At 35.3% G+C, this 144,179-nt stretch overlaps 1 protein-coding gene across 1 annotated transcript; it reads left to right on the top strand.

Moving 5' to 3' along the window:
* Positions 1–104,445: 104,445 nt before the first annotated feature.
* LOC112659033 (thymosin beta-4, Y-chromosomal-like) lies at positions 104,446–105,255 on the top strand. The gene has a single exon (XM_035713418.2). It carries the CDS (start codon positions 104,784–104,786, stop codon positions 104,916–104,918), a length of 135 nt encoding a protein of 44 aa, XP_035569311.1. The 5' UTR covers positions 104,446–104,783; the 3' UTR covers positions 104,919–105,255.
* Positions 105,256–144,179: the final 38,924 nt, after the last annotated feature.

Raw genomic sequence — 144,179 nt, 5'->3', positions numbered from 1 at the left:
TTTGTCATGAGAAACCATCAAGATCAGAAGAAAATGGGACACATTTTTAAAGTGCTTAATGGAAGGAATCCTATATCTAGTAAAAATATCCTGAAGGGGATCTTGAGACATTCTCACATGAAAGTAAAATAAGACAATTTGTAGCCAGCAGAACTACCTGAAAGTAATTGGCAAATGCAGTTGTCTGAACAAAAATAAATGATAAAAGCAAGGTCATGGAACATTAATAAGAAGAAAGAACAACAGAAAGAGTAAAATATGATAAATGCATTTACCTTCTCTTGAGATTTCTATGGTATGTTTGAGTATTAAAGTAGAATATAATATTGTCTTCTGTGATTCTACATCTACATAAAGGAAACATTCAAGACATTTATAAGCACTTGATAATATCCTTCACTACACTCAAACTGGTAAAACGTTAATACCAGTAGCTGGTAGTGTTGTGTATATATAATGTGATACCTAGAGCAACCACTTAAAAAGCTTTACAAAGAGATACATTCAAAAACACTGAAGATAAGTCAAAATAGAATTCTAAAAAATACGCAAGTAGTCCACAAGGGAAAAGAAAATGAAAAAAAAATAAAAAAAAAAAGAAACTCTTAAACTATAATCTATCAATAATTGCATGAAATGTCTAAGGTCTAACCAGTACCAATTAAGAGACAGAGATTGGTAGTTGGCTTTAAAAACATGACCTCACTATATGCTGTCCACAAGAAATTCACCAAATACAATGATAAAAATAGGATGATATTAAAAGATGGGAAAAGATATCAAGCAAACATTAATGGAAGGAGAGGAAAAGTAGTTAGATTAGTATCAGATGAAGTTAACTTCAAAACATGTAAAATTACCAAAGAGATGAACGTTACAAAATGATAAAAGTGTTAGTCTCCTAAGCAATCCTAAATGTGTATGCACCAAACAACAAAGCTGAAAATACGCGAAGCAAACACTAATAAAAATGAAAGAGGAAACAGACAAGTCCACAATTATAGTTGGAGATGCTAGCAACCACCTCTCAGCAATTAATAGACAAAAAATATAAAGTGTATGGAAAAACTCAACAAGATCAATCAACAGAATCTCATAGACATTATTAGACACTATGTCCAATAGAATGTACATCGTTTCAATTACCAAGTGAACACATAACACGATAGACCATATCCTGGTCCATAAAATATGATTCAACAAATTTAAACAACTAAAATCACATGACCACAATGAAATCAGTTAGAAATCAATAACAGGAAGATTACAGAAAAATCTCCAAATACTTGGGAACTAAACAACATATTCATGGGCCAAAGAGAAAGTCTCAGGGGAAGTAAAAAAAAAATTAAATTGAACTGAATAAAAATAAAATAAAATTGTAACATCAGAATTTGTGGAACACAGAGAAAGCAGTAATGAGGGAATATAATATAGCACTACATGGCTTACATTGGAGAAGATGAGAAATTCCATATCAATTATTAAAAATGTCATCACTACCCTAAGAAAAATAAGCCCAAAGCAAGAAGGAAGGAAAAAATAAAAGTAACAGCAGATCATACGAGAACATCAAAACAACAGAAAATCATGAACTAAAAAGTTATTTATTTGAAGAGGTCAAAAACACTGATGAATATCTAGCTAGACACACAACAAAAAGTGAGAAGACACAAATTACCAATATCAGGAAGGAAATATACCAATATACCAATATCAGGAGGGATATCACTGCTGACTCTACCCACATTAAGAGCAACAAGGGAACACAACACACATTTTTGTGAAATGAATCAATTCCTCCAAACACGTCAACTACAACTCATGCAATAAAACTGGTGGATAATACACATATAGATCAATGGAATAGAGAACCCAGAAACAGATAAAATCTGCTTATCTGATATTTTTAGATACAACTGACATATAACATCATAGAAGTTTTGGTGAACAGTTTTTTGATTTGATACATTAAGATATTGCAATATGATTACTACCACAGCTTTAGCTAACACCTCTGTCATGACACGTATAATCATTTCTTATTTTTTTTTGATGAGAACATTTAAGTTCTAATCTAGCAATTTTGATGTTTACAATACAGTCCTGTTGACTTATAATTATGCTGTACATTAGATCCCCAGAACTTATTCACTACAAGTATGTACCCTGTGACCAACATCTTCCAATTCCTCTACCATCACCCTCAGCTCCAGGTAACTACCATTCTACTCCAAATTGAATCCATTTCTTTATTCTTTATTGGATTGTTTAGATTTTCTGTACATTCTTGATTTGGCCTTGGAAAGTTGTATGTTTCTAGGAATTTATCCATTTCTCCAAGGTTACCCAATTTGTTGGCACATAAATGTTCATAGTAGTTTCTTATGATCCTATGTATTTCTGTGGTGTCAGTTGTAGTATCTCCTCTTTCATTTCTGATTTGCCTTCTTTTTTCCTTAAAGTTTTGTTAATTTTGTTTATCTTTTCAAAACACAGCTCCTAGTTTTGTTGATCTTTTTCTATTTGCTTTCTCATCTCTATTTCATTTATTTCTACTCCGACCTTTGTTATTTCTTTCCTTATGCTAATTTTGACTAGTTTGCCTCTTCTTCTAGTTCCTGAGGTATTAACTTAAGTTATTTGAGATCTTTTTCCTTAATATATGCACTTATTTACTATAAAATTCTCTCTCAGAAGTGCTTTTATAGCATCTGATAGATTGTGGTCTGTTATGTTTACATTTTCAATTGTTTTCAAGATATTTTTTAGTTTCCTTTAGATTTCTGCTTTGACACATTGGTTGTTCAGGAGTGTTGTTTAGTTTCACATGTTTGTTGATTTCTAGTTTCTTAACTGTGGTCAAGAAAGATACTTGGTATGATTTCAACCTTAAATTTACCAAGATTTTTTTTTTTTTTTTTGTGGCTCACTGTATGATTTATCTTGGAGAATATTCTGTATGTTCTTCAGAAGATTGTTTGTTCTGTTACTGTTGAATGGAATGTTATATATTTATATTTGATCTAAACTGTCTAATGTTTCCTTGTTAAGGTTTGTCTGAATGATCTACCCATTGTAGAAAGTAGGGTGCTGAAAGTCCCTACTATTACTGTTTTTTTGTTATTTTTCCCTTCAGATATGTCAGTTGTTGCTTAATATATTTATGTGCTCCAATGCTGAGCATGTATATCAATTGTTTTGTCTTTTGATGAATTGACTCCTTTATTATTACATAATGACCTTTTTCTCTTATTCCTATTTTAGCTTACTGTCAATTTTGTCTGACTTATTAGTTACTCCTACTTTCTTTTGGTTTCTTATATAGAATATCTTTTCCCGTTCCTTCACTTTGAACATATGTGTATACTTAAAGCTGAAGCAAGCCTTTTGTAGGCAGTATATATGTGGGTCTTGTTTTTTTTTTTTTTTTTTTTTTAATCTATCTAGCCAGTCTGTGACTTTTAACTGGAAAATTCAATTCATAGAATAATTTGGAGTGATTATTGACATATAAGGATACTAATATCATCTTTTTTAAAATTAATTGCTGCCTAATTGTTTTGTATTTCCATCGTTCCTTTTTTTCTTCCCTTGCTGTCTTCCTTTGTGAATGGTGACTTTCCATAGTTGCATGCTCTGATTCTCTTTCTCTATCTTTTGGGAATCTACTATAGGTTTTTGCTTTGAAGTAACCATGAAGCATACATAAAATATTTCATAGATGTTAACAGTCCATTTTATGATGGTAACAACCTAACTGTATATACAAAATTTCCACTCTTTTTTTTATACCCTTACTTTTAATGTCACAAGTTACCTCTCTTTATACTGTGTATTTGTTGAGAAATTATAGTAGCTCTGGTTACATTTTATTATTAATTACTATAAATGATGTAAGTAAGTAACACACCATACTATAAAATTAGACTTTTCTGAATCTGGCATACATTAACTTTGGCCGGTATATTGTATATGTTCATGTTAGTAATTAGTGTATTTTCATTTTAGCTTGTAAAATTCCTTTCAGCATTTCTTGTAAGGCAGGTCTACTGGCCATAAACTCCCTCAGCTTTCATTTGTCTGGGAAAATCTTTTGAAGGAATAACTTTGCCCAACATAGTGCTCTTTGTTGAAATTATTTTCTTTTAGCACTTTAAATATATATGGTTATGAAAGGGCTAAGTCCCACTCTCTTCTGGCCTGTAAGGTTTCTGCTGAGAAATCCACTGGCAGCCTAATGGGGGTTCCTTTGTAGGTTACAGTCTTCTAATTTTTTTTTTCCTGTTCTCTAGGTACCTTTTATTTTTTAAAAGTTTTTATTTAAATCTACAATCTTTTTTTCTACTGATGCTTTTAGGGTTCTTTCTTTGATTTTTGAGAGTTTTATCATAATTTGTCTTGGAAAAGATCATTTTGAATTAAAATAATGGGATAATCCTGGGACTCTGGGATTGTGACCTGAGCTGAAGGCTGGTGCTTAACTGACTGAGCCCCCCAGGTGCCCTGGTATTAACTCTTCCTTAAATGTCTGGTAGGATTCCCCTGGAAAGCCATCTGGCTCTGGACTTTTGTTGAGAGATTTCTGATTATGAATTCAATTTCTTTGCTGGATGAGTCTGTTCAATTTTTTTTTTTTTTAGATTTTATTTATTTATTCATGAGAGAGAGAGAGAGAGAGAGAGAGGCAGAGACACAGGCAGAGTGGGAAGCCTGATGTGAGACTCAATCCTAGAACCTCAAGATCACACCCTGACCTGAAGGCAGACGTTCAGCCACTGAGCCACCCAGGCATCACATTTTCTATTTCTTCCTTTTTCAGTTTTGATAGTTTCTAAGTTTCTAGAAGTTTGTCCATTTTTTTTCAGGTTGCCCATTTGTTGGCATATAATTTTCCACAGTATCTTCTTATAATGTACTTCTATGGTGGTGTTTGTCATCTTTCCTCTTTCATTTGTGATTTCATCTGTTTTGGTCCTTTCTCTTTTCCTTTTAATAAGTCTGGCTAGAGGTTTATCAATTTTATTAATTTTTTCAAAGAACCAGCTTTTAGTTTAGTTAATACATTCTCCTGTTTTTGTTTGCTTCCTTATCATTTACTTCTGCTCTAATCTTTATTTCCCTTCCTCTGCAGGCTTTAGGCTTTATTTGTTGTTCCTTTTCTAGATACTTTACTTTTTTAAAAGATTTTATTTATTTATTCATGAGAGAGAGAGAGAGAGGCAGAGACACAGGCAGAGGGAGAAGCAGGCTCCATGCCGGGAGCCCAATGTGGGACTTGATCCTGGGTGTCCAGGATCAGGCCCTGGGCCAAAGGCGGCGCTAAACTGCTGAGCCACCCAAGCTGCCCATTTTTCTAGATCCTTTCGATGTAAGGTTAGGCTGTAATTTTTCTCAATTCTTCAGTTAGGCCTGTAGTGTAACAGACTTCCCTCTTAGGACTACCTTTGCTGCATCCCAAAGCTTTTGGACTGTCGTGTTTCCATTTTAATTTGCTTCCATGTATTTTTTGTATTTCCTTCTTAATTTCCTGGTTAATGCATATATTCTTTAGGAGGATGTTCTTTAACTTCCATGTATTTGAGGTCTTTCCAAATTTTTTCTTGTGCTTGATTTCAAGTTTTAATGTATTGTGGTCTGAAAATATGCATGGTATATAGGTTTGAGGAGTTCTTAGCCATTATTTCTTTAATTACCATCACTCCCTTTCTGTTTTCTCTTTCTGGGACTCCAGTGATTCTGATTTTAATTCTTTTGGTGGTTTCCCACAGATCACATAGGCTTTCTTCATTCATTTTCATTATTTTTTCTTTGTTCTTCTCTGATTTATTTCAGAGTTCCTATTCTCTAAAACTCACTGACTCTGTTTTTTGTTTAATATATCCTACTGTTGGTACTCTGTTTTGCTTCCTTCATTTTATTCACTGAATTCTTCATCTCCAGAATTTTTCTTTGGTTCCTTTTTAATGAGTTCTCTTTGTTAAAGTTCTCATTTTGTTTTGTGTATTGTTTTATTTCACTGAATTGTCTATATTTCCTTGTAGTTCATTTTGTTTCCTCAAAATAGCTATTTTGAATTCCTTATTGGGTAAATTTCAGGTCTTTGTGGCTTTGGGTTCAGTTATTAGAAGATAATTATGACCTTTGATGATGTCATGTGTCCTTGATTCTTTATGGTTTAATTTGCACTGCCATAACTAATCAGGTTGAGGGTATTTTCATTTATTGTTGGCCATTCAGGGTTCGCTTTGTAAAGTGCCTGTTTTTTATCCATGTAATAACGAGTCTGACTCCATTTTCGACGTCTGAGAGAGGACAGTTTTCAAGCCTCATCCCTCTCTTTTCCCCTCCTTTCTCACATTTGGGTAAGAAAGCCCAAGCAATCACTCTTTATGCACTTTGAGAAATTTACACCCTGAATATTCTAGTTTGCATATGGGAATACTCACTCCAGACCCATCTCCTAATGACAATAAAAACACAAGCCATTTTCAGACTGCACTGTGTGTCTACTTCACTTCCCTCAAAAGCTTTAAAACAGGGGATCCCTGGGTTGCTCAGCAGTTTGACACCTGCCTTTGGCCCAGGGAGCGATCCTAGAGTCTCAGGATGGAGTCCTGCATTGGGCTCCTGGCATGGAGCCTACCTCTCCCTCTGCCAGTGTCTCTGCCTTTCTCTTTATATATATCATGAATAAGTCTTTAGAAAAAAAAAAAAGCTTTAAAACATAAGATATAAATCACTTTATTCCCCTTAATGTATACATGGCATCATTAGTCTTGACATCTGAACCACTTCAGACTAGGGGAAATGGTGGATCTGGCCCTCTGTGGGGCAATCACAATATGGTCTATTTCCATATTAGGTTATTAACATTTTGTTGAATGATCTGTAGGAATCTTCATATATTTTTATGCCACGCAAATTTTTAGGTGCTCTTTTTACCTTATTTTAGATTTTGGAGTTATGGTTATTCTAGCTTCACAGAATAAACCAAGGAGTACCATTTTTTCTATAGTCTGGACTAGATTATTTACAATTGAAATTATTCATTCTTGAATGCTTGGTGGAACTTCAAATTAAAGACATTTACTATGAACTTCCCTTTATGGAAGATGTTTGGCCCTAGTCTCACTTTATTTCATTCCTTCTTAAGCCTGTTTATATGTTATATATTAACAAGGAATGAATCTGTTTCAATTGTTTTCACATATTTGGCATAAAATTTTCATAACATTATTTCCTTTTAAAATATCTGCAGAACCCATAGTAATGTTTTCCTTTTCCTTTATTGTTTATCTTTGCCTTTATTGACAAATATTGCCAGCATCATTTGAATTTTATTAATCTTTCTATTGAACCAAATTTATATGTTAATCTTTTTTTCCCCTCTTACACTCATATCTCTTAACCTCTCTTCATATTTTCCATCTCTTTAAACCTCTGCTGGATTTTGGTTGATTTCAAATCTAACTTCTTTTTTTTTAAGATTTTATTTATTTATTCATGACAGACACAGAGAGAGAGAGAGGCAGAAACACAGGCAGAGGGAGAAGCAGGCTCCATGCAGGGAGCCCGACATGGGACTCCATCCCAGGTCTCCAGGTTCACACCCTGGGCTGAAGGTGGCACTAAACCGCTGGGCCACTGGGGCTGCCCTTCAAATTTTCTAATTTCTCTCTTCTGCTGTGTTTATTCTGTTGTTAAATTATCCATTTTTTTTTTAATTTCAAGGAATAGATTTTTCATTCATTTTTGGTTCTTTTTCAAATTCTCCTTGGTCATTCTTTATAGTTTCTCTCCCCTCTGTATATATAGTCAAGTTTTCCTTTTATTTTGTATTTATACATATTTAACATTGTTTTTTCATGATATGGTTTGAAATTACAGTATCTGTAGTGTTTGCACATTCATTCTTACTGTCTCTAGTTTCTGACATTTCTTTTATGACATTTCTTTTATGTTGATGTTTTGATGTTGTTGATGTTATTAATATTCTTACTATGAGCTGCTCATTTTCCTTGGAATTTTCTTTTTAGCAATTCTTTTATGCTGAGATCAGAATTAAAATTAAAACTAAAAACTTCTATGATATGAACACTATGAAATAAAAACAGATGATAGTTCCAATGGGGTTGATATTAAAAATACTTAAAAACTGGTATGTCATGGATATCCAGTAATTTAAAGAGATGCTATCTCACTTGGGTATTTTATGCAAATTTTAAATCACTATATTGTACATCTCAAATAAATATTGCACTCTATGTATGTTAAGTGGAATTTAAATAAAAATTTTAGAAAAAAAGATGCTGGTTCAATCAGAATCAATACCAACTGTAAAAAAGAAAAACCCATATGAATGTATTAGTGCATTCTGAATAAGCAATAGCATTTCCTGGAATAAAGATAAATTCCTTTAGAGAGAATTTGCATTTGGTTTTGCTAGGTGGCTGGGGCCATTACTGTCCAGGACAACTTTAAATTACATTTTCCCCTAAGATCATTGGCATCCGCGGGGAAACAGCTCTTTCTGCCCACAGGTCCTATCCCTGAGCTTGGATAAAACCACCATTTTGCACCAAAGACGTCTCAAGAATTCTTTCTTAGCCGTGTCTCCAGATCCCACCTCACCAATGTTGATTCAAAAACCATGTCAGGGAATGCTCAGAGAAAGACCAGCAGTGTCAGAAAAGGGATGGATGCTGGCTTGAGCTTTGAGAGTATTGTTGAACTGTGAACAGAAGCACTGATATTCCACTGTGTCACCGCATAAATGCTGCAAAGACCAGGAGCAGGGATGGACCTAAGTGAGCATCCACGTTGAACTCTCCCAACGTTGGTACAGCAAGAGTTACATCCATTGCTTCAGCACAGAGTGGAAATTTCTCAGCAAGTGCCAAAGTAACTACCAGTGTGGATAAGGAGGGACGAGCTCCAAAAACGGGGTCTCTCCATACCGCTGACATCAGACAGATCACGACACCACACAGGAGGAGGAAAACAGGCTCACAGCCATCTGTCACCGAAGCTCTTCTCGCAGGCTGCATGGTGCCAGAGGAATGAGGCAAACCCAGATGCCCATTGGTTCTGACCAAGTGAAGTTGAAGCTGTCATAATGCATTACATCATACTCAGTTGCCCTGGCAACAACCGGTCACCTAGGGACTCCACAATAAGCTGGTTCCCAACCCCTCTAGAAGCTCATTTGGAGGTTGGCTGCCATCTCTGTCAATAACTAATCAGTTCTTCATGAGTCTCATCTGATTCCTCAACCCAGCAGGTCCCGTGTGCAAGGAACTGAACCCCTTGGGAAGATGAAGTACTTCGGAAGCATGGAGGTGATGTCTACAGCAGCCCAAACTCATCAGCCAGATGGAAGATGAGAATGTCCCTTCCCCTGCAGACCTCGAGTCTCAACTCAGCACATCATGCCTGCATGTTGGTTATGAGGTCCACCTAGTGGACCGGATGCCCAGTGATCTCAGAATCAGCTGCTGTCATCGAACTGTGGATGGGCCACGTGGCGCTGCCATCCAATCTGACCCTTTTCATCTATAAACAGTGCATGAAGGAATAGATGTTACCTCTCCTCAGTTCACTAGCATTTGGCCCAAGTTGGGGGAAATGTGCAGTATTGTAGAAGTAACCACTGTCACATCATTTCATTCGATGTACTCCCTGTCCTTCTAAAAGAGACCACAAATAGCGTGCCATCCTAAACTTTAGTTTGGGACAATAAGGCACCAATCGGGTGCCATAGAGCCAGGGATGTTGTAGATATTCAGGAATTATATTTCCACTTCCTAGGAAGGCTATCCAAGTTATTCTGTGCACGTAGCCCATGTGTTAGATAATGAGAATCATTTTCATCCTAAACGATGGGTACTTTCAAAGATACAAAAACTTTACTAAGAAGTGGAAGGTACCAAAAACTCTTATTAAAACTACAGTCAGGAAGAACATGAGGAAGAGAGGTGGGCAGGGGGTTGGGGTGACTGGGTGACGGGCATTGAGGGGGGCACTTGATGGGATGAGCACTGGGTATTATGCTATATGTTGGCAAATTGAACTCCAATAAAAAGAAATTAAAAAAAAAAGAGCTAAAAAAAAGATCATTGGCATCCAAAATCATGTGGATTTCAGCTGTGAACTTTCCTAATAGCATCTTTTGATTCTAAGTGATCAGTGGTCACTCTTCCCACCTTCTGCTTAGCACATGGTTTAAGGTAAGTTTATCCTTATAAGAATTCTTATAGAGGATGAGATATTTCTGGTTAACTCTTACAATGGGTCCCTTTTTGGGGGGTATTTCAGCTTTCAAAGAGGAAGACTTATTAGACTTTCTGCTTTTGGTAGTCCTTGGGCTTTGTTCTCTATGTCCTGTACCACTGGAATTCTGGAAAACTGAAGCACCAATTTATCTCAGGCAGAGGGCCACAAGGCAAAAGGTAGCTACAGAGAAGGGCCCCAACTATCCACAAATTTTTTTGACCTGGGAATTTCTTACTTTCTTACCCATGTTTTAGTGAATTTAAGATCATGAAAAACTTTATCCGTAATTTTCACTGTTTTTGACCTGTGGGAGATTGAGCAAGGTATTTCCCATTATTATTCTTAGAAATGAAATTCTTATGAAAGTATTTTTCTTAATGCAAAGCTCTTTGAACTATATATTGAGTTATATATAGTTAAATATATATTGAGCCCAAGACCAAAAGATTCTGACAAGATTCAGTCAACTAAGTTAACTAGATGAGGCACACTAGTTTTGCATAATTTGGTGTTTAGTGCAATTATGATAAAAACAACAAAAACTACTTTCAGAGTTTTGTTTTATAGGAATAAAAAGAAACAGTTTGCTTCTAAGATGAAAAATTTTAAATGTTGACCAGTGTACATATGTGCTTCTAAGAATACTTAGCATTTACAGAAAGGAAGGATGCACATATCTTAGATTTAAATGATTATAGTTGGAATTGCACTGATTATACCATTTGAAAAACTTTAAGACATTGGCTTTGAAGCTTATTGGTCTCTTCATCATGACATATGGGTAGTTTGTAGATAATCAATAAAATTGTCATTAAGTCTCCCAAAAGATACAGCAATATATCTATAAGAATTATAGAATCAGTTCCCAGGGAGATCCATCACAAGCACAGGCTTTATTACATGCAAACTAAAGAATGAACACTAAACTGAAAGCATCCAATAAAGTATGAGCTCAAATATCTTCAAACTGGGAACGTGAAATAATGATTACATATTTCTCACAGTCAATAGTAAACAGTTTATTCCATAAGAACATTTTACCAGAAGTATGTGGCCCAAACACTAGGAAAACAAAATTAGCTCTAAACACAAAAGAATCTGGATAAAAAAAAAAAAACAACTATTCCTTGCTTTCTAGTCTTGTGGGCAATCACAACTTAGGAGAGAATTAGAATGTTGGAATTATTTTAAGAAAAAAAGAAATGAGATTTCCATTCATAATTGAGAGGAATTTGAAGAGAGTAGCAAAGAACTGCTATGTTTTATGTTCTGATTCTAAAAGGAAGTAAACTAAGCAAGTAATTCTAAGGTATGCAAAATATTTTTATTTAATAAAATTTGAATGCTCAGGGTAAAAGTCATATATGTATGTCAAATATTATAAATATATATATATATATATATATATGCTTTTTATAATCAAGTGAAACAGGGGCACCTGGGTGGCTCAGCGGTTGAGTGCCTGCCTTTGGCTCAGGTTGTGATCCTGGGGTCCTGGGATCAAGTCCCACATCGGGCTCCCTGGAGGGAGCCTGCTTTTTCCTCTGCCTATGTCTCTGCCTCTCTCTGTGTGTCTCTCATGAATAAATAAATAAAATCTTGAAAAAAAATCAACTGAAACATCTAGCTGACATACCGGCATATAATTCTCCAGTAAATGTGATCCATCTTTTCTAAAATACTTTTTGTAAAGCCTAATTTGAAAAGTTATACTGAGGAGAAAGTGCTTTTGATTAATGTATTGTAGGTAATTATTGCATTTGCTTTATTTTGTATCCATGACACTTAACGCCTAACAAAGATGTAGCAAACAATATTTTATTTTTTAATGGCTGCTATGAAATCATACTGAAAGTTGATGACAGCCAATCCTACTGTTCTATTTTTTTCTCAAAGCTCTTCTATTGCTCAAGTTTCCCCTGACCATTGGTTCTAGAACAGGATTTAAGTTAAATCACCCAAAGCCTCTCTCCACCTTCGGATGTAAGTGTATTTTTTAAACACTTGCACTAAGCCCATCCAAAGAAGAAATGAGACAAAATGAGGTGATTAATCATACATGAGGCCAGGAAAAAAAAAACTGTTTATTATGGATTGGCTAGATATTAGAGATCTTTCTATTGGGTTGTAATAAATTTCAACTTGAAGTTACTGTTATTTCAAAAATGGGGACTGAGTGGAACTATTTCCCTAAAATATTTGAATCCCTGGTTCTTCCTGTTTTCAACCTGTGAATGTTGTACCTCTCTAAGGACCTATCAGCAGGTTTGCTCATAAATCACAGAGACTTCTCTGTTTACCCCTATGACTGATCTCTAAAAGTGGGATCAATGCACTTCATTCCTGAAACGTGAGAACGAGTATCTATGAGAGAGAGTGTCAAGAAAGACAATATTAAAAAAGGTCAAACCCTAATTCACCTTGGTTCCCAGACACAGCCCTTATAGCTTTTTGATGAAAACAATTTCATAGCCCCTGATGATTACATTATAACAGTCTAGCAGTCAGAAACATTAAAGCTAGTTATGTGCTCATTTTTATTCTAAAAATTCTTAGCTTTGCTAAAGCAACATCTCCCTTTTCAAGCCCAGGAACAAATACAACAACTGACCAATTTCTTGAATATAGATTCTCATATAAATACTGATGAGAAAGTATGTTCAGACAGTAGCTTCTACAAAAAAGAAGAGTAATGTTTCCCAGATGCATGTGTTATGCTTAAAATGATTGCAGCAAAAGAAACTAAAAGAAGCATATTTTTCATTCTATTTCACTGTCTTTCTTGGTGCCTTCAATAACAATTATATTGCAAACATTCTCTTGCAATTCATCTGTGCAAAATATCAGTAAAATTATACTTTCAGTATGAAATGTGAAGAAAAAACTTTCTATTTTTACAGCTTTAAAATGTATTCCTTATCCCAGAGCCCACCATTTTCTAAAATATGCAGTTTGGAGAAATAGCATTGACAACTTCTTACATAAAAAACTTTTATGAATGCAAACTTTGAATGATTTTTCTGGTTAATCTAATTTATTTAAATTAGCTTTATTTAATTACACATACAGCTGTTCTGTGCCCTGAACAAAGCCCAAGGGACTATTTAAAGTGCTTAAGTCTAAATGTCATGTTTTATCACTATGTAATATGTAGCAAACCACAAAAATTTTTTGTTGTTGTTCACCAGGTAGTGCTTCAAGACTACAGCATTCTTTTCCTTGTTTTTTTGTCTGATATGTTAATAGTTATAAAGCTACAAGCTAAATGTAAGCAAAACTGACTTTTCTTGCACTTGAACATTATTCACAACATAATACGAATTATAGCAATAATCTCAGAGAAGTCTTCTCTATTCCAAGAGCTTTAATCATCATCTATAGGGTTTCCAAAATCCCTGTCACCAGCCCAGTTTTCTGTCTAGTGCACTAGACCCCTACATGCCATGTACCAGTACATTTCCTCTTAAACAGTCCATGTGTCCAAAGTGGAATTCATTATCTTTCCTTCAAACAACTCTTCCTGTTATTTTAACATCACCAAATGGGTTTTCACTTATTATTTAATTTCTTGTTATCAAATGATTTGGAGTGCAAGACAGCTTTCACCTGACATAATCTCTACCCTAACACAGAACAAACTTCATCCAGTACCAAAGCTTGGCATACTGGAAAAGCTTAGACTCTAGAATTGGTTGATCTGGGCTTGCATCATGGCCCCACTGTTATTGATCAAGTGATCTTGGGCAAATTATTTCTGGAAGTCTTTGTTTCCTTATCTATAATAAAAAGACTATCAGATTTCCTAATGATAACTAGAAAACCTAAGGAGAAAATACATGTGAAAGTGTCATTAATACATATAATGCCTTATGTAAATATTAGTAATTTGTATTTGGCATATTCCTAAAAGATTACAATGAAGAAAACAGGCCTAAAGACAAAGCAAATTATTTTAGTTTATAAAACAATAGTATACAAGAAACAACCACTGAACAGCTGCATAATGAGATTTGATTCTCTGAAATTTTCCTGGGACTTGCCCTATTCTAGTGCCAACCAACAACATAAAGGGCAAGAGTATTCATAAGCCAAATGAAAACATACGATTCAGAGATACTTGAATCATGGAAATACATCTTTAGAAAAAGAAGGTTGTTTCTCCTTGTAACATACAGGATCTTTTTAGTTCAGTAGAAATTAGTGAACAATTGGCTTGCATCAAAATAGAACTCAGAATTGCTTCCCTAACTCACAATTAGGAAATGGCTTAGGAATTGGGAAAAATCAGGATTAAGATGTGACTGTCTTTAGAATCTGGCTTTTTTCCTACACAAATTCCTATGCAATTTTTTACTCTACAAATTTAAATGGGAGTATGTCATAAGCTCTACTGTGCCATCAAATCAGCCCACAAGGCCTACTTGTTCATGCCCTAGTTGGTGTGTGAGTAGTTTAGAAGGCACTGGTCTCACGGAGTATGATTTCATTATCAAGACTGTCTTTAAAGTCAAAGGCCTGGCAAGCCCCCTGATGACCTAGTCAGAGAATGCTTCAACATCCCTACAACCGATGAGAAATCTCTATATCCTAGTGACATTAGTACAATCAGAACATCACTCCAATAAGTAAGCCACCCAGGCACAAACACAGTCTCTGGGCCTTTTTCACTTTGGAAAAGTAACTAATGGCAGTATCTGAGAGGAAAATTTAATCTTCCTCTCCCTCCCAGTGAAACAATCCAAGGTCACCTGTGACAGGCATAGAAATGCTCCCATGATGTACACACCCCACAACACCCACACAGTCCGATTTTCACTGCATGTCATTGAGCTTGTTTGTATAGCTATTTTAATCTAATGCTCAAACCTTTATCCTCCCAAACATGTGAGGGCTGACAGTTTTATTTCCTTATCACATTACATCAGTTCTTTGCGAGCAAGATGTAGCAAGTACCTGAACATCTTGGGGGTAATTACTCTTCCAATAATTTGCAACACTAATGATACTTCTCCAGTTTTTTATGGTGCAAGTGTTTTATGCTTTATTAGTTTGCACTTGGTCTTTTCTTTGATATTTTTCCTCCTGTTTGAGATTTTACAGGTCTACTGCTTGTACTATTCCTGTGAAGAATGTATTCTATGCCAAAGAAAGAGAATGATTATGGTAATACTGAAAAGGCCAGATGCTGGCCTTTATAAAAAATATATTATAAAATTGGCTTCTGTCTTTCTTAGAACAGGAGGTTAAGTAGTAAGTAGAGTGAGGCTAGTTAGAGTGTGTGTCTCAAGGGTACATATAAGTGAAAATGACTACAGTAGGCTAGTGTATCTTCAAGAGACTAGCCAAGAGCAGAACAAGTGCCCTCAGTATTAAGCTCGGATATCTGGTCATATGCAAGATACGAATTCTCTAGGTTGAGACAATGGGTAGATCGTGCCAACATAAGATGAATTGGTTGTAACTCCTTTTTCTGCTCCCAGTTTGCCACTTCTAAAATGTCATATAAATGGAATCATAATACAAATTGCCTTAGGAGTCTGGCTTATTTTATTCAGAAAATGTACTTAAGAGTCATCCATGTTGTTGCACAAATCACAAGGTATTTTTTCTTTCTTATTGTTGGAATAGTGTTCCAATCTATGAATTCACAATGGCTTGCTTATTCATTTGCTTGTTGAAGGGCATCTTGGCTGTTTCCAGTTTTTTACAATTGCGAAGAGTGCTGTTATAAAAATTTATATAGAGATTTTATGCAAATATAAGTTTTCACTTTATTAAGTAAATACCCAGGAATAATTTGCTGGGTCATATGATAAGTATATATTTAATCTTATACGAAGTTGCCAAAATGTTTTCCAAAGTGGTTGTACCATTTTGCACTCTAAAAGTAATGTATAAGCATTTTTAAAAAGATATTTATTCATTTGAGAAAGAGAGAGTGAGCATGGGTATAAGCAGGGGGGAGAGTCAGAGGGAAAGGGAGAAGCAGACTCCTTGCTAAGTAGGGTGCCTGGCACAGGGCTCAATCCCAGGACACTAGCATCATGACCTGAGCTGAAGGCACATGCTTAATACACTGAGCCACCCAGGCACCCCAGTGTATAAGCATTCTTATTGCTCCGTATTCTCACTAGCATTTCATACTATAAATTTCTCTTAAAAAAAAAACAAAACAACTTATCCACTCTTGGATTAAGAAATTGTGATACACACTCATACAAACACACACAATGGAATATTGCTTATCCTTAAAAAAGGAAATCCTGTCATTTGTGACAACATGAATCAACCTGGAGGACATTATGCTAAGTGAAATAAAGCTAAACACAGAGAGAAAAATATTACACAATAATACTTTTATGTTGAATTTAAAGAAGTCAAATACATAGAAACATTTTGTAGAAAGAGGATTACAGGGATGGGAAAGTGGGGGAAATGGAGTGATGGTGGTCAAAGAGTACAAAGTTGAATTTATTTACAGTTAATATGTCTAGAAATTTAATGTTTATCATGATAAGTTTAGTTAATAAAACTGTATTATATACTGGAAATTTACTAAGATAATAGATTTCAGGTGCTGTCACAACAGAACTATAAAATGGTAACTATGTAAGGAGATGGATATGCTAATTAGCTAGACAGTAGTAGTCATTTCATGATGTACATATATTTTAAAACATGTTATACACTTTGGATATACATAATTTTATTAAAATAATTATTCAGCCATTTGAATAGGTGTTTTTACCGTTTTAATTTATGCTTCTCCAAAGATTAATGATGTTGAACATCTTTTTACATGCTTATTTACCATCTACATATCTTCTTGCATGAAGTAACTGTACAGATCTTTTGCCCTTTATTTATCAGTTGCTTACTTTCTGTTGAGTTCTAGGGGTTCTTTATATTGTGGATAGAAGTCAATTAAAGAGTAAATTTATTTTTCCCTTTTTGTGTCTTTTCATGCTCTTACCAGTGTCTTTCAAAGAGTAATAACTGTCATTTTGATCACTCCGATTAAGCTATATTTTTCAGTTTGTGGTTTTTGAGTAATATCTAAAAACTAATTGCCAAACCCAAGGCCACATAGCCTTTCATCCTATGCTTTCTTCTCTAAGTTTTATCGTTTTATACTGTGTATTTGGGTATGGTCAATTTTGAGTTAATTTTTATGTATTCTGTGAGATTTGTGTGAATGTATATGTTTCTGCATGTTATGTCTACTTATTCCAGGACTATTGTTAGAAGGATTATTCTTTCTCCATTGTACTGCCTTTTCACCTTCGCCAAAAATTAACTACTTGTGTGGATTTATTTCTGGGCTCTCTATTATTTTTCACACATGACAACTGATATGTTTATCCTTTTACCAAAATTACATGCTTTGATCACTGTACTTTAAGTTATAAATCAGGCAACACCATCAGGTCCTGCCTTCACAGGGTGTTAGCCTTTGATTTTATTGTTCTCTTTAGAATTATTTTGACTCTTCTGGTTTCATTGCCTTTCTATATGAAGTTTAGATCCAGTTTGCTATTATCTTCAAAGAAGCTTGTTGGTATTTTGATTATGACTGAGTTGAATGTATAGATCAAATGGGGGAGAACTGGCACCTTAATAATATTGAGTTTTTCAATCCAGAACATGATCTCTTTATTTGTATACATCTTCTTTCATTAGTGTTTAGTAGTTTAGAACATACAGATTCTATATATAATTGGTGAAATAATTCATTGTTTTGGGTTTTATTATGAAAGATATTGTTTTTCACATTACAAATTAGAAATATTAATTTCTGGTATATAGATAATGCCAGAACCGATCCCTTGTATTGTTTTTGTACTGGCTGACCTTCCTAAAATCACTTCCTTAGGGGTCTCTACATATACTATAATATTGTCTGAAAATTCTGTTATTTGCTTTTACAAATCACATTCAATCTCCAAAGTCCTAACCAGGTAGAAGAAACTAGTCCCTCCAATCACTTCACCTATAACACCTATGTATTCTTCACTCATCACACTATAATGTATTTATTTATTTATTTATGGATTTTTCTCCTTTACTAGACTATCAGATCCCTGGACATAGGATGCTGTGTCTACTACAGTTGCTACTTTTTTGCTCCAAGCACCTATTAAAGTATCAGAGATATAGGAGAATGCACTAAGTGTTTATTTAATACAGGATGGAGAAAGAGGGGAAGAGAGGGATGGGGAGAGGACGGGAGAGAAGGGGAAGGGAGAAGGAAGGGAAGGTGAAGGGAAGGTGAAGGGAAGGGAAGGTGAAGGGAAGGGGAAGGGAAGGGAAGGGAAGGGAAGGGAAGGGAAGGGAAGGGAAGGGAAGGGAAGGGAAGGGAAGGGAAAGAGAGAAGAACATTGACCTTTTAATCTTCTTTGTTGGCTTTCAATCTACCATGACTTGAAAGAGGAAAGAAGGTCATTAAACTTGCCAATTAAATGCCTTGATCTCCTGTAGTTTAAGCCATTTTATTCAAGTATCTGAATGTACTGGGTAAATGTTCAGTCTTTCAGATGTTTTCCTACATCCTCCTCTCCCCAGAGGAAGGTGGGTGATAGCAGTATACTCAGGTTTTCATTCCAGAAAAAGGGCCTGAGATCCAGGCAGCCTAGCCATCTTATTTCTTTTTATAGTATATGATGACTAACAGTGATTCCTATATTTTCATGTAGTCTCTAGATTTAATTACTCTAAACTCAAGACTCATGAAAAATTTCCCACACATTCACTTTAGTTCTTAAGTCGTTTTCCAGTCCTCATACCTCATTTTTCCTGCTCCATCATTTCTTGAGGTTGTGCCTCTCCATGATCAAGAACTCTTTCAAATATTTTGTAATGTTCCCTTTAAGTATAGCATTCTATGTTAAATTTGTGTTTCTATGAAATTAATTTTTCTAAACTACCCCAATTCTGTTTAATTAGGTCCTTAGCCTATTCAAGTCAGTGCATACCCCTTTTCACAAGTTCCCTTCTTTTCTTGCAGACACACAAGGACCCTCATTCCACATACATGTTGCCACAGGAGTTCACAGTCACAGTAGAGGAGAGAGTGGCATTTCAATTAAAAAGGCTCCCACAGAAAGCTCTAGAGCTACAATGCCTTCAACACTGCTAGTTAAATTCAGGTCAGAAAGTAATCACCCAACTAGTTCCAATAGCTATGAAGTCTTAATGTAATTGCTAGGGAAAGATTACTGATAAGCAGGTGGCTGATTTGGCCCATTTTAGGATTCATAATTTTAAGACTGAAAAGGGCTGTATATATTATCTATGTAGCACTTGTAAAAATGTAGGGTATGTGCTACTGGTAGTTTATGAGGTAGTTTTAGGTAGTAAAGGATCAAATATCTTCATCTTGGCATTTATCTTTTCCACTATTGTATAATCACTCTCAGGAACATTAAGACTATGAAGGGGGTGGGGAGGGAAAGGAGTTGAGATAGAGAAAAGAGAAGGTGAACCAGCAAAAAGGAAGGCCAAGAAACTCAACTAGAATTAAAGCAGGGGTATTTGACTCCTAGGACACTAGGGGTTGTAAGCTTTGAGAGTAGGAGGGAAAGATAAAGAGAGGGTGTATGTTTGAATGCATGTATACACCTGCGCAGGGGAGAGGGCTGATGCAAAAAGCACCAAAAGGGAGGTGGGATTCAGTGATTCATATTGACTTCTCAGTCCTTCCATGACACAATGAAGACTCTGGCTATAGAACTCAGAACCCCAAAAAGGAGCCACACTCATTGAGAGTAGAAGAGAAGAATGCTCGCTTGGAAAAGCATGTGGGATAGGAAATGGAAATGCAGAATAGGAAATGAGCAATAAATCTTTCACAGACAGAGAAATAGGAAATGCTATTAAAAGTCGGGGAGTTGGAATTTCTAGGAAATAGAGGACCAGTGAAGAGCCAGCAGGCTAATGAACTGCTAATGACATGGGAAAGGATGACCAAGGATACAGTGAACAGAATACTGGGCTAAAATGAATGTGTTCCCTATGTGCAATGAAACTACTCTGAAATCTGGGACATATCAATTTGTCTCCTTTAGTATAGAGATACCTATATTTATTATTATTTCTGTTATTTTTAAATTAACAACTGCATTTTGTCCCTTTTTAATGTTTATAGCAACCTTCTGTTTATGTTGATGACATTGGTGTTATATTTATGATTGTGACCCAAGATTTCCTTTGCAGTAAATTTATTAAAATAAAAAGGAAACATTTATAAATGAGAAATGACATCAAAAAAACTTAAATAATAAATTGTATAACAATATAGTGCATAACCATATGAATTCTAGAACCAGCCTGTCTGGATTGAAACCCAGTTCTACCACTTAATGGCTGTGCAATCTTGGTTCTGGGTAAGAACATATAGTAAGAATCAAGATGGTAGCTACATCACAGTGTTGATATGAAGATTAAATGAGTTAATAAAGCTAAAGTTATGAGAAACATACCTAGTGTATTTGTATGTTATTTTGTATTTGAACACAAATATGATAAAAATAATTTAAAAGTTATTAGAATGTCAACTCAAATATACTTATTCTATAGATATTTAGAAGTTGTGCAAGTTGCCTGACTTCTTAATGACAGTACTTGGATTAGAATTGATTTTCTGGAGCCCCCATCTCCAAATTCCACCTGTTTGTTTTCCATCAGTGTTTTTACATGGCTACTGCCACTTACACAGGCAAAATAAAGTACTGCTGCTATGTGAACTTCAAAGTACAAGGAGGAGTATACCCTGTTAGCAAAAAAAAAAAAAAAAAAAAATCATTAGAGAAGGAAAATTTGCAAAAATAAATAGCCATTTTATCCAAGAATCTCAGATCTTTCCTATCATGTAAAACATGATGTTTAATACAATTCCTGATTTTTAGAGAAAATGAAAAAGCAAATGGGTGCTGGCCAGTAAGAGATAAAGACAGCAATGGTGAGTGTTTCTTTTTTCAGCAGTGGCTAACCTTGCAATGTGGATAACCTAAAATCCTTAGCAACCTCACGAGTTCACTGCAAAGACTGCACAATTCTTAACTCTGTATTTACCATATTAACCAATGGAGTATAGAATCTTCCTTTTGCATTCATTTTTACCGATTCTGTCAATTAAGAAGTGGCATTCCATTTAGTCCATTCATTTTAATGAGTGTTGTTTTGATGAGTACACACACACACACACACACACACACACTCAGCAGGAAGCCACATAAGGTTTAAAATTAATATTTTTTAGATCTCTTTAAATAATTTACTTTTAAAAAGCACAATCAGAATATGAACTTCTGACTTGTGGAGCTGGGTGTTTCCTTAAATGAGAACAGTGATTGTGCCCTTGTTGGAAGGTCCTTAAAAGCTTTCAAGAAAATACAATTTGAGATAAATAATGCTGATTAGACACCCTACCATGGAAGAAATAAAAGAAAGGGATCAAGTGATAAATGAAATGAATGTTGCTCTATCAAAACAAATGGTGATAAATGGAAGACCTGTGTTGGTGCTTACACTGGCACTTCTGTAAGCTGGTCAGACTATTTATAATTGTGCTTTAGTGTTTTTCAAACCAGTCATTAATACCAACAGTAACATTAAAGTGATAAATTAGAAAGAAGTAGCTTGTCTAATCAGCAGATAAGCAGTGATGCAGCTCAAATCAAAAGCAGAGTCATTCTATTTCTTTCCCACGTTAATATTAATTATGAAAGGATAATTTGGTTTGATGGGAAATTTGCCAAATATTCAACCACTTGTAATTAAATTATTCTTGTATTTCCTTTGCTTTCTTTTTAAAGTAAGTATCCTTTTTGTTTTAGTCCTTCTTCAAATGATCTACCTTTTATTTTAATCACCTAAAGAAAGAATTGCAGCAAGTCAGTGCTATAGAAAAGGTCATTTCTTCTTTCTCAACTATTAGCTATTTCAAAAATTTAGTGTTAACTAAAGACCATCCTTCTGTGACTTGTGATTTTGCAAGGAAAGCCTAGCCAGCAATTCTATACTATCATCTGGATTTTGATATACTATTAAATATATTCTTATTAAGATTATATATATCTCATCAGTAATAAAAAAGATTTTTAATAAAATACATGTGCATTTTAGTGTTAAAAGTATATACTAATAAAAATATTCTCTAACAAAACTACCCACCATTAATGATAATTCCATTCTATGTATTTTTACAAAATAACTTTATTAATGGCTAAAATATTAAAGTTTATTCAGGCAGCAAATTTGTATTTTAACTTTTTGGTATCCTGAAGGAATATTTCCATGGTTCTGAAAATAACTTTATTTTTCCTCAAGATTAAAAAATTTACTTTCTACTTGGAAATTATCATGTGCTCTTATTTCCAACCAGATTTTAATAATACGTATGATTAAGATTTTGGTTTATTTTTCTCTGGACACCTATATTCTGGAAGTGTAATACCAAAAGATACCAACTGCCACTGGGTCCACCATGCATATGTGTTTAATTTTTCCTTAAAAAGGTATTTTACAATGTTTTGCTTTAATTCTAAATTTTGTATTTATGTATTTATTTCCTACTTGCTTAAAAATTCCCGGAAAGGCAGCATAATTACATAAAATAATAAAATAAACAAAAGAGAGAAAAAAGAACAGGGAGAAAAATAAAACTAAAAAAAGTAGGAAAAAAAAAAGAAAGTAATTAAACAAAACCATGACTGAGATTCTGTTATAAATGTGTGCCATAAAGAGAACAAACTAGAGCTCATGGGCTGATCCAGCGTACTTTTTTTTTTTTTTTTTAAATAAGAAAACTAACATAAGATCTAACCTTCACAGATTTTTAGATACACAATGCACTATTGTTAACTATAGGCACAAGATTATATAGCTGACTTCTAGAACTTACTCATCTTGCATAACTAAAACTTAATACCCATCGAGCATCAATTCTATGTTTTTCCTTCCTTCAACCCCTGGCAATCATTATTCTACCCTCTATCCCTATGAGTTTGATTAGTTTAGATACCACATATAAGTGAAATCACTAAGTATTTGTCTTCTGTGACTGGCTTGTTTTACATAGCATGTCTTCTAAGTTCATCCATGTTGTTGCATACAGAAGGATTTCCTTTTTTTTTTTTAAGATTTTATTTATTTATTCATGAGAATACACAGAGAGGAGGAGAGAGAGAGAGGCAGAGACACAGGCAGAGGGAGAAGCAGGCTCCATGCAGGGAGCCTGACGTGAGACTCAACCTCGGGTCTCCAGGATCGCCCTGGGCTGAAGGTGGTGCTAAACCACTGAGCCACCGGGGCTGCCCGGATTTCTTTATTTTTTAAGGTTGAATTACATTCCACTGTATGTACATACTGCATTTTCTTTATTCATTCATCTACTGATGGACATTTAGGGTGTTTTCATATCTTAGCTATTTTTTTTAAAGATTTATTTATTTATTTGAGAGAGAGAGAGAGAGGCAGAGACACAAGCAGAGGGAGAAGCAGGATCCCCACAGGGAGCCCCATGTGGGACTCGATCATGGATCCTGGGATCACACGCTGAGGCAACGGTGGATACTCAACCACTGAGCTACCCAGGCATCCCATATCTTAGCTATTGCGAATAACACTTCAATGAACATGAGAGTGGACACATTCCAAAGAATTATTTTCATTATTTTAGATATATAGCCAGAAATGGGTTTTCTGAAACATATGGTAGTTCTATTTTTGATTTCTCGAGGAACCTCCATATTGTTTTCCTTAGCAACTGCACCACTTTGCATTCTAAACAACACTAAGAATTCTTATTTCTATACATCTTTGTCAGCATTTGTTACCTTTTTACAAATAACAGCCATTCTAACAGGTGTGAGATGGTATCTCATCATTTTGAATTGTGTTTCTTTGATTATTAATAATATAAGCAACTTTTAATATACCTGTTGTCCATTTATGTCTTCTTTGGAGAAATGTCTAAATGTCTATTCAAGTCTTTCATGCAATAACAGACTAATATGAAAAATTATAGATCAACAAACTGGGTACCCCAGGAAAAATGAGTAAGTTCTTAGAAATGTACAACTAAGAATGAATCATGACAAAATAAAAAATTTGAACAAGTCAATTAACAGTAAGGAGATTAATGCAGTAATCAAAAACCTCCCCCAAAAGAAAAGTTCAGGATTAGATGGCATCACTGGTAAATTCTACCAAACATTTAAAGAAGAAATAATACCAATCATTTCCAAACTCTTCCAAAAAAAAAAAAATAGAAAAGGAGAGCACATTTCTAAACTTATTTTATGAGAGCTGCATTACTTTGATACAGACAAAAGCATTGTGACTAGAATTCTTGATAAACATAAATGCAAAAAATCCTGAACAAAATACTAGTGAACTGAATTCAACATCATATTAAAAGGATCATATGCCATGACCAAGTAGAGTTTATTCTCAGGTCCAAGGATATTTCAACATATGAAAATCAATTAATATGATTATCACTTTAACAGAATAAAGGATAAAATTCATATAACCATCTCATTTGACAAAATTAAACACATTTTCATGATTAAAAACTCTCAATAAACTATACGTGGAAAAGATGTAGTTTAACACAATAAAGGTCATATATAAAAAGGCCACAGCTAACATTATAGTCAACTGGGAAAAAATAAAGGTCTTCCTCTAACAACAGGAATAAGGCAAGGATTCTCATCTTTCCACTTCCATTTAACATAGTACTAGGAGCTCTAGCCAGAGCAATTAGGCAAGAAAAATAAATAAAATGCATCCAAATCAGACATGCAAAAGTAATACTGCTTCTGTTTGCAGATGAATATCTTATATGTTGAAAATTCTGAAGATGACACAAAAAATTATTAGGATTAATATACCAGTCCAGTATTCAGGAATTAACCAGTAAGGTGAAAATGTATACACTGAAAACTACGAAACAGTAATGAAAGAAATTGAATAAGACAAAAAAATAAATGGAAAGGTAATCCATGGTCATTGAGTGGAAGAATTAATATTGTTAAAATACTCACACTAACCAAGGCAATATACAGATTTAACACAATATACAGATTTAACTCTATTAGAATTCCAATGACATTTTTCACAAACACAAAAAATCCTAAAATTTCTATGTAGCCACAAAGGACCAAATAGCCAAAACAATCTTGATAAAAAAGAACAAAGCTGGAGGTATCACATTTCTTGTTTTCAAAATATTACATAGCTAGAGAAATTAAAAAAGTAGAGTACTAACCTAAAAACAGACATGTAGACCAATGAAACAGAACAGAGAGCCCAGAAATAAACAAACTTATACAGTCAACTGATCTTTGACAAAGATGTTAAGAATACACAATGGAGAAAGGATAGTTTTCAACAAATGGTGTCAGAGAAACTGGATATCTGCATGCAAAACAATGAAATTGATCCCTTATCTTAAACCCAAAACAAAAATCAGCTCAAAGTAAATTAAAGACTTAAATGTAAGAACCAAATCTATAAAAATTCTAGAGAAAAAAAATGAGAGAGCTTCATGACACTGGTCTTGGCAATGATTTCTTGATATGACAGCAAAAGTACAAACAGCAAAAGAAAAAATAGACAAATGAGACTACATCAAACTAAAAAACATCTATACAGCAAAGGGACCAACCAAAAAAGTGAAAAGACAACTGAAAAAATGAACCAACTATTTGCAAACCATATATTTGATAAGAGGCTAATATCCAAAATACATACAAAGAAATCCAACAACTCAATAGCATAAAATATGTTTTACTTTCAACCAACTTTTCTTTCTCTCTTACAAATCAATGGTAGTTTCTTCAGAATTGTACTGGAGATTACAATATTCATATGAAACACTGTTCCCTTATCATGAATTACAAAAGAATAATGGAAACTTCCACCTGCACCAGAAGCTCAGTCTATACACATTATCTGGGGTGCTAATGGATAAGAGAGAGTTTATCTGTGTACTTTGGTTTGTATAAGTGCTAGCATTTTAAGTCTATTTCTTGACACCTAAAGAGAATGTGAAAAAAATTAGAATAAAGTAACAAAATAAATCAACAATTTGGAATATAATTATTGCTTTGAATGACTCCCGTCTTACTTACTTACTCCCATCTATTTCTTTTCTTCTGTAGCACATGAATTTCTATTCATCTTCCAGTTTTCAGCTTAGAAGTCACTTTTCCCACATACCTTCCCAGTCTTCTTAAGAATAAATTGGATACGTCACCAGTTTACCACATCAGTACCCAGTCAAAGTCCTTGTATCACTTTGAACATTCCTTGTAATGGTCTGTTTGTCTATTTTCTCAGTAGAATATCACTTCTATGGTCTGAATGTGTCACCCCAAAATATATATGTTGAAATGCTAACTCCCAAGGTAATAGTATTAGACAGTGGGGCAGGAGGTGATTAGATCATAAGGAGGGAGCCCTCTTGAATGGAGTACTGTTCTTATAAAAGATGCACTAAGAACTTTCTGGCCTGTTCCACCATGGGAGGACACAGCAAGAAAGTGCTGTCTATGAAACAGGAGATGGGCCCTCATCAGCCACTACACCAATCTGCTGGTGCCATATTTTTCACTTCCCAACCTCCAGAACCATGAGAAGTATATTTCTGTTATTTATAAGCCACCCACTCTGTGGTATTTAGTCATAGCAGTTTGAATGCACTACAGCAATCACCTTGAATGTAAGGATCAAATTATGTTTATTTCTGTATCTCCAAGAAGTGGCTGAGTGCTTTAGAGTTTGTACATGGTAATGTGTTGTGACTAATTAAAATGGCTGTAATTTTGTCAAGACTATAATCACACTGTAGTTTGAACAGTGGGAGGTTGCTACTGAATATCAGTCTTAAAGGCTACTGATTTGGAAGACCATCCATGATATACTCTTAGGAGACTAAGTATTGATTTCTGTCATCCATTTTTGCTTTTATGAGTCAAGAATAAAGATGTCCTTTCCTCTATATGAGACTTTGCAATGCCTGAATAATGAAGTATTATTACGCTTATTACTAATGTTATTTTAGATTGGAAAGATTTCTGATGAGCTTTTTTCCTGTAAGGATTTCTTCCCAGAAATTTCTCTTCTATCAAAAGACAAGAGAATCACACTTATTTTCCCATTTCTTTATTTGCATCTGTGAACTGCTTTCAGTGACAGGAAGTAGGAAATGTGAGCCAAGGTGATGACTTTTACAAGTTCTCTTAACTCAAATTAATAACTTGTGCAGAGTCCAGATCATGGGGGGAAAGATGCTTGGTGATAACTGCCCTGAGAAAATGTTTGCTTCTTTTTTATGCCTGCTTTTGTAAACAAGCAAAGAAAGAAAGAAAATAGATGGAAGCACTGTTAATATAAATAGGTATCTCATTTGTTTTCTAATTATTTTTCTTTCGGGAGATTTTTAAAAAGCCTCTAAATTAGACTCATTCTTCTTGTGACATTAACAATCTAAGGATGATAGCTGAAGTTTTTCCTTGTGAATATCCTTCCTATCAAAAGCCTCCATAATTACTTGAAAGGGCACCTGAGATGTTTTTGACAATTTGTGATTCTTACAAATTTATATTTTTTCTATTTAATTTGTTAAACAAATATTTACTGAATGCTTTCTATGGTAAAACACAGTACCAGTCATCAAAGGGGCTTATTATTATATTTGTACTATATTTGTTACTCCAAGTATTACTTCATTTTTACTAAGATTTTTAAACTCAATTGTGTGATTAGTAGGTTCCAAGGTAGATTACATATAAAGAAAACAAAGGTCTAAATTCTAAATTGGAAAGCCTCAAACTCCGAGTTTTAAATTGATATGAATATGGTTCTTTTTAGGTCCCTCAGTCAGAAGAAAAGGCTAAGCCAAGATTCTTTTTAAGATCCTATGAAAAAATATAAATCTAGAATATAAGTCTTGCTTGGAAGTTAGCTATGTTCTAAAACCAGACACTGGTTCTTCTTTCTTTTTAATCTGATTAATAAATCTAAGTGTATTTCTTTTTTTTTTAAGATTTTATTTATTTATTCATGAGAGACACACAGAGAGGGGCGGGGGGCAGAGACACAGGCAGAGGGAGAAGCAGGCTCCATGCAGGGAACCCGACATGGGATTCAATCCTAGGTCTCCAGGATCATGCCCTGGGCTGAAGGCAGCGCTAAACCGCTGAGCCACATAGGCTGCCTGTATTTCTTTATTTCATGTTCAGATTTACTTTTCATGTTTTTTTTCTGAACAATGGCTATCAGTAATGACTATCAGACTGATTGAGATCATCCTTGTCTTTGCTCAGCTTTGGCTTTTTGGCAGCTGAGCTGGTACCCTGGCTACACACAGAAAAAATGATGGAAGCTGAAATACAGAGCCACTGAATATGACAATGGGACCTTTTCCAAGGGCAACAAGCAGGCTTTACTTAGCATTCAGCATTTGGAAGCATGCTCATTATTTTTGCTAGATTAAAAATGTATGGGAACCCCAAAATATAATTAGGTAAAGCCTAGAGCAAAACATTTATAAATATCATGGGTGAAAACAACAAAGATGACTTTGAGACACCTGATCCAGTTGATCTCTTTCTCTTCAAAGTATTAATTGAAAAAAAAAAAAGACAGATTTCACATAGTGAACTATTTAACTTTCTACAACATACCTACCACTCCAATAACATTAAGCAATTGGGATATTGAGCAGCATCTGAATAATGCAGCCTTTTCTTACACAAAGTTTCCTTGATAACGGGTAAAAATTACATTTCAGATTCTGCTCTATCTCTTGCATCTTTGCTACAAATTGTCCCCAGATTAGTGTCATTAATCATATTTTGTAGACAAAGAAATGAGATACACAGTAAGGAATGATTTTTTTTCAAGATCTTAAAGGTTTGGGAGTTAGAAAAGATTTTACTTTACCAGCTTCTAATTCATACTAATTATAAAAAAAAATCCATTCCCTAATATACAATTTGTAAAAGTAATAGTAAAAATTAGAAAACGGTGTCACCCTCACTTGGCTTTTCCTTATTAATAATAATGTTGTATCATAATAGATGGTAGCTACATTTCTGGCAAGCACAGCATAACATACAGGGTTGTTGAATTGCTATGTTGTACATATGAAACTAACATAATATTGAGTGTCAACTATATTCAAAATAATAATAATCACTGTTATTGAATCTAACACTTTTATCAGAAAGGTATTTTCATTTTAATGAGCAAGTTACATATAGTTTATGTGAAGACAGAGTCAAACAATTTGGGTGCAGAAAAATAATAGTTCCATATTGCTATCTCACTTTTTTTCTGCAAAGCAGACAACTTCTACTAAGGAGACTTTACCTAAAGTCTTATTCTACTCTTTAAATGCTGAAGGAATAAGTAAAATGCTTTCCTACCTATATGCAGGGTACTTTGCTTTCATCCTTGACTATTGGGCAGGAGGATACGTTTTAGACCTAACTTTTCACAAACTAGCAATTATAAGTGATGTGTATGGGATTATTCACATGCAAAAGATGTTCTTTCTGCCATGGTATCTAGAAATGTTAGTTTTAGAAAAATACATAAGCAGGTGTGCAAGATGGAAAAAATTTTTTAAGTTCAAGGAAATGAAGAGGAATAATAAACCAGAGGGGTAAGCCTGTGAACTGATGCTGAGTAATGAGTTTCTTGCTTATTTGGAGGCTGAATTTACATTGCCTGCATGCTTGGGAATTAAAAGCTGATAACAGAAAATACTAAAAGTTGATCCAAGTGGAAAAAAGAAGAGAACATCAAAAAACCTAAAGCCAGTAGAAAGAAGAAAGTAATAAATATTAGAGAAAAATTAATAAAATAGAAAACAGGAAAATAGAAAAAAAATGAACCAAAAGCTATTTGAAAGATCAGCAAAATTAACGAGCCTTTAGCTAGACGGACCAAGAGAAAAACTCCAGAAGACTAAAATCTATTCCCTAATTTAAAATCTATTCCCATATCTAAAATGAAGCATGGAAAGGGGGGCATTATTGCTGAACTTACAGGAAAAAAAGAAAAGGATTACAAGGGAATAGTATGAACAACTGTATGCCAACAAAGTAGATAACTTGGATTAAATGGATACTCTTGTTTTTTGAATGGGAAACTTAAAAAAAAAAAAAAAGCCCATACACTAGTGAAACTGGCTGAGAAAGAAACAGAAAACCTGAGTGGCTATATAACAAGTAAAAAGGTTGAAATAGCATGTCAAAAACTTCCCACAAAGAAAAATTCAGAGCCAAATGGCTTTGCTGGTGAATTACACCTAATATTTAAATAATTAATACCAATTATGCATATTTTTTGAATAATAGAAAAGAGGAAACATTTCTTAACTCATTCTACAAAGCCCTGATAACAACACCAAATACACAATAACAAAAGAAATTTAAAAACCGATTTCTCTTATGAATATAGAGGCAAAAATTCTCAAGAAAATACAAGTAAACAGAATTCAGCAACATATAGGCAGGTATCATTCAGCATTATAAATTGAAATTTATCCCAAGATTAAAGGTTGTCTTACTATCACAAAATTGATTAATATAATAACTCATTTCATTAATATAATGAAAAAACCCCACATGATTATATAGATCCAAGAAAAGTACCTGAGAAAAATCCAACATCTTTTATTATAAAAAACAAAGTAGGAGCACATGAAATTTCCTCAACTTGATAAAGGGAATCTATTTTAAAAAAACGCATCTAACATCATAGTGTTGAAAGACTAAAATTCTTTCCTCTAAGACCAGGTACAATACAAAACTGTCCACTCTTTCAACATCTATTCACCTTTCTACTGGAGGTTCTATTTAGGGCAATTAGGCAATGTAGTGAAATAAAAGGTATCCAAATTGAAAAGAAGTAAAATTATCTCTACTTTCAGATGAAATAATCTTGTAAACAGAAAATCCTATGGGCTACACTAAAATATTGTTAGAAATTAGAAATTAGTTCATCAAAGTTGCAAGATTCACATCAATACAAAATGAGCAAAAACCAAACACATTTCTATACTAGCAATGAACAGTCCAAAAACAAAATTAAACCAGGCTTTCATGATAGGTGCTTGGGCTAAGATCATTCTCCTCCATTCATTACCTATGAGAAAGATCCTATTTTGTACATGTACCAGCTTCTAAATTATGAAGAAAACCTTGGTATCATGCCAGAGTTCAGTGAGTCCCCTCCAGCAGAGAGGGAGCCAGGAAAAGTTGTAGATGGCCCAATAGGTAAACATGTGGAATACACCAGGCTCCAAACAGATTGGCATGGGGATTTACCAATTGGAAACCAAACCCTCTGTGTATTTCATCCAGTTAGATCATGATTTCCATATTGATGTCTAAAATTTGGTGAAAAAGTCTTAACTGTTAAACTTTGCCAGATTTCTGAAAACAAATGTATACTTTGCAGACATGCAAAATAATGTTGCTTTTCAGTGTATTGAAAGCTTAATTCAGCATCTTTGCCAGCATAACTGTTGGTTTTTCTGAAAAATGCAAATGTATGTGGACAGGAAAAAAAACCTCAAAACATAAACAAAATTAAGAAAACAATTACATTTACAGTAACATCAAGAGAATGAATACTTAGAAACAAATTTAGCAAAATAAATGCAAAAACATAAAGTCTGAAAACTACAAAACATTGTTGATCGAAATTAAAGATCTAAATACTGGGAAGACATTACATGTTCATAAATAAGACTTAAGATGGACAAGATGGCGATACTCTTCAAACTGATCTATGCATTTATTCAATACAATCCTTATAAAAACGCCAGTGGGCTTCTTTGCAGTTGACAAACTGATCCTAAAATTCGCATGGAAATTCAAAGGACCGAAAAGAGCCAAAAGAATCTTGAAAAAGAACAAAGTTGGGGGATTCACATTTCCCAATTTCAAATCTTACTATAGAGCTACAGCAGCCAAAAGAGTGTAGTACTTGCTTAAGGACAGAGATATAGATTTATGGAACAGAATTGAGACCTCAGAATAGTTCATTACATTTAGTCAATTTTCTACAAGAGTCCAAAGAATAGTCTCTTTAGCAAGTAATGCTCAGAAAACCATATGAAAAAGAAAATAGCTAAACCTCTTCCTCATACTATGCACAAATTAACTTATAACTTAAATAGATAAAATATTTAAATGAAAAAAGTGAAGGCTATAAAGCTCTTAAAAGAAAAATACAGGAGCAAATCTTTGTTACCTTGGGATAGGCAAAAACTTCTTAGATAGGACACCAAAAGGACAAGTGACAATAGAAACAAAAAATAAATGGAACTCCATCAGTATTAAAACGTTTTGTGGGGATCCCTGGGTGGCGCAGCAGTTTCGCGCCTGCCTTAGGCCCAGAGCCCGATCCTGGAGACCCGGGATCGAATCCCACATCGGGCTCCCGGTGCATGGAGCCTGCTTCTCCTTCTGCCTATGTCTCTGCCTCTCTCTCTCTGCGTGACTATCATAAATAAATAAAAATTAAAAAAAAAAAAAACGTTTTGTGCCCCAAAGGAAATCATCGACTGGAAATACAATTCGCAGAGTAGAGAAAATATTAGCAAATTCTGTACCTCTGAAGCTCTGATAAATGATTTGTAACTAAAATTTTTAAAGAAATGTTATATTTCAAAAATAAAAAGACAGCCCAATTCAAAAATAAGCAAAGCATCTGAATAAATATCTCCAAAGAAAATAAACAGCCAATAAGTACATTGAAGGTCCTCAATATCCTTAGCCATTAGGGAAATGTGAATCAAAAGCACAGTGAGATACTACTTCACAAGTACTAAGATGGCTAAAATGAAAAAACAAACAAACAATAACAAGTGCTGACAAAGACATGAAACTTTTATACATTGTTGGTGAGAAAGTAAAATAGTGGGGCCATTTAGGAAAGTAATCAAGCAGTTCTTCAAAGAGTTAACATATCATAAACATATCACCTGAAAATTCCCCTCAGAACTATATACTCTAGAGAAATGAAAATGTGTCCCCACAAAAATTTGTACATAAATGTTCATAGCAGCATTTACATTAGTTCCAAAGTAGAAACAACACAAATGTTTATTAACCAATGAGTGGATAAACAAAATGTTATAATAGAATATCATTCAACTATAAGAATGAATTTCTCCTACTAGGTATTTACCCAAAAAAATACAAAAATACTGATTTTCAGAGATACATACACCTTGATGTCCATAGCAGCTTTATAAAAAATAGCCAGATTATGGAAAGAGTCCAAATTTCCAACAACTGATAAATGGATAAAGATGTGGTATACATATGCAATGGAATATTACTCAGTCATCAAAAAGAATAAAATCTTACCATTTGCCATAATGTGGTTGGAGCTAAAGAGTATAATGCTAAGTGAAATAAGTCAGAGAGAGATAAATAACATATTATCTCACTCAGGTGGAATTTAAGAAAATCAATGAACATAAGAAGAAAAAAAAAAAGAAAGGAAAACCAAGAAACAGACTCTCAACTATAGAGAACAAACTGATATTTACTAGAGGGGCGGTGGATGGGAGAGGTGGGGATGGGTTAAACAGGTGTTGGGGATTAAGAAGGGTACTTGTGATGAGCAAGTTGTATTTAAGTGATATAAGTGTTGTATGTAAGTGATGAATCACTAAATTATACACTGGAAAGTAGTATTACATTGTATGCTAACTAACTGGAATTTAAATAAAAACTTGGAAAGAAGCAAAAAAAAAAAAAACCCATGAATTTCTGATACACGATCTCTAACATGGATGAAACTTATAAACATGCTAAGTCAAATAAGTTGGTCATAAAAGGCCACATATTATATAGTTATATGAAATGTCAGAAGAGGTGTCAGAATAGTGAGCAAAGGAATGATGGCTGCCTGAAACAGAGGGGTTGGGTTGTATATTTGTGGAAAATAAAATGGGACTTGGGTGCTACTGGGTACAGGATTCTCTTCAGGGTAATGAAATGGTCTAAAATTATTTATACTATTGGTTAAATAACTCTGTGAATATGCTAAAAAAAGGCCTTGAACTGTACACTGGATAGATTGTACCATAAGTGAATTACATCTCAATAAAGCTGTTTTACACACACACATGCACAGACATGCACACTGAAAAGACCCTGTCCAGGAATTTTTTAGTGATATTTGGAAAAAACAAATTCTAAAACGCCTTGAAAAACCACTTCCATAGCCTAGGGCTTCCAGAATTCTCGTAGATAAACTCCAGCAAGGACAAAAATCACAATCTAAAATTACAAAAACACTTGAAACAACACACCAAGGAAAAATCAACAGCAAACACTATAAATAGAATATTATTAATCACCAGAGCATCACATGTCTGAATGAAGTTTACACTGGGAGTGAAAAATTGTTATCTAAATATAATACCTAAATAATTTACTGAGTAACAAATAGAGTTGAACCCATGTTGGATGGACTGAGCAAACAAAAATTAGTAAACATATAGAAGATTTGACAGACTTGGGCTAATGTGTGTTTATACATATCTACATACAAACCCTATTTTCCAGCATATAGGAATTGTCAAAAAAAGAAAAAAAAGGAAATGTCTATGAATATTGCCCATACACTCTGTCAAAAGCAAATGCTGATGAAGCTGTATCAGGCACAGAGTGGTTACATAAATCTCCCTAGAACTTTGGTTAATAACATTGCATCTGCATCATGTTTGAACCCAGATAATCCAGAGCTAGATACCTCATCTTTATCACCAGGCCATACTGAAGATAAGAAGTTACCTTAATTTGACAAAGGATCTCTGCCAACACCTTATACAAACATAATTAATGGTTCAGTATTAGAAATAATCCCCTAAAAGACATTTACACAAGATGCCTACTTTCACACTTTCTATTCAAACAATAGAAAAACAGAATAAAAAGACTGAAAGAAATGTACATAATACAGGTAAAGTTGCAAAACTGACATCAAACTGAAATTATGTAGCTGTCTGCACATAACATTTACATAGAGAATTTAGAAAAAAAAAACATTAAAACTGAAGATAGAGACATCAGTGAGGTTGTATACAAAGTCCAATGTAGAAAGATCAGAAGCATTTCTAAATCTTTTTTTTTAATTTTTTTTTAATTTTGATTTATTTATGATAGTCACAGAGAGAGAGAGAGAGAGGCAGAGACACAGGCAGAGGGAGAAGCAGGCTCCATGCACCGGGAGCCCGATGTGGGATTCGATCCCGGGTCTCCAGGATCACGCCCTGGGCCAAAGGCAGGCGCCAAACTGCTGTGCCACCCAGGGATCCTGCATTTCTATACTGTAACAGTTCAAAACTATGAAAATTCCATTTATAATGGATACGAGAATGCCAATATAGCTAAGGAATAAACCTAACTAGAAGATTGGAACTTAATGTAAAAAAATAGCATTTTCATTAAGAAATTTTATTTGAATATAGCTGACAATGTTACATTAGTTTCAGGTGTACAACATAGTGATTCAACAAGTTTATACATTATGCTGCGCTCACCACAAGTGTAGCTGCCATCTGTCGGCATACAGCAGCACTATTACCATATCACTGACTATATTCCGTATGTTGTGCCTCTTATTCCCATGACTTATTCATTCCATCACTGGAAGCCTGTCTCTCCTGCCTTCCTTCATCCATTTGCCCATCCCCCTCCCCCTGGCAACTGCCAGTTTTTTTTCCTCTGTATTTACAAGTGTGACTCTGCTTTTTGTGTGTTTATTCATATTTTTATGCCACATATGACTGAAATCATATGGTATTCGTCTTTCTTGTCTGACATATTTCATTTAGCATAATATGTCCATCTGTGTTGTCATCTCATCCATGTTGTCATCTCATCCCTTTTAATGGCTGTGTAGTATTTAACGGCATATCTATTCCACATCATCCTTATCCCTTCATTTGCTGAGGGATACTTCGGTTGCTTCCATACCTTGGCTATTGTAAATAATGCTGCAAGAAACATAAAGGTGCATGTATCTTTTCAAATTAGCATTTTTATTTTCTTTGGAGAAATACCCAGTCATGGAATTACTAGATCATACAGTATTTCTACTTTTAGTTTTTTTGAGGAACTTCCATACTCTTCCCACAGTGGCTGACCCAATTTACATTCCCATCAATGGTGCATAAGGGTTCCTTTTTTGACATATCCTCACCAACACTTATTGTTTCTTGTCTTTTTGATTTTAGCCATTCTGACTGATGTGAGGTGATTTTGTACTGTGGTTTTGATTTGTATTTGCATATGATTTAGTGATATTGAGCATCTTTTCACTTGTCTGTTGGCCATCTGTATGTCTTCTTTGGGAAAATGTAGATTCAAATTCTGGGCCCAATTTTAAACTGTGTTGTTTTTTGGTGTTGAGTTGTATAATTATTTTTACATGTTTTGCATGTTGATGCCTAGATATATCATTGCAAATAATATATCAGATATATCATTTGCAATTATCTCCTCCCATTCAGTAGGTGGTGAAACCATGAAAATCCCACAAGAAAACACAAGTAATTTCTCTAATATCGGGTATACCAGTACTTTTATAGATATGTATCCAAGGCAAGGGAAACAAAAGCAAAAATAAACTATTGGGACTACATCAAAGTAAGAAGCTTTTGCAGAGCAAAAGAAACCATCAACAAAACTAAAAGGCAACCTAATTAATAAATATTTAAAAATCACAGTAAATTTAGATATTTACCATACTTGTCTGTTTAACAATTCAATAACACAAAACAGGCAATCAGTGTATGGTGATCAACAAGATTTTTATGTCAAAATATCAACAAGATTTTTATAAGAAATGGCACAAACTAAGCATAACATTTATACAAAAGAAAACCAAACCAAGAATATGCAAAGGAAGTTTTATTAAATAAAAACTGGCTGTCACCCCAATAGAAAGCAAAAAATGGTATTTTATCCATTCACACATACATTTCCTTTATCCACTCATACAATGATGGACATCTGTTGTTTCTATATTTTGGCTATTGTGAATAACACTATAATGAAGAGGGGAGTACAGGTGTGTCTCTGTGATCTTGATTTCTTTTTAAAATATTTTGTTTAGTGATTCATCAGTTGCATATAAAAACAGAAGGAGGCAAACCATGATTGACTCTTAACTATAGGAAATAAACTATATATAACATCCAGTGCTTATTATATCAAGTGCCCTCTTTAATGCTCATCACCCAATTATCCTATCTCCTACCCACCTGTCCTCCAGTAACCCTCAGCCGCTGCACCATTTTGTATTTCCATAAAAAGTATACAAGGGACTCATTTTCCACATTCTCACTAATAATTTTTTTCTATAAAATCCATCCTAATAAATGTGTGGTGATGTATCATTGTGGTTTGATTTGTGTTTCTTCATGATTAATTATGTTAATATACTTGTTGGTCATTTGTATGTCTTTTTGTGAGAAATGTCAATTCAAATTCTCATTTTTAAATAGGCTTATTTGTTTTTTTGCTATTGAGTTACAGGAATTCCTTATATACTTTGGATATTAATCCCTTATCAGATATAGCGTTTGCAAATATTTTCTCGTATTCCATTGCTTGCCTTTTATTCGGTTAGATGTTCCTTAAGGTGGGCACAAGCTTCTTAGTTTGATGTAATCTCACTTGTTTATTTTTGCTACAGTTGCTTGTGCTTTTGGTGTCATATTCAAGAAATCACTGCCACGACCAATGTCAAGGACCTTTTCCTTTGTTTTATTTTAGGAGTTTTGTAGTTTCAGGTCTTACATTTAAGTTTTTCATCTATTTTCAACGTATTTTTTGTAGGGTGTAAGATGAAGAGTCAATTTCATTCTTTTGTATGTGGCTACCCAGTGTTCCCAGCACCATTTATAGTAAAGGATATCATTTCTCCATTGTGTGTTCTTGGCACCCATGTCAAATAACAGTTAACTGCATATTACAGATTTATTTGCAGACTTTATTCTTTCCCATTGATCTATATTGTGTCTTTATGCCAATATCATACTGTTTTAATTTCTGTAGCTTTGTAGTATATTTTAAAATCAGGAAGTGTGATGTCTCCAGCTTTGTTCTTTTTCTAGATTGCTTTGACTATTTGGAAACCTTAGTGGTTCTATAAAAATTTTAGAATAGTTTCACCTCTTGGTTCTATATATTCCTAAGTATTTTACTCTTATTCATATTATTGTAAATGGGATTGTTTTCTTAATTTCACTTTTGGGTATTTCCTTTTTAAAGCACAGAAATGCAAAAAATAAAAAAAATAAAAAAAATAAAGTACAGAAATGCAACTGATTTATATATATTGATTTTGTGACCTGCAACTTCACTGAATTTGTTGGTTAGCTCTAATTTTGAGGAACAGGATACTTTTAAAGTTTCTACATATTTAGATCATTTGTCTACAAAGAGAGATAATTTTACTTCTTCTTTTTCAACTTGGATTCTTTTTATTTTGTTTATAATCTAATTGCTGTGACTAGGATTTCTAGTACTATGTGTCCATGAGTGGCAAGAGCAGGTATCATTGCCTTGTTCCTGATCTTAGAAAAAAAACTTTAAGTTTTCATCAATGAATGTGATGTTAGGGCTGGTCCTATGTGGCTTTTATTATGTTGAAGTATTTCCTTTCTATTCCCAGTTGGTTGACAGTTTTATCATGAAGGGACAGCAAATTTTGTCAAATGCTTTTTTTACATCTACTAAAATGATCATATGATTTCTATCCTTTATTCTGCTAATATGATATATCACATTGACTTTCACATATCTAACCATTCTCCCATCCTAGGGATAAATCTCACTTGGTTATGGTGTATGATCCTCTTAATGCACTGTTAAAATCACTTTTCTAGCATTTTGTCATAGATTTCTACATTACATTCATCAGGAATATTGATCTATAGTTTTCTTAAGGTGTCTTGTTCTTTTGCTATCAGCATAATGCTGTCCTTATAAATTGAGTCTGAAAATATTTCCTCCTTTTGCAAATTTTTGGGGAGATACTGAGAAGGAGTGGTTTCAATTCTCTAAATTTTTGGCACAATTCACCAGTCAAGCCTGAGGATTCACTAGTGAATTCTGGTTCTGGAATTGTTTTGTTGGCAGGTTTCTGATTACTCATTCAAATCTCCTCATTAATTGTAGGTCTGATTAGATTTTCTATTCATAATTCCATCTTGGAAGATTGTGTGTATCTGGAATTATTAATATCTTTTCAGTTTTCCAGTTTCTTGGTGCAAAAGTGTTCATAATAATGTTATAAACTACTTTATTTCTGTAACATCAGTTTTAATGTGTCTTCCATTTGTGATTTGAGTCTTTTCCTTTTTTATTCATTGGTCTGGCTAAAAATTTGTCACTTTTGATTATCTTCTTTAAAAACCAACTCTTAGGGGATCCCTGGGTGGCTCAGCGGTTTAGCGCCTGCCTTTGGCCCAGGGGCGATCCTGGAGTTCCGGGATCGAGTCCCACGTCGGGCTCCCGGCATGGAGCCTGCTTCTCCCTCCTCCTGTGTCTCTGCCCCCCCCCCATGTCTATCATAAATAAATAAATCTTAAAAAAAAAAACTCTTAGTTTTGATAATTACTGTGTTTTTCTGAATACTCTATTTTATTTGTTTCTGCTGTAAACTTTATTATTTCCTTCCTTCTGCTGACTTCGGGATTGCTTCTCTTTTTCTAGTTCCTTGAGATGTAAAGTTAGATTGTTTAAGATATTTCTTAAACATAGGTGTTTATCACTATTAACTTACCTTTTAGAATTGCTTTTGCTGTATCCTGTAGTTTTATTTCTCGTGTTTTGACTTTTATTTATCTGAAGATTTCTACCTATTTCTCTTCTGATTCTTTCTTGTGATTATTCAGGAGCATGCTATTTAATTTCCACATATTTGTGAATTTTAAATTTTTTCTCCCATATTAATATCTAGTTTCATAGTATTTTGTTCAGAAAAGATATCCAGTGTTATTTCAATCTTCTTAAATTTCTTAAAACTTGTTTTGTGACCAAATATGTCAGCTATCTTGGAGAATTGTTCATGTGCACTGGAGAAGAATGCTATGCTGTTGTTAGGTGGAATATTCTGTATGTATTTCTCAGATCCATTTGGCCTACAGAGTTGTTCAAGTCCACTATTACCTTACTGATTTCTGTCTGAACCATTTATCTATAGCTGGAATTGGGGTATTGAAATCTACTCTTATTGTATTGCTGTCTGTTTCTCTCTGCAGTACTATCAATGTCTGCCTTACATATTGAGGTGCTGTAATATTGGGTGCTATAATATATTGTTTCGAAGCTATGATCCTTTTTTCATTGTGTAATGTACAGAATAAAGATTTTTCGATCTATTCACACTGTTATATATATGAACTTTATTCATTCTCCAGGCTGAGTAGTATGTCATTTTACAAATGTATTTACTTATCTGCCCATAGTCTTTGCAATTTGGAAGCTATTTCAAATGAAGCTGTTATGAACATTCAGGTATATGGCTATGAACCTATGCTTTCATTTCTTTTAAAAAATAAAAGTAGACCAAATGATAAATATGGTTAACTTAAGAAATTACTGAACTGTTCTCAATAGTGGGTACGCTATTTTATATTCATACTAGCAGTGTATGAGAGTTCTTCAAGAGTTTTTTGTTGTTGGTTTGATGAACTTTACTAAAATTGTTTTAGTAACAGTTGCTGAACTCCATAAATATACTAAAATCCATTTAATTATATACTTTATATTAGCGAACTGTATGTCAATAAAACTATTACCACAAAAAGAACCTGATTCTTAGAGATCAATAAAATTGATCAAATTCTAGCTACACTGATCAGGGGGGAAAAAAGAAGATATAAATTAATCTTAGGAATGAGATCAATGATATCACCCTAACTTCACATATGTTAAAAGGATAAGGGTAACATAATACAACTTCATGCTAATAAATTCTACCATTTAGATAAAACCCATATTTTCTGAAAGACTAAAGCTCACTCAAGAAGAAATAACATAAATGCCTTGATAAATAAGGAAACTAAGTTTTAGCTAAAAACTGTCCCATAAAATAAACCCAGGCCTAGTGGATTCACTGGCAAATTCTACTGAACATCTAGCAAAGAAATAGCAACAAGTCTATCTTCCAGAAAATAAAAAAGGAGACAATAATTCCCAACTCATTTTATGAGACAGTATTACTATCCTACTACAAAAACCAAAGACATCACAGAAAATTACAAACCAATATCCCTCACAAATAAAGGTGAAAAAAATTCTTTTAAAATTTTTAATGCAAGTCAAATGCAACAATATAGTAAATGATAATACATTGCAATAGATTAATCATTTTTGCTCTTTTTTTATTAACTATTGAAGGCTAGAAATTTTCTCAAAACACCGAATTAAGCAATATCTCATTTGTCTTGAATTATGTTGTTTACAGTAAAAAATGCAAGTGGGATTGATCAGGATGGAAGAGTAGGAAGATCCTGAGCTCACCTCCTCTTATGGACACACCAAAATCTATAGTTGTACATAGAACAATTATCTCTGAGGACAAAGTGAAGACTAGCAGAACTGATCATACACAAGAGGGGTATTTAAAAAAAAAAAAGCCACACTGACATTGGTAAAGGGCAGAGACATGGTGTAGTGAGGATCCAGATACGTGGTGCAGTGACCCACAAGCAGAAGCCATACAAAACTGTAAAAGCTGAGGAATGTGAGCCCCACATTCGGCTCCATGGCCCATGAAGTCTGCATGGAGAAGATGAGCCTCCATAACCTCTGGTTTTGAAAAGCAATGGGGCTTATGCCCAGGAAAGTTGGAAGGCATTAAGAACTGAAAACTCACTATTAAAGGGCACATGCATAATCTTACTGGCTCTAATTCCCAGCAGAGGCAGTAGTTTGAAAAGTACCTAGCTTACATGTAAAGTAAATACATGTAGGTAGGGATCTGGTGGTACATTCTCTGGGGATAGGAGCACTAATAGACACAATTTTTTTTGGTCACTTTTGTTCTACCTAGCTGACTAAGGGCTGGCAGGTTCCATTTCTGATACTTTTATCTACTGTGCTAGCACTGCTTGACCTATTCCAGTGTTCCCTTAAAGACTTGCCCTGCCCAACTTGCCCACCTGGTTTGGATGACCAGGGGTTTGTGCTACTGGGCATCATAAGATAACTTTTTAATAAAATGGTTCCTTCAATACTGGGAGGAAGAAGTTATCTACTTATTAAATAGGAACAAACAGAGAGTTAAACAAAATGAGGAGACACATGACTATATTCCAAAGGACAGAACAAGATAACACCTCAGAAAAATAATTAAACAAAATGAAGATAAGCAATCTATCAGATAAAGAGTTCAAAGTCATGGTTATGACGATGCTCATCAAGCTTAGAATGATGAACACGGTGAGAAATTAAACATCAAGAAAGAAAATACAAAAACAAATCAGAGCCTAAGAATAAAATAACTGAAATGAAACACACTAGAGGGAATGAACAGCAGATTAAGCAGAAGAATGGAACAGTGATCTGAAAGAAAGGGTAGTGGAATCACCGAAATGGAAGAGCAAGAAAAAAAGAATTTAAAAAAATGAGGATAATTCAAGGTACCTTTGAAACAATTTTAAACATACTAACATTCACTTATAGGGGTCCCAGAAGTAGAGAAATGGACAGAAAATCATCTGAAAAAATAACGGCAGAAAATTTCTCTAACTTGGCAAAGGAAATAGACATCCAAGTCCAGGAGTCACAGAGAATGCCACATAATATAAACCCAAAAGACATACCAAGATATATTACAATCAGAGTGTCAACAGTTAAAGACATAGAGAAAATCTTAAAAAGCAGTAAAAAAAAAAAAAATGCAACTAGTTACATACAAGAGAACTCCATTCGTCTGTCAGGTAATTTACCAGCAGAAACTTTAAATGCCAAGAATGGCACAATAGATTCAAAGTGCTGGGAAAAAAAAAAAAAAAAAAAACACTTACAACCAAGGATACACTACCCAGAAAAGCTATTACTCATTATTGAAGAGATATAAGGAGTTTTCCAGAGAAGCTAAAGCTAAAGAAATTCATTAACAACAATTAGGCCCTGTAAACAATATTGGAGAGATTACTTTAAATTGAAAGTAAAGGCCATAGTTAGAAATAAGACAGAAAAATCTTACTGATAAAGGTAAATATTTAGTAAAGTTAGTGGATCAACCACCAACATAGCTAGTATGTAGATTAAAAGATAAAAGCCTAAACCTATAATAATTAGCCAAGGGATATACAAATAATAAGATAAAATATGATGTTAAAATCATAAAACATTGAGGGAGTGGTAAAAATGTAGTACTTTTACAATGCATTTGAACTTAAGTGATCATCAACTTTTAATAGACTGCTGTATACAAAGGATATTATATGTGTACCTCATGATAACCACAAACCAAACATCTGTAAGATGTAAATAAAAATTAAACAGAAAGGGACGTAGACATAACACCAAGGAAAGTCAGTTACAAGGGAAGGCAATAAAAGAAGAAAAAATAAAGAGAAGAAACTATAAAAACAACCAGAAAACAATAAAAATGGCAATAAGTACATGTCTATCAAGAATTACTTTAAATGTAAGTATACAAATTGCTATAATCAAATCTATGGAGTGGCTGAATGGATTAAAAAAAAAGTCCCTTTATCTTCTTCCTATAAGAGACTCACTTTAGCTCCAAAAACACACACAGACTGAATGAAAGTGAAAGAATGGGAAAAGAAACTCCATGGGGACACCTGGGTGGCTCAGCAGTTGAGCATCTGCCTTTTTCCCCCAGGATCCGGGATCTAGTTCCACATCAGGCTCCTTGCAGGGAGCCTGCTTCTCCCTCGGCCTGTGTTTCTGCCTCTCTCTCTGTGTCTCTCATGAATAAATAAATAAAATGTTTTTTTAAAAAAGAAACTCCATATGAATGAAAATGAAAAGTAATCTTAGGTAACAATACTTAATATCAAATAAAAATGACTTTAAAACAAAGACTGTAATACAAGATAAAGATCAGCATCACATAATGATAAAGGGATCACTCCAACAAGAGAATATAAAACTTTGCACACAATATCTAAGCACACAACATAGGGGCATCTCAATATATAAAGCCAGTATTAATAGACATAAAGGGAAAATTGACAATACCAGGATACTAGGGGACTTTAATGCCATACTTATATAAGTAGATAGATTATGTAGACAGAAAATAATAAGAAAACCTTGGTCTTAGGTGACACATTAAGACCAGATGGATTTCATAGATAAATATGTTGCATTCTATCCAAAAACAGCAGAATACACATTATGTGAAAAGAATGAAACATTCTTTAGGATAGGTGACATATTAGAACCACAAGTGTCAATAAATTTAAGAAGGTCGAAGCCATATCAAGCATCTTTTCTGATCACAATGGTATGACACTTGAAATCAGTTTTAAGAAGAAAGCTAGAAAACACAAACAGGGATGCGTGGGTGGCTCAGCAGTTGAGTGTCTGCCTTCGACTCCGGTGTAATCTCGGGGTCCTGGATTGAGTCCCACATCGGGCTCCCTCCATGGAGCCTGCTTCTCCCTCGGCCTGTGTCTCTGCCTCTCTCTGTGTGTCTCTCATGAATAAGTAAGTAAAATCTTTTTAAAAAGCCACACAAACATGTGGAAGCTAAGCATGGGACTAAACAACCAGTGAAGCAACAAAGAAATAAAAAAATAAATTAAAAAAAATACCTTGAAGCAAATGAAAATGAAAAAAAGTTTCCAAAATCTCTGGGATGCAGTAAAGTAAGGAAGAGGGAAGTTTATACTGAAACAGACCCACCTCAAGAAGTAAGAAAAATCTCAAATAACCTAATTTTTTACCTGAAGGAACTAGAAAAGGAAGAGCAAACTAAGTATAAAGTTACTAGAGGAAAGGAAATGATAAAAATCATGTCAGAAAAAATGAAATAGAGACCAAAAAAATAGAAAAGATAAATAAAACTAACTTCTCATAAAACTGGTTCTATGAAAAGATAAATGAAATTGACAAACCTTTAGCCATACTTATTAAGAAACAAGGAGAAGGCCCAAATAAATAAAATCAGAAATAAACAAGGTCATAATTGATAGCACAGAAACATACAGAATCGTAAAAGACTAGTACAATTACATGCCAATTGTGGGACAATCTAGAAGAAAAGGTAGAAGCATACAATATTCCAAGATTTAATCAACAAACAGAAAGTCTGAACAGATTAATTACTAGTAATAAAATTGAGTTACTAATCAAAAAACTCCCAACAAAGTGTGGTCCAGGACCAGATGTTCACAGGTGAATCTACCACATATTTATAGAAGAATTAATACCTAGCCTTCATAAACTATTAAAAAAATTAAAGATAAAGGAATGCTTCTAAATGCATTTTATGAAGCCAAAATTGCCAATAAGAAAACCAGACAAAGACACTACAAAAAAATAAATAAATAAAGGTTAATATCTCTGATGAACATTGATGCAAAAATTCTCAACAAAATATCCAGCAAACCAAATTCAACAACAGAATAAAGGGATCATACAACATGACCAAGTAGGATTCATTCCAGGATTTCAAGGATGGTTCAACAGTCACAAATCTACTACAGTATAGTAACAAAAAGGAGGATAAAAATCAAATGATTATCTCAATAGATAGAAGAAAAGCTTTTGAAAAAAATTCAACATTCATATATAATAAAAATTCTCAAGAAACTGGGTACAGAAGAGAAAGATATCTCAACATAGTAAAAGCCATATATAACAAACCCACTGCTAACATCAGATTTGATTTTGAAAAACTGAATGTCTTTCCCATAAGATCAAGAACAATACAAAAATGTCCATTCTTGCCACTTTTATTCAAAAGTATTAGAAGTTCTAGCCACAGCCATCAGATATGAAAAATAAAAGGCATCCAAATTGGAAGAGAAGAAGTAAAACTGTCACTATTTGCAATGACCTGATACTATATAGAAAAAACCTTAAAGACCGCCAAAAAAAATTAGAACTGAGAAATGAATTCAATAAAGTTTCAGGATACAAAATTCGTATAAAGAAATCTGTCATTTCTATGTACTAATAATGAACTAAGAGAACTTAAGAGAAATGAATTAAGAGAAATTAAGAAAATAATCCCATTCACAATTACATCAAAAAGAATAAAATAAATTTAATGAAGAGGTGAAATCCCTGTACTCTGAAAGCTACAAAATACTAATAAAAGAAGTTGATGATGGGGCAGCCCCTGTGGCACAGCGGTTTAGCGCGGCCTGTAGCCTGGGGTGTGATCCTGGAGGCCCTGGGATCGAGACCCAGTCAGGCTCCCTGCGTGGAGCCTGCTTCTCCCTCTGCCTGTGTCTCTGCCTCTCTCTCTGTGTGTGTCTCTATGAATAAATAAATAAAAATCTTAAAAAAAAAAGAAGTTGATGATGATACAAATAAATGGAAAGATATACCATGCTCGTGGACTGAAAGAATTAATATTGTTAAAATATCCATAATACCCAAAGCAATCTACAGATTCAGTGCAATTCTCATCAAAATTCCAATGGCATTTTTCATTCAAATGGGACAAACGATCTTAAAATTTGTATGGAACCACAGAAGACCCAGAATAGCCAAAATTTTTGACTAAGAACAAAGAAGAAAATATCACACTTCCTGATTTCAAACTAGATTACAAAACAGGGTGGTATTGACATAAAAACAGATGCATAGATCAATAGAACAGAATCCAGAGCCCAGAAATAAACCCATGCATAAATGGACAATTAATTTAAGACAAAGTAGGTAAGAACATACAGTAGGAAAAAGATATTCTCTTCAATAAATGGTGCTGGCCATCCTGGGCAACTACATGCAAAACAATTAAACTGGACCACTTTTTTACATCATATAGAAAAATAAACTCAAAATTGGTTAAAAACTTAAATATAAGACAGGAAACCATAAAACCACAATTAGAAAACCACTATTAGAAGTAATCTCTCAGATCACACTAATAGTTCTTTTGATCTGTCTCCTCAGGAAAAGCCAATAAAAGCAAAAACAGACAAATGGGACTTATGAAATTAAAAAGCTTCTGCACAGCAAAGGAAGGCATCAACCAGACAACCAATTAAATGGGAGAAAATATTTGCAAATTGTATAACTAATAAGAGGTTAATATCCAAAATATACAAAAACACAACTCAATATTAAAAAACAACCCAATTAAAAAATGGTCAGAGGACATGAACATACATTTTTCTAAGGATGACATACAAATGGCCAACAAACCTATGAAAAGATGCTCAACATCATCAATCATTGGGAAATGTAAATCAAAACCACAATTAGATATTATTTAACACCTGTCAGAGTGACTATTACCAAAAAGTATGAAAGAACAAATGTTGATGAGGCTGTGAGAAATGGAACCTCTGTATACTGTTAGTGGGAATGCAAAATGGTACACCACTATGAAAAACACTATGGAGTTTTCTAAAAAGAAATGAAATATAGAAAAATGAAAAATCACATAATTTAACAATTCCATTTCTAGGTGTTTATCTGAAGAAACAAAAACACTAATTTAAAAAGATATACACACCCCTCGTTCATTGCATTATTATTTACAACAGCCAAGACAGAAGAAACCTAAGTGTCCATCAATAGATAAAAGGAAGATGTGGTATATGAATGTGTATACAAACACATATACACATACACAAACACAATGGAATATTAGTCATGAAAAAATGAAATCTTGCCATCTGTGACAACGTGGATGGTCCTAGAGGGTATTATGCTAAGTAAGATAAGTCAAACAAAGTCAAATATACTACTTCACTTATAAGTGGAATCCAGAAAGCAAAAGAAACAGACAATATGAAACAGAAATAGACTCATTGACACAGAGAACAATCCAGTGGCTTCCAGAGTGGAGGGTGGTAGGGTGATGAGCAAGATAGAGGAAAGTGAGTAAAAGGTACATATTTCCAGTTACAAAATAAATAAAATGAGGGATACAATGTACAGCTTACAGAATTTAGTTAATAATATATAACAACCTTGTATGTGACAAACAGTAGCTACATTTATCTTGGTGTTTACTTTATAATGGATATAAATGTTGAATCACTATGTTTTACACCTGAAACTAATGTAATATTGTTTGCCAAGTACACTTCAATGAAAAAATAAAAGGAGATATAAGGGGGAAATGTAATTGCATTTTTATTTCTTCATTTAACCCAGAGTTGTAATCAAATCAAATTTTCAATGTCCCAGGATTATTTTCTTATATATTTATGACTGTTTTCCTTATTTTGTTCTTTTTATAGAATGTGGCTAATTATATTTCTTCTTTTTGGAACTTCTTTACTTTATTGCCTAACCTATAGATATTTTATAAATATGCAAAGGATATTGAATGGAAGATTTTACAGAGGACTCTAATTTCCATACAATATCTTAAGAATTTTTATGTAATTTCTGGGTAGCTTAGAAATCATTGTTATGTTTTTGTTACTGATTTCTAGCTTAGTTTCAGTGCAGTTAGAGAACAGATTCTGAATTATTTCAATTACTGGAAAGTATTAAGGTTTTCTTTTTGTTCCAGAATATCATTTTCTGGAAATATTTTATCCATATTTGTAAAGAAGGTAAATCATAATTGTTGGGTGATGTGCTACATATATGCCAATTAAGTCACGGCTGGTAGTTTTGTTGATCAAATATTCTATGTTCTTTCTGATTTTTTGTCTGTATTTGTCAACTCTTGAGAGAAATGACTTAAGTTTGCAACTGTAATCTGTGGATTAGTCCATTTCATCTTTTAGTTCTGCTAATTTTTGTTTTTCTCGTGGTCAAACTAAATTTTTATAGGAATGTCCTCTTTTGTCTTTGGTTTATCCATATCCTTAGACTTTGTTGTTCCAAGAAAATTAAATATTGTTTGAAACTTTCAGGAGCATGTAATTTACTTTTAGAAATATCTACATCTGCTACTTATATTACCTCTTGTGCTCTCTTAATTTGCTCGAACTTCCACTAAATTTGGAAGACAGTATTTCTTTCTGTGTCGAAATTTTAGCTATACTCTACTTTCATAGAAGACAATGTTTTATTTTTAGATTTTTTTTGTGGGTTTTGGAGAACTGAAGACAATGTTTTATTTTTAGATTTTTTTTGTGGGTTTTGGAGAACTTCAGTGAGTGTAATAGATTAGAAATATCTATACTTCATATCATTACTACCAGTAGTCTCAATAATAATGGGCTTTAGAGGTACACAGATATAAATATGAAACATTGTTCTTTCACTTAGCACCTGTGTGTGTCATTTAGTCACTTTATACCCAAGTTTCTGCTCTACAACACTATATGGGATTTCTGTAAAGACTAAATAAGATAATTTGTAAAAGACCCTAGCAGTAGTGCTAGGAACACAAAAGTAGAAATTAAATAAATAGTCGGTCATTTTAAGGTTTACACATACATGTTTATTTTTATTTGCACCTACCAATTAAGCAACATAGCAGGTGACAGTTTGGACTGAGAGCATTGTAAGGAGTTATGGGAAGGTTGTAGGGATAATTCATAAATTTAAACCATGAGAAACCTTATTCTGGGAAGAATAGAGATAATAGGAAAAAGAAACTCTACAACCACTAGGACCTTATCACAATTTCTTGTTTTTGTCATCTCCATTCTTTCACACCAGTTTTTTCTATTTGGCAGTAATCACCGATCAGAATAGCTCTGGGCTGATACACCTTTAGCTTCATCACCAGTGAGGAGAGAAGCCTCTCTAGACCAGCTGCAGGGAGACGATTCATATTATCCCTGGTTGGGCATGTATCCACCCGGTTGGACCAAATTCTAAGGCAAGAAAAGTGGATGAGTCTAGGATAACATAACCTAAAACATTATGCTTGATATTTATTATCTTTTTTTGTTTCCTTTTTTGTACTACAATGATTTCCATCCAAATTGAGGTAGTTAAATTGCTTCTGACCTAATCCTGAGTGCTTTGGGAATTGGAGATGCCTCAGGAAATGTTTAGTATCACCCTTTTTACTGTGTGCTTGACTCTGTTGTGACTAGGAATTCTACAAGACCATCTGAATTACCTCATGATATCCATGCCACAACCTCTTGCAGCTTTTAAAGCCAAACACAAGCATTGCAAACCAAGTAGCCTCACAGGGAAATATTGCCTAACACCAATTTGTCTCTGCATCTTTCCTTTACATTCTCACCTGCATCGGAACTTTTATCTGAATTAGCATAGAGATAATGACATGTCACTTTTCACACAGAATACAAGAAAGCAAGAGTGGACAGTAGGGTCTATGTTACATAATTCTTTGTGTAAAAATAGGGAGCCACAACTAATAAGAAAGGATAAAATGTACTAGATACTTAAAATGTGCTTGACGCTTCGCATAAATTCCTTTTATTTTCCACCACAAACCTATAAGAAGGCACCATATTACAGATGAGAGTCCAGCAGGGTTAAATGATATACACAAAGTCACCAGGTCCACCGGAGCAGTTAACGAGTGGGCAGTTGGACACTAGTGCCCAGGCTTTTTACCAGTGCATTATATTCCCTTCCTGAGTTTTGGTAATGAAGGAGACTTTCACCATTTAAGAGAAAGAGCATCATATAGGAGTATAATATTTATTTTTGCTTTAAGCAAGTAATTTGTTATGCAAGTATGGGTGTTTTTACATAGTATTGTGATCTCTTTGACTTTTTAAATTCCCCATCCATCTTATCTCTTTCATTTAGATGATTTATTAAAAATGTTTATTTTGATATTATCAAAAGGGAAAGTTCCTCTTGGAGTGCTTTTTAAAGGCAGGAAGGGAGAAATACACTAACAGCTGACTTGAGCATTAATGGCTATTGCTGAGGATTTCTCTCTCCAAGACGCAGAAACTTTCACCTTTGAGCTGTTTCTGACATTGCCTTTGAGACTAGTGTGTCACATGGTGTTTGGACATTTGACTGGGATTTCATTTCACTACTTTAATGAGGGGCAAGGACTGCTTAACATAGATCATTATTTAGACATTCTCATTTTAATCAATTTATAAATTATATATATGAATTTATATTTCCATAAAAGAATAGCATTTATAGATTTATTTTGTTATGCACCTTGTGAATTCTTATGGAACTCTAAGGAGCATTGTGCTTTAGTAGCACACCTGAAAGCATTTTATGAGTTTCTGTCCACCTGTCCCATGAAGAAGGTACGGTTTTCATTATTAGAGTTACAATATTTATTTCTCAAACCAGAAGTATACTATTTTGCTGAGTTGGTTCATCAGTGGAAGGTATGTAACATCTACCTTGTAATTAACTTTAGTTAGGACCTTTAATTAATGGTTAAAGAATCTGCTTTACTTTTAAAAGGACCAAATCCAATTGTGGCTCAAATTAAACAGTCTAATTAAAGTAACTATAAAGCAATTGATCAAAAGTAATAGGTGAATAGTTCTGCTTTCATTAAATAAACCTCTTGTTGTTTAGCATAAATACCTTAAGATCCTTAACTCAGGTTATTGATGAATCAGAACCTCTAAGGAAGAATAGCCATTATCATTGGGGCTATTTTTAAGAAAGAGAATTGAGCTAAAAAATATTTAAAGTACATTTTCTCACTTTTTTATTCAACAAACAATTATAACATGTCTCATGTATGATATATGTAGGGATAAAAATGAATAATACAGCCCATGACCATTGAAGGTAGAAGAGTAAAAATGAGAATGGTAAATATTTCCATCTTGAAATGATTATTTTCAATGAATACTATTTTTCATGCTTTTCCTTCAAAATATCCTTTCTAAATTATAACTTACCAAAAAATTACTAATTTGTAATATGAATAGTGTATTGACTACTACTACTATTATTATAACAAGCATTATAATTCAGTTTTTCCTAATATTTAGGGCAAAGAATTAGGAGGTTCTTAAAATTGGCACTTGGATGGGTGTGACAATTTTCAGTAACCTCCCCTCTCTCTCATATACAAGTTCATATTCTTCATCTCATTTTATTATTACTCAACAGTAATTACAAGTAGTTACAAGTCATACATACTTACAAGGAGAGCCATTCAAAATTCACCCAAGTTCAAGTTCACAATTTGGGGGACTAAACAACAGGTTAGACTCTTGAAAGATTCTGGAAAGAGTTCTATGGAAATATGGGTGACTACTCAGAATATTTTTTTCAGAATACTTTTTCTTAAGGGAGACAGAACGTAAAGACTGCTAACTCTGGGAAACGAACTAGGGGTGGTAGAAGGGGAGGAGGGCGGGGGGTGGGAGTGAATGGGTGACGGGCACTGGGGGTTATTCTGTATGTTAGTAAATTGAACACCAATAAAAATAAATTTAAAAAAAAAGAATACTTTTTCTTAATAACAATGTATATTTTGCTTCTTCTTATTTTGCTTATTCCATCTTCAAAACTGAAAGTATCCAAGCTGACTCACTGTAGAAAAGGAAAATTACCATATAAATGGGTATATTTTATTTTCAGGTGGAATTTAATATCTCCATGTCTTTTAATTATAAAGAATAAATGATTATAGATTATTTTGAGGAGAAAAAATATTAACCAAAAATATGAGAAAGAAAAAAGTTAAAATAAAAAATGATAGGTTGCTTATCACAAAACAAATCTTTAAAGAAAGAATTTTAAATAGTTGTGAATATTTCTTAATTAAGGAGATGGTTGGTCTTTTAAAATACTATTTTTAACAAATCTTTGTTTCAAAGTATTTGCTTTTATGAACTTTTTTCCTGAAAAACTGTATATTTTATAGTAGAAACAAAAATCTATTGAAGATATAGTGATTTGCTTTCCCTATTTATGTTTATCTTATTATAAGTACCTTTCTTAATTTTTCTTTTTATGTTTTCCTATATAAGAGATAATAAAAATTTATAATTTACTTCCACAATATAAATTACTGCCCCAAATTATTCTCAATAAATATTTATTAGGCCATTCTATATGCCAGACACTGTTGTAGACACTTGGGATTTGTGAGTGAACAAAACAAGAACCCCTGCCCTGTGGAGCTTATATTCCAGAAAGACAGATCACATAGGATATATATGATAAGCTAATAATTTACATGGTATGTTAATAATTTTATGTGCCATGGAAAAAAAGAAAAAGTTGAGGAGATATAAGGGTAGTCAAGCATATGAGAGGCAGGGAAAGAAGTGAGCATAAATAGGGAGTCCAAGTAGGCCTTATTGAGAGGTGATATTTGGGCAAAGAGTTGAGGACAGTGAGGGTCTGAGTTATGCAGTAGTCTGAAAGGAAATCTTGCCAGATGAGGGGGCAGTGACTCTAAAGTTTCTTACTCAAAGGTGAAGTTTTCAGGGAACATGAAAAATGCCAGTATACCTGGAGCAGAGTAAACAAAGAGAATCACAGGAACAGAAATCATAGAGGCTGATAATAGAGCCAGTGATACTCAAATGTCAGTGTGCACAATTACCAGGGGTCTGTTCAAGATCCCTAAGATCCCCTCGTAGAGGTTCCTATTGAGAAGATCAGGAATGAGGCCAACAACTCTGAATTTTAACTAGCATAATCCACTCAACACTGGGGATTTGGATGTAGGTACTACTCAGAAAGTACCCTGAGAAGTATGTAAAGGCCACTGTATAAACACTGGCTGTTATTAGGAGTAAAATGAGATTTATTGCATAGTTTTGAGCAGACAAGTATCATAGCCTAATGTTCATTTTAAACCGGTCATTTTGACTGCTGTGTTGAGATGAAATAAGAGAGATACAGTGACAAGATCCAAAAGCAAGGAAGCCACCCAGAGCAATCCAGGTGAGAGATAATGGTGGCTTGGATGAAAATGACAGTAGCGGGGAGGGTGAAAGTACATGCTGGGTAATTACAAAGTAGAGCCAAAAAGTTTGATAACAATTTGTATGTGGAGAAGGAAAGCAGAACAAAAATCAAGAATGATCCCAAGTTTTTTTCTCTGTACAAATTGAAATTTATAATCAAAAGAGATGCGGAAGGCTGAAAGGGAAGCAAATCTAAAGAAAAAGACCAAGAGTTCTGTTTTGGAAATACAAACCTTTGGATGTCTATAGAACATGGGGAGTCATGCTGGCAGTTGGAAATGCATCTGGAGTTTGTGAGAGGAGTCTGAACTTAAAAAAAAAAAAAAAAAAAAACACAAGTGGGAGTCATTACCATATAGATGAATGAGACAAAACAAGGAAATGAATGGAGAAGTCCAAAAACTAGTCTTGTGTTTCCTCCACATCTGTCAGAAAGGGAGGACTGAAAGCAAGTGGAAAAAGTAGGAAAACCCCAAGAGTAGTCTAGAAGCCAAGCAAAAAAAAAAAAAAAAAAAAAAGTTTATCAAAGAAAAAGGGTTCTCCCAAAAATGGTGGCAGTCTAGGTTTTGAACTAGCATCAGTTTGCTTACCAGATTTCTCCTTTAAAACAGAGGAAGCATACCAGAGCTTGTTTGCAAATTATTATGGATGTTCTAACTTCTCTGGGGAAATGTAAGGACTGACACATGAGGCATTCTTCTAAGTCAGAACTAAGACAGTAGTGGTGAGTACTGTTCATAAAAGCTAAAAGGTGATTGCAAATCTACAGACATCTCTGACAAGAGATAAGGAGTAGAGACATACAACAGAACTTCTGAGGTCCAGGGGAGGCGCATGGGTGAGACTTGGGGAAATCAGGACATTCAAAAACAGGCATGCATGTGAGTGAACTTAGAAAGCTATGCATAGCCCAGGCAGGGCCCACACTAAACACATTATAATCAAACTTTCAAAAGTTAGTGAGGAAAATAATTTTGAAAGCAGCAAGGAGCAGTTAACCATGTATAAGGGAGCCTCAATAAGATGATCAGATACTTTTCTCATTAGAAACCTTGGAGCCAAGCTGGTGAATAAAAGAAAAAAAACCTGTCATTTGAGAATTCTATACCCACTGAAACTGTCCTTAAAAATGAGAGAAATTTACATATTCTCAGACAAACAAAAGGTGAAGTAGCTACTTCTCACTTCTCACAAGACTAGTTTTTGGACTTCTCCATTCATTTCCTTGTTTTGTCTCATTCATCTATATGGTAATGACTCCCACTTCTCACTTCTCAGATTGGATTTAAGAAAAAAAGAAGATCTCTGGTTCCTTAGTTATAACTCCTTAGATTCTCTATCCCAAGACTTACCTGCCCTCATTCTGAGTATAGATTGTACAATTCATAGTAGTGTATTGCAAGCTAAGGTCACTAGTAAACATCTAGCAGTTTAGAAGTCACATACAATACTGATTCTAAAGGGTAGCCTCACATAATTACCACATAATACCCTCTCAGTTCCCTCTCTAAAACATATATTTCAGTCAATAAAACCACAGAACTAAGCCCATTGGAGCAACTTAATAAAATTATAAGAGCAAAAAGTCATATTTCCAAAGCACCAAAACCTACAGGCACAACTAGTTTGAAAGTGAATATATGGAAAAAGATATTCCATGCAAATAGTGACCAAAAGAGAGCTGGAGTTTCTAGACTAGTATGGGGGGGGGGGGAAGGCTTTAAGTAAAAAAGGCTTACAAGAGACAAAGGACATTATGTATTGCTAACCACTCAACTGATAAAGACAATGTAAATATCATAAACATTATAGGCACCAATAATACAATGACCCCAAAATATGTAAAGAAAACATTGATATAATTTCAGGGAGAAATATACAGTTCTGAGATAATAGTTGGAGAATTCAATACCCCATTTCAATAGTGGGTATAAAATTGGACAAGATTGACAATGAACTAGGAGACTAAAAGCCAGGTGGACCTGATATTTACAGAATATTCTATTCATCAACAACCAAATACACATTTTTCTCAAGTGCACATGGAACATTCTACAGGATAGACCATATGGTAGACCACAGAAAAGTCTTTAAAATTTTTCAAAAACTGATATCATACAAAGTATATCTTCAGATTAAAAATAAAACTAAAAGCCAAAAACAGAAGGAAATAAAAAACAAACAAACAAACAAAAACAGAAGGAAACTGGGAAATTCACAAACAGACTCTTAAGCATCAAATGAGTCAGGAAGAAATCACAAAATAAATGACATCTTAAGACACAATACAATATATCAACACTTGTGTGCAGGCAAGTAGTTGTTAAGAGTAAAAAATTTAAATATAAATGCCTACAATAAAAGAAAGGAAGAACCTCAAATCAATATCCAAACTTTACACTCATAATCAACTCTGAAAAAAATGGTAAACTAAACCCAAAGCTAGCACAAGGAAGGAAACCTAGATAAGTGGGCAAATCTCTAGAAACATGCAACATACCAAAACTCACTCCAAAAGAATATGAAAACAAAATTAGACCTGTAACTAGTAAGGACATTGTTCCCAGGAACAACAAAAAGACTGGTACCATAAGGCTTCACTGGTGAATTCAGCAAACATTTAAAGAATTAACAACAATGCTTCTCAAACTCTCCCTCAAAATCAAAGAAGAGGGAGCACTTTTTAACTCATTCGATGAGGCCAGCACACTACAATACCAAAGCCAAAGAAACTGCGAGAAATCTACATACCAATATCCCTCATGATTATTGATACAGAATTCCTCAACAAGATTTTAATGTGCTGCAGAATCCAGCAGGAGGAAGCAGGATTTATTCTTGGAATGCAAATATGGTTCAGCGTATCAAAATCTGTCATTATAATACGCTACATTAATAGAATGATTGTTATAAAGCTGAATAAACATCTCAATTTTTGAAACAAAAGCATTTAAAAAAAAACCCTAATATCCTTTCATGATAAAAGAAAACCTCAATTAACAAGAAATAGACAGAACTATCCTCCACATAATAAAGGCCCTACATGAAAAATCCACAGCTAACATACTTAATGCTTCCTCTCTAGGATCAGGAACAAGGTAAGACACTTTTAACATATTTACTCAACATAGAATGGCCCAGGTCAGAGCAACGAGGCAGAAAATAATCAACAAAAAGAAAAGAAAGACTTAAAAGTAACCCACATTAGAAAGGAAGAAGTAAAATTATCTCTGTTAATAGATGACATGGTATAGAAACCCTTAAAGATTACATAAATAAGCTATTAGAACTTGTAACAAACAGCAAAGTTGCAGAACAGAGAAACAAAAATCAGGGTGTTTCTTCTATTCACTAGCAATAAACAATCTTAAAATGAAATTAAGAAAATAATTCCATCTACTATACTAAAAAGAATAGCATGCTTAGGAATAAATTCATCCAAGGAGACAAAAACTCAGCACACTGAAAGTTACAAAACTCTTAAAAGAAATTAAAGAAGACAAAAAAGCTAAGATTTTCAGTGCTCATGGATCAAAAAACTTAATATGTTTAAAACATCTTCCTGTTCCCATTCAACTTTGAATTGTTAGATTTTCAAGTTTTCATGATTTTATTAATTTTAGGTTGACATATGACACAAGATAGAAACTTTCAGACAAAGCAGTTTGTTAATTTTAAGATGTTATTTTTGTTTTGTTTTGGGGGTGTCGAGCATAGCTCACATTTCTTTCTAGTGCTACTGACTAAATAATAATAAAACAAATTATGGCCAAAGGAAAAGCAAAATATCTTGGAAACTGTGGCAACATATTTTTTGGTACTCACAAATACCATTTTCCTAATATAGATTGCTAGGCTAAATCGTATTTTAGAGTTTTCATTTAATGTATTTGGGAAATTTTTATTATCTTCTTGAAAGATGATTGAAGGGCACCTGAATGGATGGCTCAGTTGCTTAAGCCTCCAGCTTTTGGTTTCAGCTCAGGTCACGATCTCAGTGTTCTGAGATCGAGCCTCAAGTGGGGTTCCAAGTTCAGCAACCAATCTGCTTGAAGATTCTGTCCCTTTTCCCCACCCCTCCCACTTGCGTGCACTCTCCCTCAAATAAATAAATAAATCTTAGAAGAATAAAGATGATTTTAGCTTCACTGAAGTCCTTGTTTTGTAATATATACATACATATTTAATATCCGCTCTAAATTTTCTCCATCATTCATTTGGAAAGATAAATCTCCGTAGTTCCAATGCTAGCTCTAAGCCTTTTTTTTTAAATTAATCTTATTCCTGGGTTTTAATTTTGCAAAGTATCATGTAAGACATACAGAGTAAGTTTTTTTTTTTAATTTAGCTATACCCATTAGATCCTATATGCTATTCTGCTTAATCATTATTTTAAAGAGTTTACATTGAATGAACCTTAAATTGTTCTACAAACTTGAGTTTGAAAAACGAATCACATAGTCTAAAAGGTATTAGTGAATTTGTCAAAGACTATGAGATTTTTTGCACACATTTCTTTTTCCCACTCCAATCTCAGCAAAAAGTATCAATTTAATGCTCATAAACCACTGCCAAGTGACATTCAGTATTCGCTTCCCCAAGTACCTTTCAATTTGCCATATGCCAAAGATATTTCTATGCATCAATCCCAATTATGTGATAATATCTATTTGTAGAGTTCAACAAGCAGTTCTGTGGGATGAGTAGCCACATTCTGTAAGCAAATTGGCTGCAGAAGCAACTGTTCATATGAAAATAGTAACAAAACTAAAATGTACAATAACTTTTTAAGTCAAAAACTTTAAAATTTTATTATGGAATTATAATTATTATGCTTTCCCATAATATGGTTGCTATGGTTTTTATTTTCAAAGGTCTACTTTGGAAGGTCATAAATAATAGTAACAAGAACAGAATTGATTCACTCCAAGATAGAGGACAATTAATATCTAACCATGGACCTGTCTTCACTAATGAGAAATTGTTAAGAAAGAATATCTAGATATTTTTAATGTGTATGCAGTAAATGCCTTATTTATACATTATTGAATAAAGCTCAGAGAGGCAGTGGAAATTAAAAGGGGATGTATTTTCTTTTTTTGCATATAATTTCAGCCTGTAAATTAACCAAAAACAAAACCAATGAACCAGCATTACAAGAAATAAAGTGCGAGTGGGAGAGACAATCCTTTCCTCAGTAAAAGTGGTAAAATTTCACAGAAGCACTAAGTTGGCAGATTGAGCCTTTCTGGAAATATACCTGGCATATTCATTTAATCTTAAGAAATTCCTGAAAGTGATAGCCATTTATCTACCTTGTTGAGTATCTGTTCTTGAGGTGAGGATAGCAATTAAGATACATAATCTTTAAGCCATATGCTTGTAAACTGATCCTTAGCTTCCAATCTGGCATGGTATTATTGTCTGACTCTGCTGGACTACTTAGTCTATCACCTTCATGCTCAATATTCTCACTTCCATTTACTAAATTGCTTTTTACTTTTTTCCCCCTTCTTCTCCCTAATGTACTCACAGCTCTGGTCTTTGAAATCAGATAATTCCTTTTTTTTTTCCCCAACCAGTTAAGTCTTTTTGCTTCCTTTCTTCCAGCATACTTCCTTTGATGATATAACTGTCACATTATTACATGAAATTTTAATTTTTTAATTCTTTTCTTGTATATTTTTCATGTTTGTATCATTAATGGACGATTTAATTTTCTAGAGAGTACTTGCCTAATTTATGTAACAGGAGTTCTTTAAACAGCCTGATTCTGAATTCGTATTTTTTTCATGACCATGATGCAAAGAATATTGTGAAGTTTGGGGCAATATGAATTTTAGAATGTCTTTTGATATAAAAGTAACATAAAATGGATACATTAGATTAAGAATTTACTCTAGGAACAGTCTTTTTTATAGTCCCAAGAAAATCTAATTGAATGGATAGGATAATCAGTTTTATTATATATCAGGATTATGGCTTCAACAAACTGACACCTCAATAAATAGCCATTTAAAGAGAGATATAGTTAATTTCCTCACACACAAAAAAAGTCTAGAGGTCAGCAATCAAGGATGCTACAACTATTTAACAGTGTCATTGATCCAAGCTCATTCCATCTTTTTACTCTTTGATGTCAGAGCCTTCATCTTCATGATTGTTAACTGTTGATCTCACTGGTCATTTTCTAGACCAAAAAAAAAGTAGGGAAGAACATCAAAGGGACAAAAAGACTTCCTCCTTGAGGAACAGGGTCTTTTGGCTAAATCTTATGAACCAGAAATGTGTCATGCATCATCTTCACCTGAATTTTGGCTTTAAAAGTGATTATTTTAACTTTTCAGACTCCTCAGTTAATAAAGACAATAAAGAAGTGACTCGCTCATTGTTTCTGAGTAGGCAATTTATAGTTCCCTTCTGTTAATGGGAGATCCATCACAAACTAATGTCTCCCTTCCATTTGTAGGACTACTGCAAGGAAATTGCTACTTACATAGACATTATATACTGTTGTTTACTCTCACAGTGCTCATACATTCAGGAGGGACAATATATGTACTTTTCATCAATGGAACAAAGTTACTTCAAGGCCAGTGTTTTGGAAATAATAGATTTATTTTTCATATTTGTTACTGTAGATTGAATATTTGTGTCCACCCTTCCCCCACCCAAATGGAATGTGCTTCTATAAATGAAACCCCAGAGAATAACCATGGCCCATGTGCTATGTGAGGACACAGACACCAGATGACTGTCTATAAACCAGGAAGCAGATCCTCACCAGATACTGAATTTTTGGGCAACTTGGGCAACTTGACCTTGTACTTTACAGTCTTCAGAACTGTGATAAATAAATTTGTTTTTTTTTTTTTTTTAATTTCTGTTTTTTATAAGGTATATGGTATTTTGTTATAGCAGCCCAAATGGACTAAAATACCTGTCTTTCAACTGTCAGGGGGATATAAAGGATTCCATGATTTGAAGCAATGGTGAAACTGCAAGATGAAAGAATTGTGGATTCCTAAATCTCTATGTATAAGAGACTTACTATTGATAGTAGCTCTTGCATCTGAATATTCTGGGAATAAGAAAGAGTCCTATATTATGTTAAGCCACCAAAAGTTAGAGGTTCTCTTTAACCACTCAGAACATGCTTCAGAATATATTCTTTTATTTAATGTGCAATACTTATATTTAAGGCAGATTTTAAAATCTTAGTAGGAAATTCGCTTTCCAACTCTATTCTCTAACAGGAAGTACAAGATATACTGGCAAAGATTTCTCCTCTTCCTTGGTGTTCTGCTCTTGTTTCATGGTTATCAATACAAGATAAGAAATCTTTTGTTTTCTTTCCACTAAAACTGGGGAAACTTAACAGGTTGGGAATACATATTTACAAATGGTTATCCTTAAAATTTAGATAAATATTATTAAAAAGTTGCAAATTATATTATTCACTATTAATCAAGGCCTTTTTAGGTGACCATACATACTGCTTTTGCTGTCACCACTCTATTTCAAGCTTTTGTGTTCAAACACAGAGAAAAATATATCAATTCTGTACTTTACCTTCTAAAAATAAAAGCTTAACTTATAGGTAATGATAAAGTATATGGAGAGAAATAGATGGAAGACATATATGTGATACACTTCAGCAAATATTTATCTTTTAAAATCTGTAATATTGACCATTGGTTGGCAATAGCATACAAGCCATTGGGTAACACAAAATTAAAGTACAGAATTCTAAGAAAATCACCAAACCTGGATTGAAAAAGCAACTATCCAAATGACAGTAATATATTTAAAACAATATTATATGAATTTCTGGGTTAGCATGAAAAGAGATTTGGTATGCCTTACTGTTGACACCAAATATCAATATCAAATCTGTAAAGATAGTCCAAATTTTTAAAAAATATTATTAACTGATATTAAAGATAAAAATATTAAAAAGTAAAAATATATGATTATGCCACAGAAATTAAAGGGATAAGAGACTATTATGAACAACTATACACAAAATCAATAATATAGAAGAACTAGATAAATTCCCAATCATGCAATTTACCAAGACTAAATTACGAAGAAATAAAAAATCTTAATAGACCTAAAACAAACAAGGAGAATGAATTAGTATGCAAAAACTTCATAATAATAAATTAAAGCCAAAACTGGATGACATAAATGATGAATACTACCTAACATTTACAGAACAATTAATGCCAGTCATTCTCAAAAATTTCCCAAAATCTGGAGAGTAAGGAACACTTTCAAACTCATTTTATGAAATAAGCATTAGTAACATATCAAACCCAAACAAAGACACTGCATGAAAACTTACAGGCCAATATATCTGATGAACATAGATGTAAAAATTCTCAACAAAATACAAGCTAACTGAAATCAACAAGATATTAAAAAGATCATACACCATGACCGTGTATAATATATCCCTGAGATGCTGGGATGGTTCAACATATAAAAATCAATTTTTTGATACATATCATTAAGAGAATAAAGGATAAAATCACATATTCATCTCAAGAGATGCAGAAAAAGTATTTTACAGAATTCAAAACTCTTTTATAATAAAAAACCCCTTTCAATAAAATAGGTATAGAAGGAATTTACCTAATATAATAAAGGCAACATATGAAAAGTCCACAGCTAACATTATAATCAATGTTGAAAAACTGAAAGTGTTTCCTCTATGATCAGGAACAAAACAAAGTTTCACACTCTTCATTTCTCTTCAACATAGTACTACAAGTCCTATCCAGGGCAATTAGACAAGAAAAAGAAAGGGCACCCAAATAAGAAAGGTAGAAGCAAAAGTATGTGTTTACAAATGAATGATTTTATACTTAGAAAACTAATGATTCCACCAAAAATTATTAGAACTAATATATAAAGTCAGTAAAGTAGAATATAAACTCAACATACCAAAATCATTTGAATTGCTATTAACTACCAAAGGAATATCCAAAAAGTAAATTAAGAAAACAATCTCATTTACAATGATAGCAAAAAGAATAAAAATCTAGGAATAAGGTAGGAAGATGGAAGACTTGTACCTAAAACAATAAAACTTTTATTTTTAAAAAAAGTTTTCTTTTTTACAGTTGGCTCCACAGCTGATGTGATGGTTGAGCTCACAACCCTGACATCAAAAGTTGCATGCTCTAAACCAACTTCAGTAAACAGTACAGCACCAATCCTGGCTGCCTAACCTCATTACACCAAGTCCTGCACCCCTGCACTCCTCTGCTACTGCTTTTTGGAGGCAAGTGAGCCTTAGGGCTAGTGCGGTGAGCCTCTTGTCCAAAAAACCAGCACAAACTCCTGCATGCACCATGTCTACTGACCACAGAGTTCTGTAAAGCTTAAGTTCTAGTGGAAATAACATCAGGTCTCTTTTAACAAGCAAACCAGAGCACATCTAGTTAAAACTTGCCACACAGCAGCTAAGGTCCAAACACTCTCCACTGAGGTCAAAGACAACCTCTGCAGATGACATATATAAGGGATACAGCAGGCAAAACACAGCAGCAGAGTGCAGGCAGCACACACTAAAGACACTTCCTTGGGATGCCAGGGTGGCTCAGCGGTTGGGTGCCTGCCTTCAGCTCAGGTCATGATCCCAGGATCCAGGATTGAGTCCTGCATCAGGCTCCCTGCATGGAGCCTGCTTCTTCCTCTGCCTGTGTCTCTGCCTCTCTCTCTCTCTCTCTCAGTCTGTGTCTCTCATGAATAAGTAACTAAATCTTTAAAAAAAAAATAAACACACTTCCTCAAGTTCCAGACCCTGAACATTATATAATCGCTTCTTCATAAAGATATTATTCTCAGGAGCAGGAAATATTACAGGATTTTCTAACAAAGAGAAGACAGAGACCTAGAGAAAATGCCAAAACAGTGAAAGAAAAGAAGAAGAAAAGATCATGGCCAGAGATAATATTGAAACATATATAATAATAAGCCTGATACATAATTTAAAGCAACAGTCATAACAATATTCACCAGCCTTGAAAATAGCATGGAAGACATCAGGAAGTCCTTGACCATAGAGATAAAAGAGCTAAAACAACAATCTGATAGAGGGTGTCTGGGTGCCTCAGTCAGTTACGTGTCTTCCCTCAGCTCAGGTCGTGATCCTGGCATCCTGGGACTGAGTCCCATGTAGGGCTCCCTGCTCCAGGAAGCCTGCTTCTCCCTCTGCCTTTACTTCTCTCTTTCTGACTCTCATGAATAAATAAAATCTTTTTTAAAAAACCTATCAGGTAGAAATAAAAATGCAATATCTGACATTCAAAATCAAATGGGTGTTATTACCATAAGGATGGAAGAAGTAGAGGAATGATTAAATGATATAGCAGATAAAGTTATGGAAAATAATGAAGTGGAACAAAATAGAGAAAGAAGAATAATGGATCACAAGAGTAGACTTAGAGAACTCAGTGATATCATCAAACATAATAACATTTGCCTCATAGGAGTCCCAGAAGAAGAACACAGAGAACAGGGGAGAGAAAGTTAATTGGAGGAAATAATAGCTGAAAACTTCCCTGATCTAAGGAAGGCAACAAACCAGGAGGCAGATGAGAACTCCCATCAAAATCATCAAAAGCTGGCTAACACCAAGACATATTGTAGTTAAAATGGCAAAATATAGTGATAAAGAAAATCCAAAAGCAGCAAGACAAACCAAGTCCCTAATTTATAAAAGAAGATCAATACGGTTAGCAGCAGATCTCATCACAGAAACATGTCAAGGTAGAAGAAGGTAGCATGGTATATTCAATGTGCTGATTGGGAAAAATATGCAGCCAGGAATAATCTACCCAGCAAGGTTATCATTCAGAATAGGAGAGAGAAAGAGTTTCCCAGGCAAAAATTGAAGAAGTTGGTGAACACTAAACCAGCCCTGCAAGAAATATTAAAGGGGACTCTTGGGACACCTGGGTGGCTCAGCGGTTTAGTGCCTGCCTTTGGCCCAGGGCATGATCCTGGAGTCCTGGGATTAAGTCCCACATCAGGCTCCCTACATGGAGCCTGCTTCTCCCTCTGCCTATCCCTCTGTGTGTCTCTCACGAATAAATAAAATCTTAAAAAAAAAGGGGGGGGGGACTCTTTGAGCAGGAAAGAAAGACCAAAAGTGACAAAGACTAGAAAGGAACAAAGCAAATCTCCAGAAACAATGACAAAAAAGGTAATAAAATGGCATTACGTATATATCTATTAAAAGTAACTCTAAATGTAAATGGACTAAATGTTACAATAAAATATATAGGATGTCAGAATAGATTTAAAAAAATAAGACTTAACTATATGTTGCCTACAAGAGGCCTATTTTAGACCTAAAGACACCTGTGGATGGAAAGTAAGGGAATAAAAAATATTTGCCATGCAAATGGATGTCAAGAGAAAGATGGAGTAACAATACTTATACCAGACAAACTAGATTGTAAACCAAAGTCAGTTAACAAGAGATGAAGAAGGGTACTATATCATAAAAATAGGGTCTATACAAGAAGATCTAAAAATTATAAATATTTATGCTACCCAAATATATACAACAATAACAAACATAAGGGAACTCATTGATAATAATACAATAATAGTACGGGACTTTGACACCCCATTTACATCAATAGACAGTTTATCTAAATAAGAAAATCAATAAGGAAACAATTTTTGGAATGACACACTGGATCAGATGGACTTAACATATATATTCAAAACATTTCATCCTAAAGCAGCAGAATACACATTATTTTCAAGTGTACATGGGACACTCTCTCCTAGATCACATACTAGGTAAAATCAGGCCTTAACAAGTATAAAGAGACTGAGATTATACCATGCATATTTTCAGACCACAATAGTATGAAACTTGAAGTCAATCACAAGAAAAGATTTGGAAAGACCATAAATACATGGAAGTAAAAGAGCATCCTACTTAAGAATGAGTGGGTCAACCAGGAAATTAAAGAAGAAAAAAAAAACCCAAACCCAGCAAAGAAGGGAAATTAAAAAGATAACAGCAGAAATCAATGATATAAAAACTAAAAAATATCCCAGTAGAACAGATCAATGAAACCAGGAGCTGGTTCTTGGAAAAAAATAATCAAATTGCTGAACCCCTAGCCAGACTTATTAAAAATAAGAGAAACGACCCAAACAAATAAAATCACAAATAAGAGGAAAGAAATAACAACCAATACCGCAGAAATACAAATCATTATAAGACCATATTATGAAAAAGTATACACCAACAAACTGGGCAAACTGGAAGAAATGGATAGATTCCTAGAAACTACCAAAATTGAAACAGGAAAAAAATATAAAACTGGAACAGACTCAACCAGCAAAGAAATGGAATCAGTAATCAAAACTCTCCCAACAAACAAAAGTCCAGGGATAGATGGCTTGCCAGGGGAATTCTCCCAAACATTTCATGAATAGTCAATACTTATTCTTCTCTAACTATTCTAAAAAATAGAAATGGAAGGAAAACTTTGAAACCCATTCTATGAGGCCAGCATTATCCTGATTCCAAAATCATAGAAAGATTCCACTAAAAAAGAGAACTACAGGCTAATATCTCTGATACAAATGGATTCAGAAATTATCATCAAACTCTTAGTAAATCAAATCCATCAGTACACTAAAAGAATCATTCACTACAATCAAGTGGGATTTATTTCTGGGCTGCAGGGGGGTTCAACACTCACAAATTAATCAACATAATATACCACATTAATACAAGAAAGGCTAAGAACAACATGATCCTCTCAATAAAACCAGAAAAAGCACTTGACAAAGCACAACATCCATTCATAATAAGAACCCTTAACAAAGTAGGGATAGAGGTAATATATCTCAATATCATAAAGGCCATATACAAAAACCCCACAGCTAATATTCTCAGTTGGGAAAAACTGAGAGCTTTTCCTCTATGATGAGGATCAAGACAGGTATGTCCACTCTCACCACTGTTATTTAACACAGTACTTAAAGTCCTGGCCTCAACAATCAGACAACACAAAGAAATAAAAGGCATCCAAATTGGCAAGGAAGAAGTCAAGCCTTCACTATTTGCAGATGACATGGTACTCTATGTAGAAAACCCAAAAAAGTCTACCAAAAAATTTTATATAACAGGGTACATGCATTCAGTAAAGTTGAAGAATACAAAATCAATGTACAGAAATCTGTTACATTTCTTTATACCAATAATGCAGCAGCAGAAAGAGAAATCAAGGAAATGATCCCATTTACAACTGCATCCTAAATACCTAGGAATAAACCTAACCGAAGAAGTAAAATGTCTATACTCCGAAAACTACAAAACACTTATGAAAGAAAGTGAGGTGACCCAAAGAAATGGAAAAAAAGTTCCATGCTCATGAATTGGAAAATGTCCATACAACCCAAAGCAATCTGCATATCTAATTCAATCCCTATTAAAATACCAACAACATATTTCACAGAGCTAGAACAAACATTCTAAAATTTGTATGGAACCACAAGTCAAAGCAATCTTTAAAAGCAAAGCAAAGCTGGATACATTACAATTCTGGATTACAAGTGATACTACACAGCTGTAATAATCAAGACAGTATGGCAGTGGAACAAAAGTAGACACACAGATCAATGCAACAGAATAAAAAATCCAGAAATGAACCCACAACTATATGGTCAACTAATCTTCAACAAAGCAGGAAAGAATATCTAATGGAAAAAAAGTCTCTTTAATAAATGATTTTGGAAATATTGGACAGCAACATGTAAAGAATAAAACTGGATCACCTGTTTATACCACGCATAAAAATAAATTCAAAATGAATGAAAGATCTAAGTGTGAGACAGGAAACCATCAGATTTCTAAAGGAGAACATGGGCAGTAACCTCTAACATCAGTTATAACAATTTCTTATTAGGTATGTCTCCTGAGACACGAAACAAAAAGCAAAAATAAACTACTAGGACTACATCAAGATTTGAAGCTTCTGCACAGTAAATGAAATAATAAAACTAAAAGGCAACCTTCAGAATGAGAGAAGATACTTGCAAATAGCATATCTGATAAAGGATTTATATACAAAATATAAAAAGACCTTACAAAACTCAGTGCCCAAAAAAACAAATAATCCAGTTAAGAAATGGGCAGAAGACATAAACAGACACTTTTCCAAAAAAGACATATGGATGGTTAACAGACAAATGAAAAGATGCTCAACATCACTCATCATCAGGGAAACACAAATCAAAACCAATAAGATAACATCTCACATCTGTGAGAATGGCTAAAATTAACAATACAGGAAACAACAGATGTTAGTGAGAATATGCCAAAAGGGGAACCCTCTTACACTGTTGGTAGGAATGCAAATTGGTGCAGTCACTCTGGAAAATAGTATGAAGTTCCTTGAAAAGTCAAAAATAGAACTACCCCATGATCCAACAGTTGTCCTATTAAGTATTTACCCAAAGGATACAAAATTACTGATTTGAAGGGATACATTTACCCCAATATTTATAACAGCCTTCTCCATAATAGCCAAATCATGGAAAGAGACCAAATGCCAATCAACAGATGAATGGATAAAGTTATGTGGTATACATATACAATGAAATATTACTTAGTCATCAAAGGAATGAAATCTTGCCATTTACCATGACATGGATGGAGCTAGCATGTATTATGCTAAGTGAAATAAGTCAGAAAAAGACAAATAACATATGATTTCATTCATATGTGGAATTTAATATATGAAACAGATGAACATAGCAGAGCAGAGGGGTAAGAGAGAAGTAAATCATAAACCAGTTTACCATAGAGAACAATCTGAAGGTTGTTGGAGGGTAGGTGGGCAGGGGATGGGTTAAATGGGTGATAGGAATTAAGGAAGGCACTTATGAAGAGCACTGGGTGTTGTATGAAAGTGATGAACCAGTAAATTCTATACTTGAAAGTAATCTTACACTATATGTTAATTAACTGGAATTTAAATAAAAACTTGAAAAAAAAAGAGTTGCTTGCTTTACTGTAAAGGTGTAAAACTTCTAGAAGAAAACATAGGTGAAAATATTCATGACATGGGTCTTGGCAACCATTTTTTGGATATGACGCCAAACGCACAAGCAACAAAAGAAAAATTAGACAAGTCAGACTAAATCAGACCAAAAAACTATGTAGAGGAGAGGAAGTGATCAAAACAGTGGAAAGACAGTCTACAGAAAAAAATTATTACAAGTCACATAATTGGCAAGAGATTAATATCTAAAACTTATAAGAAATTCCCACAACTCGAAAGCAATGCCCCCCCCTCAAGTAACTCCATTAACAACAAGGCAAAGGACCTACAAAAAAGATAGATAAAGGGTCACCAAGTACATGAAAAGACTCAATGTCACTAATCAGCAGAGAACTGCAAATTAAAACCATGATGTCCTACCTCACACCTATAAGGATGGTTTTTATAAAAAACAAAAGATAGGGGGATCCTTGGGTGGCTCAGCGGTTTAGCGCCTGCCTTTGGCCCAGGGCGCAATCCTGGAGTCCTGGGATCAAGGTCCCTGTTGGGCTCCCGGCATGGAGCCTGCTTCTCCCTCCTCCTGTGTCTCTGCCTCTCTCTCTCTCTATGTCTATCATAAATAAATAAATAAATAAATAAATAAATAAATAAATAAATAAATATTTTTTTAAAATCTTAAAAAAAATGGTAAGTGGTGGTGAGGATGTGGAGAAAAACTGGAACTCTTGACACTGTTGGTGGACATGTAAAATGGAATAGCTCCTGGGGAAATCAATGTGGAGGCTTTTCAAAAAAGTAATAATAGAACCCTCATATGATCCAGCCATCCCACCTGGAATAAATCTGCATATTAATCCAAATAATTTAAATCAATATCTCAAAAAGATATTAACACTGCCATGTTCATTGCAATATCACTCATAATAGTGAAGACCTGCAATAACCTAAATATCCATTGACAAATGAATGCATTAGAAAATGTGGTATACACATATAATGGAATATCATTCAGGCTTAGGGGGAAATCTTGCCATATGCCATAATGTGGATTAACTTGAAGGACATGCTAAATAAAATAACCCAGTAACAGGAGGACAAAAATTCAAAAATTGTATGACTCCACTTACATAAAGTACCTAAAATAGTCAAACTTACAGAAGCAGAGAGTGGAAAGGTAATTACCAAGGTTGGGAGGAAGGGAAAAATGGGCAGTTTGGCTGTTCAACATGCATAAATTTCCATTATTGTGAGATAACTTCTAAGAATCTTCTGGACATGAATATGTCAATGGTTAACAAAACTGTATTGTACATTTAAAAATTTAAGAGGAATCTGACATTGAGAATTCTTATCACCATAAAACAATTGGAAATAAAAAATGTTATTGTACCAAACAAATGCAAAATAGTAACTTTATTACGATCATAGCAGATTAAATAACCAAGGATTGAAAATGAGGAGAATAAAAATTAGAGGTATTTTAAAAATTATGAAGTTCATCAGGAGATACTATTTTGCTTTTGAGTTTGATAGGGAAAAACATGCTTGAGAAAAGATACTAGTAGAAATAAAAATAGGATTATTTTCAAATCTAGCAGAACATGGCTTATGTAGAAGGTAAAAAAAAAACAACTTGAAAGTTCAAAAATAAAATCATAAGTTCATCAAATACAACCAATGTGAGTTTTTGGAGTACTATAAATATTCTCTATCTTATTTATAGCACCGATTACATGACTGGCATGGTATGGTTTGCCAAATTGATCAGTCTAAACACATAAAAAGGATGAATTGCACGTGTGTACATCATAATTTAATAAAACTACAAAAAAACACTTATAGAAAGTAAACTCTCTGCAAATTAGAAGTAGAAGGAAATATTTTCAATTTGGTAAAGTACTTCTATAAAATCCTAGAGCTAATATCAAACTTAATGGTAGAAGAGTGAATACTTCTTAAGTTTGGGAACAAAGCCAGAATCTCCCTTTCACCATTTCTGTTCAATACTATAATGAAAATCTTTCCAGTGGACAAAGGAGAATAAAAAAATAGTGTAAGGATTGGAAGAAAACAACAAAATTGTATTTATTCTAACCAGATGGTAGAGAACCTACAACATTAAAGCTACAAAGACACTTACAGAATAATTTAGAAAGGTCATACCAAAAAAAAGTAAATATTAAAAATACCCCACTTGTATGTATATAAACTAGCAATAAGCAAATGGACGAAGTAATTTTAAAACTGTATTATTTACAATAGCATTCAAAAGTATAAAATACTTAGCAAATGAATTATTCAAGTACAGCCTCAAATACCAAAGATTTTAAAAATGGCGAAAAATGCCACAGTAATGGATCAGAAAACTCAATTGTTAGGCTAATAATTATTCACAAAATCATTAGCTAATTGTAAAATTTACATAGAAATGAAAATGATTTAAAATAATGAAAAGTTGGAAAAGAACAAAAAGTTGGAGAATTTATACTAATGGTTATCCCGTACGTGTTATTAGAATCAATGGAAAATAACGAATTATCTAGAAAGATACCCATCCATATATAATCAATTTATTTTCAACAAAAATGTCACTACAATTCAACAGGGAAAGGAAAATCTTTTCAACTACTTATTCTAGAGCAACTAGATATCCATATAGAAAAAAAAAAAGATTAATTTCTGCCTCTATTTCACACCGTGCACAAAAATTTATTTGTGATGGGTCATGGATGAAATGAAAGCTTAAAAGTAGCAGGCTTCTAGGAAAAAAAAAAAAAAAAAAACAAAACAAAACATTGGAACCTATTTCTATGATCTTCGGTTAAACAGGGGTTTTTTTTTTTTTTTTTAGGTTAGATACAAAATGCACAAACTTTAAAATAGATTTGATAAATTGAATTGATAAATTTAACACCAACAGAATTAAAATGTGTGCTCATCAATAGATACCACTAGGAAAATAAATAGGAAAGCTACATATTGGGAGATATTGTTCTTAATATATCTACCTGGCAAGGGAGATGTATTCAGATATGCAAACACCTCCCACAACTCAAAAATGAAAAAAGGCATACGAATTTTTAAATGAGCAAAAGATTCAATGAGATACTTTGCAAAGGAAGATATATAAATACCCAATAAGCAGAAAAATAGCACTCAAGATTATTAGACATTAGGGAAGTGTAAATTAAAACCAAAATGAGATGTCATTCCTTACTTACTAGAATGAGTAAACTGGGAATAATTCACTTGTACCTCAACAGAAAAATGAATACAAAGATTTTAGTATCGGGGAGCGGGGCAAGATGGCAGAGGAGTAGGGTCCCCAAGTCATCTGTCCTCACCAATTTATCTAGATAACTTTCAAGCCATCCTGAAAACCTATGAATTCAACTGGAGATTTAAAGAGAGAACAGCAGAAACGCTACAGAGAGAAGAGTTTGTGCTTCTATCAAGGTAGGAAGATGGAAAAAAATTAAATATAAAAGAATCTGGCTGTGGAGGGGCCCCACGAGGAGCCGGGCCAAGGCTAGGCAGCCAGAGCCTCCAGGACAGGAAAGCCCAGCCCCAGGGAAGTGGGAACTTTAAAAATCTGCACCAGATTTTTCCCGGATGGAAAGGCGCTTGCAGGATCCCAGGAAGGGCAGTGGAACCCCCAGGTCCCCAGGGTCTCTAACAGAGGAAGTGCGCCCCAGGGGAGAGCACCATACCCCATTGGCTGGGCTCAGCAAAGGGCTGGAGCGTGCACCCAGCAGGGCCTCAGGAGCAGCTCAGGTGGTGGCTGCAGGGAGGGGCCTGTGCGGCCCAGGAGCACAATTCCAGCGGCACAGTCCCCAGATCTTAGGGCACTGGGGGACACAGTCCAGGATCCTGTGCTCCCCCCAGGAAGGGCAGAGGTGGGGAGGGCACAGGACAGCAAGGATGCTGTCCAGGTACCCTGTGGGCTGTGTAGATCAGCGCTCCCACCCCAGGAGCATCCAGGACAGTGCAGACTAGGAGCTGTGGTAGTTACTGCAGGAGTTGACACCAGGGCTGGAGAGCTGGGTTGTCCCTCCTGGTGTCACCCTGTGCCTGGGACAGAGCGGCCACCAGGGAACAGGGGCCTCATAGGATAAATGGGTCCCTCTGAGACATGCACCTACCTGAAAGGGGGTAGGTGCACACACCTGAGAATCAGCACAGCAGCCCCTCCCCCAGAAGACCAGCTGGAAGGAGAGGGGAAGAGCAAGGTCTTGACTGAGTAGTGCTGGAAAGCTCCAGGGGAAGTCGAGGGATTTACAGTATATAGAACCAGAAGACATCCCTCCTTGTTTTTTGTTTTGTTTTTTCTTTGTTTTCTTCCTTTGTCCAGTACAACTGGTTTTTAGCCACTCTGCACTGAGCAAAATGATTAGAAAGAAGAACTCACCACAAAAGAAAGAATCAGAAACAGTACTCTCTCCCACAGAGTTACAGAATTTGGATTACAATTCGATGTCAGAAAACCAATTCATAAGCACAATTTTAAAGCTACTGGTGGATCTAGAAAAAAGCATAAAGGATTCAAGAGACTTCATGACTGCAGAATTTAGATCTAATCAGGCCAAAATTAAAAATCAATTAAATGAGATGTAATCCAAACTGGAGGTCCTAACGATGAGGTTGATGAGGTAGAAGAAAGAGTGAGTGACATAGAAGACAAGATGATCGCAGGAAGGAAGCTGAAGAAAACAATTAAAAGAGCATGAGCAAAGGGTAGGGAAACAAATGACCACCTTAGAAGGAAAAATCTACATTTAATTGGGGTTCCAGAGGGCACCGAAAGGGATAGAGGGCCTGAAAGCATATTTGAATGAATCATAGCTGAGAACTTCCCTAATTTAGGAAGGGAAACAGGCATTCAGATCCAGGAGATAGTGAGATCCCCCCCTAAAATCAATAAAAAACATTCAACACCTTGACATTTAATAGTGAATCTTGCAAATTCCAAAGATAAAGAGAAAATCCTTAAAGCAGCAAGAGACAAGAGATCCCTAATTTATATGAGGAGAAATATTAGATTAACAGCAGACCTCTCCACAGAGAACTGGCAGACCAGAAAGGGCTGGCAGGATATATTCAGGGTCCTAAATGACAAGAACATGAAGCCAAGAATACTTTATCCAGCAAGGCTCTCATTCAGAATAGAAGGAGAGATAAAGAGCTCCCAAGATAAGGCAGAAACTGAAAGAATATGTGACCACCAAACCAGCTCTGCAAGAAATATTAAGGGAGAATCTGTGAAAGAAAGAGGAAGCCCAAAGAAATAAGCCACAAAAACAGGGACTGAATAGGTATTAGGATGACACTAAATTCATATCTTTCGATAGTAACTCTGAACATGAATGGCCTTAATGATCCCATCAAAAGGTGCAGGGTTTCAGACTGGATAAAAAAAGCAAGACCCATCTATTTGGTGTCTACAAGAGACTCATTTTAGACCTAAGGACACCTCCAGCCTGAAAATGAAAGGTTGGAGAACCATTTACCATTTAAATGGTCCTCAAAAGAAAGCAAGGGTAGCAATCCTCATATCAGATAAATTAACATTTAACCCAAAGACTGTAGTAAAAGATGAAGCGGGACACTATATCATACTTAAAGGATCTATTCAACAAGAGGACCTAACAATCATGAATATTTATGCCCGAATGTGGGAGCTGCCAAATATATAAATCAATTATTAACCAAAGTGAAGAAATACTTAGATAATAATACACTTATACTTGGTGACTTCAATCTAGCTCTTTCTATACTCGATAGGTCTTCTAAGCACAACATCTCCAAAGAAACAAGAACTTTAAATGATACACCGGACCAGATTTCACAGATAGTTACAGAACGTTACATCCGAACACAACTGAGTACACATTCTTCTCAAGTGCACATGGAGCTTTCTCCAGAATAGACCACATACTGGGTCACAAATCAGGTCTCACGTCACACCAGTGAGAATGGGGAAAATTAACAAGGCAGGAAACCACAAATGTTGGAGACGATGTGGAGAAAGGGGAACCCTCTTGCACTGTTGGTGGGAATGTGAGCTGGTGCAGCCACTCTGGAAAACTGTGTGGAGGTTCCTCAAAGAGTTAAAAATAGACCTGCCCTACGACCCAGCAATTGCACTGCTGAGGATTTACCCCAAAGATACAGATGCAATGAAACGCCGGGACACCTGCACCCCGATGTTTCTAGCAGCAATGTTCACAATAGCCAAGCTGTGGAAGGAGCCTCGGTGTCTATTGAAAGATGAATGGATAAAGAAGATGTGGGTATGTATATAATGGAATATTACTAAGCCATTAGAAACGACAAATACCCACGATTTGCTTCGACATGGATGGAACTGGAGGGTATTATGCTGGGTGAAATAAGTCAATCAGAGAAGGACAAACATTATATGGTCTCATTCATTTGGGAAATATAAAAAATAGTGAAAGGGAATAAAGGGGAAAGGAGAAAAAATAAGTGGGAATTATCAGAAAGGGAGACAGAACATGAGAGACTCCGAACCCTGGGAAACGAACTAGGGGTGGTGGAAGGGGAGGAGGGCGGGGAGGGTGTGGTGGTGGGATGACTGGGTGGTGGGACACTGAGGTGGGCACTTGATGGGATGAGTACTGGGTGTTATTCTGTATGTTGGTAAACTGAACACCAATAAAAAATAAATTTATAAAAAAACAAAACAAAAAAAAATCAGGTCTCAACCCATACCAGAAGAATGGGATTGTCCTCTGAATATTTTCAGACCATAATGCTTTGAAACTTGAACTCAATCACAAGAAGAAATTTGTAAGAAATTCAAACACTGTGGAGGTTAAAGACCATCCTGCTAAAAGATGAAAGGGTCAACCAGGAAACTAGAAAAGAATTAAAAAGATTCATGGAAACTAATGAGAAAGAAGATACAACTGTTCATAATCTTTGGGATACAGCAAAAGCAGTCCTGAGAGGGAAATATATTGCAATACAAGCATCCCTCAAAAAAATGGAAAAAACTCAAATACAGAAGCTAACCTTACACCTACAGGAACTGGAGAAAGAACAGCAAATAAAACCTACACCCAGCAGAAGAAGAGAATTAATAAAGATTTGAGCAGAACTCAATGAAATAGAGACCAGAAGAACTGTGGAACAGATCAACAAAACCAGGAGCTGGTTTTTTGAAAGAATTAATAATATATATAAACCATTAGCCAGCCAAAACAGAAAAGGCTCTAATTAATAAAATCACAAATGAAAAAGGAGAGATCACAACCAATACCAAGGAAATACAAACAATTTTATAAACATATTTTGAGCAGCTATACACCAATAAATTAGGCAATCTAGAAGAAATGAACGCATTTCTGGAAAACCACAAACTACCAGAACTAGAACAGGAAGAAATAGAAAACCTGAACAGGCCAATAACCAGAGAGGAAATTGAAATAATTATCAAATACATCCCAAAACGCAAAAGTCCAGGGCTAGATGGCTTCCCAGGGGAATTCTATCAAACGTTTAAAGAAGAAACAATACCTATTCTACTAAAGCTGTTCTGAAAGATAGAAAGGGATGGAATACTACCAAACTCGTTCTATGAGGCTGGCATCACCTTAATTCTAAAACCAAACAAAGACTCCACCAAAAAGGAGAATTATAGACCAATATCCCCGATGAACACAGATGCAAACATTCTCAACAAGATACTAGCCAATAGGATCCAACAATACATTAAGAAGATGATTCACCATGACCAAGTGGGATTTATCCCCGGGATGCAAGGCTGGTTCAACACTCGTAAAACAATCAACATGATAGATCATATCAACAAGAAAAAAACAGGAACCATATGATCCTCTCAAGAGATACAGAGAAAGCATTTGACAAAATACAGCATCCATTCCTGATCAAAACCCTTCAGAGTGTAGGGACAGAGGGAACATTCCTCAGCATCCTAAAAGCCATCTACGAAAAGCCCACAGCAAATATCATTCTCAATGGGGAAACACTGGGAGCCTTTCCCCTAAGATCAAGAACATGACACGGATCTTCTGCACAGCAAAAGAAACCGTCAACAAAACTAAAAGACAACCTATAGAATGGGAGATGAGGATGTCCACCCTCACCACTGCTATTCAACATGGTACTAGACGTCCTAGCCTTAGCAATCAGGCAACAAAAAGAAAAGGCATTCAAATTGGCAAAGAAGAAGCCAAACTCTCCCTCTCAGCAGATGACATGATACTGTACATGGAAAATCCAAAAGCCTCCACCCAAGATTGCTAGAACTCATACAGCAATTTGGCAGTGTGGCAGGATATAAAATCAATGCCCAGAAATCAGTGGCATTTTCATACACTAACAATGAGACTGAAGAAAGAGAAATTAAGGAGTCAATCCCATTTACAATTGCACCCAAAAGTATAAGATACCTAGGAATAAACCTAACCAAAGAGCTAAAGGATCTATCTATACCCTAAAAACTACTGAACACTTCTAAAAGAAATTGAGGAAGACACAAAGAGATGGAAAAATATTCCATGTTCATAGATTGGAAGAATTAATATTGTGAAAATGTCAATGCTACCGAGGGCAATTTACACGTTTAATGCAATTCCTATCAAAATACTATGGACTTTCTTCAGAGAGTTGGAAAAAATCATTTTAAGATTTGTGTGGATTCAGAAAAGACCCCAAATAACCAGGGGAATATTGAAAAAGAAAATCAGACCCAGGGGCATCACAATGCCGGATTTCAAGTTGTACTATAAAGCTATGATCATTAAGACAGTGTGGTACTGGCACAAAAACAGATACATAGATAATGGAACAGAATAGAGAACCCAGAAATGGGCCCTCAACTCTATGGTCAACTAATATTCAACAAAGCAAGAAAGACTATCCACTGCAAAAATGACAGTCTCTTCAATAAATCATGCTGGGAAAATTGGACAACCACATGCCGAAGAATGAAACTAGACCACTCTCTTTCACCATACACAAAGATAAACTCAAAATGGATGAAAGATCAAAATGTGAGATGAGAACCCATCCAAATCCTAGAGGAGAACACAGGCTACACCCTTTTTTAACTTGGCCACAGTAACTTCTTGCAAGATACATCTAGGAAGGCAAGGGAAACAAAAGCAAAAATGAATTATTTGGACTTAATCAAGATAAAAAGCTTCTGCACAGCAAAAGAAACAGTCAACAAAACTAAAAGACAACCTACAGAATGGGAGAAGATATTTGCAAATGACATATCAGATAAAGGGCTAGTATCCAAGATCTATAAAGAACTTATTAAACTCAACAGCAAAGAAACAAACAATCCAATCATGAAATGGGCCAAAGACATGAATAGAAATTTCACCAAAGAAGACACACATGACCAACAGGCACATGAGAAATTGCTCCACATCACTTGCCATCAGGGAAATACAAATCAAAACCACAATGAGATACCACCTCACACCAGTGAGAATGGTGAAAATTAACAAGGCAGGAAACCACAAATGTTGGAGACGATGTGGAGAAAGGGGGACCCTCTTGCACTGTTGGTGGGAATGTGAACTGGTGCAGCCACTCTGGAAAACTGTGTGGAGGTTCCTCAAAGAGTTAAAAATAGAGCTTCGCTATGACCCAGCAATAGCACTGCTGGGATTTACCCCAACGATACAGATGCAGTGAAAAACCAAGAGACCTGCACCCCGATGTTTATAGCAGCAATGTCCACAATAGCCAAACTGTGGAAGGAGCCTCGGTGTCCATTGAAAGATGAATGGATAAAGAAGACGTGGTCTGTGTATACAATGGAATATTACTCAGCCATCAGAAAGGATGAATACCTACCATTTGCTTCGACGTGGATGGAACTGGAGGGTATTATGCTGAGTGAAGTAAGTCAATTGGAGAAGGACAGATATCATATGGTCTCATTCATTTGGGGAACATAAATAATAATGAAAGGGAATAAAGGGGAAAGGAGAGAAAACGAGTGGGAAATATCAGAGAGGGTGACAGAACATGGAGGCACTTCACTCTGGGAGATGAACAAGGGGTGGTGGAAAGGGAGGTGGGCAGGGGGTTGGGGTCACTGTGTGATGGACACTGAGAGGGGCACTTGATGGGATGAGCACTGGGTGTTATGGTATATATGTTGGCAAATTGAACTCCAGTAAAAATATATACAAAAAAAAAAAAAAAGATTTTAGCATTCACACAATGGAATACTATTCAGGAGTGAAAATGAATGGCCACTGAATACATGCCACCATATATTAATGCATCTTAAAAACATCATACAGATGAAAGAAGCAAAGGAGTTCATATTGTATATTCCACTTATATGAAGTTATAGAATGGGCCAATCTGTGGTGGTCAGAATAAGAAAGGTGGTTGCTTACAGGTGGAGAATTGAGGAAACGGACATGAGAGCTTTCTAAGATGATGAAAATATTCTTTATCTTGAAAGTAGGGTGGGTTATACAAGCTCATATATTTGTACACTTAAGTTTCATATATTTCATGATACGTAATTACCCTTTAATGATGACAGGGATGAAAAACTACAAGGAGAGATATTTTTACCCAATGAGATTGATAAATATCTACAAATTTGATAATACATCCTTCAGTCAATGCTGTGAGTAAAAGATACTCTCACAAGGTAGTACTGAGAATATAAATACTAATTGATATTATTTGTTATGGTGGGGAATTTGGAAATATCTGGAAAGCATTCACATGTACTTACCCTTTGATACAACATTTCTACCTCTTAGATTCTAGTCCAAAGGTATACTTTCAAAATACAAAATAACTGATGGATGAGTTTATTCATTGTGTATTATTTTTGATAGTAAAAATTAGAAATAGCTTAAAACTACACTCAGAAACTTTTGCAAATCACAATAGATTTACACAGATTATACTATGAAAATTCCTCTAAGCCTATCCTCAAAATGAATAAGGAGCCATTAACCTGAATAATACAACAAAGGGAAAGGAAACAACCAAACTTTGGGATGGGTGGGTAAAGATTAATGGATGCTTATACTAAGCTGGCACTCTATGTTCAAACGTAATAAAAACTTCTTTAAAAAACTGTAGAATGTTTTCAGACCACATTCAAGAAAATGTATAAATTAAAACTTTTCATTATTAAACATAAACGAAGAGACCAATTCTAAATTTAAAGAAGACAATAGCTGCCATTAATTTGTTAGAAAATACATAATAAAGGTAATATAGCACAATTATAGAAAAAGTCATTTCAATAAGTAAATGTAAGAACAACATCTTAAAAAAGTTAGATATATCTATTGCAAATCTAAGAGAGAAAATGGAAATAAACCAGGAGAACAATGACAGAGGGAATTAGAATCATAAGAGAATAATAATCATGAGCATGATTTTTATTACATTTGAAAATCTTGACAAATACTTGGTTTTCAAGGAAAAAAGGTGACTAAAATATTAATCAAGAAACTGAAAATGAATAAATTTTAAAATTTGTCAAAAGATGTCCTCTAAAACAGTCTTTTCAGTTAGTGTGATGAACGATTTCTTTCTAATTAAACATGTAGTTTTAAGGAACAGAATACAATGAATTCGATGGAATTGGTCATACCCTAACCTAGCACAGAAAAGAAACTAATCTATGAATGTGCTTGTTAAATCCTAAATAACACAAAAAGCTGAAATCAAACCATAATGTATATTAAAGAATAATCCAGTGTGATCAAATAGGGTTTATCCCAGAATTACAAGTGTAACTTTTTTCTTTTTTCTCCATTTTCTCCCCTGTTCCTCAAAATATCCCTGCAGAATATATTGGTGAGAGAAGTATTAGAATTTTTTTTTTTAAGTCACTCTATAAGCAGGTAGGCCATGAATTCTGATAAAGAGGACAGCCATTGTAATGGATTGGGATCAGAGATCTTCGGAGCAGCTCAGCCTAGAGGCAGACTCTGAACATAGAAGCAAAGTGGGCATGGAGAGATCAATAGGCAATAAAACAGGTCTAGTCATAATATCCCTAAAAACTGTTCAAACTCAGCTATCTCCAGTTATGGATACATAATCATAGGGTCCACGGAATAAGAGACTCACTATGTAAAGAGTTATTCACTATGTAGCAAAATTTCTTGAAGATATTTTGATCAGAGGCCTAACTTGAATTACTTGTCTAGTCACATTCCTTTAGCGATTCCTCGACCTGGTTCAGTTTACCAATACATTGCTCCTTGAAGAGCAAGAAGCTTACTACACTTGATTAAAGACTCTTATGTGGTCTAAGAATATATTATGAAAACCCCACCTCACCTTTTTTAAAGGAATGCGGAGGTACTAAATGTCACATGAGTGCCAGGGAACAAGAAATAACCCAACATTGCCACTGGGGGAAGGGGGTAAGGGGTAGGGAGAGAGGAGTAGATGCTTCCACCAAAGTAGCCAACACTATTTTTTTTTTATTCATAAATGTATGGCAGTCAAGTCCAAAACTGTGGACTACCAGAATAGGACTAGTGTTTCTGGTAATAAATGGAATTTTGACTAAGACTATTTTTAGGAGGCCTAATGTACTGCAAGTTATATAATGAATACTAATGAAGTTCTTGCATAAATAGATGTCCTGAACAATGGACAGAATCCCTATGCTGCCTGCTTGATTCATGGAATAAGGGCAATTGTGGTAGAAAGGACAGTGGATCTATCCTTACCAGTCTCATACTTTTACCTCTAAATCGGATTTAGTGTATTTCATCAGGCGAGCTAAGGACCTAGAAAATGGGTATATTTTTTAAAAAATGCTATTTGTAAAGATGCTATAGAAGTTTTATGAATGTGGTTAATTAAAATTCCACAAAGAGTTCTTCTTGTCTGGGCTGATAATATTGTTAGCCATTTCCTGCCCTGGAGGGATTTACTGATTCTAAGGGCAGGTGAGAATCTACTTGACCTAGGAAAAGGCACCCTGATGGGAAAAAGAGAAACCAGCAGAGTTTTGACAGATGTGGTGGATTGGAAGCTGGAAGACTCCCACACAAGTGACAATTGTCACCATGCGATGTTAGCTAAATTCTGGGATTGTGCAAGACACAGAGGCGCAGCCAAGAAATCTTATATAGATAGAGTAAAATCTCCTGCAATGCACAAGAAACAAGTCTTGCTACAGTAGGAAGTCCGACACAAATATGCAGTGTTTCTCAAGACATTTGCCAGATCTTAAACTGGGTGGGATAGAAGCTGAAGCACTAAACTCACAACCTCCAAAGAATAGAACTTATTCTTATGTAAATTTTAGGGCTAAAGAGCTGAGACTAACCACAATTCAATTAAAAGCCAATGAGGGCCAAACCTGGGGAACAAGAATGAGCCACAGTTGAACACAATTTTACTAAATATCACAAGACAGGACAAGTGAATCTGAAGATAATTTAGTTGCAAATGTCCAAAACACAAAAGAAACAAAAAGTAATGGAAAATAGCCAAAACACCAAGAATAAAAAAAATAGAACTAAACAGAAATCAACAAACATGTAAATGAATTTTCAGAAGCAGTAAAAGGAGACAGAAGCAATACCAAAAGAGATCATTTTTTTTTAAACTCCACTACTGATTAAAGATATCAACTCAAAAATTCAAGAAGCTAAGGAAATCAAAAGAAGAATCAATAAAGAGAAAACCAAACCATGGTCAAACTAATAAAAACCAAGACCAAAGACCAACGGGAAAGTCTGAAACAGCCAGAGAACAAAAGACGCATCTTCACAGAAGTAGCACTAAGATATTTATTTCACTGCTTTCACAACAGAACTATGGAAGCCAGGAGACAATATAATAATATCTTTAAAGTAGTGGGGAAAAAAGTGCTGACCTAGAATTCTGTACCCACTGAAATATGCTCCCAAATTGCAACGGAAGCAAAGATGTGTTCCAAGACAATCGAGAGTGTAGAAACTTTATTTTTAGCAGACTCTCACTATAAGAAATACTTTAAGAAATTCTTGAAGTTAAAATAGTCCCAAATGGTAGCCCAAACTGCAGAATCTAATGAGGTAGTGCAGTGTTTGGTTCTCCTTTTTCATGTAAAACATTGGCTGGTTCAAAAGCAATAGCTCAGGGGCTGAAAAGCTTAGAAGGAAGTTGTGGGACGATTGTATATCAATGGCTATAAGGAGTCATGGTCAAGGTCAAAGCGTCAGGTGGTCAACTGGGGTCTTGAAAGGTGTATACCTAAGTATACAGATGAACTTGAAATAGATTTACCCCTAGAAAGACTGAAAACTAACTGTAGTAATCAAGGACTCCCTATTTGCTGTAGTGATGTGCTTATATCCTAAATGCCTGCTAGAAACAAAACTAAGTCCTCTCTGAAGAAATATATCATTATCCAAAGCCTCAAATTATCTCTTCAAAGTTTCATTAATAATGAAATTCCCTAGAATTCAGTAAAAGACAAATAGGCAAAGATGATGAAAAATGATGAACTGGGGAAAAAACAGCAAATTGTAATAGATTCAGAAGCCCAAATATTGGAGTAATCAAGCACAGTTTTAAAACAGCCATGAATTTCATCAGGATTAAAAACTATAAAAAAAAAAAAAAAGAATCTGATGACAACCCCAAAACAGAACAATGTAACAAATTATGAGCTAAATCGGTGAATTTTACAGCAGATTAGACATAGCTGACACATATTTTGTGAATTGTATTACAGATATGAAGAAAACATTCCAACTGAAGAGGAGACAAAAGAACAAAAATACAAGAAAGAACATAGGTGTATGGTATATGTCTAAAATTTCTTAAATGACATGAAATCGGTGTCCTAGGAAGCAGGAGAGAGGGAAGAAGACAGAATCAAGAAGAGATGACGGCCAGGCAGCCCCAGTGGCCCAGTAGTTAGGTGCCGCCTTCAGCTCAGGGCCTGATCCTGGAGACATGGGATGGAGTCCCACATCAGGCTCCCTGTGCGGAGCCTGCTTCTCCCTCTGCCTGTGTCTCTGCCTCTCTCTCTCCCTCTTTGTATCTCTCATGAATACATAAATAAAATCTTAAAAAAAAAAAAAAGAAGAAGAAGAAGAAGAAGAGATGATGGCCTAGAATCCTATGAAGCTGACAAAAGATACTTACAGGTTCAAGGACCACTACAAACCACAAGTAGTATCAAAAAGAAAAAGCATCATCTGGGCTTATCATATAAAAGTTTTGAAAACAAAAGAAAGAAATTTAAAAATTGTCAGGAGGAAAATAAGCAGGATCTCTGAAGGGTTAACAGTGAGACCATTATCTTCTCAATAGAAGCAATTGAAGACTGTATTAGTCTGTTAGAGCAGCCAAAACAAAGTACCACAGACTGGGTGGCTTACCCAGAAATTTATTTTCTCACAGTTGAAGGATAGAAATACAAGATTAATATGTTAGTGGGTAGGTTCCTTCTGAAGCTTCTCTTTAAGCTTGCAGAGGCTGTCTTCTCTGTGTTTTCCAATGTTCTTCCCTCATTTTATGTGTCCAAACTTACTCCTCTTTCAAGGGCACCAGTCATAGAGGATTAGGGCCCAACCCACGACCTCATTTTTAATTTAATTTAATTTTTAAAAATATTTTATTTATGTATTTGAGAGAGAGAGAGAGAGAGAGAGAATGCTCAGGGGGAGTAGCAGGGGGAGAGGGACAAAGGAGACTCCATGCTGAGCCAGGAATTCCCATCTGGAATTATAATTACACCCCCCCCCCCATCAGTCAAAATGAAAGTAAAATTAAGAACATTCCAGAGAAAAATTGAAAAACTTAACAAGTAGCAGACTATGATAAAGAAAATTCTAAAGGAGATCCTCAGGCAACAGCATCTATTCTTAAGGGACAGAGAAGCAGGGAGAAATGAAGAGTAAAAGAAAGGATAAAAAAAAAAGAAAGGATAAATAAAATCAAATAAATAAATATTGACTGTAAAAGAATAATCTTGGCTTCCAGCATTCAAAATGTATATAGAATTAAAACATGTATTAACAACAGCACAAAACAAAGCATAGTGAATAGAATTCAAATATTCTAAGGTCCTTCAATTACAAAAGAAGTCATAAAGTATAAATTCACATTATAACTTAATTAGGTAAAGTGTTGTCATATTTAGAGTTATCATTAAATCAGTAAATTGGGAGAGAGTAACAGAGATGGCAGTTAAGATATATGCATATTTATATGTATAAAAATATATATCAAAGGACTTTGTATATTCACATAATAAACAATTTAAAAATGAAATTTTCAAAGGTCCCATTCATAATAGCATCAAACATCATCAAATTTCTAGATGAATAAAGTAAAAGATATTCTAGACCTCTCCATAGAAAACCTCAAATATTACTGAGAGAAATTAAAGATCTAAATAAATCAGAGGATATATAGTATTCAGAAATCAGATTATAAAAGCATCCTTTTCCCCAACCTGATCTGTAGATTCAGTGTAATACTAATCAAGATCCTGGTCAGTTTTGTGCTGTGAAAATGGATAAGAAAATTCTGAAATGTGTATAGAAAAGCAAAGAGCCACTAATAGTTGAGACCTTTCTGAATACACAGAATAAAATTGAAGGACATACTCTATCGGAGAACAAGAATTATTATAAAAACACAGTAATGAATATAGTTTAGAATTACTGAAAAGATAGGCATATAATCAAAACACAAAACAGCATCCAGAAATAAATCCACATATACCACCTACACCTCTACAGTCACCTGACTTCACCTGACTTACAGCAAGGTTACACCATAATGCAATGGGTAAGGAATGATCATTCTAATGAGTCATGCTGGAGCATTAGGTTATTTATATGGAAGAAAATGAACTTTGATCTTTACCTTGTACCATTACAAAAATCAAGTCCAAAGAGCTTATAAATCTTAAGAGCCGAAGATAAAATAATGAAGCTTCTGAAAAATACCACAGGAAGCCATCTTCCTGATTTTGGAGTAGGGAAAAATTTCTTATATATACACATCCTATTCAAAAGGAAAAATTTAAAAAAATAAAAAAAACAAAAGGAAAAATTTATAGTTGAATGAAATAAATTGTTTTTCTTCATCAAAAGACATTATTAAAGGGGTAAAAGGGCAAGTCATAGAGTATTAAAAGATATTTATAAGATGAACACCTGACAAATGATTCATATTCAAAATTTATTTTTAAAAAACCCTCCTTCACTAATAGAAAGTTAATCTAAAAGGAAATTAATAAAAGACATAGCAGCTACTTCCCAATAGTGGATATCCAAGTAACCATAAGTAAATGAACAGGTGCTCAACCTTATGAGACAATGGAGAAATGTAAAAACCAGAAACTTAACCTATGGTATTACCAAATGACATAGTGAATCACTTCTGTAAAGGGGCAGGGCATATGATTATGAGGGGGAATGTGGAGGGCATTTGGGATGCTGAAAAGCTTCTCTGTATTATCTGTCTAGTAGCTATTTGTGCTCACTTTGTGGGCTCAACACTTTGTGGGCTCAACACTTGTGATTTGTGCACTTTTGTATTATATTCCTAGAATAAGTTTTTTTTCAAACTGTGAAAATGAATCAACTAGAGGTACATTCAGTAACATGAATAAATCTTAGTAACGGAATGAGGTAACAAAAGCAAGTCTCAGAGGGCACTATATAGTATGATATTCTTTCTAAACATTCAAAAATGAGAAAAACTGCATTATTTAGGCCTATACGTATGTGAGTAAAATCAACCTAATACTAAGTAAGGAAATGAAATGGTACAAAAGAAATCAGAAAAAAATAGCCATCTTTGAGTGATAATTAGACGATGAGATAGGGGATTTCATATAGTTTAGAAGTTATTTTTTTCTTAAAGATTTATTTATTTTGCAGGCAGAGGGAGAAAGAACCTTAAGCAGACTCGACACTGAATGCAGAGCCCAACCCGGGATGGATCTCACCACTCTGAGATCACTACCTGAGCTCAAGAGTCCAAAGCTCGAACCACAACACCAGCCAAGTGCTCCTAAATTTAAGTTATTAATAACATTTTAAATGCTGAAGTGTGTGCTGGGTATATGGATGTTTGTTATTAAAATGGATAAATAAAAATAGGTCAGAAATGGGTGCAATGACTAGAAATGATGGGGTCATGAAATAAGGACTATGAATAAATTATATGCATTTGTTAGCCAAACACTAAAAACATTAAAAACCAAATACGGCTCAACTAATTCTGAAGCCAGTCACTTGGAGAGCAAGGTAGCCCCGATCATCAATGAGAAAACTATCTTGCTGAAGTGCATTTAATAATATGGAAAAGAGAAAATGCATATGACCAAGGTATATCTCAGGAATTCGACAGCATATCTATTAAAGAGAAAAATTATATAATCATTAAATTCAAATTAGAAAAAAAATTGGTAAAATTCAATACCTATTCATTATTTTTTTAAAAGATTTTATCTATTTATTCATTGAGACAGAGAGAGAGAGAGAGGGGCAGAGACACAGGCAGAGGGAGAAGCAGGCTCCACACACTGGCTGGCTGTGGGACTTGATCCTAGGTCTCCAGGATCACACCCCAGGCTCCAGGTAGCACCAAACCACTGCGCCACCAGGGCTGCCCCCTATTCATTATTTTTAAAGTTACTTAAAAATTGTAAATAGAGAAGATAACTAATAGAAGAAATCAGGACTGGAAAGAAAGGATGAAATCTTTCTTTACTTTCCAACAATATGATTGTCTCAAAGATAATCTTCATACAAATTATTAAAACTTCTAGGAAGATGATTCAAGAGTTGAATATAAGATCAGTATTCAGAAATTTTATGAGGAACAGTCAGAAAATGCAAATTAAAAAAAAAAAACTACGACACTTTCAATTGCAGCAAAAAATAAATTAGGAATATATCTAGCAAGAGATATCCAATACCTTTTTTAAGAAATTAGAAGACTTTATTAATGGACTATAATAATTTTTATTACTGCATAACATTACCACAAATTCAGCAGCTTAAAACATCAGTCATTTATTATCTCACAGATCTGTAGGTAAAATATAAAGGCATGCTAAGTTAAGTTTTCTGCTTAGGGGCTCACGTGACCAAAGTCAAGGTATCAGTCAAGTTTGGCTTTTATTTAGAGCTCCTAGGAAAGAAACTACTTCCAAGCTTATTTGGGGTTTATGGTAGAAATGAGTTCCTTGTATCCAAGGGCTAAGTTCCCCATTTTCTTACTGGCTGTTGTTTGTAGGGATGGCGCTAGCAACTAGAGTCTGCCTTTAGGTCCTTGCTCTGTGACTCCTTCCATCTCAATAATGAATTTCCCTTACATTGAATCCCGGTCAAGCCCTGAATTTCTGCCTTCCTTTTCTGCTACCAGCCAAAGAAAACTCTCTACTCTTAAAGGGCTCATGTGATCAAGTAAGACACAGCCAGGTAATTTCTCAATATTAAGGTGAACTGATTAGTAACCTGAATTTCATCTATACAATCCTTTTGTGTATAAAAATAATAATAATCATGGGGTTAAAGTCATTGGAGCCATCTTAAATTCCTGCCTGCTCTAAGGACATTAAAGCAGAAAAATCATTTAAAATCATTATGTTTATAAAAATGGTGACTCAAGGGCAGCCCCGGTGGCTTAGTGGTTTAGCAATACCTTCCGCCCAGAGCGTGATCCTGGAGACCAGGGATCAAGTCCCACGTCAGGCTCCCTGCATGGAGCCTGTTTCTCCTTCTGCCTGTTTTTCTCTCTCTTTGTGTATCTCTAAAAAAAAAAAAAAAAAATCTTAAAAGAAAAATGGTAACTCAATAGCAAAATGATCTTTTTATTTGTGATTTGGTTGAGCTACAAATAACAGAAAATCCCCAAATAGGGGAAACCTACACAGAAATAAGCTATTTATTTATATTTCTCTGGTTTTAATAATTCATATTTATGTTTATTTCAATACCATGCTATATTAATGATAGCTTTATAGTAAGTCTTGAAATTAGGTAGTATGAATCCTCAAACTTTATGCATTTCAAAACTGTTTTGGCTATTCTAGAATAATCTTATAACAATGTAGATGTTTTTAAAATTTCTTTTTATTTCCCTACTGCACTAGCTAGGACCTCCAGTAAATTTCAAATAGAAGTGGTGAAAGTAAAAAGAAAAAAAAAAAAAAAAAAGTGGTGAAAGTAGAAACTGTTGTCATATTCCAAATCTTAAGAAAGTGCTAATATTTCACCTTAAGTAGGATGTTAACTGTAGGCTTCATATATTTTCATTATTTGTAATTCTCTTCTATTCTAAGAGTCTTATATGAATGGATGTTGAATTTTATCAAATGCTTTTTTTTAATGTTTATTGAGGAGTATGTATGTATTTTCTATTTATTTTGCTAATATGGTCAATTACATTGACTTCTTGACTGTTAGCCTTAATTTCTGGCATAAATGCCATTTGTTTAAGGTATATTATCCTTTTGATATATTCAGTTTGCTAACTTTAAAGCATTTTTATGTCTATTATTATGATATATATTGGTCTGTAATTTTCTTATACTATCATTGTCAGATTTTGGCATAGGATTATTTTGCTCCCATAAAACAAGTTGGGAGGCATTCATCTTCTTTTTCTGAAAGAGGTTGGGTATAATTTCTTAAGTGCTTGATGAAATTTATCAGTGATGTCATCTATATTTTAAACTGCCAGGCCAAGAGATGGGTAGCTGTTAAAATTCTAGCCTGTTTTTCCTATTCTCAAAAAAGTTCTGGGATGCTTGGGTGGCTCAGCGGTTGAGCACCTGCCTTCGGCTCAGGCCATGATCCTGGAGTACTGGGATGGAGTCCCACATCAGGCTCCCTGCATGGAGCATTCTCCCTCTGCCTGTGTCTCTGCCTCTTTCTGTGTCTCTCTCATGAATAAATAAGTAAAATCTTAAAAAAAAAAAAAAAAAAGTTCTGCCCATGGCAGGCATACTTCTTTTGCTCACGCCCTGAGATTTTGCAAACATCCCAGTAATAGAAGCAGTCACTGGTCCCTGCTTACCAATGAAAGACCAATGACTTCAGAATTTTGTTAATTTAGATTTCTGTGCATCTATAGCTCTTAATACCTCTAAAGAAAAAAAATATGATTTTTCTTTTAGTTGATTTGGTGTTTTCCTTTGTTGCTTCAGTAATGAGGACCTTTGGTGACCATACAGAACTTCTTCAGAAACACAACTCTCTACTTCTTAATTTTTAATCTCAGGAATGTGATTGCCCAAAATTCTCTGGATTTAAGAACTCCTGAACAGCATATTGTCTTTGCTGTTTTAGATTTGGCTCAAAAGACAAACATGCATAGGTAGACTAACATTGTGCTTATAAGTTCAGTCTTTAGAGTCCAAGTACCTAAGTCCAAATTCAGGACCCATCAAGTTACAGGCTCAAGGCTTGAATTACCTAAGCTTCATTTTTCTAGTCTGTAGAACAAAGATAATAGTATTGCATGTAGTTAAAAACACACTCAAAAAAGACTAAGAACAATATATGGCACAGAGAAAATACTCAATAAATACAAACCAAATAGTGAAAGACATTTGGTTAGACCTAAGATTGGATCTGCCCAGCACTGGTCCTAACCAACTCTTGATTTCCTATGATTTATTATAATTTCTGAATCAGTGAATCCATTCAATAATTTCTTAAATTTGTCACTGCTATTAAATATGGGATGAGTTCGAAGATCATCTCTACTAGCCACCAACCTTATTCGGCCCTATTAGCAGGAGGGCTCTGTTAAGAATGGGGTTTAGAGGGGGCATCTAGATGGCTCAGGCAGTTAAGTATCTGTCTTTGGCTCAGGCCATGATCCCAGGGTCCTGGGAACAAGCCCCAGGTCAGCTCCCTGCTCAGAGGAGAGTCTGCTTCTCCCTCTTCCTCTGCCTACTACTCCTCTGTTTGTGCTCTATCAAACGAATAAATCAAATCTTGAAAAAAATAAAGAATGGGGTTTAGAGTGACATGTGAAACTCAGTCTAGCAGTATCTTGTAGCGATGCTGTACTAAGACTGACATTTGGAGTGAGGTAGCAGATTACCTCTGGTTGGACAGCAACCTACACTAATCCAAGCATCATAAGATTTCAAAGTAATTTTGGTTGCGGATATTTATTTTGAATTTCCTACATGGCTAATGATGAGGATATTACATTTATTATTATTATTTTTTTAGCTGATAGCTATTCCTCTGAGCAAATGATCAATGTCAAACAAATCACTTGGCTGACTCAAAGGATATTGCTTCTATGAGGCTTTTCGGTACCTGAGGCAGAAGAGAAAAGAATAGGATTAGGACCTAAAAGAGATTTGATGGCTATCATTTCCACAATAGGAATGTTGACAGCAGGAATAAATAACTTTCGGAGAGCAACTTGTTAAACTGGGTTAAAAGAAGGTCTGTACGGGCATGGCCAAGTCTGATGCCGCCTGCCAATGTGATTATATTTTATTACTCAGCTGAACTGTATGCCATGATTCAGTTTGTGGTTATCTAAAGGGGTCACGAGCTGCAGTAGCTCATATTTCCTGAACATATTTTGGCAGAAATTGTAGATTGTTTTAAGAGAATGCCAACTAGTGTGAGAGATAAAGACAAAGGGCTCCTTTATAGTTAACATTATCAAACCACAAACCAAGGAAAGGCAGATAGCCTCCTTTGTGGGATTCCAGGGATTGTTCAGGCACATCCCAGAGACAAGGAATGTCCTACTAGAAAACCACAATTTACAACACACAAGATTTATGCTCATGTGCCATGAACTCAAACTGTCTTTGAGTCCAGTTTCTCTGGGTAACTCCATTGTATTGTTTTGAGATCTCTATCCTTATTCAATTTCAAGAGCTTCCCCCTGGGTCTTGTCATCTTTCACTTGTAGTATATTTCTTAAATTATTAAAAATCTTTTCTTTTTCCCTCCTACCTTATTCCCATTCTGACCTGTTTTCCAATTCTTTGACTTTTCTGTCCCTAAGCAATTATAAGTCTCCTCCTGGGTTCACCTATTTACCTATCTAGTCTAGATCTCATAGCTAACCAATTTATTTATCTCCTTATTAGCATAATCCATACTTTTTCTCCCTTAGTTAACCTTCAGCAACAACTGCCCGGTCTTGGGTCAAGCTAACCATTCTCCTTGTCTTTCCAATACTGAGGCTGCTCGTGTTGCTGAGATTGGGGAGACTGGAAATGCACAGCTTCTACTATGACTAAAGCCTGCTGCAAATCTCAGGGTCATTATTCCAAACTTTCAACCTTCTTTGCAAGGTTTTCCATATCATATTGTCCTTGTGCCCTCTCATACATACGTGTACGACTCTCAAAAATTATCTCTTTACTCCCAAGGAAATTAAAGATGATCAGGATTCAGCATTTTCAATTTAGAAACTGCCTCCGCTGACTTATGCATGTGAGAAGTAACTTGGAAGTGTGATTTTGACCTGAGTCATGGTGGCAGCCAAGACTGCTGATACCACTGGTTATGTGTGTGACCTTCAGTAACTATGTAACCCCTCTAATCTTTGGTTTCCTTACACATAAACTGATGAAGATAAAGGTACTTTCAAGTAAGAAAGCCCTTAGTAGAGTGCTTACCAGTTAGTAAGGACTCAGGAAATGTTCATTATGAAAATTATTTCTGTTACATCTACATTCATCTGTGCATCCTTCTATCTCACAGAGCTATTCCTGGTTATGCTCAAGACTAATTTCTCCATATTCTCATGTTTTGTTAATATTCTCTTCCATCAATTCTGCATCTCTTATTATGTATTTTTCAATCTCTCAGCATATAAATTCATACACATAGACATGTACACACAAGCATTTACACACTCCCTGAAATCCTATATTCTCCTATGCAATCCTAGTTTTGATTTCTTTTCACAATTATATGTCTATAAAGATAGTTATCATTCATTAGGTTGGTTTCTTCAACTCCATTCCAGTTGCTACACACACACACAAACAGACACACAAGACATTTGACAAAGTAATCAATAACTTGTACATTTTTAAGTCCACAGACATCTAATGCCATTTTCAGATTATAATATTTTAAATTTATGTGCCTAAAGTTATGTGATGCAGTTTTGGGTCTATTTATACATTTAATTCTTAAAATAATGCTAAGAGGTAAGTGTCATGATTCTTATTCTATATAGGATGAGAGAGAAGTGTCACCCTTTCAGTTACCATTATTCCCTGAGTACACACTATGTCCCTGCTTTCCATGGAGTTTACAGTTTGGAGAAGGAGACAGATTATAAACTGGTTGGCAAACAGCTCTACTATACCAACTGAGATCAAAGTTCTAAGGAAAAATAGAGTTCTGTGACTGACAAGAACAAGGGGAAACCTGTTGGAAAGGTCAAGAAGACCTCTCTGAGGAGATGCAGTGAAACTGTTACCTGAAGATTGAAACATGTCTGCCATGCTAAGTAGAAGTGGAAGAGAGGTCCAGGAAAAGGAGACACCATGTTTGAATCTAATGCCATGGCTGGACAAGAACTTTCAGAGTTGGAGTTGGGTTTCAGCTTTTCCTAATGGCCCCTGGCAAGGTAGCCAATCATCCTCTCCTGACACCATGCACACCATTTGTCTATTTTTTTCACTAGATCATAAGCTACCCGAAGACATGGGTGCAGTCCTTGGCTCATGTGTAGCCTACAATAAGTGACAAATAATAAAGAAATGTTTATTGAACTAATTAGTGGCAACTTACTCTACCAGGTATTGCCAACCTATTTTTTTTGACAGGGAGACTGTCATTTTTGACTGATAGCTTTGTCATTTCAAGCAGGGTCTTCATATCCCCTGTGGCCACTCTATGCTCCTCAGCATTCTTTAACCTGGTCCATCTGAAGAGTTATGTGCAGTCGACTGCTAGTATCTAGGTGATTAGTGAGGCTCAGGGACTGGGATCTATGTGCTATATTAGCACAATTTAAATAGCTCCCTCTTGCTACAACCATTGGATTTTATATCAAATGGTCACCAATTAGCATCAAAGTTGGGTTGATGAAAATATTGAAAAATGCTAGATTTTTCTTGGGAGATTTATGAATATGCATGTTGGAAGCTGCTCTTCCTTCAATGTGGCCTCCTGGAGAGAATATTAAACTGGAAGGTCAAAGCTCTGAGTTTTATTCTTGGCTTTGCCACTCACTCCCTCAGTGACCTTGGACAAGTTGCTTAGCCACTCTGCAGGCAACTGTTTCCTTGTTGGTAAAGATGTGAGTAATGATAGCTGAAACTGCCTTCCATATAGGGAAGTTGTGAAGATTAATGAGATACTGTTTATAAAGCACTCTGAACTCTGAAAGAAAGGTGCTGTATAAATACAGAGTGTTGCTATCGTAATTCAACAGTATCTTTCCTGCAAATTCTCTGTATATTTCTTAAAAGCTGGGAATGGTGGTCAGAATGTATGGATTATTTCATATGGCATGCACCTGTTTCCACCCCTGGTAAACTGTCCACTGAGTTTGCCTCTATCCTATTTCTTATATATAACCTTTCCTTGAAATAAAAAACAAATAGGATTTTTAAAAATTCAAATGGTTTTAGAGGAAATCATCTTTGGTGGTCATTTGTGGACCATTTGTAGGAACCATTTAAGAGTGAAAGCCTAAGATCCTGATTTTCATGATCGGTTATTCAAGGGACAAGATATGGGTAATATTTTCTGATTAATGATGATTTCAGTCTGGCCCTGCATCCGCATTTCCCCAACCAGTAATGAAGCAATGAATTGGAAACCAAATTGCCTACTCTCCTTTGATTTCTTTTCCCTGAATTTGAAGGTCTTTGAGTAGAAGGGGCAATGGAAAAGGAAGGGGAAAACAAGAGAGACAAAGATCTCACTAATTCTCAATGATTAGACTCTGCTGTGGTCATACATACTAAAAAAGTGAGACTGGCTGCCATTCCTTTCATTTATATCCATTATACTTCAAATACTATGTTTCTCAGAACTAGCTACTGTCTTAAATGTGATACCTTAATATTCAGAATGTGTGGAATGTGGGAAAATTGATGTTCCTCTGAGAATCTCAATCTTGCATTAGCAGACTCTTTTGCATTTAATTTTGTCCCTTGTTTATATTAAAGGCAGAAGAGGTTTCTTTTGACATGTGAAATTTTAAAATGTATGTAGGTAAAGTCCCTTGGAGAATTCTATTTTTCATCTGCTTATTAGGACCGATGGGAACAGCTCTTTTCTCAGATTTTAAAGTTCCAGATGATCCACAGTTGTTATAAGTGCATTGGCCTTATGGTGTATTTGTTTCTAGAAAAGAACTGGAACAAGTAATCTGCTAAATGCATGCAGTTGGAGTTATTGTATAAGCTTTTGAAAACTACTGATTATCCCCTAAGACATGTTAAAGTTTAGGAAAGAATATGTTCAGCTGTCTAAGTTTGAGGAATCCAGCCAGAATTTGATAAAAAGAAAGCTAGAAAATAATCCTATTTTGTTTTTACCTTACATGGTTGCATGTCTTTTCTTTTTAACTGTAGCAGATTTATCATTGTGAGGTTATCTAAATGATATACTATATAGCAATGTATTACAAAATAATATTATGCTTAAAATTTAGGAAATATGAGGTGTGCTCTTTGTATCACTTCTACTTTAGACTTTTTCCCTGAAGGAGAGAGAATGGGATTGATATATGTTTCAATGACAATAAAAATGCACAAATCATGCTTGTATTTCAGATAATAGAATTATAGAAAGTAATGTTTCTGATTCTTTGATAGCAGTGGAAGAGTTATAACTAGGATCCAGAGTTGATCACTCCATGTAATCTTTCCAACACCCTGAAGCCCACTCTTTCTAGTAGGATCAGATCTAATGTTGAAAGAAAGAGGGGAGGAGAAAGAAAGGAAAAGACATAGGAAGGAGAGGAGGAAGAAGGGCAAAGAAAGAAGAAAGGAAAAGAAAGAAAGGAAAGAAAACAGGCCAGGCTATTTTATTCTTCTACCACTTTTGACATCAACATTAAAAAGGAGAAACCATTTGTTGTAGGCTGAAAATAATTCCCCAATGATGTCCACATCCCTCATCCCTAGGACCTATGAATACGTTGCCTTATACGGTAAAAGGGAATTATTAAATGTAATTCAGTTAAGGATTCTGAGACAGGGAGATTATTCTGGATTACCCCGGTGGGCACAATGTAACTGTAAGAGTCATAACAAGGTGGCATTTTAAGCGTCATAGAGAGAGAGAAGCTAAAAGGACAGAGACAGAGGTCAGAAAGGAGAGAAGATGCTATATTACTTACTGGCTTTGACGATGAAAGAAGTGTCTATGAGCCAAGCAAATTGGGTGATCTCTAGAAGCTGGAAAAGGCAAAACAAAACAAACCCCCCAAAATCAAAAACCCAGATTCTCCTCTGGAGTCTTCAGAAGGAACACAAATTTATTTTAGTGGAGTGAAAGTGATTCTGGATTTCTGACCTCCAGAACTGTAAAATAATAAATCTGTGGTGCCCTAAGCCAGTAAATTTGTGGCAATCTGTTACAGTGGCAATGGGAAACGGATACATCATTTTAAGGTGATCTAGCCAGTGTCCTTCCTGTCTCAAAGTGAATTAGTGAGCAGTGTTTCAAGTGAACTGTGAGCAGGGGGCAGTAGTCTGTACTTTGATCCTCGTATTTTAGAGGGAAGCAGGATGCACTGCCCTAAAAATTGCCACCTGATGGCTCGAGCTCTAAAAGTTGGCCAACTTGCCCTGGGGAGGGAGCCCATTATGCTCAGAAACTAAAAGCTGCTCAGGAAACTCTAGACCCACCTTCCCTTACTGCCCCAAACTTCTCAGATTAATAAAAACCGAGAAACATTATACTGCTTTGTCAGTCCTCATTTGGGATTTTAAATGTGACTGGGATTTTGGTAGAATCCTAGAAAATAGCTCAATAGAAAGCAAGAGTATTTAACAGGAAGGCGCAATACAGTGAGAGTAAATGTGTAGGGGAACTCATGAGATGGCGTGAGGCAAGCAGATGCTAAGGAAAAATACCTCTCCCGAAAACATAACGTTTACATATAAAAAAGCACAAGTACACAGTTCTAAAATATTTACTAAAAGACTTATCCAAAACCAGTTTTTAATGATTCACAAAGTATTCAGTATAACTGTGTGAGGTATATATAATTATATATAGTATATATTATAGTGCTTTATAATTTTATTAAATTTCCACTGAAACTAATATCCCAAACTGTTGAATTAAATTGTACATTGGGGCAGCCCCGGTGGCGCAGCGGTTTAGCGCCGCTTGCAGCCCAGGGCGTGATCCTGGAGACCTGGGATCGAGTCCCACGTCGGGCTCCCGGTGCATGGAGCCTGCTTCTCCCTCTGCCTGTGTCTCTGCCCCCTCCCCTCTCTCTCTCTCTATGAATAAATAAAATAAAATCTTAAAAAAAAATAAATAAATTGTACATTGGTCCCCTGAAAACTTTGCGAAGATATTTCACTATTTGCAACCGGAAGAGTTCAGCATGGTACAGAAGAAAGAGCGTAAGATTTACAGGCAGGAGGATTCCAGTTAAAAGTAGCATTTAAAAAAAAAAAAAATTCGGGGTAGCCTGGGTGGATCAGTGGTTTGGCGCTGCCTCCAGCCCAGGGCATGATCCTGGAGACCCAGGATCGTGTCCCACATCAGGCTCCCTGCATGGAGCCTGCTTTTCCCTCTGCCTGCGTCTCTCTCTCTCATGAATAAATAAAATCTTTAAAAAAAATTAAAAAAAAATTCAACAATATTGTTGAGTCCTGGTCCTGTGTCTTTGGACAAGCTTCAACTTTTCTAAGCCTTGGTTTACTCATCTCTAAAATGGGGGTAGAAATATCTCTTTCATAGGATATTAAAAGGATTATAATAATGAATGCTTATAATCTCCCTTTTCTTTTTTCATTTTTTTTAAAGTAGGCTCCAAGCCCAACATGGGAATTGAACTCATGACCCTCAGATCAAGAGTTGCATGCTCTACCAATTTAAGCCAGCCAGGCACCCCAATCTGCCTTTTAAAGTCTGATCCGGAGGCCACTTAATTTTTCCTTTTCAGAAACTTCAGAAATCAACAGGAAGAATTTCACTAGATCTCAATAAAATAAGCCAGATAAACAGGAGTAAGGATTTGAAATTAAACTAATTCACTGAGTCAAGATAAGGGGAGCCAGGGACAGGTGATCTGGCTGCAAATGCCCAAGGCCGATTATCATTTAAAATGCTAACATTCCTTCCAAAAGGCCTCAACATTGTTCCAGCCTGAGTCCCGAAGGCAACATGGAATCCAAGCTGATATAACCAGCTTAGAGATGTCCACAGGCAAGAAAAGAACAATGTAGAAATGATGTCCATCAAGACAGGGTAACAGGGCACAAGATAAAAATCAGGCAGTTTCCCAGAAGGAAAACTGAGAAACACAGACTTAGGCCAAATCTTACTAAGGCCAAATTATATATATATATGTCAAAGGGAATGATGGTCATGCTGAAGTTTAGGAACTAGATGGAAGTTTGTTTATATCTGGGTCAGAAAAGAATAGCAGCAAAGGACTCTTAGATCCCCTGGCCAGGATTAGTCTAAACAACAGGGGAAAGAGTCTGGTCCACAGGTGGTATCAAAGAAAAATTACACTGGCCAGAATTTTAAAAGCAACACTTTATTCAAGACTATTGCAAAAGGGGGGAGAGAGTAAACTGAATTCCATTGAACAAAAGGTGGGAGAGATTTAAGCAATGGGGTAGGCTAGGGGAAAAGTACTAAAGAATATTAATGGGGGGATTAGGCTACCAGGGTTTGCTAATTGGTGCTTATGGAAATCACATGCTGGAAGACAGGGTGCTATCTTTCTTGAGGATTACATTTCAAAGGGATGGCTCCCAAATCTTTGAGAAAGATGTCCATGTATTAAAGCTGGCGAGAGACTGGGAGATTTATATCTCAAAGGGATAGAGAACGAATTTAATTTATAATTGCAACTTATCTAAAGTAAATGCCAAAGAAAAGGCAGGTCAGGGCATATAGTCAGGGAAGAAAGCTGTCCCGAGTTTAGTCAAACTGAGGAGAATGTTAGAGCTTTTATAACTAGTCGGGAATAAATAGCTATAGGACTTTTAAATATGGTCCCCCAAAAGACCTGAATGATACTCAATGATAACTTTCGAAATGCATGGTGAATTCGAAAACAGAATGGCCTTTCTGGTAGTGGAGGCATAACAAAGACTAAACATAGAAATCATGGCTCTCTCTCTCTCTCTTTTTTTTTTTTTTTTACAAAGGACTACACTACTACTTCTTAAAGATTATTTATTTATTTATTTATTTATTTATTTATTTATTTTTTATATTCCCAGGTCACATCATTCTAAATGTAAAATGGGGCCACTTAACAGTATTTTCTAGGCTTTATTTTTCCAACTGTGAAACCTCTGGAGCACCTTTTATTCCCTTCAAAGTCTCTAGTTCCTTCCCCAGCTATTTGCAGGAACCCCTTAGGGATCTGTTATTGTGTATTCACAAACAAATCTTTTGAGCTAGCAAGGGTGCCTCCCACTCTCTTTCCCTCCTGCTCTGATCCTCTTTGGTGACCTGGCAGCTGAGCCTTTGCTCCTGCTCTTGCTGGAGATCCCTGCCAAGGAAAGTCTGAGACAATGTCATCCCTTGTTCCAGCATCTAGCACCACCACACACTGCCTTTGGCTGCTGCTGAGGCTATGGGTGATGGAAAATGAAAAAAAAAAAAAAAAAAAACAAAAAAAAAAAAACCACAAAGCAAACAAACTAAAACCAATGCTGACCTCAGCTCTCATTTTAACTGGAGTCACAGTTGGAATCATGGGCTGGAGCCCGATGTGTGTCAAATACCTGATGCCCCAAGGAACAGAATGCCTCACTTTCATGGTAATCCAAGATGCTTTGGATTTCCAATGACTGCAATGAGCTTGTAAGAGAACAGTTTATTCGGTTTATTCTATTCCTTCTCCCCCTTCCAGGTCTCAAGGACACAGAGGTGAGTGAATTGGTTTGGGAAAATATCAGCGACAAACAATGTACTATATTAAGATTTACCCTGTTCTCCAATGGCTGAGACACTTTACAGAACCGAACAATATGTAAGTCTCTGCCATAAGGATGGGATCTCTCCCTAGAGGCCACTCAATTCTTATCCAAATAAACATTTCCAGGGCCTGCCCTGCCTGCCTGCCTTGTTTATCAGACAAGTCTGACAGTGGTGTCCTCAGTCTACACCAATGATGAGCCACTAGAGTTCTCAGGATAAATACAGCTGGCCCAGGTGGAAGCATAGAAAGAGGACTCTCTTGTGCCATAATTGTTGACTCTATGGTAAATTCTAGTGCCTAGAATGAAGGGTCAAGTTCATTTTGGCATTGTCCTACTTAGTTAAGCAGATTATTTTATCTGGAAGCATATAACTTACTTTTCCATGGTACTCAATGTACCTATTATCGTTTTTGAATTCTGGGAGAAAAATAATGTGTCGCATTGACAGTTTCCTTTTTCTGAAGGTTATTTTTGCAGCCAGTTTGCTTACCACTCATTTAGAACCAAGCATCCTTTGTATTTTCTCAGAAGATTAGTTCTAATCAATTTGGGGAGGAGGAGAGAAACTTTCAAGACAGAGCTGATTGAAGAGGCTAGTGCCTTTCAGAGAGAAACATTAAGTAGTTCACGGGCAGTGAATGTTCCTCTTCAGATCTACTAGAATGTCTCTCCTTTAGATAGTTCAACTAGATTCTCACCCCTTTTAAAGTTCAGATCACCAACCTGGATGAAAGAATTGCAGAATGGGAGTTTTTCACTGTGTGGAAGAAAATATATCTCCAGATTAATATACTTTTATTTTTAAATAAGCACCCTTTATTTCAGTTGTCATTCAGAATGAAATTTTGAGGGCAAGTTAATTTTCTATAGAAGTTGAAATGATTGTTGAAAATAACCACTGGAAGATACGCTTGTTCATCAGGTATCTCCTAATGCCTATAATAGCACCCGGGACAGAGGAGGTTCTAAAAAAATAATAAAAGTGTGGATAAGTGAATTTCAGGATTTATAAAGAGATCTGTTTTGATTTAATAAGATTCATAGCCTGGGGTCAGCTCTGAGTTCTGTTTTATTTTTGTACTTTTTTCCATCTGAAGCTGGTTAAACATCATCTGGACCTTACACGGGTCTCTCCAACCCTTGCCATTTCTCAGTTTGCTTGTGTAAAGTGCAAGTTTTGGGCAAGAAAGCTCTAGGACTCCTTCAATCTCTATAAGGCTAAAATTTTCAGGTTAAAGACTTTTAGTTACAAATGACCAGAAATCAGCAAATCTGTGCTAATTGAATCTCTCCCCTTGAAGGAAAAAAAAGAAAAAAAGGGGGGGGGGGGCGGGAAGTAGGGTGCAAACTGCTTCAGGTCCACTAGGGGGCAGGTGCTGGGACACATCTGTGGTTACGGAGAAACACAGAACAGTACCACATGAGTTACTGTGGCACAGATATACAAGCTATTTGACCCTTCACACTTGAACATCACAAAATAGTTTACAAGGAGGAAATATTGATCCTCTTTGGGGCAGTATCAGAGACTGTGGTATGCTCTGAGCAAATGACTTACTGGAAAGCACAGAAGTTTCACCAAAAATATGGTCTCTGACTCCAACATCCTGTCTCTTACTTACCTTTGAACACTGACCATCCCTCAGCTGAATTACAGAACAAGGGAACTGAAAGTTGTCAGGAAACCTAGAAATGGTTTCACCCAACAGGTACCATAGACAGAGCAACTACCTCCTTCATCTTACCTCCCCCAACACAGTCAGCCAGAAAGCAGACCGAGCAGCCGAGCTGGAGGTGACCTTCAGAGTGGCTTCTGTTGGAAGCACTCAGAAAGAATTTTTAAAATCAAAGAAGAAAACATCTTGAAAAAATTGGCTGCTGGTGGAACTGTCTCTTCCAAGTTGACATCATCAATCAACCAACAGTGTAGGAGAACTGTCAAATCCCAGCAGCATGAGGGACAAGAGAAACCATCAGACACCTGAAAAATGGAGGACTGCTCCACACAGCACAGCTGGAGCCCGGGGCTGTTATTTGGGGGGAGGGGACAACTTAATGGGGTGGGGGAGAACAGGAGAGGGTGTTGGCGGGGAGGGAAGAAAAAAACCCATCAATTAAAATATGCCTGATTCATAATTTTCTCTATTTCTCAGCAGAATAACTTTCTGCCCTGCCTTCTGCATTGTGCACAGCTATCTCAAAATTCATTTTTCAGCTGTTATTCATACTTCAGTTTGGTGTTTCTGAATGTATTCTTCCTCACAGTAACTGTTGACAGGTCCAGCCCTGTAACCATCTGGCTCCTGAAGTAATGAGACCAAATGAAATGGAGCTTGAAGAAATTAACATTCTTTCCTTAATCTATTAATAACTGAAAAGTGTTGATTTTAGTGACAGCTAGATACTTTATTATGAGGCATATTGGTTAATTAAGAGCATCATAATGAAGGTTATAGGAATGCATATCCCTCCAGAAATACACATATTTTTTAATAAGCATGATTTGATTCTTCTCACAGGCTCAAATAAAGTCAGTGAAAATGTTATGCACAAAGAAAATCTCAACAAAGAATAAACAGACAATTTTGTATGTACGCACTGTGGTTATTGTTGTTTTATTATGTTAAGTGTGCCCATGTCTATCAAATACAGCTGCTGTGTATCAATAGAAGTTACAAATACTTACAGGTCTTTCAACTGCATCAACCTGTCCCTCGATTCTGCTTCCGCCCATCCGTTTGCTCTCAGGTGATATTTGTAGCTTTTTTAGGGTCCTTATTGGGGCAAGGAAATCCTCCAATTTACCAAAGTTAAAAATGCATAACTTTCGATATTTAGATCATGGATGATGAGATTTCCTTGCTCTTCTTTTTTGTTTGCAAATATTTTCTTTATGGTCGTAAAAATTTTACAAAAACAAGACTTTATGGCACACAGAGCTGTCATTAACCACAGGCTGGGTATTTCATCTTTCTTCCTCACCTTTCCCTCACATTGAGCTCAGACAAGTTCTGGGTTCCCCTTGCTGCAGTGTTAATGTGCAGGCACACTTAGTCTAGGAAGTTAGTTAGCCCCAAATCTCATTGAGAAACTATTTGTTCTATGTTTTCAGTCTTTGCTCAACTTTAGTTTCTCTATGTATGTACTTTTTAGGGAAATTCAGTATCATTTTTATTCCTGACTGGTATCCCAGTAAAAAAATACCTACAAGTCAATTCCCAAAAATTTCTCTGCTAAGAATTAAATGATGTGTGTGTGTGTGTGTGTGTGTGTGTGTGTTTGTTTTCATGGCACAAGTTTGATGCACTAAATCCTTCTTGTTCTCCCCCTCATTTTGCCATTGTCTTCTCACTAACTAGACAAGAAGTCCCCGTGGAATAGTTGATTTTTCTCTCTTGCTATTTCTCTCCCGGGACATACCATACAAGATTGAGTGGAAAAGTAAAGTAAAGGTCTAGATAATTCAGGCAAAAACTGGTTAATGACAACTGAGTGTGTGTTTTCCAACTTTGGGCCTTAATTACCCACTTTGGTTGTCAAAGTTGAAAAATTACTGAACTGAGACCAGATCTTTAATACAAATATTGCTTTTCTGAACAGAGAGAATGTACTTCCTCCTGGTTTTCCCGTTGTCTTTGATGGGTTCAGTCTCCCTTTGAGTTCTTCTTTCTTATTATCCTGACAACTCCTCTCTCCCTTTTCTTCCCCATCCTTTGTATTATTGATGCCAGATGAATGTCAGCACCTTTATAGCACCACGCTCTCAACATAAGACTCAGGAGGCACACAAGGAACACACGTCATCATTCTGTGATAAGCATGTCAGTTAAACCCTGATGGGTGCTTATTCCTATTTGTCTTGAGAAGTAATTCTGTTTTTCAAAATACAGCTAAATTGCATCATGAAGCAGAATTGTAGAGTTAACTTTACATAGGCTATAATATACTTCGGCTGGCCTTCTAGGATCCCTAGCCAGGGCTCTGCATATCAGAATCACCAGGCTGAGGGACTGGAAACAGATTTGAGGCCATTGTGAGGTCTGATTCCAAAGCAAGGGCAGAGAATTCTCTATCTCACACTCTTGAGCTGGGGGGCCAGAAAATCCATAAGACAAAGTTAAAAACCATGATAGAAAGGTCAAGTTCATGCTTAGTATGTTTCATACCCAAAATTGGAATAATAGTGCTCAATAGTTCTTTCAAAGGATTGAAGATAAGAAAAACTAAATAAAAACTTTGTCAGAGGTGATCGATGGTGGCCACTGGGTAGACCAGACCTCACTCACTCCAATGCCTCGCTCCCCTCGCTTCCTCTGCAACCATGTCTGACAAACCGGGCATGTCTGAGATTAAGAAGTTCAATAAGTCAAAATTAAAGGAGACAGAAACACAAGAGAAAAATTCACTGCTTTCAAGAGAGACAACTGAACAGGAGAAGCAAGCAGGCAAATCATAATGCAGTGTGTGCTGCCAATGTGCACTGTCCATTCCACAAGCGTCGCCTTCTTATTTTACTTTGTTTAGCTGTTTAACTTTGGAAGAGGCAAAGAGGTTGGATCAAAGAATTGAGAACTACTGACAGGGACCACCACACCTGCCTCTCATGTCTGCCTGTCTCGGGAGCAGGGAAGGAAAAGAACTTGCATGTTGGTGAAGGAAGAAGCTGGGTGGGATGACCCTGAACTCCAGAGTTAAAACCAAGCTTGTCGCAGGTGTCCTGCAGGCTGTAAAATGCAGTGTAGTGAGAGTGCCATTTTTTTTGTTCAAATGATTTTAATTACTGGAAGGCTCAATTTTTTAAAATATGCAAATAAAAAGTTTTATTTTTATTTTTTTGGAGATTTCATTTATTTATTCATGAGAGACATAGAGATAGGCAGAGACATAGGCAGAAGGAGAAGCAGACTCCCTGCAGGGAGCCCAATGTGGGACTTGATCCCAGGACTCAGGATCATGACCTGAGCCAAAGGCAGATGTTCAACCACTGAGCTACCGAGGAACTTCCCCAGTTATGCTTTCAAATAGGTCCATCCCTCTCACACAAATACTGTTCGTGACAGGGTATAAAAGTTCAGCATCAGGCACAGCTCCCTGCCTGGGAGCCTTCCAGCCTTTTCCATCCTATTTTTTTTTTAAAGATTTTATTTACTTATGTGAGAGAGAGGGCGGGGGGGGGGGGGGGGGCGGGCAGAGATACAGGCAGAGAGAAGAGAAGCCAGTTCCTTGCAGGGAGCCTGCAGGACTCAATCCCAGGACTCCAGGAACACGCCCTAGGCCTAAGGCAGGTGCTCAAGCACTGAGCCACCCAGGTGTCCCTCCATCCTATTTTTCTACTATCATCAGACAATACCTACTTTAGACCTTCCTGGCTCTCCTATCTCTTAGCTTCCACTCCTGCTCCCAGCTGATGCTTCGTGTCCTCAGTTCTCTGTCCTGACAATCCAGTTAGACACCCTTCTCTGGCCTGAACCTCACTCAGCACTACCTTTCAGTCAATAACTTATTATTTTCTGGGAACACCATAAGCACTTACAACTAAGGGTAAGAAATGTTCCTGTTATTAAATAAAACTTGAGAAGATTTATACCTACCTCACCGGGTAGTTGAATCAGATAGCACTCCCTATATATCTGCTTTAATTCCAGACTTAAAATATTACTTTACAGTTTGTTTAGATCTTCTAAAATAAAAAGAACCATGCAGCGAACATAAGGCTTTTATATGACTTGCAGATGGCTTGGGACACATGGTAAAACACCGATGTATTCCTGTAAATGTTTTCCTTCTTTCTAAGGTGAAGGGGAAACATTGGGTCACTTCATTTTGTTACAGGTGAAACAGGGTCAGTGGAAGTCTGCTAATATTAGGGTAGAAATTTAGAGCCTTATAGGGTATAAATATAGAATTATGGTTAAGTCTATAAAATTTGCCAAATTCAAACTAAGAAATTTGAGACCAAAGGATTTAGAACAAATTTATGACCATGGAACCACATGGATTTATTTTGACAAGAGCCAAATAATTATTTGAAAATTAGAATAACACTCCTTAAACATGTAAAACATAACCAATGCTATCTAAATGAGGCCTAAAAATAACTGTTAGAACTATTTAGAACTTAGATAAGTTTGATTTCTGTTCCACACCACAATTTGTATTTCTCTTGAAACATTTTGCTCTTATTATAGAACAAAGGATATATCCCAATATTATAAATGTATAATTCGAGTCAGAAAAAGCATAACAGAGCCTTGGCAGGATACTAATTTACCCAACGGCCAGAATACTTTTTTCTTATTTTCTCCTTTGTACAAAGTAGAATATATAATATATTCGTTAATTCAAATATGGGAGAGACTAACAGATTTAGAGAACGTATTTTAAGTGACGTTCTTTCACTTTTAAGTACTTGTAAGTTATCTAAATAAGTAACGTTAAGATGAAATTATCCTTTTTTTCATACTAAAGATTTTTCTATATATTATGAACAGTGTAAGTGGAGAAAATAATTTTTCCTCTCAGTTAAGAGACTATTCCCTCTAAGTTCCTGTTTTACTATACATTTACATAGCATGCCCTTCTTTCACAAAGTTACCCCTTTTGGTTCAATTACGTCAATGTCAAATGAATGAAGTAGCATTATTTCCAGAGTCAATCAGGTTTTGCTGTATCTAAAAGCTTACGATGCGTTGGGAAATTTTATTTTCCAAAGGAATGCCAGAAGTTTCACATTTTATACTGATATCTATAAGCCTATGTGTCAAGATTCAATCAAGGAAGCCAAGCTCCTATGAGTATCATAGGATAAGATAGTTATTTTAAGAATAAGGCTGGACACAAATGTGCAGAATCTGGTTGCTGGTGTGCATCTACTCTGAAGCACTGGTGCAAGATGGGAGTTTGCCAAGGAATCTAGGAAGCCAGGCTGGTCCAGATTCTGGGGTGGGGCCATGAGGGAGGCTCCTGGAGAGGTCCACTTCCACATTCAGAGGAAGGCTGTTGCCTCTGCGTCTGCTGGATCATGTGGGGGTGACTACATGTTCAGAGAGAGGGGGAGGACAAGCTGGAATTGGCCACAGCTCTCAGACTGCCTTCCAGCATGCGAACCCACAGAATGAGGTAACTGCTACTTTCCACCTTCCAAATTTAACATGAATTTCTCTTTTGCACCACAAATTCGGAAAGGTACAGGAAGAGGATGCTGGGATATGTAGTTCAGTTTCATCTTATTGCTGCAATACAAACCACCACAGTCACATGACTCCATTTGGTTTACAGAACATTATGTGAAGGGGGTACAAAATCTGGGGGGAGGTGGGCAAATGCACAGCATACACAGCTCATGTTTATGAGCAGGACATGATTTGGAAGGAGAGACCACATGGCCCATTCAACAGTGCAAGGTGCCATTCCATAAAGCATCAGAATAAATGCTACTGCCAAAAAAAGTGAAAACGCTGAAAAACGCTGTCTTTAAAAAGCATGTTTTTCATACCAGTTTCGTTTCCTACTCCCTACTTCCATTCTCTTAATAGCTTTAAGAATTCTATGCGAGGGGTGGGGGGGAAGAAAAGGGCTACACTATGCAGAGAGATCTGAATAGCTTGTCTGATTTCATTCATTAGAATGAAAGAATTCATCAACTTTTATGATTTCAGAATGACCTTCACTATATCACATTTGCAGAACATAGGCTCTGTGAGTAAATGTGAACCCATTTTGTTGAAAGAACAATGTCTTTTCTGAATTTGAACCTTTTCACTGGTATCCAAGAGAAACAGACTAAGAATCGAGTAAACTGCATTGAAATTTGTTCTATTTACCAGATGGGTAATTTCCAAGGCTTTTCCCTTCTTACAAGTACCTTGAGAGAGAGGCACATCCTTTGAGAGAGAGAAGCAGGAGAGAAAAGATCAGTCTGAATGATAATGAGTCTTGCCAGGAGAGACCTTTACCTTATTTCAATGGGACAGATAGCTTTTTGATGTCAGTTTATAACTCCCATTAGCTATGATAGGAATTATAGGTTTATCAAGAGAAGAATATACCCCTATGGATTAGGTAGCAAAGGTCTCCCTCTTTGAGCTTCATTATTATTACAAAAACCTCATTCATACAAGGCTAATGGGAAGTAGACACACGCTTCAGAGAAAGGATCTCATGGGATGAAGTACCACTCAGCTAGTTTCTAATTCATGCTCTTACGGAAAGAGAAAGATTGTTGCTGTGTTTTCATGTAAATTGGTCCCTCTTCTACTATTCATCACCACCACCCTCTAATGCCATCTTCTCCCACCCTGGGAGAGCACACTGACGTGGTCCTGTCATGGACTTAGGAAAGCCCCCTAGACCCACCAGATACAGCATGTCTGTCCTGAGCCATACGGATTATTCTCTGTCCCTAAGAACATCAGCCCCAAAGATATATTTGTAGATCAAATCCTTGGAGCATAATGACCTCCTGGATGTTTCAATATTTGGAGAACTCTTTGACAGAGTCAATAAGTCTTAGTATTATACTTTATTTGGATTGGGGAATTGGTTGACATTATTTATCACAATGTGGAAAGCAGTTTGGGAGCATTTCCAAATGACACTCAGGAGAATCAAAATGAGTTCTTCTCTTTGGGGCCCTGAAGGGAGAGTTCAAAGTTACCAGGTCTTATGTAACCACAGTTCCAGGCACCTTGTGAGGAGTGAAGGTAGTGGAATACTAGAAGGTTTTACCAAGCAAAACTGTTTCTTTCTTTTTTTTTTTTTTTCCTTCCTTCAATCTCAAAGTAAATGTCTGGTTTAAGTGATGGACAGTAATAGCAAAGAGGGATCAGCTGGAGAGCACATATCAGGGAGATAGTCAGAACTCACAGAATTAATTGTGAGCAAAGAGGCCTGAAACACCTGTACATAAAAAGAAAAACAAATATATGATTATTGGTGCAAAGATGCTAGCCTGTCTGACAGAGGGTTTTACTAACTGGTCTATTAACTGTTGCATCTGGCTGTGCACTGTGCTCTGTTCTCCCTGGCTTTTTTTTTTTTTTAAACCTCCTTTATATTTTTGAGTCCGTTCTTTATAAGGCCATCAAAATAAAGGCACCTGATTTTAACAAATGATAGCCATAGCTTGGGTTTGGGGGAAATCTCCTGGGTTTCTCTCTGAGCATGCATTCTCCGTCAAGAAAAAGCTATTTCCAAAGGTCAGAGAGGAGATGCATATTTATGTTACATGCATTCATGTGTGTCTATAACCATATAAATACTATAAATATATTTTATGGGAAGACAGGGATTATCTTCTACTTAGCATTTTCCATTTTAGTAGCTTTCCCTTTTACTAGTTGAATACTCATTGTATTCTTTATTGGGGCTACATTCAACTTAATTCTCTTTGCAGACATAAAGCTAGCAGGGGCTACAACAGGTCATCAGAGCTGTGTCTTTTTTCCTTATTCTTTTCAAATTAATACCACTCATGTTGAGCCTTAGGTGAGCTTCTTACAGTTCTACTCTCCATAGAGATAGAGACTAGTTGTAGGTCATAATTATAAACAATCTATCTTAAAGGCCTTGATTATGCAAGGTATTGAAAGAGGACTCCAGCTATCTCCATACTGACCTCAGTCTGTACTCTCTGATTAAGTTTTTCTTTCCAGCTTCTCTCTCAATGTTGGCAGGCAAAGCATCCGTGATGGGAAGCAAAACTACCCCCTTAAGCAATAGGCACTACCCTGAGCTAGCAAAGCCCCCACGTGATGAATCCTGACCTTCACTGCCCCCTTGCAAGTACCCACTGACCTTTGTCCCACATTCTCCTTATATAAACCTGGAAGTATTTTTGGCACTTTGGAGACAGTCTTTGAGATGCTGGTCTGCTGACTTCTCAGGGCTGGCCTCACCGAAATGAGTTTCTCTTTTGTTTCACACCCAAATCATCTCTTTGCCTTTGGATTTTGTCAGCAGCGAGTGGCTGACCCTGGTCTGTTTGGGACCTCCAGAGCCACGTGCTTCTGCCCTCCTGTACTCCGGCGACAGTACCATCTCCTCTTCAATTTACTAAGTAATTTTTTTGTTTGCTTTTGTCTTTAAGACTAATTTTGAACAATCTTTCTAATTCTTCTTTAAATTCTCCACCTCCTCATTTAGTCAGGAAACAGAATCCAAATCATCGCTTTAAAATGGGTCAGAATAGGATTCAGTCGAATATTAAAAACAGTCATCCCTACAGTGACCTTAAGGATGCATCTATTTCATTACAGAAATAATTCTTTTGAGTAGTCTAGAGCCCTAGGTGCAAATTGACAGTCTACACTCTGAACCTAAGCTTTTTTTAAAAAAAATTTTTTAGGTTCTATTACTTTTTCTATAAAAGTTGAATTTTAATGCATTCCAGTAGCACCTATACTCTCCTAATCACAGTAAGGTTCAACTCTCTCTGTTTTCTTATATCCCATCTAATTCACAGACTTGTGTTAATTGCCTTCCAGCCTCTGAATCTCTGATATTCAATATTGCTACAATATTGACCCATGCTTCATTTGTGGTGCTCCATGAACATTCATAATTTTTTTTAACTTGTACATACCAGCCAGCCATTTTCCTTCCTAAACATTTTTTCTCTCTGTACTAGTCTTCTCAGGCTCCTGTCACAAAATACTACAGGCTGGGTAGTTTAAACAATAGTTACTTATATTCTCATGGTTGTAGAGTCCATGACTAAGATGCCAACAAATTCAGTTTCTAGTAAGGGCTCTCTTTCTGGCTTACAGATGACCATCTTTTTACTACGTCCTCACAGGGACTTTCATTTGTGTTTCTGAAGAGAAAGAACCCTCTGGTCCTTCTTCCTTTTCTTGTAACACCACAAGTTCCATTGGTCTAGGACCCTGCCCTTGTGATTTGTCTTAACCTTAATTGCCTCCTTCAAGCTCAATCTCCGAATACAGTCACATTTGGGGTTAGGGTTTCAACATATAAATTATGAGGGAACGCAATTCAGTTCATAACATTATCTACGTAATTTTGAGACTATTGTCTTTGTGCCACTATCTAAGTCATAGACAAATGTGCAAATAAAGACTCTTGCCTGGATTACTATGACCAAAACATGCCCTTGAACCATGTGGACAAAGAGGCAACATTTGTATAACAAAAGAAATACTAAAAGATAAATTAACATAGGACTTCATTTTAGATTTTTATGTTTACTCTATGGCTAACCACTAGAATAGTTTAAATTATTGTTGAGCAAATAGACATCCCAACCTCTTCCTATTGTGGGTAGAATGTGAGACCATTGAGTTTGCATGACAATGAAATATTAGCAGCCATGATTTAAGTATAGATTTGAAACATGTTCATGAGAGGGGCTTACTTCTCACATTTTAGCCACTGCCATGAGAACATGTTGGCCCAAAGAGGGTAAGAGATGTGTGGAGCAGACGGGCTCTTCCTGCATCTTGGAGCCAACTTGATCCAGCTTGGATCAACCAAACCCCATGGAACCTTACTGTCCATAAGAATTACATAAATTATAATTATGTGCCATTGAATTTGGAGGGGTCTTTTTTGGGGCAGGTTGTAAGAACTAATATAGATAGCAGCATCCTCAAGGGGGGTCCTTTGTAAAAAATATTTGTAATAGAGGTAGAGGTTGTGGGGGATGAAGAAATTACTATAAAAGACCAGATGAATAGTGACAAAACCTTCTGAGAAAATGGTCTTTATTACATAGCAGTACAACTTTGATTAGAGTCACCAGCAATAACCTAGAAAATAGAAATTATACAGAATAAACTCTTCTCATTAAGTGAGATTTTCAGACAATAATCTTGAGTTTGGGGACAATTAGTTATCAGAAATAGCCAACTAAATACATTATCTAATATATAAAACAGACCCTCTCATTTTGGTTGGCAAAATTACTTTTCTCCAATAGTGTTATAAGAAGATTTTTCTTCTCTTTCTGTATATTGGGACATCACATCAGCAAAGAGAAAGGAAAAGTGTGACCTTTCCTCCAATTACATATTCTTATTTCTCCTGAAAATTTAAAACTCAAGATGAAATGAAGAGATCTAACTTGAGAGCCATATAAAACACTATGAGCATACAAATAGACAACAGAATTTATACAAAGTACTTTTGTGGTACTCTATAAAGTATAAATAAGGTTCTAGACCCTTTTTCATCTTTCTCTGAAAAGATCCAGGGAACCATGGATTTATTCATCATGGTGTCAGAGTTGGTGACTTTAATGGATAATGAAAAGTTGCCATAAACCTTGAAGCAAAACATTCTGTGTCTCTCATAAGTAAATAAAACCTTGAAAAAAATAAGAAAAAATTCAAACCATGAAGAGTAACCAGTACTATTAACAGGGAACTTGAAACTAAAGTAGGAGAGAACAGTAATTTTTTTTTAAAGATTTTATTTATTCATGAGAGACAGAGAGAGAGAGAGAGGCAGAGACACAGGCAGAGGGAGAAGCAGGCTCCATGCAGGGAGCCTGATGTGGGACTCGATCCTGGGTCTCCAGGATCACACCCTGAGCCAAAGGCAGGCACCAAACTGCTGAGCCACCCAGGGATCCCCGAGAACAGTAATTTTCTTAAGGGAGTTTTCATGGTATACGACTCAAACCCAAGACACCAAAAAGGCCTGCAAATGTGGTTGCAGAATCACCAGTCAATGTCTAAAATGCAAGAGATGTCATGGTGTCTTTTGAGAGATGGTTCAACTGAAAATAAGAATTTTACCATAATCCTGGGAGAATGTTTTAAAACATGGGGAAATAATGCAGAAACTATAAGTCAGAAAGACTAATAGTGGACTCCTGCAAAACTGTAGAACTATTTGACAGATGGTATGTGAGAACTTAAAAGAGAAAACAATTATTACTAGGGTCAGAAGCTGTGATGATAGAAGTCATTTTATGCTTTTAAAAATACCATCTTTCATGAAATGGAAGAAATCATTGATTATGAAGAACATCATGATTTTATACAACATTAAGAAAGAAAAACATTACCACTTGAACAATGGCATGCCATCTATTCTAAGATTCATGTCCATTTCAGATATATTTAAATGTGAAATAGATGTACATCCCAGAGTGGGAGAAATATGATGTCACTGTTTCTTTTCCAGGTGATCATTTCTTGGAGGCTGCAAGTGGAACAAAGAAAGGCTAGAGTAGGGACAAGGGAATTTCTCCTTCTTGTTTTGCTTCCTCTTTCCTGTTTCATTTCCAATTCTTTTCATCAACATTCTGCCAATGCAATTTCTTTATCCTGGATCAGCATTTTGTTCTAGTAGCAGCAATTGTTTACAGTATGCAGGTGTACAGCATTCTCATAACTAGCACCATTGCCCTCTCTCAGAGCTGTCAGCACCAGCCATGTAAAACTCACTTCTCAGATGTCTTTGTGTCAGCTCTATTGGGCTCCCCTCTAAGATATCTGTTTACAGTAATCTAATTGTGTCTCTCTTTTTCTCCCAGCCCTAGGGGTGGTAGCTGATCCTACAGCTCCTACTCAATGATACCTAAGTGGTCAATATTTGCCTGTTCCATTAGCCAGTACCTAGTTAACAATAATATATCTTAAATTATTTAAAATAATTCATGTGGCTTCTGTCTAGTGATTAGATCCTGACTGATACAAAATGTATACATGCATACAGAAGGAAAGAAAGAAATGAAAAGAAAGAGAGAGAAATAAATGGATACATTGTTGACCTGGATAAAGAATTCTGGTAGGTTATAGAGAGGGAGCCTTATATGTTGATTTAGTTTATAGGTCACCACACTGAACAAAATTATAATACTGGAGCAGCTATAAAATAGGGAGAATCTTTTCTTAAAGCAGCCTCTGCTGACCAAAAACAGGGTGAGTTTTTGAGTAATGTACATAACTACTCATGGGCAATAAGTTGAGTATAATTACTTCCACATTATGTTAAATGTCTATTACAAAATAGCTACTTGGAAAAAATCATTACAGCACCTACTGTATGTATGTATATATACCTGCTTTATTATTCTCATACAAACCTGTGACTCTGAAGTCTAGAATGAAGATGACCATTATTCCAGCATGGACCCCACTTGGATGACTCTCCAATATAGCTTTCAATAAAAAAATCACTAATTATGCTAGAAGACAGATGTAATATGAAGAAAATAGAAAGGGAACAGACCCATAGGTGATGGGAAATACACTTTAAAATACAACTATGATTAAAACATTCAAGTACATATAAGAAAAGCTGGACATTTTCAAAGGGTATATGAAATATATAAAAAGGAATAATATGGAAATCTTAGATCTGAAAAACACGATTGAAATCAAGAATCATATTTAGTAATTGGATTTAATAGCGTATTAGATGCAGAAGGAAGAGTTAGTGAATTGGAAGATAGGTCAGTGAAATGAATCCAGATTGCAGCCTAGAAAGAAGGAAGGAAGGAAATATAAAAAAGAAAAAAGAAACATAGGTCTCATATTAGATAAAGATAATGATTTAACATGTGTATAAACGGAATCCTAGAAGGAAATAGGAATGGAACATAAGAAATTCTGGAAAGAATACTGGCCAAAATTTTCTCAAAACCATGAAAGCTATCATGCTACAGAATCAAGAAGGTCTACAAAATCAAAACAAGTAAAAAAGAAAATTGTAGACACATCAGGTCACATCAGGTCAAAATTATACCTTCAACTCAAGGAAGGAAGGAAGACGGCAGGAAGGGAGGAAGGAAGGAAGAAAAGGAAATCTTAAAAAGAGCCAGAAGTTTTTGACAAAGGAACTAAGGCAATGCAATGGAGAAAAGACAGTCTTTTCAACAAATGGTGATGAGTGATTTGGAATATCCATACACAAAAGAAAAAAACACAGACCTTACATCCTTCAGAAAAATTCACTTGACATGGATCATAGCCTTACATGTAAAATGCAAAACTACAAAACTCCTAAAAATCAACGGGAGAAAATCTAGATGACCTTGGGTATGAGATGAATTTTTAGATATAATACCAAAAACACAATCCACGAAAGAAATAAGCTGGACTTAAAAACTTGTGCTCTGTAAAAGACACTGCTTAAAGATAAAGTAAGGCACAGATTGAGAGAAATCTGCAGAAGACATACCTGATAAAGGACTATTATCCCAAAAATATGAAGAACCTTATGAACAATAAGAAAACAAACAAGCCAAATAAAAATGTGAAGACCTGAACAGATACCTCACCAAAGAAGATATACAGATAGCAAGTAAGCATATGAAAATATGTGCTACATCATATGTCATCTGGGAATCACAAATTAAAACAACGAGATACCACTATACACCTGTGAGAATGGCCAAAATCCAGAACGCCCACAACACCAAATGCTGACAGGGATTTGAAGCAACAGCTCTCATTCACCGCTGGTGGCAAAGCCAAGAGGTACAGCTACTTTGGAAGATGGCTTGGCCATTTTTTTTTTTTAAGATTTTGTTTTTATTTGAGAGAGAGGGAAGGAGCACAAGCAGGCAGAGTGGCAGAGAGAGAGGGAAAAGCAGGCTCCCCACTGAGCAGGTTCGAACCCAGGACCCCAGGATCATGACCTGAGCCGATGGCAGATGCTTAACTGACTGAGCCACAGGAGCCCCAGCAATTTCTTATAAAACTAACCATGGTAATTATTTATAACTACCTGTATGCAACCACATGAATATATCTCGCAGACATGAATGAAAGAAATGAGACACAAAAGAGTAACAGCTGCAGGATTCCATTTATATCAAGTTCAAAAACAGGGAATATAAATTTATAACGATGGAAACTATAACAGTGGTTACTTTGGGGCTCTAATGACTGGGAGAAAACACAGAGACAGTCTGGGGGTGCTAATGTTCTATATCGTGATTTGGGTAGTGGTGATGTTTTGTAAAATTTATTGAGCTGCATACATAGGATCCACATACTTTTATGCACTTATATTAGCGTCATATGGCTGAAATCATTCTGAAAGTGCTTGATGCTATACAATTTGTGGTTTATATTATCACTGTTTTGTTTTTGGACACATTAAGTAATTTTAACTTTAGGAAGATCAAAAAATTACATAGGGAAGAAAGGAAATGTGTCTACCGTTAACAATAATACAGTCACAGGAAGTTAAAACAAACTAACATCAAATACTGATCTAAGCAAATTGAAGTGTTTGTGTGTCGGTTTGGGGCACTTGTGTGTGTGTGTGTGTGTGTGTGTATCTTTTAATGATACACAAGCCTTTGCAACTATAGAGTTAAATACCAGAAGATACTGCCCCAAGAATTATAATCTCTGCTTCACTGAGAGTAGAGAAGGATGTGATAGAGGAGGGATTGACTAACATTTACTGGAAAGGACCACATGCTAAATATTTTAGCCTGTGTAGACCATATGGTCTCTAATACAACTATTCACCTCCTTCCTTCTAGTAGTAGTGAAAACTAGTGGTAGTAGCAGCAGAAAGCTACCTTGGACAATATGGAAACAAGTGGGCATAGACTCTGGGTTCCAATAAAACTACATTTTACAAAAATAGCTGGTGGAAGGTGTTTTGCTGACCCCTGGGAGAAGAGGACTAATTTTCACTACAATCACAATATTATTTAATGATTAAGCTTCATGTTCCCTTGAGGATAAAGCTATTTCAAAGAAAAAAATCACATCATTAGCAGGTTCTTGATAACCTTTATAGTGGTAGTCTTCAAATATTTTTCTCTGCTAGTCCTTAAAATTATCTTGAAAAATCTATGTATCCTTGGCACATTTTTTAATGGTCATCTAAAAATCTTGACAAATCAAGACAAATGCTGCCTAATCTCACTTCTATGTGGAGGGAGTGGCATTACCTTTAGAGGCTATTGAGGTTTGGGAGACTTAGAAGCAGAGAGGGACAATATTCCTTCTTATTATTTCATTTTCCAGAGACTTCTTCCTCTCTCTCCTTCCTGCACTTCCTCCAGCTGTGACTGAGGTCCCAGTCTAATATGGCTCACTACCAGTCCTCCTGTATCTAAAAAACATGAACTCATAAAAGCAGTGAGTAGAATGGCATCTGCAGGGGCTGGGAGAAAGGGGGAAATTAGAGTTGCTGAGTATAAAGCTTCAGTTCTGTGAGATGAGGAGTTCTAGACATGTGCTATACACCACTGTACCCACAGTTAGCCACACACTTAAAAATCTGTTTAGAGGGTATCTATCACGGTAAATGTTCTAACCACAATACAAATAAAAATACTCCCAATGTCTTTTAAGAATTTAATACCCACAATTTCAATTTAAAAAATTCATGGCTCTGCTTTATTAGGAAAACTTTACAGTATTACATTCTCTCCTTCACATTCCATTTTATCTCCCCTTGCCCACGTTTTCCTCTTGTAATATATTTTTATTCTTAAGTCTTTTCTTTAAAATAGTTTTTTAAATATTTTATTTATTTATTCATGAGAGACACACAGAGAGAAGCAGAGACACAGGTTGAGGAAGAAGGAGGCTCCATGCAGGGAGCCCGATGTGGGACTCGATCCCAGGACCCCAGGATCACACCCTGAACCAAAGGCAGATGCTCAACTGCTGAGCCACCCAGGTGTCCCTTATTCTTGAGTCTTGTATTAAGTTTATAAAGGATACATCTACTACAAAAATCTGCATATAAGTTAAAATTTTATTTATTAAATTCTCTCTGACCATAGGTCTCTAAATGTTCAAAAATAATTTTCCTGGATCAAGTTATGAGAATGATTAGTAATATATAAATATAATTAGCACAATAAATATATTGCAAATTTAGGAAGTGATTTAAACAAAGATTAAAGTTTGGGATGCCTGGGTAGCTCAGTGGTTGAGTGTTTGCCTTCGGTTCAGGGTGTGATTGTGGGGTCCGGGGATCAAGTCCCACACTGGGCTCCCTGCATGGAGCCTGCTTCTCCCTCTGCCTGTGTCCCTCATAAATAAATACATAAAATCTTTAAAAAAAAGAAACAAACAGTAAAGTTTAACTGTAAATCAATCTTATAATAACGTGAATTGTTTTTACTTCAATCAAAATTTATTGAAGCAAAAATATTCATTAAATAATATTATTTATTACTAGAATGAGATAGGACACAACAATGATGCTATTTAATTCATTGTGTTTATTATTGGAAAGTCTGAGAGGCCTTCCTAAAAAAGCAGGTAGGAATTACAACCATGTTACTTGATTCTTCAAAATTTTCTTGAAGTATATGCTCAATATCAGATAGTAATCAGTATCAGCAAAATTACTTTTTAGCGATGTATGAGCTGACAATTTGAATAGGTCCTCCTTCAAATATTTTGGAAAGAAAGAAGTGCAGGGGGCATGTGGGTGGCTCAGTGATTAAGTGTCTGCCTTTGGCTCTCATGTTTGCGGGATCCAGTGCCACATCTGACTCTCTGTGGGGAGCCTGCTTCTCCCTTTGTCAATGTCTCTGTGTCTCTCATCAATAAATGAATAAAATCTGGAAAGAAAGAAAGAAAGAAAAAGAGAGAGAGAGAAGGAAGAGAAAGGAAGAGAAGAGAAGAGAAGAGAAGAGAAGAGAAGAGAAAGAAGAGAAGAGAAAAGTAGAAATGATCTGATTTGCAAAATCATTTGTTACTCAGTCAATAGAAGCTTTCAATATCTCAACTTCTGGGAAGTATACCAAAGGCTTCACGAAGATTTAGCAATTATTAATCATGCCTGCTTGAGGCTATTTTCATAACCCAACAGATTCAGAAAGAGTTGGAAAAATCTAAACATGGATTAATTACTTCAACGCATCTTTGCTATAAAGTTTGCTATTACATGCTTTTACTTTATCATATGTTTAAATAGCTTTTTCAATCCAAATTTTGGAGCTACAGACTGAGCTCCTTCAATTTGTAGATACAATCTAATAGGCAAATATAGCTCTATCAACAATTGGTCCAATCCAGCTTCCAGAAAAAGTCTAAGTTGATTTTTTTCAATTCAGATACATGTCTTAAGTTTCCTATCAAGGAACAAGAACAAAAGGTCATAAAAATTAAAACTATACAGTATAATTTACTTATCTACATCATCCTCATTTATAAAAATAAGAAATTTTCTTTCTTATAACTTATTCCTTTGTTATGATCGAATATATTTTCTAGTTAAGATTATAATTTGTTTATGAAGTAACATATGGCATGCCTTCAGTAAATATGGCTTAACATGTAGGCTTAGCATGTAGGATATTTAAGTAAAAATCATATTTTAAAGCTGAGATAACAAAATCAATATCCTGAAACATCATAATTGTACTTTTCTTTTAAAAAAAGATTTTATTTATTTATTTGGGAGTGAGCAAGCCAGCATAAGCATGAACAGAGGTGGGGAGCAGAGGGAGAGGGAGAAGAGACTCCCCGCTGAGCAGGGAGCCTGATGCTTGACTCAATCCCAGGACTTGGGAACATGACCTGCCCTGAAGGCAGATGCTTATCCGATTGAGCCACCCAGGTGCCCCAATTGTACTTTTCCTCAACATTCAATGAGAACAAAAACTATTGCGAAAAAAATCTGGTTGGGTAGTTAGAATATAATTGTACTTTTCGCAATGAAATGGATAATATTAAACATTCTGTAAAATGAAACAACTTGGTGATGGAGTGCACTTAAAGTACTTTAGTACAACTCTTTGTACAGTACAATTCTTTTTTGTACATAGTGGGTTGGTATTGTATGATCCTTTACCTGATTTGACAAAGTAGGTTTTAAAGTCTTTTTTTAGTAATATGCATAGATTTTTTTAAAAGGTTATTTATTTATTTATTCATTTGAGAGAGAGAGAGTGAGTGAGAGAGAGAGATCGTGAGCAGAGGGGAGGGCAGAGGTAGAGGGCTCCTTGGTGAGCAGGGAGCCCAATGCAGGGCTCAATCACAGACCTGAGATCATGACCTGAGCCAAAGGCAGACCCCCAAATGAGTCACCGTTTCCCTAAATAACATGCATAGATTTTAAAGAAGCATGTAACATTTTATCCATAGGTTTTATTTCATGTACCTTGAGAAGTTTGATTTTCCCAGAACATATTCAAATAACTTTAATTGAATCAGTCTAATTAAGCTGCTTTAGATATTTAAAGATCCATTTCTTTCCTGTTAATACCAAGACCTGGAAATGGGAAGTGTAAATAACTTTTTTTAAATGGCTATTTAAATATGCAGAAAACAAGTAACTTTAGGGTTCCTTATTTCCTACTGATATTTAAAAAAGTGTTTATTTGGCTTGGCTTTTGTCCCTTCCTTAAAAAAAAGAGGCAAGTTTCCTGTAACAGTACAGAAGTGGAAACATCAGGGATTTGCACAAAGATTTTCCAAGACCAGGCTTTGGAGGGGCCCAAGCATTGTGTTTGCAGGTCATTTTATTTTCATAAAATGGGTAACAGTAAAATAGGGTAGCTGCCGCTCTTCACTTAGACCTCCCTTCCTTCCTCATTCCCTCAGTGCTAGAGTGGCCTCAGGCTTTTTGAATGAAGTGACTAAAAGAGTTGAGAATACATTTACTTTGGATTTAATGGGGTATTTTTAAATCATGCGCTGTCAGGTTAGTCACTACCATGTATACTGATCACCCCAACTGTCCTAATATAGAAATGTCTTTCAGGAATACTCCCCGCATTGTGGGGTGATGTGAACTTAGAGCACCACGATGGGAACTCGTCTGAAGATCTTGCTCCCAGAAATTTGTGGATAGTGTGGGAGTAACAAGACAGCATGGGGTGGGGGGGCATCTTCCCAATCTTACAGCTCATGTATGAAACTTTATAGCGATTGTCTCACGTTTGACAACGATCCTAAAACAGTCACCAATGACAATAGTTATTGTTAGTACCAATAACTAAAAGTTAGTACCAATAATAAGTTCTCAAACTAACAGAAAAATATCAACATTATCAAAACTAAGATAAAAATTTCCATCAATCATGCTAGACGAAAGACTGATTCTCCTTCTATGGTGTCCACAGATGATGTGAGCAGACTGTTAAATGAAGAGATGTTTAAAATATATGCAGGCCAGAAATGGAGGGGGGGAAATGAGGTATATTTTCATTTAGGTGGTTAAGAAAAATGGTATCTCTCTGAATGTTGTGGTATCTGTCACATTTGTCAGCATTTTCAAATTTGAAGCAAATATATTGGATTTTTTTCTCATTCTTAATAAATCATCACTTGTATGTAATTTGGTAATATTAATTTTCTATCCGGAATGGAAGAGGTAAGATCATTAAACAAAAATTGTCATTATTCCCAGTAGTCTCACACCACAAAATGCTTGGCTTCAGAATATTCCAAAAAGGATGGAATGCTCCATTTCTAATTATTTCTTTTTAACAGAAATATGTGTGAGACCAGGGTAAGATTAGAAGACTTACGATTTTATGGTGACTTGATTGACCATTAAAAGCAGATTCTCCACAGCAGTATCTTGAATTTCCTTTTTATTCGGCTCTCTGGTTAATTAACAGCCCCAGGATCATTGGGAGATTCAGGAGGGGATAGGGGCCACCTCTCTTTTATAGATTAGGAGAAAAACTGCTGTAAAAGGAATAGAGGAGGGGAGGAAACGGGATCCTATGTGACAGAAGGAGGATGAATGTGGGCTGAAAGACCTAGAAATTGGGAACTTTGAAGTCATGCTAACCAGTGAACCCCTTGGAAAGTTCATGAATACCTTCCAGGGCAGTTGTGCTCCAGTTCAAATTCCTCTACTTCACAATAGCTAGACTGGGGCTTTAGACACATGGGGATCACATTGATAAAGTTGTGTGCGAGACCCCAGTGTGACACCCAGTTGGCACTACATCTGTCCCTGCTCCCCATTTCTGTGTATCTGTGTCCAATTCATGCGTTCTTCCACACTCTCTTCTCTGGCTTTCCCTTTCTTTCCCCTTCATTTGTCCTATTAGCCCTTTCGTTCAGATGTCTCTCATCTGGCTGCAAACCTGCTTGCCTCTTCCTTTCACCACAACCCTCGGCATCCTTTCTACCTTCCCTCTGGCTCTTTTGAAGGTTTTAAGTCAGTGCAAATTTTTTTTTCTTTTTTTTTTTTTTTTTTTTTTTTAGAACCGTGTAAGGTTTGCAGAGAGACAGTGCAGAGAGATCCCATGAACTACTCTCCCCACTACAACACACAGAGTTTCTCCTACTAGTAATACCATGCATTAGGACATCTGTCACAATTTACACACCAATACTGATACATCATTAACTAAAGTTCATAGTTGATATTAGGCTTTACTCTTTATGTGGTATAGTTCAATAGGCTTTGACAAATGTTCTTTATCTACCATTATAGTATCATATGTAATACTTTCACTGTCCTAACAATCTCTTCTACTTTACCTATTCATCACTCCCTTCCTTCCCCCCCCCCAAAAAAAAAACACTTTTCCTTGAAAATATTACAACCCAAACCAAAACTGCCCGATGTGGCCATCAACAGAGAAGAAAATTTATTTATTCATTGCCAAGCATTCTTAGAGATGTTCAATAACAATAATTCACATACCATTTATTATTCCATTTGGTTATCACAATAATTATAATTATCTTTACTTAGGGATAAATGTTATCAAGTCTCAGAAAGTCCACACAACTTTCTCAAGGCTATGTGGCTAAATGAAGATGGATGTGAGCGGAGCCAATATCCATATTCACTGATAGTTGACCACTGGTGTCTTTACCACTTCTTAAAAATTCCTTTGCTTTAGCAGAGAGAACAGGTGCATGTCAAGGGGACACCAGTTTGTGACTGCTAACTTTTGAGTATTCCATCAGTCTTGTCTATGACTCGTTTATCAGAAGGTGGAATTTGAGTGCCCTTAAAAAGATTCCAATAATGCATAAAAGTATTTAATGACCTCTCTCTCTAAAAGCCCACTCTGAATGAACTAAATATTCTACTATTTCATCATCTACAGACTAATTTATTTTATTCTCAACCTTCCTACCCAGTATTTAGGGCTATGTTATCCTTAATAAAGTGTTAGTACCAGACATTTTTAACGTCAACTCAATTTCAGCTAGATACCATCTCAGGATTTTTCTGTTTCAACTGCAATCTTTTGGTTATGTATTTTTATTTCAAGTTTTTCAAACCTTCTGTACGCAGCTGATCCTCACACAAATGATGACTTTTAAACCTGTGTAGAGACAGACTCAGCCATGCTTATGTTTTAGTTTTCATAAACACAGTGTATGTGATGCAGAGAGCACAGTTTTGTTTATGCTGACAGCTGTGTGTGAATATTTTTACTATTTTGAGAAGTGAACAGGTTGAATTTTTGGGTGCACAGGCAAGTTAGTACATTGTTATTGGCACAGTAGCACTTCCTTGCAGATTAATAATAGATTTTCTTCTTAATTCTAACTTCTTTCAGAGACACAACCAGATCACGAAATGTATAATAATGTGTAAGCTCCAAAATTTTTTCACTAAATGCAATCATGAAAAAATTTTTGTAAATCTTAATTACTTAAGTGATTAGTCAAATTGGCAGAGAGCATTAAGGGTGGGACGATGCAGGAAATAATATGTGAGCCAAATTCTTATTCCCAACTCTCTTTTTGTTGTAAGCCAGGCATCTTTAGGGGCTGCTGTTAATTTTTCCAAGCGATTAGTACATCAAAATGACAGCTAACATGTTGTTTACTGAATGCTATCAATTGATTATTGTATCTTAAGTTTCAAAGTTATACCATGAAAACAATTCAGCGTGTCCTATTAGTCACAGAACTGATCTTTTTTTAATTATCAACTTTATTTTTCAGAGTAGCTTTAGGATTTTAGAAGATTCCATATATACATGTCCCATTCGTCCCATCTCTACGTACCATTTCCCCTACGATTAGTATTGTGCATTAGTATAGTGTATTTGTTATAATTTTTTTCTTTTTTAAAAGATTGTATTTATTTATTGGATGCAGAGAGAGCGAGCAGCACACAGAGGGAGTGGGAGAAGCAGACTCCTTGCTGAGCAGGGTGCCCAATGTGAGGCTTGGTCCTGGGACCCTGAGATCATGACCTGAGCCAAAGGCAGACACTTAACTGACTGAGCCAACCAGGCACCCCTATTTGTTACAATTAATAAACCAAATTTGATACATTATTAGTTTAAATTAGGGTTCACTCTTTGTGTTGTACATTTCAGTGGGTCTTGACAAATGCGTATCATATATCCACCATCACAGTATCATACAGAGTACTTCCTCTGCCCTAAAAATGCCCTGTGCTCCATCTATTCATCAATACGTCCTCTCCCTGACTGGCTGGCAACCACCTATCTTCTTACTTTCTCTCTAGTTTCGCATTTTCCAGGATGTCATACAGTTGATTGTTCTGCATGTAGCTTTTTCAGGCCAGCTTCTTCACTCAGCAATATACATCTAAATTTCCTCCATGTCTTTTGTGGCTGAAAAGTTTACCTTTTGGGGGCACCTGGGTGGCTCAGTAGGTGAAGCACCGGACTCCTGATTTTGGCTCAGGTCATGATCTCAGGGGTGGTGAGATGGAGCCCTGCATACGGCTCTGCTCAGTGGGGAGCCAGCTTGGGATTCTCTCTCTTCCTCTCCCCTTCCCCAACCCGGCTCTCACTCTCTCTCTTAAAAAAATAAAATAAAAAATAAAGTTTACCTGTTGTTATTGCTGAATAATATTCCATTATATGAATATACCCCAGATTGTCTATTCATTCACCGCCTACAGAATGACACTTTGCTTGACTCTGTTTTGGGTAATTATAAGTATAGCTGAAATAAATATTTTGGGGGTAGCTATTCATAACAGCCTAAGTTTCCTACTCATTTGGGTAAATGCCCTGAAGTGCAATTACTGGATCGTATGTTAAGACTAGGTTTAGATTTGCAAGCAACTGCTACACTGTCTTCTAAAATTTTACATTTCCATCAGCAATGAATGAGTGTTCCATATCATCCTCTCCCACACTTGGTGTGGTCAGTCTTTTGGATTATAACGATTTTAAGGAGAACAGTGGTATCTCATAATCAGTTTGATTTTCCTTTCCCTAATGACATATGAGGTTAAGCATCTTTTCATATGCTTACTTGCCATCAGCATATCTTCTTCAGTAAAGTGTCTGTTTCTGCCTTTTGCTTGTTTTGTTTGTTTGTTTGTTTTTTTAATTGGCCAGCTGTCTCATGGGGCTTTAAGAGTTCTTTGCAGGGGCACCTTACTGGCTCAGTTGGTAGAGCATTTGACTCTTGATCTTGGGGTCATGAGTTCAAGCCCCATATTGGGTGCAGAGCTTACCTAAAAAAAAAAAAAAAGTTCCTTTGTATTTTGGATAGCAATGTTTTAACAAATATGTCTTTTGCAAATTTTTCCTCCCAGTCTATGAGTTGTCTTTCATTCTCTTACCAATGTCTTTCACAGAGCAGTTTATAATTTTAATAAGGTACAACAGCAATTTTTTTCTTTATTGTCCCATGCTTTGGAAATTTTGTCCAAGATGCCATCGCCAAACCCAATATTATCTGATTTTTTTTTTTTACTTTATCTTCTGGAAGTTTTATAATTCTGTATTTTACATTTAAGGATGTTCAATTTTGAATCAATTTTTATGAAAGGTATAGGGTCTCTGTATATATTTATTTCTTTTTTTTACATGTGAATGTTCAATTTTTAAAGCATTATTTGTTTTTGTTAAAATGACTATCATTTTCCCTGAATTGTCTTTGCTCCTTTGTGAAAGATTAGTTGAATGTTCATTTGGGTTCATTTCTGGGCTCTCTATACTGTTCCACTGATTTATTTGTCTTTCCATCAGTACCAGGAAGTGTTGATTACTGTAGCTTTAAAACCAACCCTAAAAATTGAGTACTGTCAGTCATGTTGGCTGCATCGGTTCTTTAGCTTTTACATACACACTCAAGAATCAGTTTGTTATTATCCATAAAATAACTTTCTGGGATTTTTATTGGAATTGCATTAAATCTATAGATCAAGATGAGAAGTTTTTTCTTCTGATCACATCAGATTAATGTGTTCTTTTTTTTCTAGTTTCCTAAAATAGAAACTTGGATTCCTGATTTTAGTTATTTCTTCTTGTCAATATATCCTTTTAATGCTATACATTTCCCTCAAGCCCTACTATGTGGCATCCCATAACTTTTGATAAATTATATTTTCATTTCATTGAATTCAAAATACTTTTAACTGATTTTGAGACTTCTTCTTTGATCCACTTGTCATTTAGAACTGTTTTGTTTAATTTCCAAATAGCTGGAGATTCTCCATCTATCTTTTATGGACTTCTAGTTTAGTTTCATTGTGTTTAAAAGCATAATTTATAGGATTTCTATTCTTTCAATTTTGTTGAGTTATTTGGCCCCAAATGTGATCTTTCTTGGTCAATGTCCAAATGAGTTTGAGGAGAATGTGTATTCTGCTCTTGTAGAATAATCTATAAATATCAGATCCAGTTGATTGATGGTACCCTCAGTTCAATGTGTCCTTATTAGTTTCTGTCTGCTAGATTTATTAATTGCAGATAGTAGGGTATTTAAGTCTCCAAAAACAGTAGTGTACTTGTCTATTATCCTTTTAGTTCTAGAAGCAAAAACTTGCTTCACTTACTTATCGATTGAAGTTTTTATTTTAATTCCAGCTAGGTAACATACAGTGTTATATTAGTGTCAGGTTAGACAATATAGTGATTCAGCCCTTTCATACTTCATCCTGTGCTTATCATGACAAATGCCTTCCTTAATCCCTATCATCTGTTTTACCCATCTCCTCGCTCATTCTGTTTCCCTCTGGTAAGCCTTGGTTTGTTCTCTATAATTAAGAGTCTGTTTCTTGGAATGCCTGGGTGGCTCAGTGGTTGAGCATCTGCCTTCGGCTCAGGGTGTGATCCCAGGGTCCTGGGATTGAGTCCCACATGGGGCTCCCTGCTGAAGCCTGCTCCTCCCTCTGCCTGTGTCTCTGCCCCCGCCCCTCATGAATAAATAAAATCTTTTAAAAAAGAGTCTGCTTCTTGATTTATCTTTTCCCCCATTTGCTTGTTTTGTTTCTTAAATTCCACATGAGTGAAATCATATGGTATTTGTATTTGGCTGACTTACTTCACTTAGCATAATACACTCTAGCTCCATTGCAAATGTCAAGGTTTTATTTTTTATGGCTGAATAATATTCCATTGTGTATATATACCACATCTTATTCATTCAATTCATTGATCAATGGACACTTGTTGCCTCATTTAATTCTTTATTCTTAGGCACAACAGATTTAGGACTGTTTGTGCCTTCTTGGGGAATTGACTCTTTTATCATTATGTGGTACCCCTCTTTATTGCTGATAATGTTCCTTGCTCTGAAGTCTGTTTTATCTGAAATACAACAATTCCCATCTTCCTTTTCCTATTAGTTTTAATATGGTGTTTCTTTCTACAAATCTTTACTTTTTAATCTATTTATATTTAAAGAGGGTTTCTTGCAGACAACAAGCATTTGGTGCTATTCATTCACTCTGAAAGTCTTTTAATTTGTGTATCTAGATCATTCTTAAAGTAATTATTGATATAGTTGGATTAATATCTACTTTGTAACTTTTTTATTCATTGCTTTTGTTCATTATTTATATTTTTGTATTCTATTCATTTTTCTGCCTTCTCTGGTTTTAATTGAGCATTTTATATGATTCCATTTTCTAAGCATACTATATTTCTTCTGAAAATTTTTTGTACTTGGTTGTCCTCAAGTGTGCAATATATCCTTACCATTAATTTCAGTACACTTTCAAATAACATTGTATAATTCATGTGTAGTGCAATACCTTAGAATATTTTAAATTCCACTCTCCTGTCCTTCTTTGCATTCATGTCATTTATTTCACTTGCACATAAGCCATAATCATTTAGTATATCACTGCTACCATTTTAAAAGAAACTGCTATTCATAAGATCAATTAAGAATGAGAAAGATAAAATATTTTATTTTACCTTAGTCTTTCTCTAATGTTCTTTCCTTTATGTATATTTGAGTTTCTGATTTATATCATTTTTCTTCTCTTTCTTCTCATTGAAGAATTTAACATTTCTTCAAAACAAATCTACTCTTGATGGAATTTGGCATCCAATCAAGCTATCCTTCAAAGTGAAGGTGAAAAAAGTCTTTTTTTCAAACAAATAAAAATTGAGGGGATTATAGTCTAATGGGTTTATTTTTTTCTTTCAACCTTTAACTCTATTATTTATTACTTGCTAGGTTTCTGAAGAAAAGTCTGATATAATTCTTTTTTTTTTTTTTTAAAGATTTTACTTATTTATTCATGAGAGCCACAGAGAGACGGAAACATAGGCAGGTGGAGAAACAGTGTCTTCTGTGGGGAGCCTGATGTGGGATTCAATCCTAGGACCCTGGGATCATAACCTGAGCAGAAGGCAGACACTCAACCAGCCTTCCCAGGCATCCTGTTTTTTTTGTTTTTGTTTTTTGTTTTTTTCAGTGTAATTCTTTTTCTTGTTGCTCTATAGGCAAGTTTTCCCCATCTGACTTCTTTCAAGGGTTTCTCTTTGACTTTGATTATCTGCCATTTTAATATAGTATGTTTAGGTGTAGACTTAGTATTTATCCTACTTGTTGCTTGAGCTTCCTATAACTGTGTTTTGGTGATATATGTCATTAATTTGGGGGAAATTATCAGTCATTCCTACCTCAATGATTTCTTATTTCTTTATTTCTTCTGGTATTACCTTTATACTAACATTGTTCTTGTGTAATTGTCCCACAGTTCTTGAATATCCTGTTCTATTATTTTGCTCTTTACTTTTCAATCTGAGAAGTTTCTACTGCCATATCCTCAAGCTCCATTGTTCTTTCCTCAGCCGTGTCCAGTCTACTGATGAACTCATCCAAGGCATTCTTTACTTCTGTATCTGTGTTTTCAATACCTAGCATTTCCTATTGATTCTTTTCTAGAGTTTCCCTATCTCCACTCACTTCATCCATCTCTTTTTGCATGCTTCCCACTTTTTCCATTAAAGCCCTTTGATTATTAATTATAGTCATTTTAAATGCCTGCTCTGGCAATTCCAAAATTTTTGCTACTTCTGAGTCTGGTTATGATGCTTACCTTGTCCCTACTTCCTTTGGTCTTTGCACTTTGCTTTGTACTTTTTTTTGTTGAAAGCTAGGCATCATATATTGGATAAATGGAACTGAGGGAAATAGGCCTTTAGAGTGAGGTTTTATGTTTATCTAGCTGGGAGTTAGGTTGCATTTACTGTTTCCAATAGTTGCAGGTGTTAGAGTCTATGATTTGCTCTATCGTTCTTGTTTTTGTGTCACCTGTTGACTTTGGGTTTCCCTAGAGACTCCTTCTTAAACAGAGTCTGAGCCTGGCAGTTCTTCCAGCTGTAATCTTCTGTATTATACAGGAGCCTTGTTGTGGTGGTATTGAGGTGTATAGTCCATGTTCTAGACCTATGATAAGGACTCAGGCTTTCAGTGGGCCTATGCCCCTGGGCTTTGGACTTCACAAGTGCCTTCCTGATCCCTATTCCCTGTTTCATGTAACACTAGAAGGCTAGAGGACCTGAAGCCAGGTATTTCTCTTTCCCTGCATCAGCAGACTCTGCCAAAACTGATATTGGTTAGGCTCTGGTCATGTATTTTACTGAGAGGGCAGACCTTTCCAGGGAGAACAGCATGATCTGGTTGTATTTCAAAATGATTACTTTTCCTCTGCCTCATTGGAAACAGAAGGATATATTTCTCTGATCTTCACCCTGAGATCCTAGTGGGGCTCCTAGGGATATAACTCATAAAAGTGTGGGAGCCTTTCAAGCCTAGGATCCCAGGCATTTTTATCTCTCAAGCTGGTTCACATTCAATCTCCAAAAATTAACCAATTACTATTTAACTTTTCCTACCACCTGCTGACTCCCGGCAGTTTCTGCTCCCAGTTAACTCTAATTCTCACTATTCATCCATCTCTCCAGTTTTCAGGGCAGCAGTTTGCCCTGTGATCTCGATTCTCTAATGGATCTAAGAAGTCTTTCAGTTTGATGTTTAGTGTGTTCTACTTTTTTCTTATGAGGATGAGAATAATGACTTCTAAGCTCATTACAGGCTAGACTGGAAACCAGGAGTTGACTTTTTTTTTCTACATCAGTCATGGTGCAGTTATGGAAAAACACTGATGAAAAAGTAGCTCTTTCACAGAGAAAATTTCTGCCTTAGGAGTCATCATGAATCAAAGGTCCCCAAACTTTTCCAAGCCTAGCAATTTTAATTATTAATTGCATGTTTTGGGAGTATGAGTTACATTAACCCCAAGACAGGAGATATCGACATATAAAAGAGAAAGCTGATCTATAAAATAATAATTAGAAATGTGGTTGTCAGAATAGTCATGTATTTACAGTACCTGACCTGTATGGATAGGTTAGCATGGGAAACCAATCATAAACTAGGTGAATGAAAAAAGAAATAAGAAAGAGGCAAGCTGCATATTTATTCTTATGGCATATTTCTGACAACTGCAACCATCATGAGTTACCCATGCCTCTCTGAAGATACTTCTGCTCAGAGATGATCTATACTATCCATACTGGATCATTTATACCAGAATGCTACTCTTTACTCCCCATTAGCATTGTTGACATATTACTTAGACAATTTCTTAGTTTTGGATTCCTTTTTCTGTGTTCAATGCAGACTATTACTTATCTGTTAAGGCAACATCCCTTTAGATAAAAATGATTAATTAAATAGCAGTTTAGTTTATATTCTCTTTAGTCATGGTTATAAAGGCCATGTATTCAGGTAGTATTTGGAACTCCTCTCTTTTATCTTGACCACGTGAATTGACTATTTATTGAGTGACTGGTATCTGCCAGGTGCTATGCAAGAAGCAAAGATAAGGTGGCAAGAGAGACTCATAAATATCCTCATAGAGTCTACTCTTTATAAAACTATTCTTTAAGAAAGTAATACATCTATTTTTTGCTGCCTGTTATGTTCGATTTTAAAAGATGACATTTTTTAATGAAGTATTACAATTTTGGAAACGTGCTATATTTTCTAAGCACTGTCTTATTACAATCCATGAAATCATATTCCTTTTACTGAGAAATGAAATTGTATAAATTGTAAACTTATTGTGTAAACTAAATTGTATAATTGTTTCATTTATTGCATAGATGAAATTGTAAAATGAGGATAATGCCAAATCAGAGACTGGATTTCTAGTCTCCCTAAAGGGTAGAAGTTCTCATCACTTTTCTCTGCAGAAAAGTAATATTAGTATTAACTAATGAGTATTAGTTAGTATGAACTAATGAGTCATCCTGAAATCAAAATTATGCTGGCCATGAAGTCCTCTACAATAGGAATACACCAAAGCTGAAATAAATCATTGATCCAATAGTCAAAGAGATACTCCAGCTTCACCTTTGTAACTGATATTTGTAATATTTTGTAATACTTTGCTTCAATATCTCTGCCAGGAATCATGTTGTTAAGAACAGAAAGTAAAGGGTGTTATGATCTTCACTTGATAGACACTAAGTATGATACTTTTTATTAATAGTGCCCTGTTTTGCGAATCAATTTTTTACATTCTTTAAAATTGAGATAAATGCTTATTGATACAATATCCTTTTTTTTTTAATCCAAGAAAGGTTCAGAGTATACAGTAAATTTCCACAATTTACTAATATTTCCACAATCTGTATAATAGAAATAAATGGTTATACACGGTTCACTCTTAGGAAAAAAAATAATTTTTATATACTTCCCATATGGGCTGCACTTATTTTCAGGCAATGAGTCACTTTGATTTGAAATGTTGTCCTATGCCCCAGGAGGGATGGTTGCCAAACCCCAGCTTAAGATAGGAAAGTAGTTCCTTATTCACTCACCCAAAGCATGGGGCAATCAAAGTACAAATGCCAAACAAATTGGAGTCTTTTCTCCAGCTTACAGTTGTTGACACAGTTAAGTGCAGACTGCAGTGAGCACAAGTGCCCTTCAAAGGGCGATGAAGGAACAATGGCTCTGACACAATTCTTGATATAGTTCCCTCAATGAAAAAAAAAATCCAGAGTAATACTGTCCAAAAGAACTTACTACAATGATGAAAATATTCTTTGTGCTGTTGAATGTGATAGCCACTAGACACATGAAGATAAAAAGTGGGTTTTTTTGGATAAAACGTGTTTTTAATGTAGCTACTACAACTAAGGAATTAAATTTTTAATATTCCATTTTAATTTATTTGAATTTAAATCTTATTGCTCCTTATTGTTAGTGACTACAGTATTGAACAGATCTAGAGAGAAAATCATCACATATAATGGGATCAGATTTGTCACAATAAAGCTACTGAAGAATAATTACATAGAATGAGAAATTACATACAAGAGAGTCTTGAAATGAGTAAAAATGGTTATGTATTTCCAAGTCAGATAAGCTAAGCTTAAATCTCAGTTCTCTTACCTCCTGATTTTATACAATTCTTTAGCCTATTAGGTCTCCCTCTGCCTCACTGTCCTACTTTGTAAAACAAATTAATAAATATATTAGTGATCAATAAATTCTCATTTAGGAAATGTAACATTTTCAAAGTATTTTGCTCTTACTGAAAGCATAGAAACAGCTAAAGAGTTGACACATGCAGTTTCTAAAGACATCTTGAAGAGAACTTTATTGTGAAATAGGATACAGTTATACAACACTTAGTAAGTTCTCCGAATGTTTCAACCATATGTATTATATATTATCTTGTTTTCCCCTCACAATAACTGTATGAATTGCATATTATTACTATTAGCTCTATTTTACCACGAGGTTATCAGACTGAGTCATTAAATAACACGCACAAGGTCATATTGCTATTGAGTAGTAGAAACAGAATTTGACTTCAAGTTTCTTCAGTTCTCAGAAAGTGTTCTTTGACATGTGTTTTATTGACTCCATACAGTAAAATAGTAGGACCTCTCATATCCTTTTCTTAATAAAATGTACTAGACATTCTGGCAACGCTTCCCACTACAAAATATCTAGAAAAACTCTGAAGAAATGCAACAAAGCTCCTATTACATGCATACCTGAGTGTGCACAAATGTCAGATAAATCCCCAGGGTCAAAAATAATAATTATAAAGATGCTAAAGCCTAACTGGCAAGTGAAAAAGAAGCCAAGTGGTTTCTTAAAGATGATACCTAGGAGTGCCTAGGTGGCTCAATCAGGTGAGCGTCAACTCTTAATTTCAGCTCAGGTCATGATCTTAGGGTTGTGAGGTAAAGCCCTGCATTGGCTCTATGCTCAGCGAGGAGACTGCTTGCCCCTCTCTGCTCTTTCCCCCCGTGTGCACTCTCTCTCTCTCTCTCAAATAAGTTAAAAAATAAAATAAAATATTAAAAAAGATGATACCTAAAGTACAAAGAATCAAAGAAACTGAATGTCATTAAAATTAAAACCTTTATTTTCAAAGACAGTATCAAGAAAGTGAAAAGACAACTCACTAAATGGGAGAAAATATTTGTGAATCTTGTATCTGACAAAGGATTGTCTTAAAACTTAAAAATAAAAAGACAGCCCAATTAAAAACTGGACAAAGATTTTGAATAGATATTTCCCCAAGGACAATATGCAAATGGCCAATAAGTATATGAAAAGATGCTCAATATCATTAGTCAATGGAGAATGCAAATCAAAACCACAGTGAGATGCTATTTCATACTTATGAGGATGGCTGTAATAAAAAAGACACAGTGTAAGCAAGGATGCAGAGAAATTTCTGCTTTTATACATTGAAAATAAATGCAATACATGTAAAGTGATGAAGCTGCTTTGTAAAACAGTTTGGTGCTTCCCCAAAACGTTAAAGATAGAGTTATCATATCACCAAGCAATTCCTACTCCTAGATATACATTCAAGAGAAATGAAAAAAAATTATGCTCATACAAAAAATGTTAATGAACATATGTGGCAACACTATTTACAATAGCTTTGTAGTGGAAATGATACAAATGTCCATAAACTGATGAATGAAAAAATAATATGTGGTATGGCCATATAATCGAACATTATTCAGCCATACAAATGGAATGAGATACCGACACACGCTACAGCCAAGATGAACCTTGAAAATATGCTAAGTGAAAGAAGTCAGACACAAAGGGCTCCGAGCGTATGATTCATTTTATAGAATATGTCCAGAAATCACTACTCCACAGAGACAGAAAGGAGATTAGTGGTTCTCTGTAGTTAGGAGAGGAGCTGATGGGACATGAAGGCTGAAGAGCATGGGCTTTTTTTGAGGGTGATGAAAATGTCTTAGAATTACATGGTGGTGATGGTGGCACAGCCTTATGAATATATTAAAATCTATTGAATTTTACACTTTAAGGATGAATTCTAAAGTGTATGAATTATATCTCTATAAAAGTAAAAAAAAAAAAAAAAGAAGACGTCAATGACACTTTAAAGGCCACTAACAGTTCAGAAGAAACAAGATATGAAACCTCAGGAAATTGGAACGCAGATGCTCACATAAAACCTGGGACATCAAAACTACATTTTCATTGCAAGAGGGGTCTGTAAAATACTTACCTATTGTCAGTACTTGTATGGCCTGGAAGACGGAGTCAAGAAATTAATTTTGGATTGTGGTGCCATGGAAGCCTGGTAGAAGGACACACATAAGTTCTCAGGAAGAAAGCATCCATAAGTCAGGTTCCTCTGTCTGTCCACAGATGTAGATAAACCAGACTTAAACTCCAAATCCAAAATGACTCAATAATCAAAGGAATTAACAATGTTGACTAAAATTCTTCAGAAACAACCAAAGGCATAATTAGAATGCCAAGGATGTCAGGTATTGGAATCATCAGACACAGAAACAAGATTGACAATTATAAGTTTAAAGAAACAACATAATCTGAAAGTTGTACAAACATCAAGAACTATAAAAAGTGACCAGCAGATATGACAAAGAAATAAAGCTTCTGGAAATAAAAATATATATCAAATTTTTAAAAAATAATTGAAATTAGTAAATTATGTTTCTGAAGAAAAGATTTGTTAACTGAAAGATAATTATGGGGAAAAAACTACTTAGACATAGCATAGAAAGATAGAGAAACAATTAAGTGATATGGAAGATGGAATGAAAAATGATATACTATACACCTACTTGGAGTTTATGGGTGGTGGAAAAATGGGGAAGAGAACATACTAGTTGATAGGTGAGAATTTTTAAAAATTGATGAGATTTAGGAAGCATAATTATTTTTTAAATAACTTTTAAAAGTACAGGAAAAAAGAAAAAGAAATATTGCCTTCAGAGGAATGACAGTGACAGAACAGTTGTCTCAAGAGCGTCTGTGAAAGACCAAAGTGGGAGACTATTATCATCAAAACACTGAGTGAAAATACCACTGAATCAAGAACTCTGCTCCATCCTCAAGGACAGATCATATGATATGGTGGAAGTCTTAGCAAATTTAAGAAGGTTGAAATCACACCAAGTATCTTTTCCAACTACAGTGGTAGGTAACTATAAATCAACAGCATGAAGAGAGCTGGGAAACCTACAAATATATAGAAATTAAACAACATTTCTGAACAAACAATAGATTAAAGAAAACATCAAAAGGGATGAACACTGGGTGTTATACTATATGTTGGCAAATTGAATTTAAATAAAAAATTAATTACAATTAAAAACAAACAAAGGAGATTTCAAAATAAATGAAAATGGAAACACGACATGCCAAACCATATGGGACACTTCAAAACTAGTTCTGAGAAGGAATTTTATAGTGATAAATGTATATATTGAGAAATTAGAAAGCTCACAAATAATTTAACTTTATACCTCAAAGAATTAGAAAAAGAACAACAAATGAAGCCCAAAGTTAGCAGAAGGAAGATAATAATACAGATCAGAGTAGAGATAAATGAAATAGAGACCAGAAAAACAGCAGAAAAGAGCAATGATACTAAAAGCTGGTTTTTCAAAAAGATAAACAAAACTGACATACCTTTGTGAAACTGAGAAAAAAATGAGAGAAGAATCAAATAAAATCAGAGAGAGGAAAAATCACAACTGACACTATAGAAATATATAGGACCATAGGAAACTACTATGAACAATGAATTATACAACATATTAGATAAACTAGAAGAAATGGGTACCTCCCTAAATCATAGAACCTACCAAGAGTAAGTCAGGAAGAAATACCAAGGCTAAACAGATCAATAATGATTAAGGAGATGGAATCAATAATTGAAAACCACCCAACACAACAAAACCCCCAAAACAGATGGCTTCACTGGTTAATTCTATCAAACATTTAAGGAAAATTTAATACCAATTCTTCTCAAACTCTTCCAAAAAATGTAAGAGGAGGGAATATTTCCAACTTATTTTATGAGGCAGCTATTACTCTGACAACAAGGCCAGATAAGAACACTACAAGAAGAGAAAACTATTGATCAATATCCCTGATGAAGACAGATGCAAAAATTCTTAACACAGTATTAGTAAACCAAATTCAAGAACTTATTAAAATGACTATTCACAATCAAGTGGTATTTGTTCCTAGAATGCAGGGATGGTTTAATATATGCAAATCAATAAATATGATACAAACATTAATAGAATGAAACATAAAAATCAGATGATTACTTCAATAGTTGCAGAAAAAGCATTTGACAAAATATATCATTCATAATAAAAACCCTCAATAGATTGAGTATACAAGAACATGCCTCAATGTAATAAAAACCATATCTGACAAACCCAAGGCTAACATTATAGTCAACAGAGAAAAACTAAAAGCTTTTCTTTAAAACCAGGAACAAGACTAGAGTGACCACTCTAACCATTCTTATTTAACATAGTGTACTGGAATTGGACTTCTAAAACAATTAGGTAAGACAAAAAAACATATAAGGCATCCAAATAGAAAAAGTAAATTTGTTATTTACAGATGACACAATCTTTTATATTGAAAATCCCAAATTCAACTAAAAAATTGTTGGAACTAATCAGTGATTTCAGTCAAGTTCCAAGATAGAAAATAGACACACAAAACCTGGGTGTATTTCTATACATTAACAATGAAACATCAGATATGCAAATAAAGTAAACTAGTTCTTCATAATAGCATCAAAAACAATAAGATACTTAGGAATAAATTTAATCAAGGAAGTAAAAGATCAGTCCAATGAAAACAAGACCTTGTTGAAAGAAAGTGAAGAAGACACAAACAAATTGGAAAGACATCCTGTGTTCATGTTTGGAAAAGCTAATGTTGTTAAAATGTTCATGTGACCCAAAGTCATCTATAGATTCAACATAATCCTTATCCATATTTCAATGGTATTTTTTAGAAACAGAAAAACAATCTCACAATTTAAATAGAACTAGAAAAGATCCTTCTATAGTAATTCAAACAGTATGGTACTGGCATAAAAATAGTCACATAGACCAATGGAACAGAACTGAGAGACCAGAATGAACCCCCTCTCTATACGGGAAAATAATATTTGACAAAGGAGCCAGCATCATCCAAGAGGGAAAAAGAGTCTCTTCAAAAAATTACACTGGAGGGTAGCCCCGGTGGCGCAGCGGTTTAGCGCCGCCTGCAGCCCAGGGCGTGATCCTGGAGACCCTGGATAGAGTCCCATGTCAGGCTCTCTGCATGGAGCCTGCTTCTCCCTCTGCCTGTGTCTCTGCCTCTCTCTCTCTGTCTCTATGAATAAATAAATAAAATCTTTAAAAAAAAATTGCACTGGAAACATTGGATAACCACATGGAGAACAATGAAATTGGACCTCTATCTTACACCTCTCAGAAAAATTAACTGGAAAGGAATCAAAGATTTGTACCTAAGACTTGACACCATAAAACTCCTAAAAGAGAACACAAGGGAAAAAAGTTTCCTCGACATCAGTCTTGGCAATGACTTTTGGGATAAGACACCAAAAGCACAAATGTCAACAACAACAACAAAAAATCAACAAATCAAACTAAAAAAGCTTCTGCACAGCCAAAGAGAACAACAAAATGAAAAGGCAACCTACAGAATGGGAGAAAATATTGAAACCGATGTATCAGATAAGAGGTTATATCAAACATTTATTAAAAACTCATACAACTCAATAACAAAAAAAAGCAGACAATCTGATTAGAAAAGGGGCAGATGAACTAAACAGATATTTTTCCAAAGATGAAATGGCCATTATCACTAATCAAAAGGTGCTCAATATCACTAATGATCAGGGAAATGAAAATTAAATCCAAATCCACAATTAAATCACCTTTTCCCTGTTACACTATTATCAAAATAATAAGAAACAAATGTGGAGAAAAAGGAAACCTTTGTGCACTGTTCATGTGATTGTAAACTCATCAATCCACTATGGAAGACAGTATGGAGATGTCTCAAAAAAACAAAAATAGGCCTGCCATATGACCCAGCAATCTCACTTCTCAGTATGTAGCCAAAGGAAATGAAAATAGGTCATCAAAGAGATACATGCACTCTAATGGATATTACAGTATTATTCACAGTAGTCAAGATACAGAAACAACCTAAGTGTCTGTCAATGGATAAATAGCTAAAGAAGTATGTGTGTATATGTATACTATTCATCCTTGAAAAAATGGAAATCCTGCCATTTGCAACATAGATACATATATCTGTATCATACATGGTGAGAAGTATCTGTATAATATATAGCTTATATGTAGTCTATAGTCTATATTATAAAACTGTGTCACAAATCCTGCATTTGTTAAGAGACTAGGTCTTAATTGTTCATATCACTAGACCAAATGATAATTATGTAATGCAGCAGGAGGTGTTAGCTAATGCAATGGCAATCGAATTACAGTACAAATATACCATGTTAAAAAAAAGAATTATGTTTCAGTTAAACTATCAATCCAGAACAATGATGAATCAAGATATTACAGGCATACAAAAGCAGATTCACCAACAATAAAACTTACTTAATAGAGTTTCTAAGGTATGTATCTCAAAATTCCCAGAAGCAAGATCTGAGATGTAAAAAGTAATATACAGAAAAAAAAATTTTGCTAAATTTTGCTAAAATTGCTAAACATTTAAGTAAATGAAAATAGAGACACCTATTACAGGCTTTCCTGTTATGTAGATAGGAATTCAGGTAAGATTATCCACAGAACTAAAATTTACACTCAATATTCGACATTGGATACCCAAGATAGCCCGAATGCTTTCAGCCACAATGCATTTATGTGTGTGTCTGCATGCATATGTACAGACATGCATGTTTCTGAAGCCTCATAAATGCCTAATAAAATTTTCATTTAATTAACTGATTTCTCTTTGTTCTTTTGCCAGAAACTTACAGTGAATTCATCTAGTTCTGAATGGACAGCACTCGTTCTGCTTTACACACAGATTCTATCTACTAGGTGGTATGACCAGTGACAGATATTTCTGAAAATTATATGATCCTGGAATTGCAAATGAGAATCAATTAGTTATTCAAGCTTCAGAGATAATTGGAAACAAAGACTATATTCAAATCCACAGCCTCTTTCTACTGAGCAAAAGTCATTTCTTTTTTAACATTAACTAATAATTATCATAAACCTGTCAGTTTTAAGACAGTTAAACCCTAGACTGGTTATATAGGATATGTTGTCACTGAATTTACTTATTTTTTGTTTTAGTCCAGATTCCACGATTTTTTTTTACAATTAATAATTTATTGATTAAATGAAAAGTCGTAGGGAAGAATCTTGACTATTGGATGGGAAAAATCACCTTTCAAAATCCACAAACATCATGATAAGGTATATCCTAATGTGAATTAAGTTTTCTTTCAACTAGAATTACTGCTGAGCCCAATGGTGATGCATTTCCAACTAATGGTTTGTCATCTTCAAGGTAGAGAGGAACAAAACAGATGATTAACTCAAGTAGAACTTCTAGCTTCTCAAAAATACAAGTACGTAACAAAAGGATATGTTCTAATAATTGTCCTAATTCTGTGATATAATTTTATTTATTTTTTTATTACTTTTTAAAAAAGTTTATTTATTTATTTGAGAGATTGATCAGAGAATACAAGTGGAGGGAAAGGCAGAGGAAGAGGGAGAAGCAGGCTTTCTGCTGAGCAGGGGGCCGACTAACGCTGGGCTCCATCCCAGGACCTTGAGATCATGACCTGAGCCAAAGGCAGATGCTTAACTGGGCCACCCAAGCACCCCTCTGTGGTATAATTTTAGGTATAAAGTCAGAAATTTCATAAATTCTGCTCTTCAAATGATCACTTTCCACCATCAACTAATCAATCAATATGAAAATAAATAAAATAATACAGGCAAAATTGATGTTCCAAGTGGCCAAACTCATTTCAAAGAAGTTTCCTTCTTAATAACTTGGGCTACTGCACTGCCTTCATGCACAGGGCATTCAGAATACATGGAAAACATTTATTTTTATTAGCCTTTCATTTGTTTAATTTCTTTTGGCAGTTGTGGTTTTTGCAGCATAGACGATATGACTAATTTATGTTTTCCTAATTGGACAGCTAAATATTCTTGTATATATTAGTTTTGCACTGTGCCTAGATGATTCCAGAGAACTCTAACAAACTAATTAAATAAACTAACACACAATCCAATTTATGATTCATCCATCATTCATCTGCTACTGATTTTAATATGCACTCACATCCCTGGTGTGCATGAGTTAGCAGAATATATAAGGAGAAAAATAAGACTGTAATAATGCTTTGTGTTACATTTCCTGTGCTGGCTGATAATTAATATTAGCAGGTTATACTTCCATTTGAAAAAAAGATATATGATATCTAATGTTGGGCACAATGCCTTTCATTCCATATTTTAAGGTAGACAAATGTTAGAGTTACCAACTCACTGATACCCTCCAAATTAGGGACAGCTGCTTTCAGTGGTCAGTAAAGAGAAGATCCTATATCTCTTTTAACTTTTTTGATTTAAGAGTGAGTTTGAAGGCAGAACAGTGTTCAGCCTCTCAGTGGCCTGAAAGCATAGATATTTGCTTTCATTAATGTTTCTGTTGAGGTAACCCAAGTCTTGCAACAGACAATATATTCCTTTTACCATAATCTTAATGTAAAATTCTGAAATATTCTGAAAATCTATTTTGGAAATGTTTTTACAAACAGGTAGATTATATAAACATCAGAGAGTACGTATGAAATGAATTTATCAGGAAGTTTAATATTATTGTCCTGAATATTTTAAGTTCTTCCTAAAACCTTACACATAGTGATCTGCTCAAAGTGTTGAAAAATGCCTTGGTTTTACTTTGTAATCAACTGCATTCCAAAGTTATGCTAAAAACAGGAAACTGAAAACCCTGGTGATTATTATCTAATACATAATCCCCAAGAATGAGAGAAAATCTAAAATTACCTACAAAAAATTATTGTAAACACCAAAAGATAAAATTTGCTTGCTCTCCTTTGTTTGGTTTAAATACTTCCTTTTCCCAGAATTTCTGTAAATTGCCAAACTAAATCATAAACAAATTTAACAGTCTCTCCTATATAATGGGCAATCAGTAGGCCTCAGGGAAGTCTATATATTGCCATCTGCTGGTTGGTTTTCTGAGGTTTCATTATCTATCTAGGTTTTTGAAGGTCATGTTCAAAAATCTCCACAAATAAACTTAATTGTACAAAGTGAGAAATGACCCATTTTATTTTATTAATTTGGATTTCCATATCACAGCTTGAAAATTGGAAGTATTTAGCCATGTCATGGATATAGTAGCTTTATTAAGTGGCTGGTTAATCTCGCTTCATTAATTACGGCTTTTAACTTTAAGCTGCTGTGTATTTGAGTAGCCAGACCAACAGTGATCAGGGACAGGGGAAGAAAAAAAAGAACTGCTGGCTAGCACCTGTAGGGGGTGACACCACTTATGAGACACATGTCTTGAGGCATTTCAAAGTATTCTTGGCAGGTGTATCATAAACAGATCCTCAGCCTATGCCAGGGTGCTGGCTATTGTAATTAAAGTTACATTATAAAAAGCTCCTGCTGTTTCCCTCTTCTGAAAAACGCTGACAGAGACTCCCTCCGACAACTATGACAATATTTCCAACACCTCTGCATTTGCTATTCCTGTGGCTGCAAACAACAGCATCCACCTTTACATTAGTTACAATGCAAATTAGAGAGGGCAGTGAGACACAAGAAGCATAATTGTACATACGACAGGACAGTGTGCCTTTGGGTCAGAGGGCAGCCTCTTGAGAGAGTGACCAGGGAAGGAAAGACCATTTGATTTTTTTTAAAACCTAAGAGGGAAAGCACTTCTATGAGCTAGGAATGAACTCAAACTATAATATCACAAGTAAAGATAAAACATAAAGAAGGTTGCTAAAGCTTAGGGATATGAGGCTTCATTCAGTATGATACCAAAATAGGTTGGTACTTTTATTCGTTTTACAGGAATTTTAAGAATTTGGCAGAGAACTGTGTGTCTGGAATGGCTGAAAACCTGGAAAAAGAAGAATAATTAAATGACTCTCTTAAGACTTGCAGTCATCTAATTGTAAATGATAAATGCAGGCAATAACACTTCAGTACTCTGTATCTAAACTTAGTAGTTGTAAGAACTAAATATAGTGACAAAAGGTAACAGCTGCTTTACAGATCAAAATACTAGCTTTCCCTATCACTGGAAGACAGTATTAGATACTTTTAAAAATAGTGCAGATGTGTTACTTATGGGAACATGAAACTAATAGCAAATTTGTAACTAGGAATAGGACAGGAAAGAACACATAGTTTGCTTTTATAATTCTGTCTCCCCTCCTCAGTCTTGGCATGCCAGCTTCCCCAGCTCTTAGGGAGGCGCTTTACAGACTTATTTCAACTACGTGTTCACAAAATCTTGCCATAAAGGGAATTGTCTTAAATTGTTAAACATAAGGTACTTCCCATCAGATTAAGTTGCTTTAAATAAAGAATGTTTTCCTTGTCATGATGAGCTGATGAGCACCAGGTGATGTGTGCAATTGTTGAATCATTATATTGTGCACCTGAAACTAACATAACACTGTAGGTTAACTAACTGGAATTAATATAAAAACCTAAAAAGCCCCTCCCCCAAAATAAAGTTACAAGGAGCAGCAGTAGCATTAATTAATTAATTAATTAGAAGAAGAAGAAGAAGAAGAAGAAGAAGAAGAAGAAGAAGAAGAAGAAGAAGAAGAAGAATGCTTCCATTTTAATTATTTAAAAAATGCTTCATTCTTCATCCTTCCATGTGCTTGTGAAATTCCTTTCAGGGGTCATTCAGTCATTCATTCCCACTAAAGTGTTTATTGAGCACCTACTCTCTGTGCCAGAGACATAGCAAGTACTGGATACAGAAAACCTAAACAAATCTGACATAATTTCTCCCCTTATGAAATGTATTCTAGTGGACAGTCTGATAATAAAGAATTCAATACGTTGATGAATAAATACAGAGACAAGAAGGTGAACAAATTTGTGGAACAAAGGAAATACTGAACAGAGCTAATCTGAGATATTACAATTTTAAAAATGTGTACATACAATCCTACAATAAATAATATAGCCTTGCAGAAAACCACTGTGGATGCATATATGCACTTGAGTCTAAAG

Source organism: Canis lupus, chromosome 2, assembly GCF_003254725.2.
Source record: "Canis lupus dingo isolate Sandy chromosome 2, ASM325472v2, whole genome shotgun sequence".
In the NCBI taxonomy this organism is placed as follows: Eukaryota; Metazoa; Chordata; class Mammalia; order Carnivora; family Canidae; genus Canis; species Canis lupus.
Note: the sequence above shows the minus strand (reverse complement) of the source record. Positions and strands in the feature narration are given on the sequence as shown.

What these genes read in the sequence shown, in the direction of transcription:
- LOC112659033 (XM_035713418.2), top strand. Translation starts at nt 104,784, where the DNA reads ATGTCTGACAAACCGGGCATGTCTGAGATTAAGAAGTTCAATAAGTCA.